Source organism: Notothenia rossii (assembly GCF_949606895.1).
Source record: "Notothenia rossii genome assembly, chromosome: 8".
NCBI classification, from domain to species: Eukaryota; Metazoa; Chordata; class Actinopteri; order Perciformes; family Nototheniidae; genus Notothenia; species Notothenia rossii.
In genome coordinates this window covers 70,642,241-70,753,428 of record NC_136906.1, presented here as the reverse complement: position 1 = coordinate 70,753,428, position 111,188 = coordinate 70,642,241, and the positions used below count along the sequence as shown (strand labels likewise).

The 111,188-nt window shown below is 40.5% G+C and overlaps 13 protein-coding genes and 1 long non-coding RNA gene across 17 annotated transcripts; 1 reads left to right on the top strand and 13 right to left on the bottom strand.

Annotated features, from left to right (window-relative positions):
* Positions 1-5,691: 5,691 nt before the first annotated feature.
* On the bottom strand, positions 5,692-10,938 carry LOC307016261 (uncharacterized protein). The gene is made up of 21 exons (XM_079645300.1): positions 10,814-10,938; positions 10,666-10,736; positions 10,487-10,582; positions 10,277-10,401; positions 9,733-9,876; positions 9,567-9,653; positions 9,315-9,479; positions 9,142-9,238; positions 8,840-9,057; positions 8,601-8,757; positions 8,080-8,288; positions 7,880-7,997; positions 7,555-7,754; positions 7,372-7,486; positions 7,120-7,289; positions 6,952-7,049; positions 6,742-6,872; positions 6,461-6,650; positions 6,227-6,368; positions 6,022-6,142; positions 5,692-5,951 (listed from the first exon to the last, which is right to left on the bottom strand). Exons 1-21 carry the CDS (start codon positions 10,831-10,833, stop codon positions 5,881-5,883), a joined length of 2,745 nt encoding a protein of 914 aa, XP_079501426.1. The 5' UTR covers positions 10,834-10,938; the 3' UTR covers positions 5,692-5,880.
* Positions 10,939-18,034: 7,096 nt separating this feature from the next.
* Positions 18,035-19,722, bottom strand: LOC307015104 (zona pellucida sperm-binding protein 2-like). The gene is made up of 7 exons (XM_079643500.1): positions 19,522-19,722; positions 19,354-19,451; positions 19,144-19,274; positions 18,863-19,052; positions 18,570-18,711; positions 18,365-18,485; positions 18,035-18,294 (listed from the first exon to the last, which is right to left on the bottom strand). Exons 1-7 carry the CDS (start codon positions 19,669-19,671, stop codon positions 18,224-18,226), a joined length of 903 nt encoding a protein of 300 aa, XP_079499626.1. The 5' UTR covers positions 19,672-19,722; the 3' UTR covers positions 18,035-18,223.
* A 189-nt stretch (positions 19,723-19,911) lies between these two features.
* On the bottom strand, positions 19,912-21,897 carry LOC307015103 (uncharacterized protein). The gene is made up of 7 exons (XM_079643499.1): positions 21,708-21,897; positions 21,535-21,631; positions 21,233-21,450; positions 20,995-21,151; positions 20,482-20,690; positions 20,282-20,399; positions 19,912-20,156 (listed from the first exon to the last, which is right to left on the bottom strand). Exons 1-7 carry the CDS (start codon positions 21,840-21,842, stop codon positions 19,927-19,929), a joined length of 1,164 nt encoding a protein of 387 aa, XP_079499625.1. The 5' UTR covers positions 21,843-21,897; the 3' UTR covers positions 19,912-19,926.
* A 755-nt stretch (positions 21,898-22,652) lies between these two features.
* LOC307015105 lies at positions 22,653-23,372 on the bottom strand. Its single transcript, XR_013801422.1, has 4 exons — positions 23,209-23,372; positions 23,061-23,131; positions 22,882-22,977; positions 22,653-22,796 (listed from the first exon to the last, which is right to left on the bottom strand). It is a non-coding gene; the product is annotated as an uncharacterized lncRNA (long non-coding RNA).
* Positions 23,373-27,532: 4,160 nt separating this feature from the next.
* On the bottom strand, positions 27,533-32,860 carry LOC307016732 (uncharacterized protein). Its single transcript, XM_079646006.1, has 2 exons — positions 32,653-32,860; positions 27,533-29,761 (listed from the first exon to the last, which is right to left on the bottom strand). The coding sequence occupies exons 1-2, from the start codon at positions 32,837-32,839 to the stop codon at positions 29,634-29,636; spliced, it is 315 nt and encodes a 104-aa protein (XP_079502132.1). The 5' UTR covers positions 32,840-32,860; the 3' UTR covers positions 27,533-29,633.
* A 1,550-nt stretch (positions 32,861-34,410) lies between these two features.
* LOC307016734 (uncharacterized protein) lies at positions 34,411-38,640 on the bottom strand. Its single transcript, XM_079646008.1, has 16 exons — positions 38,501-38,640; positions 38,335-38,421; positions 38,083-38,247; positions 37,910-38,006; positions 37,370-37,825; positions 36,846-37,054; positions 36,646-36,763; positions 36,321-36,520; positions 36,138-36,252; positions 35,886-36,055; positions 35,718-35,815; positions 35,508-35,638; positions 35,227-35,416; positions 34,934-35,075; positions 34,729-34,849; positions 34,411-34,658 (listed from the first exon to the last, which is right to left on the bottom strand). Exons 1-16 carry the CDS (start codon positions 38,606-38,608, stop codon positions 34,588-34,590), a joined length of 2,478 nt encoding a protein of 825 aa, XP_079502134.1. The 5' UTR covers positions 38,609-38,640; the 3' UTR covers positions 34,411-34,587.
* Positions 38,641-38,948: 308 nt separating this feature from the next.
* On the bottom strand, positions 38,949-39,884 carry LOC307016260 (uncharacterized protein; the record flags this gene model as incomplete). The annotated part of the gene is made up of 5 exons (XM_079645299.1): positions 39,582-39,884; positions 39,434-39,504; positions 39,255-39,350; positions 39,045-39,169; positions 38,949-38,957 (listed from the first exon to the last, which is right to left on the bottom strand). The coding sequence occupies exons 1-5, from the start codon at positions 39,599-39,601 to the stop codon at positions 38,949-38,951; spliced, it is 321 nt and encodes a 106-aa protein (XP_079501425.1). The 5' UTR covers positions 39,602-39,884.
* Positions 39,885-40,012: 128 nt separating this feature from the next.
* On the bottom strand, positions 40,013-42,334 carry ttc32 (tetratricopeptide repeat domain 32). The gene is made up of 3 exons (XM_079646004.1): positions 42,155-42,334; positions 41,805-41,971; positions 40,013-40,602 (listed from the first exon to the last, which is right to left on the bottom strand). The coding sequence occupies exons 1-3, from the start codon at positions 42,268-42,270 to the stop codon at positions 40,475-40,477; spliced, it is 411 nt and encodes a 136-aa protein (XP_079502130.1). The 5' UTR covers positions 42,271-42,334; the 3' UTR covers positions 40,013-40,474.
* A 4,020-nt stretch (positions 42,335-46,354) lies between these two features.
* On the bottom strand, positions 46,355-52,716 carry matn3a (matrilin 3a). Of its 4 annotated transcripts, XM_079641882.1 has the most exons (7): positions 52,464-52,707; positions 50,892-51,392; positions 49,209-49,784; positions 47,742-47,867; positions 47,253-47,350; positions 47,004-47,075; positions 46,355-46,906 (listed from the first exon to the last, which is right to left on the bottom strand). In XM_079641882.1, the coding sequence occupies exons 1-6, from the start codon at positions 52,630-52,632 to the stop codon at positions 47,019-47,021; spliced, it is 1,527 nt and encodes a 508-aa protein (XP_079498008.1). In that variant the 5' UTR covers positions 52,633-52,707; the 3' UTR covers positions 46,355-46,906; positions 47,004-47,018. The 4 variants fall into 4 exon arrangements, 3 of the variants coding, with proteins under 3 accessions (XP_079498008.1, XP_079498009.1, XP_079498010.1); XM_079641883.1 differs by lacking the exon at positions 47,742-47,867 and having other exon boundaries at positions 52,464-52,716; XM_079641884.1 differs by lacking the exon at positions 50,892-51,392 and having other exon boundaries at positions 52,464-52,716.
* Positions 52,717-54,047: 1,331 nt separating this feature from the next.
* laptm4a (lysosomal protein transmembrane 4 alpha) lies at positions 54,048-63,458 on the bottom strand. Its single transcript, XM_079646646.1, has 7 exons — positions 63,236-63,458; positions 60,948-61,068; positions 58,887-58,963; positions 57,594-57,716; positions 56,665-56,760; positions 56,001-56,099; positions 54,048-55,215 (listed from the first exon to the last, which is right to left on the bottom strand). The coding sequence occupies exons 1-7, from the start codon at positions 63,362-63,364 to the stop codon at positions 55,141-55,143; spliced, it is 720 nt and encodes a 239-aa protein (XP_079502772.1). The 5' UTR covers positions 63,365-63,458; the 3' UTR covers positions 54,048-55,140.
* Positions 63,459-64,165: 707 nt separating this feature from the next.
* LOC307015329 (uncharacterized protein) lies at positions 64,166-68,994 on the bottom strand. The gene is made up of 5 exons (XM_079643840.1): positions 68,859-68,994; positions 65,698-65,782; positions 65,493-65,566; positions 65,318-65,408; positions 64,166-65,234 (listed from the first exon to the last, which is right to left on the bottom strand). The coding sequence occupies exons 1-5, from the start codon at positions 68,922-68,924 to the stop codon at positions 65,071-65,073; spliced, it is 480 nt and encodes a 159-aa protein (XP_079499966.1). The 5' UTR covers positions 68,925-68,994; the 3' UTR covers positions 64,166-65,070.
* Positions 68,995-69,916: 922 nt separating this feature from the next.
* pum2 (pumilio RNA-binding family member 2) lies at positions 69,917-85,472 on the bottom strand. Its single transcript, XM_079646648.1, has 23 exons — positions 85,302-85,472; positions 83,819-84,161; positions 81,846-81,914; positions 80,851-80,956; positions 80,458-80,645; positions 80,175-80,344; positions 79,629-79,920; positions 79,435-79,528; positions 79,187-79,294; positions 78,919-79,064; positions 78,021-78,141; positions 77,694-77,834; positions 77,165-77,551; positions 76,847-77,074; positions 76,405-76,672; positions 76,165-76,294; positions 75,924-76,058; positions 75,651-75,788; positions 74,664-74,789; positions 74,351-74,422; positions 73,362-73,483; positions 72,952-73,144; positions 69,917-72,403 (listed from the first exon to the last, which is right to left on the bottom strand). Exons 1-23 carry the CDS (start codon positions 85,457-85,459, stop codon positions 72,272-72,274), a joined length of 3,867 nt encoding a protein of 1,288 aa, XP_079502774.1. The 5' UTR covers positions 85,460-85,472; the 3' UTR covers positions 69,917-72,271.
* A 785-nt stretch (positions 85,473-86,257) lies between these two features.
* On the top strand, positions 86,258-89,193 carry LOC307017134 (rho-related GTP-binding protein RhoB-like). Its single transcript, XM_079646647.1, has one exon. The coding sequence runs from the start codon at positions 86,433-86,435 to the stop codon at positions 87,021-87,023; it is 591 nt and encodes a 196-aa protein (XP_079502773.1). The 5' UTR covers positions 86,258-86,432; the 3' UTR covers positions 87,024-89,193.
* A 994-nt stretch (positions 89,194-90,187) lies between these two features.
* On the bottom strand, positions 90,188-104,622 carry LOC307017132 (apolipoprotein B-100-like). The gene is made up of 26 exons (XM_079646645.1): positions 104,509-104,622; positions 104,115-104,159; positions 103,738-103,850; positions 103,512-103,657; positions 103,204-103,351; positions 102,683-102,835; positions 102,384-102,508; positions 101,832-101,917; positions 101,276-101,726; positions 101,050-101,164; positions 100,799-100,945; positions 100,486-100,697; positions 100,137-100,356; positions 99,737-99,910; positions 99,424-99,627; positions 99,092-99,259; positions 98,722-98,927; positions 98,405-98,575; positions 98,075-98,205; positions 97,749-97,950; positions 97,430-97,602; positions 97,150-97,325; positions 96,939-97,054; positions 96,445-96,818; positions 91,625-96,324; positions 90,188-91,520 (listed from the first exon to the last, which is right to left on the bottom strand). The coding sequence occupies exons 1-26, from the start codon at positions 104,561-104,563 to the stop codon at positions 90,411-90,413; spliced, it is 9,921 nt and encodes a 3,306-aa protein (XP_079502771.1). The 5' UTR covers positions 104,564-104,622; the 3' UTR covers positions 90,188-90,410.
* Between the last annotated feature and the right edge of the window lie 6,566 nt (positions 104,623-111,188).

Below are 111,188 nucleotides of genomic sequence, written 5' to 3'. Positions count from 1 at the left end.
ATTTTTGATACGATTATTGGAAATAATTTGACAAAACTTGACCGATTTTTTCTTCAAGCCAACAGATTTCAGGATTTATAAAAAGGTAAATTCTATGGTTTATGGAGTTGTCAGTATCCCCTGTCCATCTTGTGCTGCTGGTCCAGAAGTGTCTGTTTCAGGCTCACTTTGGCATCTTCAAAATCTGGATTCATCTTCAATACTTGTTGGAAGTCACTCTTGGCGTCATCGAAAAAACCTGTAAGACATTAAAAATGTTAATAGATAAAAATGTCATGATATGTAATGTACTGCCAAACTAGCTCATTAAGAGTCAGCAGCTTTAAGTTATGGGCATCCTGAGAACAAGTGAGTACACAGCTCCATCTGGTGTTAAAAGAAGAACACACCAACTGACTCAAACACACATTAACCCATCTAATGCTGGGACCACACCACAACACAGTTAATGACAGATGTTATAAATCTATATTAAAAGAGAGCTGGTTGACTTCTCAAGAAAGAGTCACTGCCACAAGGTATTCTGCTAAAACAACCAACAGGAAGCTTATGGAAAGGCTATTTAAAGAAAGCTTAGTTTCTATAGTTCACTGAGCCAGTGCTGTGCTTTTTTGATTGATCATTTTACCAATCTATGTATCTACTGTACCACAATGTGACCATGTGACTCAAAATCAATGCAGCATTGTATTAATACACCTCTTTTTTATAGGATTTTAGTCGACCTATTCTATTTAATTTTGTTTCCTTTCTGGCATCATGTGAAGCATTGTCCTACCCAAAGCAAACCAGATATTAATCCTACACTGGACAAATATGATATTGAAGCCAATGAACATTGCAGCCAATAAAGAAACTACATAGTTGTCATGACTGTGCGGGAAACTTCTGAAGCAATTGGAGTCGGGACTCAGAGAGACACGAGGAGAGCTGGAGCTTTGATGGCAAACACTGACGGTTTATTCGGAGCTAACTGTGTCTTTGTGGAAAAGGTTAAATCTATGTTGGACACGAGCCCATATGTAGGTGCTGTCTTCCTTAATCTCAGGAAGGCTTTTGACACTGTTGACCACCAAGTGCTCCTGACAAAGCTGACGTATTTCAATTTTTTGGCAGATTCAATACAGTGGGTTGAGTCTTACTTATCGAACAGAAAACTGTGTGTTTTGGTCAACGGTACCAAATCCCCCTACCTTGTAAACCCTGTTGGGGTTCCACAAGGTTCCATTCTTGGAACATTACTGTTTTCTCTGTACATTAATGACTTGCCTAATGTATGTCCTGATTTGAATGTACAAATGTATGCCGATCAGCGAAGTGCAGTCAGGGGAGGCAGGGGAGGCAGAGCCTCACCTGTCATACTCCAATGTAACGGAAAAACAACTAAAGAAAAACTAAATAGTAATAATAATAATAAAATGTCTCCACTGATCTATGATGTAAGTGTGATTTGTGTATGATTCCAATCGCTTTTTAAAGTCAAAATCAGCCAATTTGCCGAGCTCCGCTACAACTACAGGTAGCGATGAGAAGTGAGGCAGGGACGAGCTCTGCCTCTCGTAAGCCCACAGTAACTTGCTGGAGCACGGGCACTAATTTAGTGCGGGCACTTATTTTGTGCCCGCGCTCAAGCCAGTTACTGTGGGGTGAGGTGAGGCACAGATGAGCTCTGCCTCACCTCAGAATGTGTCACACCACAGAAACTGGCTGGAAAGCGGGCACTAAGCGCACGCCTGTTACCATCTCACTGTAGTTCACCAATGTAATGTTTGTAGATCCCTTTATTACATTTATCCTCGCCATCCATAGTCTCTAAATAACTTATTTAACATATATATGATATTTAGTCTCGCTGGTCTCATCATATAACGGCAATGAAAAAAGCAGCAGGAGAGGCAGCCATAACCTCTGCCACACTGAAGGGGGCGCACGTGAGCCCACAGGTTCTTGTTGCTACTGTTATTCTACGCAGAGACGGATAGACACAAACAACAAACTACACTTTTGAAACTACAGGAAAGATAAGGAGGACTTTTACAAAAACTAATAGAGATTGTTGTCCAGAAGGAGAGCATGGACTTAATCTTCAAGTCAAGGTAAGACCACAATTGTAATGAAAATGGGATCTTACTAAGAAAGAACTATCCAATATTTGGATTTTGGGTATCCTTTTGTTGAACGGTCTGTTTAAAATGAATCGAAGCATCAGACTAAAAAAGCTTTTGAAAATAACCGAATATTTTCATTAAGGTCAAAATATAATATTTGTAAATCTCACTCTGAAAGAGTCAGTGCCTCGCCAGCCATGAAGCTCACCGCACGTCACTGATGCCGATGATGCGGTCATCTTTGTACAGGGGAAAAATACTGAAAAAATTACATCCTTTCTCTCAAATGCATTGGACAAGGTTCAACACTGGCTGAACAACATTTGCTTACAGTTAAATGCAAAAAAAACAGTATGCATGATGTTCAGTAAACGACCAGTCAAAATCGAAGGATCCAATGTGTTTTTAAACGGAGCAGAATTGGAACTAGTCCCCCACTTCAAGTATCTTGGAGTCATACTGGAGTCAAACTTGACTTTTAAGAAAAATATCAAGAAATTATCCAATACCGTTAAATTCAATTTGAAACAAATCAGACTTTTCCTAACTGTCAATGCTGCAAAGTCATACCTCCACTGTATGATTCCATCCCACATTGAATACTGTTTTACAAACTGGTCGTTTGCTTGTGCCACAAACCTGAAACCAATAGAACAGCTGTACAAGAGAGCTATCAAGGTGTTTGACAGAAAGCCAAATTCATACCACCACTGTACCATCCTTGAAATACACAATTTCTTGAGTTTTGACGATTTAAAGTCTTTTAAAAGTCTGTGTTTTTTTTATAAATGTTTACATTCCCTTAGGGGAATTCATCCACAAAAAACACAATGGACACTGCATAGGTCAGAAACCAGAGGAGACTGTGAAGTCCACCATAGACGGACCACTTTTGGACAAAATGTCCTCTCCTTTAAAGGCAGCTCATTCTGGAATAGCCTCCCAACTGAGATACGGGATTGTCCCACTCTCAATAGCTTTAAAGGTCAACTAAAAGAATGGTTAAGAAATAAACAGACGTGCAGTCACCGCTAAATGCACTTTAATACAGGGGTATCTTCTCTTGCACTTTATATGTCGTAGCTGCTATATTGTACTGCCATGTGGTAAATACTTGTGTATGCTGCTCTTGCTCTTTTGAACTTTTTGCATATCATGTATTTTGTTTTAGCTTTGTTTGTAAAATATAATTTTCTTAAATGTTTTATGTGAGGGACTGCGGATGGAAATTAGCTCAAATCTAAATCTGGCACTGTTACGCTTGACACATTTGAATGTTTTAAGTGTTCATTACTGTGCATTGTCCCTGCCAAATAAACGATGAAATGAAACAATAGATAGACTAAACAGCTGAGGACACTGAATCACATTTGTTGTCGCTTATGGATTGGGGTCATCAACACCCAGAGAAGAATGTGCTCCAGGTGTCCCACAGCAATAACTATCTCTGACAGAGAGTTGCCCCGTCATAAACTAGCAAAATCAACAATATGATAGGGCAGCCCCTCCTTATGGGAGATAACGGCTGCTCAAGGTTGGTCAATTAATCCCCAACAATGACAATATTCATATAAAAGGCAATTGAATTCTACAAAGAGGTGTGTATCCTTCTCGTCTAGTTATGTTGTACAATGCTGCATTGATTTGGGGTCAATAGCTCACATTATATGGAAGCCATTTGTTGAAAGATTTGTTTTATATTCATATAAAAAAAATAAGAGGGACTAAAATCCACCAGAAAGGGCAGTAGAAAAGCACATGTTGCCGGCTTGAAGTCTGGGAAGAGAAGGGAAGAAGAGAAAGGAGGGAACACAGTAGGTACACAGGAGGTACAGTCAACATGTGTGTACGTGCGGACCAATACCCCCAACCTGTAGTTCGATGAAGGCGTGGGCCGAAGTTGTTGCCGAGGCGAAGGAAGAGGCCAGACAGGGTCCCGAAGCACGCCACCCATGGGCCGATGAAAATGTGAGCGATGTCCGAAACCGCCTTCGAGGTCGTGAAAAAGCGAGAGGGTCCACACGAGGCCGACCAGACATGATCGAACCTCATCTCAGGCACTAAGGAAAAGCTCAAAGGTTGTCCTGTCCACGATCAAAAAACAAGTGGGCGAAATTGCGAGAGGATCCACACGACTTGGGCGAACCTCCTCTCCGGCACCACCAAAAAGAGTTAACAGATGGACAATGTCAGCCGTTATCCGCTAGCTCTCAGTCATCGTTAGCTGCTAGCCGTTAGTCGTCGTTGTTAGCCGTTAGCTGTCGTTGTTAGCCATTAGCCGTTATTCGATGTTGTCAGCCCCGGAGTCTCTGCTAGGCGGCGTGCCTCTACCAGGGAAGGTGCCGCTGCGTGTTGGGGCCAGCACCTCAGGGGTAAAACGCAGGGCGGCCAGGAAGAACCGGTCAGCTCCTTCGGCTAAAGCGCGGGGCTCAACACTAGCCGTGTTAGCAAGCACTGTCTGGACATGCAGCCGCATGTCTGGAAGAAACAGTCCCGTAAACAAGAAGTCGGGTTCTTTCGTACCTAGCAGGTCGCGTATCGTCTCCATGTGGTCGGAAGGCTTGCTGTCTCCAAGTGCCGGAATGATGTGGGAATGGCGAGCGACGTCCCCGGCCATTCCGCAGAGGACGCACCGAGCCTCAGACCGTGTGCACGAGGCACCCACGGACATCTCCAAAAATCCCCGGCATTTTGATAAAAACGGGGTTTCTAGCCATTTTCGGTCCAGTCTTGGAAACTTCTGCGAGACTTATGTCAGGGTCACCAGTGTAGTGCAGAGAGAAGGGAGTCGGAGGCGGTGCATCGAAGGTGCAAAGCTGGCTTTGAGCAGCAGAAAAGTACATGTTGCCGGCTCGAAGTCCGGGAAGAGAAGGGAAGAAGAGAACACAGTAGGTACAGTCAACATGTGTACGTGCGGACCAATACCCCCAACCTGTAGTTCCATGAGTGAATTCTGATAAACAGTCATCACCACAGGCTTCACATTCCCTATGGAAAATATGACAGTGTTAAAGAAAGTCTCAAACAATACATGTAATGAAATGACAAAGTGAGAGAAACACGATGGATGTTAGATTTAACCGCGGTCACAGAATTTGACGGATAGCAGAATAAGCTGTAACACTAGTAGCCTACAGACTTGCTATACATCGCCAAAGATTGAACAAACAGTACCTGGACTGTAAGCAGGAAGAGATACACTTTGTATACAGTTATTCTGCACATTTGAAGTTCTGGTTTTTAAACTTAGAGTGAGCATTTCCAAGTATTTGAGGGTTGTCTTGCTCCATTGGCTGTGAATGTTAAGGTTTGTTGTGTTTCCTAAAGGCGGAAGTGAGGACAGTCAAACATCACATTTTAGTGCGTCTCCAGTAGGCGGGGCTTATCAATGGGGAAATAATAACTTCAGAATGTATTTCATTTAGCGCCCAACACAACTTATCATTTTGTTTATTATACAAGATGTATTTTCTACATATGTTGATGATTCTCTGAATTTTGTTGGAGTTATGAGGGTACTGGTTGACACAAAACCTGCTTTTACAATTGACCACAGAAGATGCAACACATTGATAAAAGAGACTATGAATAAATGTGGCTTTTATTTTTTGTATTCGTTTATTTTTCAAAATACGCGAGTCGTTATCGTCATTCATCAATATAAAAGGCAGTACATTCATAGATAAAACTGTGTTCCCCTGGTCCTGGAGCCAAACAATGAATACATATACATAAGGTGCAAACGACAAAATGTAAACACTTCAGAAAATATTCAGAGGTTGGACAGAATAATTGCCCCAGAGGAGATCTGCTTTCGGCGTGTTGAGTCAGTGCTTCTTCGCTCTGCAAAACAAGTAAAGATTACCAGATGCACATCCAGATCGACTACATTTGATCAGACTCGATCACTTACCCCTTTTTACACCTGCAGGTCTTGAGTAGCTCTGACCTGGAGGATGCACACACTGGCCTCTGCAGGAACCATCTGCCTGGCTGCTCGTGTCACAAATCACTGCATCACAGTGGACATAGATCTGTGGACAGACAGGATGATTTATTACACAGGGCTACATTCAGCAGTGGCCAAAAGACTCCTGAGTTGGATTTACAAGTCTTACCTGGTCTTTCAGAACCTCGTCATCTTTAGTGAACGTGAACATCTTTACAGAGAAGCGCTTGATGTGGGACGGGACTAAAACTCTGGAGTCACTCACAACGGGATGGAAAACTGTGGCATGGCTGTCATCGCGATTCTCACAGCTAGTGAAGGAATTCGACAGTGTTTACACAACTCACTTCTGACCAAAGGTCTCAGTCGAGAACATGTAGTAGTTAGTTTTGCACAACATTACCTGTCCACAATGATGTCCCAGCTTGGCAGAGATGTCCTATCTTCATAAAGGGTTGCCCAACAGTTCTCAGCAATGAGTTCCAAGTGCGGGTCGGTAGAATGCATCAGCTCCACCTCAAAATACAGAGGCTGCCGCAGATATTTCACCACTGGATAATCCTCTGCTTGGTAGAAGAGCTCGTAGGATGGATCTGCAGGAGAAGAGTCCCGTTAGAGAAAGGAGGCCTGGACATTTACAGTGTTTTGTATGCATGAACAAGATGTTGTAAAATTCCACCATGCCTTGGGCTAGCCTCATCTGCACCATCAGCTGCCCGGCGCCGATCTCTGCAGCGGGCTCAAAGGTTCTTGGTTTAGCGCTGAAGGCAACAGCCTGAGTCTTATTGACCACATAGAAGCAGGAAATAGTTTGCCTATTAGAGGAAAAATAAAATATATAAACGCATACATTGAAGGTGTTCATCTCCAATTATACAGAATCAAATATTTTACCTGTAATCAGGATCAACTGGTGATGTGTTGGCTGCTCCTTTGGCGTTGTTGTAAGACAGGCGGATCTCATTTTCATACATCATGTAGTTGTCAAAGAACTATTTAACAAAAATACATTAACATTTGACAAAATTCCCCTTTGATATTTAAATGTGATTTCACACTCACCGTTCTGGTGGTTCCACAGGTATCCACACTGAAGGAGAAATATGCAAAGCGATCGTCGCTGAACTGTGGTGTGCAGGACTGGTCCTTTAGCGTCAGCTGACTTGGCTCCAGATTACGAGTAGATTCAACCTTCACAGCCACAGCGGTCATTGTGCCATTGGGGTGGCACTCTGGAGGAAGAAGCAGGCAATGTGTAAAGCAACAAAAATCCATAAATTAAAGCAGCAAATATACTTAGATGTCACATCTTACCAGTTGCTTTTAAGGGGAAGTAGCAAGCCAGATAGAGATCAGCAAGCACCCAGTCGTTTGTACGATCCAACAGAAGCAGGTCAATTCTGGATTTGACTGATTCTGCAGTGAGCAGCTGTGGAAAAGAAAGTAAAGTTGGCCAATGCAGAAGATCTATGGTGGGATGTTTTAGTTTTGACATACCTCAAAAACCGCGTCCTTGGCAGTGTATGGCAGAATGAGGCTGAGGTGTGTGCCGTTCTCATAGAAATTGTAGTCTTCAGCCATCTCAGCCGTCAGCTCTCGAGGTCCAACGATAGCCTTGAAATTAGAGCCGTGACTCCCGAACTTCACGCTGATGTGAAACTGGTTCTGGTCACAGGTGCCAGCCATGATGGGTAGCACTAAAGCAGCAAAGCATGCATTATCCATTTGATTGTGTAGCTTTTACTCCAATATGTTTCATTTCATTTTAGAAAACACAATTTGCATAAAGATATTGTCAAAAGCAAATTCAATATGATCTCACCAACATCCTGCAGAGAGGCCTGCAGGTCGACCGGGAGAGCAAACGGAGTTTCTTCAGGCAGGATGATCAACCCAAAGATCAGAGGGAGGAAGTAAGATGTAACCATGCGCTCAGGATTCTGCAACAAATGAAATAAAAGCTCAGCAACACTGAAAATATGCTGGTACAAAGTGATATTTTTAATCTATAATGTCACATACATGTTTTAAGACAACATCGGCATCAAAGGGCACTTGAAGAGAGAAAATCTTGGAGCCATTAGCCAAGCTGTGTTCCTGGACTGTGAAGCCTTTGGCATTGCTCTCCTCAACAGTGAGGACCCCAGAGGAGAAGGTGATGTTCCTCAGCTCAACGTCATGGAGAAAGGTTCCCAAGAGAACGCTGAACACCCGAGTCTCTGGGACAGTGTCTGAGGAACAGAACGTGGCAGGTTTACAAATTCTAAACCAGCCTCAACATTGATGGAGAACAATTGAGTAGTTGGCTTGAGTGCTACTTTAAAAAAATAAAATAAAAAAAAAGGCACTCTTTGTAAGCAAAAGTGGATTATACTGTACTTGGATTTCTTGAATTCCTATACAAACACACTATTTTGAGATAAATGACCACTGAAACAGGCCTCGCGTTTTTGTCAGACTTGTTGATCCAAAGCTAGGTAAAAGTCTAACCTCTTTTTTTGGTCGCCAACATTTTTTCATACTCACTACAAAATGTGACTTACCATCCTGGACTTGGGGAGGTTGAGGCATCAAAGGAGTTATGATGGGGAACAGAACCTTGTATCTGGTATCATCTTGGGTGTCATCTGCCCTCCACAGTACCTCTAGCATGGGCTCCACGAAGTAGGTGATGTGGTACTGGTCATCTGGGGCATGGCTCTGCAATAATTCATGACATTTCAATAAAACATGCAAATGCACTAGTGACTCTTGCATTTCTAATCTAGAGATTTCCCCCAACCTTGTAGTAACCATCAGGCGAGCCCACTGGGATCTCGACGACGATGTGGAAGTCTGTGGTGCTCAGTGTGTACCCCCGTGCGACCATCTGAGATCTATCAAGCCTCTGCCCGTTGATGCCCATGTGCATTTCTGAGACTGTAATTCTGCCGTCCAACAGAGGAGTCACACGGCGAGGTACGTGCCAAGAGATCATATCCTCGGTGAAGAGGACGCCACCTGTTAATGACAAAATGGAGCCGTTGAGGTTAACTGTGCAACTATTAAGCTTACTGTGAAGGCAATATGTTGCTCAGGACTCACCTTTGGGACAAGCAGCTGCCAAGTTCACTACATTCAGACCCTGTGGTGCCATGTAGTAGGCGCTCACCCTGAAAACTTCCATGGGGACTCCAGCCACCTAAAGAGAGGAGAGGTTTAATATAATTGACAAGGAGGGAAAGGAAAGAAACACTGTATAGGAATGTGTTGCTTACATCCTCTGAATAAGTCTCTGCTGTATTGTACGGGCTTCGCATAACCAGACGACTAGAGGTAGTTTTGGCAGCGTAGCCGGCTTGTTCAGCCTCTTGCAGCACCATGGCCACTGGTTCTGGGGTGTAAAACGTCATCTTCCAGATACCTTGTGATGCACCAGAGGCCTACAGGAAAGAACAAATAATAATTAAATCCTCATTGGTGTAGGGAGGAATTAAACTGTAGTATCTGAACAGTTTAATTCAACATACTTCAGGATTGGCGTTGAGCTTGTCGTCTTCACCATCCCGAGTCTGACCCTTAGCTTCAGCATCAAGGTTAGCCATGCGGTGCGAAACCTAAAACAGAAAATGGTGGTTTTAGCATTAGTTTCCATACACACAAGACAGTGGAATCATCAATGTAAAGATGACCTACTTCCATGTAGTTCCTGTCACAAAAGATTTCCCTGGAGGCCCAGCGAGTGTAGCTGCAAGTCTGATACACGTCATGACTGACCACGTCTGATGGATTCTCGCCGTACATCTGGAGTCTCAAGCCAACGTTAAATGTAGCATCATCCTATAAATATACAACAAATTAAGAGAAAATCCCTAATATTCTTTGGTTCCAGCTTTTTTGTCATTGAAAATGTAATATCCTTGCCTTCAGGGACACATTTGAAGTCTAAATGGGTATGTAACAAATGAGTCAAGAAAGTACCTAGCAGATGAATACAGTTTTGAGTGGAGCAGTGTTAACATTTTAGGGATGTACCAAACAAAAAAGGGAAATGTACTTTGTGTCTTTTAAGGGTAAGGGGTTAAAAATTAAATTCAGGGAAACACAAAAATGGGAGTAACCATGTGCTTGTTGAGCCATTAATTCAGTCACTCGGGACAGAATTAGCACATGTGGCCCCAACTAAACTTGGTAGAAAATGACATTGAATGCTGTTAAACCACTTTAGCTCAAAACAAACCTTGTTGTCCACAAAGCAGCCCATCAGGGAGGTGTAGATTCTGGTATTACCCCACGGGTCAGACTCCATGCTGTATCCACACTGAGCAGCCATGCTAGGTGTCAACAAAATGTGCTTGGTGCCATCTGAGGGGAGAGAATAAGCTTTGTCAAGGACCCCTTTCCTCAGTCATGAACCAATCAGCTCATTATTAGCAGTGTAAGTACTTACTGATAGCCTCCACCTCAAGCTGGTTTCCCACTGCTAAAGCCTTGTCCAACGACAGTCTCATTACATTTGCGGCACAGTCAGACCTTAACCCACTGCCTGTTAAAAGAAAAGGTTTGTGAGGAGAATGTAAACCGACTTAATATGCTGTATAAAATGACTTCATGAGAATTGAAGCTTACTTGATTGTGAATTTAGCTTCACATTAGGCCTGGCTTGACCCAAGATGATAGCTGCTGCCATCCATAACAAGCTTGAACACATAAAACACATCATTTAGAGACAATTAAGTATACACATAGAAAGACATTTACAATAAATTTAACTTACATGTGCCCAAGCCTCAGCATGGTGCAGTTTGTAAGCAGCAAAACCCAAAACTACAATACAGTCAGTATCAGAGTTTGGCAAATATCCAGCACACCTTCCAACAAAAACACAAGTCTAAAAGGAAGGGGACTGGATGATTAACTGAGACATCAGCAGCTGCTTTATATTCCACTTAACGACAAAGCACAGGTGAGGCTTGTTAAGGATTCTCCACACACACACACACACACACACACACACACACACACACACACACACACACACACACACACACACACACACACACACACACACACACACACACGCACACACACGCACACACACACACACAGGGTGAGCTGATGTATGCCTAGTTTCTTAAGAACATATTGTAAAAACATATGCATGGAAAGGAAAAACACAAATTCTTCAGTCGTGTAAAAAAAGTATTTATTGTTCAGCAAAAGTAGATTTGTATTTGATATTATACATATATTACATTTTTATATTTCAAGAATCAACAAAAATAATCCGCAGTTAATAACAAATGAAACTTTTCCTTAAAACCACATGTTCATTTGTTGATTTTTGCCTTTGAGCCTCTTTATTATGACTGTAATCTAACATTTGATTATTGTTTGTATATATTCTCAAACCTCCTTGCAAGATGATGCACTAACATTTATTACAGACAGTAAAACCCGAGCTCATCGTTTCACCCGGGTCGATTAGTCTGCTCTGTCCAATTATGCAATGATATATGTTCAGGCCATAACAATATGTTCCAACTGGAAGAGTGTTGAGTCAGTGCAGAAGAAGGAATAATCAATGCACTGCTTTAAAAAAACCATATCAAAATGTTGCACCCATCCCTTTGGGATTTCTACTTGGTTTCATAGGTTCGAACTGAATGTTTTTGCAGCAATAGTTTTATTTTCATTGTTTCTGTTCCTTGTGTAGGTTATTTTTTATGTGGTTTGTGTTTGCTTTAAGGCTCATCTTCATTCTGATATCTTTAATCAAAGGGTCATGTTCAGATCAAATACAATTCCAATTATTGATACGATAGCTGTACATTATTGGAAATAATTTGACAAAGCTTCAGAGATTGTTTCTTCAAGCCAACAGATTTCAGGATTTATAAAAATGTATATTCTATAGTTTATGGAGTTGTCAGTATCCCCTGTCCATCTTGTGCTGCTGGTCCAGAAGTGTCTGTTTCAGGCTCACTTTGGCATCTTCAAAATCTGGATTCATCTTCAATACTTGTTGGAAGTCACCCTTGGCGTCATCGAAAACACCTGTAAGACATTAAACATGTTCATAGATAAAAATGTCATGATATGTAAAGTACTGCCAAACTAGCTCATTAAGAGTCAGCAGTTTTAAGTTCTGGGCATCATGAGAACAAGTGAGTACACAGCTCCATCTGGTGTTAAAAGAAGAACATACCAACTGACACAAACACACATTAACCCATCCAATGCTGGGATCACACCACAACACAGTTAATGACAGATGTTATAAATCTATATTAGAAGAGAGCTGGTTGACTTCTCAAGAAAGATTCATTGCCACAAGGTATTCTGCTAAAACAACCAACAGGAAGCTTGTGGAAAGGCTATTTAAAGAAAGCTTAGTTTCTATAGTTCACTGAGCCAGTGCTGTGCTTTTTTGATTGATCATTTTACCAATCTATGTATCTACTGTACCACAATGTGACCATGTGACTCCAAATCAATGCAGCATTGTATTAATACACCTCTTTTTTATAGGATTTTAGTCGACCTATTCTATTTTATTTTGTTTCCTTTCTGGCATCATGTGAAGCATTGTCCTACCCAAAGCAAACCAGATATTAATCCTACACTGGACAAATATGATATTGAAGCCAATGAACATTGCAGCCAATAAAGAAACTACATAGTTGTCATGACTGTGGGGGAAACTTCTGAAGCAATTGGAGTCGGGACTCAGAGAGACACGAGGAGAGCTGGAGCTTTGATGGCAAACACTGACGGTTTATTTGGAGCTTCGGCCAGAGAATTCACAAGAAATGTCACGGGCCACGATCTGACCACACGGTTGAGATGCCACAATCAATTCTAAGGAAATCTACCCCAGACCCATGTATTTAGCTAGTTCAGAGAGAATAATCAACATTCTTCAATGCAATTTGGTTTTCGTTCTCACCACTCAACTGAGACAGCTAACTGTGTCTTTGTGGAAAAGGTTAAATCTATGTTGGACACGAGCCCATATGTAGGTGCTGTCTTCCTTAATCTCAGGAAGGCTTTTGACACTGTTGACCACCAAGTGCTCCTTACAAAGCTGACGTATTTCAAATTTTTCGGCAGATTCAATACAGTGGGTTGAGTCTTACTTATCGAACAGAAAACAGTGTGTTTTGGTCAACGGTACCAAATCCCCCTACCTTGTCAACCCTGTTGGGGTTCCACAAGGTTCCATTCTTGGACCATTACTGTTTTCTCTGTACATTAATGACTTGCCTAATGTATGTCCTGATTTGAATGTACAAATGTATGCCGATCAGCGAAGTGCAGTCAGGGGAGGCAGGGGAGGCAGAGCCTCACCTGTCATACTCCAATGTAACAGAAAAACAACTAAAGAAAAACTAAATAGTAATAATAATAAAATGTCTCCACTGATCTATGATGTAAGTGTGATTTGTGTATGATTCCAATCGCTTTTTAAAGTCAAAATCAGCCAATTTGCCGAGCTCCGCTACAACTACAGGTAGCGATGAGAAGTGAGGCAGGGACGAGCTCTGCCTCTCGTAAGCCCATAGTAACTTGCTGGAGCACGGGCACTAATTTAGCGCGGGCACTTATTTTGTTCCCGCGCTCAAGCCAGTTACTGTGGGGTGAGGTGAGGCACAGATGAGCTCTGCCTCACCTCAGAATGTGTCACCCCACAGAAACTGTCTGGAAAGCGGGCACTAAGCGCATGCCTGTTACCATCTCACTGTAGGTCACCAATGTAATGTTTGTAGATCCCTTTATTACATTTATCCTCGCCATCCATAGTCTCTAAATAACTTATTTAACGTATATATGATATTTAGTCTCGCTGGTCTCATCATATAACGGCAATGAAAAAAGCAGCAGGAGAGGCAGCCATAACCTCTGCCGCACTGAAGGGGGCGCACGTGAGCCCACAGGTTCTTGTTGCTACTGTTATTCTACGCAGAGACGGATAGACACAAACAACAAACTAGACTTTTGAAACTACAGGAAAGATAAGGAGGACTTTTACAAGAAACTAATAGAGATTGTTGTCCAGAAGGAGAGCATGGACTTAATCTTCAAGTCAAGGTAAGACCACAATTGTAATGAAAATGGGATATTACTAAGAAAGAACAATCCAATATTTGGATTTTGGGTAAACTTTTGTTGAACGGTCTGTTTAAAATGAATCGAAGCATCAGACTAAAAAAGCTTTTGAAAATAACCAAATATTTTCATTAAGGTCAAAATATAACATTTGTAAATCTGAATCTGAAAGAGTCAGTGCCTCACCAGCCATGAAGCTCACCGCACGTCACTGATGCCGATGATGCGGTCATCTTTGTACAGGGGAAGAATACTGAAAAGATTACATCCTTTCTCTCAAATGCATTGGACAAGGTTCAACACTGGCTGAAAAACATTTGCTTACAGTTAAATGCAAAAAAAACAGTGTGCATGATGTTCAGTAAACGACCAGTCAAAATCGAAGGATCCAATGTGTTTTTAAACGGAGCAGAATTGGAACTAGTCCCCCACTTTAAGTATCTTGGAGTCATACTGGACTCAAACTTGACTTTTAAGAAACATATCAAGAAATTATCCAATACCGTTAAATTCAATTTGAAACAAATCAGACTTTTCTTAACTGTCAATGCTGCAAAGTCATACCTCCACTGTATGATTCCATCCCACATTGAATATTACAATACATACAATATTCATATAAAAGGCAATTGAATTCTACAAAGAGGTGTGTATCCATCTCGTCTAGTTATGTTGTACAATGCTGCATTGATTTGGGGTCAATAGCTCACATTATATGGAAGCCATTTGTTGAAAGATTTGTTTTATATTCATATAAAAAAAAGAGGGACTAAAATCCACCAGAAAGGGCAGTAGAAAAGCACATGTTGCCGGCTTGAAGTCTGGGAAGAGAAGGGAAGAAGAGAAAGGAGGGAACACAGTAGGTACACAGGAGGTACAGTCAACATGTGTGTACGTGCGGACCAATACCCCCAACCTGTAGTTCGATGAAGGCGTGGGCGAGGTCCGAAGCTGTTGCCGAGGCGAAGGAAGAGACCAGAAAGGGTCCCGAAGCACGCCACCCATGGGCCGATGAAAATGTGAGCGATTTCCGAAACCGCTTTCGAGGTGGTGAAAAAGCGAGAGGGTCCACACGAGGCCGACCAGACATGATCGAACCTCATCTCAGGCACCAAGGAAAAGCTCAAAAAGGTTGTCCTGTCCACGATCAAAAAACAAGTGGGCGAAATTGCGAGAGGATCCACACGACTTGGGCGAACCTCCTCTCCGGCACCACCAAAAAGAGTTAACAGATGGACAATGTCAGCCGTTATCCGCTAGCCGTTAGCTCTCAGTCATCGTTAGCTTCTAGCCGTTAGTCGTCGTTGTTAGCCGTTAGCTGTCGTTGTTAGCCATTAGCTGTTAGCCGTTATTGTCAGCCGTCGTTGTTAGACGGCCGTTAGCCGCAAGTCGGTAGCCGTTATTCGATGTTGTCAGCCCCGGAGTCTCTGCTAGGCGGCGTGCCTCTACCAGGGAAGGTGCCGCTGCGTGTCGGGGCCAGCACCTCAGGGGTAAAACGCAGGGCGGCCAGGAAGAACCGGTCAGCTCCTTCGGATAAAGCGCGGGGCTCAACACTAGCCGTGTTAGCAAGCACTGTCTGGACATGCTGCCGCATGTCTGGAAGAAACAGTCCCGTGAACAACAAGTCGGGTTCTTTCGTACCTAGCAGGTCGCGTATCGTCTCCATGTGGTCGGAAGGCTTGCTGTCTCCAAGCGCCGGAACGATGTGGGAATGTCGAGCGACGTCCCCGGCCATTCCGCAGAGGACGCACCGAGCCTCAGTCCGTGTGCACGAGGCAGCCACGGACGTTTCCAAAAATCCCCGGCAGTTTGATAAAAACGGCGTTTCTAGCCATTTTCGGTCCAGTCTTGGAAACTTCTGCGAGACTTATGTCAGGGTCACCAGTGTAGTGCAGAGAGAAGGGAGTCGGAGGCGGTGCATCGAAGGTGCAAAGCTGGCTTTGAGCAGCAGAAAAGCACATGTTGCCGGCTTGAAGTCCGGGAAGAGAAGGGAAGAAAACACAGTAGGTACAGTCAACATGTGTACGTGCGGACCAATACCCCCAACCTGTAGTTCCATGAGTGAATTATGATAAACAGTCATCACCACAGGCTTCACATTCCCTATGGAAAATATGACAGTGTTAAAGAAAGTCTCAAACAATACATGTAATGTAATGACAAAGTGAGAGAAACACGATGGATGTTAGCTTTAACCGGGGTCACAGAATTTGACGGATAGCAGAATAAGCTATAACACTATTAGCCTACAGACTGCAGACTTGCTTTACATCGCCAAAAATTGAACAAACAGTACCTGGACTGTAAGCAGGAAGAGACACTTTGTATACAGTTATTCTGCACATTTGAAGTTCTGGTTTTTAAACTTAGAGTGAGCATTTCCAAGTATTTGAGGGTTGTCTTGCTCCATTGGCTTTGAATGTTAATAAAGACCCTGTGAAGTGTGCACCTGTGCATGATCTGTTATGCTAATACGTATAGTAATGACCAAAATTGTCCATTGGAACCCATATCAAAAGATGTTGGAATAGCAACGAATTTGACGAGTTTTGAATTTGCCGGGGAAATCTGCAGTCGACCTTCGCCTTCGTGGGCGTGGCTTGCGATCTACTGCGTGACTTCACGAGATGGATGCCGCCGCACTGTTTACATTCACCACCGTTCATTTTTTCTCTTTTTCAAAGTCGAATTTCTCAACGTTTTTGAGCTAGTATTTTCCTGGAAAGTGTGTCGGAGTCGACTGGAAGTGATTGCCAATCGAGAAAACCTGACAATAGAGGCGACAGTGAAGAAAGAGGGATGAAAAACACAGGGGAAACGATGCATTGCCGCTGGCTGTAGTAATGTCAAGTCTGCCGAAGTGGCGATGTTTCTGTTCCCAAAAGATGAAGGTGAGCCTGGCTGGTGTCATTGTTTCGTAGATTATTTGATCGATCATGATAAATAAAGGCCACTTGTCGATTCGAGAGAGAGAGAAAGAGAGACTGAGAGAGTTACAGGGTTGTCGTTAGCATCTGGTGCTAGCTCGGAGCTAACGGAGATTAGCTGTTTCAACAATAAGGAGAGGGAGAGTGCTCTCCTGTGGGACTGAGAGAGATAACGTCAGCTCAGGGAGGTAAACTGTAGCCTAAGTTATCTCAGTGGGTTTGGTCATCTATGTAAACAAATATTTCCATCTATGTAATATTAGTTGTATAAAATAGGTTAAGAAATCCTTCCAATGTTTTTTGATTATTGAAATATATGTTTCATATGAGTGTTGAGAGCTGTATCCATAAATCTCTTAATGTTGCCCTCAAAGTGCACCAAATTGATCACTTTCCTCATCTATCCTGTCCGAAAAGCTGTCCAAATCAATCATTTCTCTCACACTAGTATCACTTTCCAAAGTCTCCGCCATGTTTACAATCGCAACTGGGTACATCTTGTGACGTCACAGCCACTATCGTCTGCAACTTCCGTTAGGCTCAGACGGCAAAATTAATAATTCATTAATTCATTAATTATGAATTATGAAAAATTATTTTAGCCAAGAACAGGCACAATGATATGTAAGGAATGAAACTGCCATTTCATTATGATGCAAAAACATGCACTTCACTGGGTCTTTAAGGTTTGTTGTGTTTCCTAAAGGCGGAAGTGAGGACAGTCAAACATCACATTTTAGTGCGTCTCCAGTAGGCAAGGCTTATCAATGAGGAAATAATAACTTCAGAATGTATTTCATTTAGCGCCCAACACAACTTATCATTTTGTTTATTATACAAGATGTAATTTCTACATATGTTGATGATTCTCTGCATTTTGTTGGAGTTATGAGGGTACTGGTTGACACAAAACCTGCTTTTACAGTTGACCACAGAAGATGCAACACATTGATAAAAGAGACTATGAATAAATGTGGCTTTTATTTTTTGTATTCGTTTATTTTTCAAAATGCGCGAGTCGTTATCGTCATCCATCAATATAAAAGGCAGTAAATTCATAGATAAAATTGTGTTCCCCTGGTCCTGGAGCCAAACAATGAACAAATATACATAAGGTGCAAACGACACAATGTAAACACTTCAGAAAATATTCAGAGGTTAGACAGAATAATTGCCCCAGAGGAGATCTGCTTTCGGCGTGTTGAGTCGGTGCTTCTTCGCTCTGCAAAACAAGTAAAGATTACCAGCAGCACATCCAGATCGACTACATTTGATCAGACTCGATCACTTACCCCTTTTTACACCTGCAGGTCTTGAGTAGCTCTGACCTGGAGGATGCACACACTGGCCTCTGCAGGAACCATCTGCCTGGCTGCTCGTGTCACAAATCACTGCATCACAGTGGACATAGATCTGTGGACAGACAGGATGATTTATTACACAGGGCTACATGCAGCAGTGGCCAAAAGACTCCTGATTTGGATTTACAAGTCTTACCTGGTCTTTCAGAACCTCGTCATCTTTAGTGAACGTGAACATCTTTACAGAGAAGCGCTTGATGTGGGACGGGACTAAAACTCTGGAGTCACTCACAACGGGATGGAAAACTGTGGCATGGCTGTCATCGCGATTCTCACAGCTAGTGAAGGAATTCGAAAGTTAAAATAAAGCTGCCATTAAATGAAATTAGAATGCTTTTTAGTGGATCATTAAGACAGTGTTTACACAACTCACTTCTGGCCAAAGGTCTCAGTTGAGAACATGTAGTAGTTAGTTTTGCACAACATTACCTGTCCACAATGATGTCCCAGCTTGGCAGAGATGTCCTATCTTCATAAAGGGTTGCCCAACAGTTCTCAGCAATGAGTTCCAAGTGCGGGTCGGTAGAATGCATCAGCTCCACCTCAAAATACAGAGGCTGCCGCAGATATTTCACCACTGGATAATCCTCTGCTTGGTAGAAGAGCTCGTAGGATGGATCTGCAGGAGAAGAGTCCCGTTAGAGAAAGGAGGCCTGGATATTTACAGTGTTTTGTATGCATGAACAAGATGTTATAAAATTCCACCATGCCTTGGGCTAGCCTCATCTGCAGCATCAGCTGCCCGGCGCCGATCTCTGCAGCGGGCTCAAAGGTTCTTGGTTTAGCGCTGAAGGCAACAGCCTGAGTCTTATTGACCACATAGAAGCAGGAAATAGTTTGCCTATTAGGGGAAAAATAAAATATATAAACACATACATTGAAGGTGTTCATCTCCAATTATACAGAATCAAATATTTTACCTGTAATCAGGATCAACTGGTGATGTGTTGGCTAATCCTTTGGCGTTGTTGTAAGACAGGCGGATCTCATTTTCATACATCATGTAGTTGTCAAAGAACTATTTAACAAAAACGCATTAACATTTGACAAAAAGCCCTTTTGATATTTAAATGTGATTTCACACTCACCGTTCTGGTGGTTTCACAGGTATCCACACTGAAGGAGAAATATGCAAAGCGATCGTCGCTGAACTGTGGTGTGCAGGACTGGTCCTTTAGCGTCAGCTGACTTGGCTCCAGATTACGAGTAGATTCAACCTTCACAGCCACAGCGGTCATTGTGCCATTGGGGTGGCACTCTGGAGGAAGAAGCAGGCAATGTGTAAAGCAACAAAAATCCATCAATTAAAGCAGCAAATATACTTAGATGTCACATCTTACCAGTTGCTTTTAAGGGGAAGTAGCAAGCCAGATAGAGATCAGCAAGCACCCAGTCGTTTGCACGATCCAACAGAAGCAGGTAAATTCTGGATTTGACTGATTCTGCAGTGAGCAGCTGTGGAAAAGAAAGTAAAGTTGGCCAATGCAGAAGATCTATGGTGGGATGTTGTAGTTTTGACATACCTCGAAAACAGCGTCCTTGGCAGTGTATGGCAGAATGAGGCTGAGGTGTGTGCCGTTCTCATAGAAATTGTAGTCTTCAGCCATCTCAGCCGTCAGCTCTCGAGGTCCAACGATAGCCTTGAAATTAGAGCCGTGACTCCCGAACTTCACGCTGATGTGAAACTGGTTCTGATCACAGGTGCCAGCCATGATGGGTAGCACTAAAGCAGCAAAGCATGCATTATCCATTTGATTGTGTAGCTTTTACTCCAATATGTTTCATTTCATTTTAGAAAACACAATTTGCATAAAGATATTGTCAAAAGCAAATTCAATATGATCTCACCAACATCCTGCAGAGAGGCCTGCAGGTCGACCGGGAGAGCAAACGGAGTTTCTTCAGGCAGGATGATCAACCCAAAGATCAGAGGGAGGAAGTAGGATGTAACCATGCGCTCAGGATTCTGCAACAAATGAAATAAAAGCTCAGCAACACTGAAAATATGCTGGTACAAAGTGATATTTTTAATCTATAATGTCACATACATGTTTTAAGACAACATCGGCATCAAAGGAAACTTGAAGAGAGAAAATCTTGGAGCCATTAGCCAAGCTGTGTTCCTGGACTGTGAAGCCTTTGGCATTGCTCTCCTCAACAGTGAGGACCCCGGTGGAGAAGGTGATGTTCCTCAGCTCAACGTCATGGAGAAAGGTTCCCAAGAGAACGCTGAACACCCGAGTCTCTGGGACAGTGTCTGAGGGACAGAACGTGGCAGGTTTACAAATTCTAAACCAGCCTCAACATTGATAGAGAACAATTTAGTAGTTGGCTTGAGTGCTACTTTAAAAAAAAAAAAAAAGGCACTCTTTGTAAGCAAAAGTGGATTATACTGTACTTGGCTTTCTTGATTTCCTATACAAACACACCATTTTGGCCAAAATGACCACTGAAACAGGCCTCGAGTTTGTGTCAGACTTGTTGATCCAAAGCTAGGTAAAAGTCTAACCTCTTTTTGGTCGCCAACATTTTTTTCATACTCACTAGAAAATTTGACTTACCATCCTGGATTTGGGGAGGTTGAGGCATCCGAGGGGTCATGATGGGGAACAAAACCTTGTATCTGGTATCATCTTGGGTGTCATCTTCCCTCCACAGTACCTCAAGCATGGGCTCCACGAAGTAGGTGATGTGGTACTGGTCATCTGGGGCATGGCTCTGCAATAATTCATGACATTTCAATAAAACATGCAAATGCACTAGTGACTCTTGCATTTCTAATCTAGAGATTTCCCCAACCTTGTAGTAACCATCAGGCGAGCCCACTGGGATCTCGACGACGATGTGGAAGTCTGTGGTGCTCAGTGTGTACCCCCGTGCGACCATCTGAGATCTATCAAGCCTCTGCCCGTTGATGCCCATGTGCATTTCTGAGCCTGTAATTCTGCCGTCCAACAGAGGAGTCACACGGCGAGGTACGTGCCAAGAGATCATATCCTCGGTGAAGAGGACGCCACCTTTTGATGACAAAATGGAGCCGTTGAGGTTAACTGTGCAACTATTAAGCTTACTGTGAAGGCAATATGTTGCTCAGGACTCACCTTTGGGACAAGCAGCTGCCAAGTTCACTACATTCAGACCCTGTGGTGCCATGTAGTAGGCGCTCACCCTGAAAACTTCCATGGGGATTCCAGCCACCTAAAGAGAGGAGAAGTTTAATATAATTGACAAGGAGGGAAAGGAAATAAACACTGTATGAGAGTGTGTTGCTTACATCCTCTGAATAAGTCTCTGCTGTATTGTACGGGCTTCGCATAACCAGACGACTAGAGGTAGTTTTGGCAGCGTAGCCGGCTTGTTCAGCCTCTTGCAGCACCATGGCCACTGGTTCTGGGGTGTAAAACGTCATCTTCCAGATACCTTGTGATGCACCAGAGGACTAGAGGAAAGAACAAATAATAATTAAATCCTCATTGGTGTAGGGAGGAATTAAACTGTAGTATCTGAACAGTTTAATTCAACATACTTCAGGATTGGCGTTGAGCTTGTCGTCTTTACCATCCCGAGTCTGACCCTTAGCTTCAGCATCAAGGTTAGCCATGTGGTGCGAAACCTAAAACAGAAAATTGTGGTTTTAGCATTTGTTTCCATACACACAAGACAGTGGAATCATCAATGTAAAGATGACCTACTTCCATGTAGTTCCTGTCGCAGAGGATCTCCCTGGAGGCCCAGCGAGTGTAGCTGCAAGTCTGATACACGTCATGACTGACCACGTCTGATGGATTCTCGCCATACATCTGGAGTCTCAAGCCAACGTTAAATGTAGCATCATCCTATAAATATAAAACAAATTGAGAGAAACTCCGTAATATTCTTTGGTTCCAGCTTTTTTGTCATTGAAAATGTAATATCCTTGCCTTCAGGGACACATTTGAAGTCTAAATGGATATTTGTGTAACAAATGAGTCAAGAAAGTACCTAGTAGATTAATACAGTTTTGAGTGGAGCAGTGTTAACATTTTAGGGATGTACCAAACAAAAAAGGGAAAAGTACTTTGTGTCTTTTAAGGGTAACTTTAAAAATTGAATTCAGGTAAACACAAAAATGGGAGTAACCATGTGCTTGTTGAGCCATTAATTCAGTCACTCGAGACAGAATTAGCACATGTGGCCCCAACTAAACTTGGTAGAAAATTACATTGAATGCTGTTAAACCACTTTAGCTCAAAACAAACCTTGTTGTCCACAAAGCAGCCCATCAGGGAGGTGTAGATTCTGGTATTACCCCATGGGTCAGACTCCATGCTGTATCCACACTGAGCAGCCATGCTAGGTGTCAACAAAATGTGCTTGGTGCCATCTGAGGGGAGAGAATAAGCTTTGTCAAGGACCCCTTTCCTCAGTGATGAACCAATCAGCTCATTATTAGCAGTGCAAGTACTTACTGATAGCCTCCACCTCAAGCTGGTTTCCCACTGCTAAAGCCTTGTCCAACGACAGTCTCATTACATTTGCGGCACAGTCAGACCTTAACCCACTGCCTGTTAAAATAAAAGGCTTGTGAGGAGAATGTAAACCGACTTAATATGCTGTATAAAATGACTTCATGAGAATTGAAGCTTACTTGATTGTGAATTTAGCTTCACATTAGGCCTGGCTTGACCCAAGATGATAGCTGCAGCCATCCATAACAAGCTTGAACAAATAAAACACATCATTTAGAGACAATTAAGTATACACATAGAAAGAAATTCACAAGAAATGTAACTTACATGCTCCCAAGCCTCAGCATGGTGCAGTTTGTAAGCAGCAAAACCCAAAACTACAAGAATACAGTCAGTATCAGAGCTTGGCAAATGTCCAGCACACCTTCCAACAAAAACACAAGTCTAAAAGGAAGGGGACTGGATGATTAACTGAGACATCAGCAGCTGCTTTATATTCCACTTAACAACAAAGCACAGGTGAGGCTTGTTAAGGATTCTCCACACACACACACACACACACACACACACACACACACACACACACACACACACACACACACACACACACACACACACACACACACACACACACACACACACACACACACACACACACACATACAGGGTGAGCTGATGTATGCCTAGTTTATTAAGAACATATTGTAAAAACATATGTATGGAAAGGAAAAACACACATTCTTCAGTAGTGTAAAAAAGAGTATTTATTGTTCAGCAAAACTAGATTTGTATTTGATATTATACATATGTTACATTTTTATATTTCAAGAAGCAACAAAAATAATCCGCAGTTAATAATAAATTCCACTTTTCCTTAAAGCCACATGTTCATTTGTTGATTTTTGCCTTTGAGCCTCTTTATTATGACTGTAATCTAATACTTGATTATTGTTTGTGCATATTCTCAAACCTCCTTGCAAGATGATGCACTAACATTTATTACAGACAGTAAAACCAGAGCTTATCGTTTCACTCGGGTCGATTAGTCTGCTCTGTCCAATTATGCAATGATATGCAACCCAGTCTCATGGCATTTCGTGTTCACCAACACGATTTTTAATCTATTGATTCGTGTTCACCAACACGATTTTCTCCTTTTTTTCGTGTTGCACAGCACGATTTTAAAAGCAATGTATTTCTACTGGTAATGTGTTTCGTGCCTGCAGCACGTCTTTTTGTCCGGTCTGGTCGTGGAAGACCGGAAGCTGTGTGGTTCATAAAAACAAGTTCTTACTCAATATCAAGCCACAATTATTCCTTTTATTTTAAATCGTATAATTTCTGACTTTTGTTGCCGTCTGTGAGGAAAATAAATGGGGCTCAAAGCCTCAGAATACTGAAATCTGTATTTTTAAATCTTTTTTTCCTTCTAATTTGTTATTCTTTTCAAAATAATACACTGTTATTTACTCACCAATAACACACAATTATCCTTGCTTTTATTTATTGGTTTAATTCCATAATCTCTGGCTTTTTTGGTGTCCGTCAGGAACTGAATTTCAAAATAAAAATAACCGGCAACAGACGTAGGCCTCTAGGAGTTTAGGATGGCCGAAGACACTACACTACCCAAAATCCCCAGCTATCGTTTAGGACTACAGTCCCCGTGATTAATCTTCAAGCGCTGGGATTGGATGTTGGAGTGGCAGTGCGCCAAGGTTACGCCGAACGTCAAACAGCTGTTTGAAATGGAACAAAACCACGCCAGACTATCCAAAACTGGAATCGAACGCACCCCCCAGAACTACACATGCTGGCTATTGTGTTTCGCAAAATGTTCCATGGGACGTCTCTACTGAACGTTTTCGTTTTTCCCAAAATGAGAAGTTGCAAGTATTAAACACATTGGTGTTATCAAATGTAAAACATATAATTAATAAATGGGTGAAAATCGCTTGTGTCCATAATAAGCAGCATTAATATATACCCACGTGACAGCTCATTGTTACTTTCTAATTCTACTCCACAATTCAGAGGTTAACCTGATTGCCAAGTGCCAACAATCAGGAGAGATATTTGATAGTTGGTGCTTGAGAAGACTAAACATTTATCTGCAATTGACATGAATGGAAACGAGTAATAACGTATATTCATTACTCGTTATTCTCTACTAATAGTTAATTAAAGACTGTATAATGGCTATTTTGCACATCCCTTTTCAAGATTTCAAGATTTTCAAAGGTTATTGACATATCATATACAAAACTACGGTGTATGCAATGAATGAAAATCTTGGGTCACAGGTTCCTCAACAGCACATTACAAGACATCTATCAACATGGGTTTGTACCTCCACCATTAAACTGTCATATTCTGCACATTTCTTATACTATCTACATACATAAGAGTATAATTCATATGTATAATATCAGTTAAAATAAGTGCTCCAACATAGTTAACATTGCAGGAAAGCAATATATTAGACGTTAAGTACTTTGTCAGGCTTAATATTTATCTGTAGATACCCCCAAAGTTTTTTTCTTATTTAAAAGAGGACCTTAATCTAAAGTATTATTTAATGTTTGAATAAAGGTTAATTCGTTTTTCTGTTTTGCACATCCTCCTATTAATATCTTTGTACATCCTGCTCTAAACTGTTTTATTGTAGAGATCACTTACAGTATCTTCTTGATTTTTTATATTCTATATTTCTATCACAGACCTTCTACTTTCCCCCTATGAAAGAATGTACTCTTAATATTTTTTTAATCAAATATAACATAAAAACAATAATTCAATAACGTGCTTTAACCACTAGGCGGTGCACACAAGGTACACACAGCTATAATAACTTTGTATTATTAGTGTAGGACACTTATGTATGTACAACATCTGAAGATGTGTAGTTTTATTCATGTTTTCACATAATTTTATAGCATATTGCTATACTATTTCAGACTCAGTATTTACATTCTTATATTCAAAGAAAATCAAAGTCCTTTTATATCAGCTGTGTATGGTGTAAATATAACCTATCTACGAATTACATCAAATATAAAAGTCAGCCGAATTAAGGTTGATACTGCAAGGAGACGTATTGTGTGAAGAGAAATTGAAGATGTTGTTTAATTGTTGATATATTTATGATCCAAGTTAAGTATTCAGTTTCGGCGGGATTTCTTCCAGTTTTTCCAAAGGTCTTCTCATCAGGGCTCTATAAATAAAGAACTACGGCAGATCTGTAATATGTAATGCAGCCGGACCGTGTATTACAATGCCGTTATGTGATGACTTTCAAAGAGAAAAGCAAAAACACTCGGAATTAAGTATTATTTTATTCTTTTAAAATGTTTTCCGGATTTCATATCATATAAACACCAAATCCCAGCATGCATTGCGGCTAAAACATCCAAATCAGCGAGCTTAAACCATAGCTGAGGATCTTGGGTAATCGCTCGAAATGCCTACGTCTGTTTCCGGTTATTTTTATTTTGAAATTCAGTTCCTGAAGGACGCCAACAAAGCCCGAGATTATGGAATTAAACCAATAAATAAAAGCAAGGATAATTGTGTGTTATTGGTGAGTAAATAACAGTGTGTTATTTTGAAAAGAATAACAAATTAGAAGGAAAAAAAGATTTAAAAAATACAGATTTCAGTGTTCTGAGGCTCTGAGCCCCATTTATTTTCCTCACAAAAGTCCAAAATTATACGATTTAAAATAAAAGCAATAATTGTGGCTTGATATTGGTTAAGAACATGTTTTTATGAACCACACAGCTTCCGGTCTTCCACGACCCGACCGGAGAAAAAGACGTGCTGCAGGCACGAAACACATTACCAGTAGAAATACATTGCTTTTAAAATCGTGCTGTGCAACACGAAAAAAAGGGGGAAATCGTGTTGGTGAACACGAATCAATAGATTCAAAATCGTGTTGGTGAACACGAAATGCCATGAGACTGGGTTGTGATATATGTTCAGGCCATAACAATATGTTCCAACTGGAAGAGTGTTGAGTCAGTGCAGAAGAAGGAACAATCAATCAATCAATCAATCAATGTTTATTTATATAGCCCAATATCACAAATGTTACATTTGTCTCAGTGGACTTCACAGTTTGTACAGAATATCAGTATGACAATACGACACCCTCTGTCCTTAGACCCTCACATCGTACAAGGAAAAACTTCCAGAGAAAACCCACAGTTTAAAGGGAAAAATGGGAGAAACCTCAGGGAGAGCAACAGAGGAGGGATCCCTCTCCCAGGACGGACAGACGTGCAATAGATGCCGTGTATAAATTGAAAAGATAATACATTTGCAACATAGGTAGTCCAAATGTTTGGAAATTCATGTGTGTATAATAGGAAGATGAATCCACGAGTATATCCATCCAGGACTTATGATCCAGGACCACAGCCACGACTCAAGATCCAGGACTCGCAATCCATGACACAGGACCGCAGGATCATCCATGACTCCGGATCCCGGCGTATATAGACACCAAAAGGAAAGAAATTTGGGGAAGCTGGGTTAATCGGAACATGAGAGTACACAGGTATAGACAGAGAGAAGGAAGAAGTAAGATGTCCCCCGACAAAAACTAAGCCTATATCAGCAAAACTAGGGGCTGAATCTAATCAGCCCTAACTATAAGCTTTATCAAAAAGGAAGGTCTTAAGCGCACTCTTAAAAACGGATAGGGTGTCTGCCGTCCGAACACAAACTGGAAGCTGATTCCACAAAAGTGGAGCTTGATAAGAAAAGGCTCTGGCCCCCATTGTACTTTTAGAGACTCTAGGAACAACCAACAACCCTGCATTCTTGGAACGCAATGCCCTAGTGGGACAATAGGGTATAATGAGTTCTTTAAGGTAAGATGGCGCCTGCCCATTAAGGGCTTTGTAGGCGAGAAGAAGAATTTTAAATTCTATCCTGTGTTCTATAGGGAGCCAGTGTAAGGCAGCCAGAACAGGAGTAATGTGGTCCCTTTTCCTAACTCTGGTTAGTACACGAGCTGCAGCATTTTGAATCAGCTGAAGCGACTTGACTGACTTCTTGGTACACCCTGATAATAAGGAGTTACAATAATCCAGCCTTGAAGTAACAAATGCATGGACTAGTTTCTCTGCATCGTTTTGAGGCAAGATATGCCTGATTTTTGCAATGTTACGTAGATGGAAGTAGGCGGTCCTTGAAATAGATTTTATGTGGGTGTTAAAGGATAAATCCTGATCAAATATAACACCAAGATTCCTTACAGTCTCACTGGAGGCCAAATTAATGCCATCCATAGTTAGTATATCTTTAGATAATTTGTTTCGTAGATTCTTCGGGCCAAGTACAATAACTTCAGTTTTGGTCGTGTTTAACATAAAAAAATGTAAGGTCATCCACGTTTTTAAGTCCTTGAGGCAGTCTTGAATTTTATTTAGATGATTAATTTCATCAGGCTTGATTGATAAATATAGTTGAGTATCATCCGCATAACAATGAAAGTTTACAGAATGATTCCTTATAATATTGCCTAACGGAAGCATATATAGGGTGAACAAAATAGGTCCAAGCACTGAGCCCTGTGGCACTCCATGGCTAACTTTGGTTTGCATGGAAGATTCATCGTTGACACGTACAAACTGAGAGCGTTCAGATAGATAGGACCTAAACCAGCCTAAAGCAGTTCCCTGTATGCCAACTAAGTGCTCTAGTCTTTGCAATAGGATATCATGGTCGATAGTATCAAATGCAGCACTAAGATCGAGCAAGACAAGAATAGAGACAAGTCCCTTGTCAGAGGCTATTAGAATGTCATTTGTGACTTTAACCAGAGCTGTCTCTATGCTATGTTGTGTTCTAAAGCCAGACTGAAAATCTTCAAATAAATCATAGTTTTTTAAGTAATCACACAGCTGTTTTGCGACTGCTTTCTCAAGAATTTTTGAGAGGAACGGAAGATTAGAAATAGGTCTATAGTTGGCTAAAACCTCTGGATCGAGGTTGTGCTTTTTAAGAAGCAGTTTTATCACTGCTACTTTGAATGATTGTGGAACATAGCCTGATAATAAAGACATATTCATAATATTTAATAAAGAAGTGCTAATTAATGGAAAAACTTATTTTAACAGCTTAGTTGGAATCGGGTCTAAGATACACGTTGATGGTTTAGAGGAGAGAATCATTGAATTTAATTGTTCAAGGTTTATGGCTGAAAAGCATTCTAGTTTACTATCTAGTGTAATATTAGAACTTACGTTGCCGGGAGCTGTTGATAACACTATACTGGTCAAAGGCAAAAAGTCATTGATTTTGTTTCTAAGAGTAACAATTTTATCGTTAAAAAAGCACATAAAATCATTACTACTGAGTGCTATGGGAATAGAAGGCTCAGTCGAGCTGTGGCTCAATGCTCTGCTTAACAAAAACCATATCAAAATGTTGCACCCATCCCTGTGGGATTTCTACTTGGTTTCATAGGTTCTAACTGAATGTTTTTGCAGCAATAGTTTTATTTTCATTGTTTCTGTTCCTTGTGTAGGTTATTTTTTATGTGGTTTGTGTTTACTTTAAGGTTCATCTTCATTCTGATATCTTTAACAAAGGGTTCATGTTTAGATCAAATACGATTCTAATTTTCGATACGATAGCTGTACATTATTGGAAATAATTTGAAAAAACTTGACCGATTTGTTTCTTCAAGCCAACAGATTTCAGGATTTATAAAAAGGTAAATTCTATACTTTATGGAGTTGTCAGTATCCCCTGTCTATCTTGTGCTGCTGGTCCAGAAGTGTCTGTTTCAGGCTCACTTTGGCATCTTCAAAATCTGGATTCATCTTCAATACTTGTTGGAAGTCACTCTTGGCGTCATCGAAAACACCTGAAAGACATTAAACATGTTCATAGATAAAAATGTCATGATATGTAATGTACTGCCAAACTAGCTCATTAAGAGTCAGCAGTTTTAAGTTCTGGGCATCATGAGAACAAGTGAGTACACAGCTCCATCTGGTGTTAAAAGAAAAACATACCAACTGACACAAACACACATTAACCCATCTAATGCTGGGATCACACCACAACACAGTTAATGACAGATGTTATAAATCTATATTAAAAGAGAGCTGGTTGACTTCTCAAGAAAGAGTCACTGCCACAAGGTATTCTGCTAAAACAACCAACAGGAAGCTTGTGGAAAGGCTATTTAAAGAAAGCTTAGTTTCTATAGTTCACTGAGCCAGTGCTGTGCTTTTTTGATTGATAATTTTACCAATCTAAGTATCTACTGTACCACAATGTGACCACGTGACTCCAAATCAATGCAGCATTGTATTGATACATCTCTTTTTTATAGGATTTTAGTCGACCTATTCTATTTAATTTTGTTTCCTTTCTGGCATCATGTGAAGCATTGTCCCCCCCAAAGCAAACCAGATATTAATCCTACACTGGACAAATATGATATTGAAGCCAATGAACATTGCAACCAATAAAGAAACTGCATAGTTGTCATGACTGTGGGGGAAACTTCTGAAGCAATTGGAGTCGGGACTCAGAGAGACACGAGGAGAGCTTGAGCTTTGATGGCAAACACTGACGGTTTATTTGGAGCTTCGGCCAGAGAATTCCCAAGACATGTCACGGGCCACGATCTGACCACACGGTTGAGATGCCACAATCAATTCTGAAGAAATCTACCCCAGACCCATGTATTTAGCTAGTTCAGAGAGAATAATCAACATTCTTCAATGCAGTTTGGTTTTCGTGCTCACCACTGAACTGAGACAGCTAACTGTGTCTTTGTGGAAAAGGTTAAATCTATGTTGGACACGAGCCCATATGTAGGTGCTGTCTTCCTTAATCTCAGGAAGGCTTTTGACACTGTTGACCACCAAGTGCTCCTTACAAAGCTGACGTATTTCAATTTTTCGGCAGATTCAATACAGTGGGTTGAGTCTTACTTATCGAACAGAAAACAGTGTGTTTTGGTCAACGGTACCAAATCCCCCTACCTTGTCAACCCTGTTGGGGTTCCACAAGGTTCCATTCTTGGACCATTACTGTTTTCTCTGTACATTAATGACTTGCCTAATGTATGTCCTGATTTGAATGTACAAATGTATGCCGATGATGCGGTCATCTTTGTACAGGGGAAAAATACTGAAAAAATTACATCCTTTCTCTCAAATGCATTGGACAAGGTTCAACACTGGCTGAACAACATTTGCTTACAGTTAAATGCAAAGAAAACAGTATGCATGATGTTCAGTAAACGACCAGTCAAAATTGAAGGATCCAATGTATTTTTAAATGGAGCAGAATTAGAACTAGTCCCCCACTTCAAGTATCTTGGAGTCATACTGGACTCAAACTTGACTTTTAAGAAACATATCAAGAAATTATCCAATACCGTTAAATTCAATTTGAAACAAATCAGAGTTTTCTTAACTGTCAATGCTGCAAAGTCATACCAACACTGTATGATTCCATCCCACATTGAATAGTGTTTTACAAACTGGTCGTTTGTTTGTGCCACAAACCTGAAACCAATAGAACAGCTGTACAAGAGAGCTATCAAGGTGTTTGACAGAAAGACAAATTCATACCACCACTGTACCATCCTTGAAATACACAATTTTTTGAGTTTTGACGATTTAAAATCTTTTAAAAGTATGAGTTTGTTTTATAAAGGTTTACATTCCCTTAGGGGAATTCATCCACAAAAAACACAATGGACGCTGCATAGGTCAGAAACCATAGGAGACTGTGAAGTCCACCGTAGACGGACCACTTTTGGACAAAATGTCCTCTCCTTTAAAAGGCAGCTTATTCTGGAATAGCCTCCCAACTGAGATACGGGATTGTCCCACTCTCAATAGCTTTAAAGGTCAACTAAAAGAATGGTTGAGAAATAAACAGATGTGCAGTCACCGCTAAATGCACTTTAATAAAAGGGGTATCTTCTCTTGCACTTTATGTAGCACTTTATATGTCGTAGCTGCTATATTGTACTGCCATGTGGTAAATACTTGTGTATGCTGCTCTTGCTCTTTTGAACTTTTTGCATATCATGTATTTTGTTTTAGCTTTGTTTGTAAAATATAATTTTCTTAAATGTTTTATGTGAGGGACTGCGGATGGAAATTAGCTCAAATCTAAATCTGGCACTGTTACGATTGACACATTTGAATGTTTTAAGTGTTCATTACTGTGCATTGTCCCTGCCAAATAAACGATGAAATGAAACAATAGACTAAACAGCTGAGGACACTGAATCACATTTGTTGTCGCTTATGGCTTGGGGTCATCAACACCCAGAGAAGGATGTGCTCCAGGTGTCCCACAGCAATAACTATCTCTGACAGAGAGTTGCCCCATCATAAACTGGCAAAATCAACAATATGATAGGGCAGCCCCTCCTTATGGGAGATAACGGCTGCTCAAGGTTGGTCAATTATTCCCCAACAATGACAATATTCATATAAAAGGCAATTGAATTCTACAAAGAGGTGTGTATCCTTCTCGTCTAGTTATGTTGTACAATGCTGCATTGATTTGGGGTCAATAGCTCACATTATATGGAAGCCATTTGTTGAAAGATTTGTTTTATATTCATATAAAAAAATTAAGAGGGACTAAAATCCACCAGAAAGGGCAGTAGAAAAGCACATGTTGCCGGCTTGAAGTCTGGGAAGAGAAGGGAAGAAGAGAAAGGAGGGAACACAGTAGGTACAGTCAACATGTGTGTACGTGCGGACCAATACCCCCAACCTGTAGTTCCATGAAGGCGTGGGCGAGGTCCGAAGCTGTTGCCGAGGCGAAGGAAGAGGCCAGACAGGGTCCCGAAGCACGCCACCCATGGGCCGATGAAAATGTGAGCGATGTCCGAAACCGCCTTCGAGGTGGTGAAAAAGCGAGAGGGTCCACACGAGGCCGACCAGACATGATCGAACTTCATCTCAGGCACCAAGGAAAAGCTCAAAAAGGTTGTCCTGTCCACGATCAAAAAACAAGTGGGCGAAATTGCGAGAGGATCCACACAAGGTCAACCAGACTTGTGCGAACCTCCTCTCCGGCACCACCAAAAAGAGTTAACAGTCAGATGTTAACAGATGGACAATGTCAGCCGTTAGCTGCTAGCCGTCGTAGTTAGCTGTCGTTGTGAGCCGTTATTGTCAGCCGTTGTTGTTAGACGGCCGTTAGCCGCAAGTCGGTAACCGTTATTCAATGTTGTCAGCCCCGGAGTCTCTGCTAGGCGGCGTGCCTCTACCAGGGAAGGTGCCGCTGCGTGTCGGGGCCAGCACCTCAGGGGTTAAACGCAGGGCGGCCAGGAAGAACCGGTCAGCTCCTTCGGCTAAAGCGCGGGGCTCAACACTAGCCGTGTTAGCAAGCACTGTCTGGACATGCAGCCGCATGTCTGGAAGAAACAGTCCCGTGAACAAGAAGTCGGGTTCTTTCGTACCTAGCAGGTCGCGTATCGTCTCCATGTGGTCGGAAGGCTTACTGTCTCCCAGTGCCTGAACGATGTGGGAATGGCGAGCGACGTCCCCGGCCATTCCGCAGAGGACGCACCGAGCCTCAGTCCGTGTGCACGAGGCAGCCACGGACGTCTCCAAAAATCCCCGGCAGTTTGAGAAAAACAGCGTTTCTAGCCATTTTCGGTCCAGTCTTGGAAACTTCTGCGAGACTTATGTCAGGGTCACCAGTGTAGTGCAGAGAGAAGGTCGGAGGCGGTGCATCGAAGGTGCAAAGTTGGCTTTGAGCAGCAGAAAAGCACATGTTGCCGGCTTGAAGTCCGGGAAGAGAAGGGAGGAAGAGAACACAGTAGGTACAGTCAACATGTGTACGTGCGGACCAATACCCCCAACCTGTATTTCCATGAGTGAATTATGATAAACAATCACAGGCTTCACATTCCCTATGAAAATATGACAGTGTTAAAGAAAGTCTCAAACAATACATGTAATGAAATCACAAAGTGAGAGAAACACGATGGATGTTAGCTTTAACCGGGGACACAGAATTTGACGGATAGCAGAATAAGCTGTAACACTAGTAGCCGACAGACTGCAGACTTGCTATACATCGCCAACAATTGAACAAACAGTACCTGGACTGTAAGCAGGAAGAGATACACTTTGTATACAGTTATTCTGCACATTTGAAGTTCTGGTTTTTAAACTTAGAGTGAGCATTTCCAAGTATTTGAGGGTTGTCTTGCTCCATTGGCTGTGAATGTTAAGGTTTGTTGTGTTTCCTAAAGGCGGAAGTGAGGACACTCAAACATCACATTTTAGTGCGTCTCCAGTAGGCGGGGCTTATCAATGGGGAAATAATAACTTTCGAATGTATTTCATTTAGCGCCTAACACAACTTATCATTTTGTTTATTATACAAGATTTATTTTTTATATATGTTGATGATTCTCTTCATTTTGTTGGAGTTATGAGGGTACTGGTTGACACAACCTGCTTTTACAGTTGACCACAGAAGATGCAACACATTGATAAAAGAGACTATGAATAAATCTGGCTTTTATTTTTTGTATTCGTTTATTTTTCAAAATACGCGAGTCGTTATCGTTATCCATCAATATAAAAGGCAGTAGATTTATAGATAAAACTGTGTTCCCCTGGTCCTGGAGCCAAACAATTAATAAATATACATAAGGTGCAAACGACACAATGTAAACACTTCAGAAAATATTCAGAGGTTAGACAGAATAATTGCCCCAGAGGAGATCTGCCTTCGGCGTGTTGAGTCGGTGCTTCTTCGCTCTGCAAAACAAGTAAAGATTACCAGCAGCACATCCAGATCGACTACATTTGATCAGACTCGATCACTTACCCCTTTTTACACCTGCAGGTCTTGAGTAGCTCTGACCTGGAGGATGCACACACTGGCCTCTGCAGGAACCATCTGCCTGGCTGCTTGTGTCACAAATCACTGTATCACAGTGGACATAGATCTGTGGACAGACAGGATGATTTATTACACAGGGCTACATGCAGCAGTGGCCAAAAGACTCCTGATTTGGATTTACAAGTCTTACCTGGTCTTTCAGAACCTCATCATCTTTAGTGAAAGTGAACATCTTTACAGAGAAGCGCTTGATGTGGGACGGGACTAAAACTCTGGAGTCACTCACAACGGGATGGAAAACTGTTGCATAGCTGTCATCGCGATTCTCACAGCTAGTGAAGGAATTCGAAAGTTAAAATAAAGCTGCCATTAAATGAAATTAGAATGCTTTTTAGTGAATCATTAAGACAGTGTTTACACAACTCACTTCTGACCAAAGGTCTCAGTCGAGAACATGTAGTAGTTAGTTTTGCACAACATTACCTGTCCACAATGATGTCCCAGCTTGGCAGAGATGTCCTATCTTCATAAAGGGTTGCCCAACAGTTCTCAGCAATGAGTTCCAAGTGCGGGTCGGTAGAATGCATCAGCTCCACCTCAAAATACAGAGGCTGCCGCAGATATTTCACCACTGGATAATCCTCTGCTTGGTAGAAGAGCTCGTAGGATGGATCTGCAGGAGAAGAGTCCCGTTAGAGAAAGGAGGCCTGGACATTTACAGTGTTTTGTATGCATGAACAAGATGTTGTAAAATTCCACCATGCCTTGGGCTAGCCTCATCTGCACCATCAGCTGCCCGGCGCCGATCTCTGCAGCGGGCTCAAAGGTTCTTGGTTTAGCGCTGAAGGCAACAGCCTGAGTCTTATTGACCACATAGAAGCAGGAAATGGTTTGCCTATTAGGGGAAAAATAAAATATATAAACGCATACATTGAAGGTGTTCATCTCCAATTATACAGAATCAAATATTTTACCTGTAATCAGGATCAACTGGTGATGTGTTGGCTGCTCCTTTGGCGTTGTTGTAAGACAGGCGGATCTCATTTTCATACATCATGTAGTTGTCAAAGAACTATTTAACAAAAACGCATTAACATTTGACAAAAAGCCCTTTTGATATTTAAATGTGATTTCACACTCACCGTTCTGGTGGTTCCACAGGTATCCACACTGAAGGAGAAATATGCAAAGCGATCGTCGCTGAACTGTGGTGTGCAGGACTGGTCCTTTAGCGTCAGCTGACTTGGCTCCAGATTACGAGTCGATTCAACCTTCACAGCCACAGCGGTCATTGTGCCATTGGGGTGGCACTCTGGAGGAAGAAGCAGGCAATGTGTAAAGCAACAAAAATCCATCAATTAAAGCAGCAAATATACTTAGATGTCACATCTTACCAGTTGCTTTTAAGGGGAAGTAGCAAGCCAGATAGAGATCAGCAAGCACCCAGTCGTTTGCACGATCCAACAGAAGCAGGTCAATTCTGGATTTGACTGATTCTGCAGTGAGCAGCTGTGGAAAAGAAAGTAAAGTTGGCCAATGCAGAAGATCTATGGTGGGATGTTGTAGTTTTGACATACCTCGAAAACAGCGTCCTTGGCAGTGTATGGCAGAATGAGGCTGAGGTGTGTGCCGTTGTCATAGAAATTGTAGTCTTCAGCCATCTCAGCCGTCAGCTCTCGAGGTCCAACGATAGCCTTGAAATTAGAGCCCTGACTCCCGAACTTCACGCTGATGTGAAACTGGTTCTGGTCACAGGTGCCAGCCATGATGGGTAGCACTAAAGCAGCAAAGCATGCATTATCCATCTGATTGTGTAGCTTTTACTCCAATATGTTTCATTTCATTTTAGAAAACACAATTTGCATAAAGATACTGTCAAAAGCAAATTCAATACGATCTCACCAACATCCTGCAGAGAGGCCTGTAGGTCGACCGGGAGAGCAAACGGAGTTTCTTCAGGCAGGATGATCAACCCAAAGATCAGAGGGAGGAAGTAGGATGTAACCATGCGCTCAGGATTCTGCAACAAATGAAATAAAAGCTCAGCAACACTGAAAATATGCTGGTACAAAGTGATATTTTTAATCTATAATGTCACATACATGTTTTAAGACCACATCGGCATCAAAGGGCACTTGAAGAGAGAAAATCTTGGAGCCATTAGCCAAGCTGTGTTCCTGGACTGTGAAGCCTTTGGCATTGCTCTCCTCAACAGTGAGGACCCCGGTGGAGAAGGTGATGTTCTTCAGCTCAACGTCATGGAGAAAGGTTCCCAAGAGAACGCTGAACACCCGAGTCTCTGGGACAGTGTCTGAGGAACAGAACGTGGCAGGTTTACAAATTCTAAACCAGCCTCAACATTGATAGAGAACAATTGAGTAGTTGGCCTGAGTGCTACTTTTAAAAATTTTTTTTTTTTTTAAAAAAGGCACTCTTTGTAAGCAAAAGTGGATTATACTGTACTTGGCTTTCTTGAATTCCTATACAAACACACCATTTTGAGATAAATGACCACTGAAACAGGCCTCGCGTTTTTGTCAGACTTGTTGATCCAAAGCTAGGTAAAAGTCTAACCTCTTTTTGGTCGCCAACATTTTTTTCATACTCACTACAAAATGTGACTTACCATCCTGGACTTGGGGAGGTTGAGGCATCAAAGGAGTCATGATGGGGAACAAAACCTTGTATCTGGTATCATCTTGGGTGTCATCTGCCCTCCACAGTACCTCTAGCATGGGCTCCACGAAGTAGGTGATGTGGTACTGGTCATCTGGGGCATGGCTCTGCAATAATTCATGACATTTCAATAAAACATGCAAATGCACTAATGACTCTTGCATTTCTAATCTAGAGATTTCCCCAACCTTGTAGTAACCATCAGGCGAGCCCACTGGGATCTCGACGACGATGTGGAAGTCTGTGGTGCTCAGTGTGTACCCCCGTGCGACCATCTGAGATCTATCAAGCCTCTGCCCGTCGATGCCCATGTGCATTTCTGAGACTGTAATTCTGCCGTCCAACAGAGGAGTCACACGGCGAGGTACGTGCCAAGAGATCATATCCTCGGTGAAGAGGACGCCACCTGTTAATGACAAAATGGAGCTGTTGAGGTTAACTGTGCAACTATTAAGCTTACTGTGAAGGCAATATGTTGCTCAGGACTCACCTTTGGGACAAGCAGCTGCCAAGTTCACTACATTCAGACCCTGTGGTGCCATGTAGTAGGCGCTCACCCTGAAAACTTCCATGGGGACTCCAGCCACCTAAAGAGAGGAGAGGTTTAATAAAATTGACAAGGAGGGAAATGAAAGAAACACTGTATAGGAGTGTGTTGCTTACATCCTCTGAATAAGTCTCTGCTGTATTGTACGGGCTTCGCATAACCAGACGACTAGAGGTAGTTTTGGCAGCGTAGCCGGCTTGTTCAGCCTCTTGCAGCACCATGGCCACTGGTTCTGGGGTGTAAAACGTCATCTTCCAGATACCTTGTGATGCACCAGAGGCCTACAGGAAAGAACAAATAATAATTAAATCCTCATTGGTGTAGGGAGGAACTAAACTGTAGTATCTGAACAGTTTAATTCAACATACTTCAGGATTGGCGTTGAGCTTGTCATCTTTACCATCCCGAGTCTGACCCTTAGCTTCAGCATCAAGGTTAGCCATGTGGTGCGAAACCTAAAACAGAAAATGGTGGTTATAGCATTCGTTTCCATACACACAAGATGGTGGAATCATCAATGTAAAGATGACCTACTTCCATGTAGTTCCTGTCGCAGAGGATCTCCCTGGAGGCCCAGCGAGTGTAGCTGCAAGTCTGATACACGTCATGACTGACCACGTCTGATGGATTCTCGCCATACATCTGGAGTCTCAAGCCAACGTTAAATGTAGCATCATCCTATAAATATATAACAAATTAAGAGAAAATCCCTAATATTCTTTGGTTCCAGCTCTTTTGTCATTGAAAATGTAATATCCTTGCCTTCAGGGACACATTTGAAGTCTAAATGGGTATGTAACAAATGAGTCAAGAAAGTACCTAGCAGATGAATACAGTTTTAAGTGGAGCAGTGTTAACATTTTAGGGATGTACCAAACAAAAAAGGGAAATGTACTTGTGTCTTTTAAGGGTAAGGGGTTAAAAATTAAGATTCAGGGAAACACAAAAATGGGAGTAACCATGTGCTTGTTGAGCCATTAATTCAGTCACTCTGGACAGAATTAGCACATGTGGCCCCAACTAAATTTGGTAGAAAATGACATTGAATGCTGTTAAACCACTTTAGCTCAAAACAAACCTTGTTGTCCACAAAGCAGCCCATCAGGGAGGTGTAGATTCTGGTATTACCCCATGGGTCAGACTCCATGCTGTATCCACACTGAGCAGCCATGCTAGGTGTCAACAAAATGTGCTTGGTGCCATCTGAGGGGAGAGAATAAGCTTTGTCAGGGACCCCTTTCCTCAGTGATGAACCAATCAGCTCATTATTAGCAGTGCAAGTACTTACTGATAGCCTCCACCTCAAGCTGGTTTCCCACTGCTAAAGCCTTGTCCAACGACAGTCTCATTACATTTGCGGCACAGTCAGACCTTAACCCACTGCCTGTTAAAAGAAAAGGTTTGTGAGGAGAATTTAAACCGACTTAATATGCTGTATAAAATGACTTAATGAGAATTGAAGCTTACTTGATTGTGAATTTAGCTTCACATTAGGCCTGGCTTGACCCAAGATGATAGCTGCTGCCATCCATAACAAGCTTGAACACATAAAACACATCATTTAGAGACAATTAAGTATACACATAGAAAGAAATCTACAAGAAATGTAACTTACATGCTCCCAAGCCTCAGCATGGTGCAGTTTGTAAGCAGCAAAACCCAAAACTACAAGAATACAGTCAGTATCAGAGCTTGGCAAATGTCCAGCACACCTTCCAACAAAAACACAAGTCTAAAAGGAAGGGGACTGGATGATTAACTGAGACATCAGCAGCTGCTTTATATTCCACTTAACGACAAAGCACAGGTGAGGCTTGTTAAGGATTCTACACACACACACACACACACACACACACACACACACACACACACACACACACACACACACACACACACACACACACACACACACACACACACACACACACACACACACACACACACACACACACACACACACACACAGGGTGAGCTGATGTATGCCTAGTTTATTAAGAACATATTGTAAAAACATATGTATGGAAAGGAAAAACACACATTCTTCAGTAGTGTAAAAAAAAGTATTTATTGTTCAGCAAAAGTAGATTTGTATTTGATATTATACATATATTACATTTTTATATTTCAAGAAGCAACAAAAATAATCCGCAGTTAATAATAAATTCCACTTTTCCTTAAAACCACATGTTCATTTGTTGATTTTTGCCTTTGGGCCTCTTTATTATGACTGTAATCTAACATTTGATTATTGTTTGTGCATATTCTCAAACCTCCTTGCAAGATGATGCACTAACATTTATTACAGACAGTAAACCCAGAGCTTATCGTTTCACCCGGGTCGATTAGTCTGCTCTGTCCAATTATGCAATGATATATGTTCAGGCCATAACAATATGTTCCAACTGGAAGAGTGTTGAGTCAGTGCAGAAGAAGGAATAATTGTTTGTTTCTTCAAGCCAACAGATTTCAGGATTTATAAAAAGGTAAATTCTATAGTTTATGGAGTTGTCAGTATCCCCTGTCCATCTTGTGCTGCTGGTCCAGAAGTGTCTGTTTCAGGCTCACTTTGGCATCTTCAAAATCTGGATTCATCTTCAATACTTGTTGGAAGTCACTCTTGGCGTCATCGAAAAAACCTGAAAGACATTAAACATGTTCATAGATAAAAATGTCATGATATGTAATGTACTGCCAAACTAGCTCATTAAGAGTCAGCAGTTTTAAGTTCTGGGCATCATGAGAACAAGTGAGTACACAGCTCCATCTGGTGTTAAAAGAAGAACACACCAACTGACTCAAACACACATTAACCCATCTAATGTTGGGATCACACCACAACACAACACAGTTAATGACAGATGTTATAGATCTATATTAAAATAGAGCTGGTAGACTTCTCAAGAAAGAGTCACTGCCACAAGGTATTCTGCTAAAACAACCAACAGGAAGCTTGTGGAAAGGTTATTTAAAGAAAGCTTAGTTTCTATAGTTCACTGAGCCAGTGCTGTGCTTTTTTGATTGATCATTTTACCAATCTATGTATCTACTGTACCACAATGTGACCATGTTACTCCAAATCAATGCAGCATTGGATTAATACACCTCTTTTTTTATATAGGATTTTAGTCAACCTATTTTATTTAGTTTCCTTTCAGGCATCATGTGAAGCATTGTCCCCTCAAAGCAAACCAGATATTAATCCTACACTGGATAAATATGATATTGAAGCCAATTAACATTGCAGGCAATAAAGAAACTGCATAGTTGTCATGACAATATTCATATAAAATAGAAAAGGCCATTTAAATGTACAAAGAGGTGTGTTTCCTTCTCGTCTAGTTATGTTGTACAATGCTGCATTTATTTGGGGTCAATAGTTCACATTATATGGAAGCTATTTAAAAAAAAAAAACGTTTTATTTATTGTTAGTTTTATATTCATCTAAAAAATTAAATGGACTAAAATCCACAAGAAAAGAGGTTGGGACAGTTAGTGAAGCAGACTAGAAAACACAAGTGAATATCAATCCAATATCCAACCTAAATATACAATTATTTTGACATTTATTTTGAAGCAAAGCGGAAGTGAATTTTTTTTACTCTGTCAGGCTTGAAAATAACAGATAGCTCTCTCTCTCTCTCCTGTGAACTTTTGACTAAAAGTGGTCTCTACAAGTGAATATCAATCCAATATCCAACCTAAATATACAATTATTTTGACATTTATTTTGAAGCAAAGCGGAAGTGAATTTTTTTTACTCTATCAGGCTTGAAAATAACAGATAGCTCTCTCTCTCTCCTGTGAACTTTTGACTAAAAGTGGTCTCTGTACCCTTACCTAGTCTATAGTGGATGAGTCCTCTGTTGTAGAAAGGTGTCTCATAGCTGCTGTCACTCTGTATCGCTAAAGAGAAGTCCTCCACCGCTTCACCAAAATCCACCCGGAGGTACTTTATCTGTCCGCGGTTGTTGTAAGCAGTGGCCAAATGGCTGGCTTTACAATCCCTGTGGAAATATGACAGCGTTAAAGAAAGTCTCCGAAAATGACACCGAAGTGAAAGAAACATCAACGTTAGCTAACAGTTAGCTTTAGTCGGGGACACAGAATTGGACGGATAACAGAATAAGCTGTAACACTAAAACGACTACAGACTTGCTATACATCGCCAAAAAAGGAACATACAGTACCTGGACTGTAAACAGGACGAGATAAACTTTGTGTACAGTAGTTCTGCACATTTGAAGTTCTGGTTTTTAAACTCAGAGTGAGCATGTTCAAGTATTTGATGGTTGTCTTGCTCCATTAGCTCTGAATTCTGTTAAGGCTCGTTGTGTTTCCTAAAGACAGAAGTGACGACAAGCAAGAAAACATCCAATCACGTTCTATTGCGTCTCAAGTAGGCGGGGCTTATCAATGGGGCAATAATAACTTCAGAATGTATTTCATTTAGCGCCTCAAACAACATATCATTTTGAGTTTTGTTTATTATATAAGATATAATTTCCACTTAACATATGTTGATGCTTCTCTGCATTTTTTTGGAGTTATTATGAGGGTACTGGTTGACACACAACCTGCCTTTATTAATATATCACTAAAAATTGACCACAGAGGATGCATCACTTCATAAAAGTGACTATATAAATAAACGTGGATTTAATTTAATTTATTTGTTTATTTTATTTTTAAAGATACGTGAGTCGTTATTGTCATCCATCAGTATAAAAGGCAGTACAGTACATGAATTGACAAAACTGTGTTTCCCTGTTCCTGGTGCCAAACAAAACAATGAAAACACATTGATTAACCCAGCTTCCTCAAATGTCTTTCTTTTTGGTGTCTATATACGCCGGGATCCGGAGTCATGGATGATCCTGTGGTCCTGTGTCATGGATCGTGAGCCCTGGATCTTGAGTCGTGGCTGTGGGCCTGGATCATAAGTCCTGGATGGATATCCTCGTGGATTCATCTTCCTATTATACACACATGCATTTCCAAACATTTGGACTACCTATGTTGCAAATGTATTATCTTTTCAATTTACACACGGCATCTATTGCACGTCTGTCCGTCCTGGGAGAGGGATCCCTCCTCTGTTGCTCTCCCTGAGGTTTCTCCCATGTTCCCCTTTAAACTGTGGGTTTTCTCTGGAAGTCTTTCCTTGTACGATGTGAGGGTCTAAGGACAGAGGGTGTCGTATTGTCATACTGATATTCTGTACAAACTGTGAAGTCCACTGACACAAAGGTAACATTTGTGATATTGGGCTATATAAATAAACATTGATTGATTGATTGATTGATTGACACACATACATAAGGTGCAAACAACAGGATAGAAAAACGGATAGAAAATAAGATACAAATTAAATACAAAATACAGGTAGAGTAAAGTAAAAACATGAAGTCAGTTATGCACCGAGGATATCTTTCTAATGTTTTTTTGTAACAGCAGGTGGCAGACTTGACTCAGATCCTTTAAAAACCAGGCCTTAAAGACATCAAAGTCTGTAGGTGCATTCAAAACAAGTTTAAATACTGTGAGCATGACATTTTAACCAAAGATCCAGTCAGTGGCTAACTATCTGGAAAAATATGTTCCTATTTTTACAGCAATGGATGTGTTTTTCAAAAAGAAAAGGCTTGTGACCCTCACACAATGAAACATCTGTCACACCGCTCTCAGCTCAGTATGACACTCGCTGCAGTAAATATACAATTTAGCATAGCCATAAGCAAACTGGTGAGAAATTCTCAGACCATCTGACAGGTGAAAAGTCAACTTCAGGAAGCAAAGGTTGCTCAGTAGCCGCGCACTTCCCTTTCGCGGTCCATTTATCTTCAAGACGAGTTGAAGCAAATCAAACAGTTTGACCCTGAGGAAGAGAGTGCATACCGCTGGCTGAGGCAAATAACAAAAACATAAAACCTGTGGGAATGTGGGATAACTGTACATATATAACATACATCTTTGAGTTTCTGCATCCTAAAATCGGGAAGCCCAAGAAGTCTGAAAATATATAAAAACAAGGGAGACATCTCCCAAATAATTCAATGCAACTCAATTTGTATAGCACCATTTTTTACAAAAGCAGTACAGAGTGTATTACATAAAACATAAACAAATAAAATAGAATTTAAAAAATTGCAAATAAAGAAAAATCCATATATCAAGTCATACAAATATAAATCATGTACATAGATGGATACACGAAGCACACAAATACCATATGTTCATTTGAGAAATAATCCGTTAAAATTAGATAGTTGTACCTTGAGCACCACTGTGCTCATCATTAGAGGTCAGACTCTTTAAATTTGAGGTCAACTTAAACTCCATGGAGCTATGGAAAATCCCATACGTTTATGTTGGCAAGGACAGCCTGTCCACATGAAGCCCAGACTGGTATGTTCAGAGCTTTTTCTGGACCCTAAATGTTGCTGTTTGCTGAGAGACTTAACACAAAGTATCAAAATCCCCTTTAGTCTGCCAGAACATAGACACAAATCCATCACCCAGCTACATCCTCTTCACTGACAGACACACGGCACCATCACACTGAACTTTTATCACTACAGTTCACTTTTTTAAATCGTAATAATTTAGGTAATTATTTTGAAGTTGGGTAAAACCAAATTGCATTTTTAATGCAGACATGCTTGTAATGTAAGGAAGTTATTGCTGCTACATTTTCATATTGCATAATATAAAAAAAGAAAAAAAAGTTGATGAAGATTCACAAAATAAGGTTACGAAAATACATCTGGTTCCACCGGTTTTTTCCCGAGTCGTTAATCAGCAAGTGGATTTGGTAATAGCAGTAATAAATTCACAAGGTACGGAATGAACTCATCATAATCAAAACAAAAAATTTATTTCAAACCAAATGTTTGAATTATTTTAAGAATGATTTTGACTCTTGAAATATTTTCATATATTTGCAGATTTGCCAACTGCAAACAAACTAGTACGTACAGTGAAAGGTTTATTCCCCTTATTTTGTATATTACCTTCTTTAACTTCAGTACATTTATAAGCTTAGTGCAGCTTTGTGAGTGTTATATTGTTCATTATAGGATATGGGGGGGTTAGGGGGGTTGAATGACTCTTAAAAGACACTCATCAATGAAAAAGTAACACTATTAGACTGTTTTAAAGAAATATTAAAGTTTATCCTCAAGTAAAAACGTGAGCAGGAACGCTTTGCACCCACCTTTATGTGTCTTTTCCACTTCTCAGAGGCCTGTGAGTGCCATTCATCTTCCTCCACAGACACACCGGTGGGCTCACCTCCCTGACCGCCTGCCCGTGTGGAAACCATGCACACTGGAATAGCGAACAAACATAAAACAGCTGTCCGGTTAAAGGAAAGAGGGAGAGGATCCAAACCAGACTCCAGGTAAACTTTGGCGTGTTGACTCTCTCCCTCTCACAGACAGAGCAGACACAGACGCTCTGTTTCAGGCAAATACGCCAACTCATTCCGGAGGTTTCACGACTACCTCTCTCTGTTGTTTTTTGGCAACACTGAAAGTGTAAAAAAAACACGATGGTGATAACAGGGTTAAAAAACAGATGACAGATAGGAACGCTGTTAAATTAACGCTGTTAATTCACGTCCAAATCCACTTAGGTTAGAAGAATGTGTAGCTCTGTAGAGTTTATTAGACATTTATTTAGTATGTTTGGTGACTGTAGGTGTGTTTGTGGGTAAGAAAGAGTTCAGGGTTAGGAAGTGATCTCTTCCTGACCTCAAATATCTGAGCGCTTTGATCGTTTTTGTGAAACCAGAGTCAATTGTAACACATTGTTAACAAAAATGTTAGAACGTCCATCGTGTTTACCCTTTTCTATTGACACAGAAATACATACATGGTATTAAAATGTCCAGTTATATTATATAAACTGATACAATGTCTCTCTTGTTTATGCAGAAATATATTTCAGAGCAATATGTCTATTCTGCTGTATCATTTATTGGATATAGAGTTTATCCTGATCAATATTTTATAAAAAAACACTGTGGGATTTATTATGATAAGGATTTTAATTTTACCTCACAATAAATAAAACCATTTATTGCTGAGTCTTACCAAGCAATGGTATCAGTGAGATGTTTTATAAGCCTTTTAACATGATAGTGAACTTTTTTCAAACAGAAATAAATACAAATGTTGAGTTTATGATCAGAAATGTTTCAAGCAAAAGCTGTTCAATGTATTTTCCCATTAGCCTTTTATTAAGTAGTTTGTATTGTTCTGGCGTTTATATTCAAATGTCTGAATAATATGTATTATAGAACAATATTAATAATATTGTCAGTATTGCCCTACGGTTAAGAACTCAAAAAGACAAAAGTGTAGAACAACTTTCTCATTTGTGGCTTTTTTATTATCCAATTGGTCTGCCTGGTTACATTTATAAATATTAGCAAACATTATTTTTCATTTCATATCTTTCACAGACTACTAACAATTGTTATCCATGACAAGTGATTAAGTTAAGCTGTAACAGAGAGTCTATAACAAACAAATATATGCAAAAATGTAGTCAAATGTCATATTTTTTTCCATTGAAATCTGTCACTAAATTCATCCAATAAATCAATTATATAAACACTACTATATACAATATGCAACTTTGTACAAACAGGACACATACAATACAGTACAGGATAACTTATACTTATACATGTTCACATATATATATAGGAAATAGAATAATAACTGTAGTTAAATGCACATTAAACTGCAATTAAATGCTCATTAAACCGCATATATTTTTAGCTCAACAGTCCACTACAGTCAGTAGCTTGAGGGGTATTGGTTTATGAATCACAGCTTCACTCCATCTGTGTCTGACGTCCGTACAGTAGTTATGGGAGGCTGGATGACAGGAAGCTCATGTCCGTGTCCAGGAAGTAAACCGGCGAGCTGTTTCTGCAGAAAGTAAATAAACGAAAGGTCAAACTGTGTGGTGGGTGGGAGGCTTTTTCTTTAAATCCTCCCCCCAGAGAACAAAGCAGTCACCACCTACCACAGTGCGCAGCTCTTAACTACGGCCCACCACGTTCTCCAGACGCTCGATCCTCCCAGACACATCGGCCAGTGAGATCAGTCAAGGAAACTCAAGTACAGGCACAATTAAATGATGAAACATACACAAGACACACTTTTAAATGCTGTTACAATAACAGTGCTAGCAGGTATCAGCCTCAGAGGAATGGGCCGCTGAGAGAGTGTTTATAATAAAACTTCTTCCATCTGAAACAACAGAAAGGATATGCTTGGCTGTGAGCTGCTGCAGGGCGGCCTGGGTCTGCTTGGCGAACATCAGTCGGGCTTCACATTTGCAGGGATCCTCAACCACCACCGCCCTCACCTCTTCTCCAGGAGAAAGCAAATTTCACATCAGTGTAACAGATCTTTCAGATAATGAAAGAAGCACATACGATAACACACACTCTACTTTTCCAACTGGGCCTCTGAAGAAAGCTTAACAAATAATATGTTCCCAAATATTCTACAATATTAATTTAGCATTTTCAATTTGCTAAAGCAATATTCAATCAATTCTATAAAATTACCCGATTATTGTCCAACATGTGCTACAGCAAACAGTGAATTTAGAGAATTGTGCACCAGTAGGTTGGGATGTTGTGAAGCCCTGCTTGGAAGCCAAACATATTATTCACAAATGTAGTGTTAGCAGCATTAATGAATATCAAAGCAACACATCATGTTTGCTGCAGGAATCCATACAGTATGTTCTTACGTTTCATGGAACATGTTTTGTTGTCCGTATTCAAGATATAACCGATCCGGCACTGGCAGTAATACGAGGCATTGCTGTTGACACATATGTGTTCGCAGTCATTTCCAATGGAACAGGGGTCCAGACCTGCAATAAGCCAGGGTTAAGGGATGGATACTGGATACACTTTAATATAAATAGGAGATCCTGATTGGTAAGATAGCTGCAAATAATTCATGTAAAAGTTATCAGCTTCTTTCTAATGTCGACAAAAATGAGTAATATAAAAAATTGTTTTACTGCGACAGCTGTTTCTAATATAATTTCTGACATCTATTTAGCTTTTACAAGTGTATATTATATTTGCAAGCTTTTCCGTTGCATTTGTACTCAACCAAATGTAACTTGATTCCTTCATAGACCTTCACCACATCTCAGCCAAGGTCATTTGCAAACTGCTTAGGCTCACTGTGTGTTGGACAACACAGGTAAAATCACAGAACCCTGAAGTGAAGCAGTAATTATAAGTTACATGGATACATTACTTCACAAGTGCTAGGGGCACAAGACAAACAACAGGACAAGAAAATATGGACCAGTAAATACAAGTTTATAGCAGAACCTCATTTGTCCAAAGAAATTAATCAAAATCGAGATATTTTAATAAATTATTCTGGTCACTGTTACCAAATCATATAACGAATATGATATGTTCACATGTCCATATTAAGGTATATTGCATTTATTAGTTTGGATGCCTTATTTTTGAGATTGGTTTAAAAAAGTGAGGTTCGGCTATGCATATAAATCATTTAATATGTAGATATTCAAAGCATACACCATTCAGATGCTCTGAACAACTTTACGGAAGCCCAGAGAGTAACTTGTTTACATTTATGGAGGAAAAAAATGTAATATTCATTTTGGCCTCTAGAGGCTGAAGTGCACTGCTACTACTAAACGCATAAATGGTTTCTTCCAATTTTTTAATTTCTCCATGCACTCTCAACATAACATACACTTATTGTGTGTTAGCAAGTCATGAACCAATTGCTGTCATGTCCTTCTTTTGGCTATAAATTAGATTCTGTGTCATAAACACGGGAGACGACTCAATTTAGATCAGTCTTTAACGGCTTGCTAAAAATGTTGTGTCACTTGTCTTTTAGGGCTTCAGTAAACACGACTTACAATTACCATATACATTTATATTTTGCTGAAAGAGAAGCTGAAAGTTTAGGGCCGCACAGCCCCAAGACTTTACGTTGGTTAGACCGTTCGACTAAAAGCAGGTTCTAGTGGCGACATCTGCAGTCCATGTGGGGGTTGAGGGCATCTGGCTTTATCCTCATGATTTCAGAGTTTATAATTCACCAATAACACAGTAAATGACCAACAACCCCCCTGTAGACTGTAGGTGCCCTTTACTGAGGAACTAGAACCGGGGTTAATGGTGGCGTAAAGGTCCTGCAGGTCCCTTTGTCATACCGCACAGGGTCTCTCTGAACTTGGAGGTGAGCTTCTCGATGACGCCGTAGGTCTCCACATAGAAGACGTGCTCCTCCAGGGGGGTGCTGGCCATCTGCTGCAGGGAGCGCATGTCGGCCCTGTCCACCCCGACAGCGTAGATCTCGATGCCTGAGGCCCTGGCTGCGGCCGAGACCTCCTCCACCTGGTCCTGGGGCCTCCCGTCTGTCACAATGATGGCCACCTTTGTGATTTTCCTGGAGCGCGGTCTGGCTCCGGACTCCTCGGTGAAGGCTTCGTTCATCGCGGTCTTGATGGCGAGGCCTGTCATGGTGCCGGCCGCCAAGGGCTCGATGCGGGTGATGGCTTTCTTCATGTCGGGTTTGTTGAAGTAGTTTTTGAGGACGAACTCGATCTTGACCGTGCTGGCGTAGTTGACCACGGCCACTCTGGTGGCTTCTGCGCCAACGTCCAAGGTGTCGACCATATCAGCCAGGAAAATCTTCACCTTCTCAAACTCACCGGGACGCACGCTGCGAGAGCTGTCAATGATAAAGACCAGGTCCAAGGGACGGCTCATGCACTGAGAGTCTGTCTCTGGTGATCAACCAAAGCATGGCAGAATTAGGTCATAGTCATTATTCAGAGAAACATTCAAGTGTTTTAGTTAAACTGTCAGTGACAACAAAACACAGGACACTTTGGGATACACAACACATGTTGCCATGAAGACAGAAGGAAACTGTTGTGCATCCATGTAGTGGTAAAAAAATAAAATGATACAGTATGCCATTAAACATACTGACTTCATTTCAATATTTCAGTCCATCATATCCTTTTATCTCATTTTCCTGAATGAAAAGGATGCTTGATGTCAACACAAAAAAAAGTGACGTCACACCTAAAGATGGAGACATTGTTAGAAGCCCTGCCTGTCCGTTAACATAAACATACCAAACTACACACTACTACTACATACTACTACGCTTTTATTTAAAAAAGACATCAGTGTTAGCTCTTGTCTTATTTTAAACATCAAATGCTTAAAGGTGACCTATCATGCAAAATGCACTTTTGTACGTCTTGTATACATGAATATGTGTCCCCGGTGTTCCAGGGAACTCACCAAGTGTCAGAAAACACAACCCTCTCTATTTTTCTCCATACCCAAATCTCTTAAAAAGGGGCTGCAACGGATCTGATACAGACTGATCCAGATTTGAACACTTATATGACGTCACAGAAGTGGCGCTACGGCTATTGGGCCAACTCCACCAATCAGGAGGAGACAGCCACGGACATTGCCGTTGGAAAGCGCTGGAGACGCTGTAGTACATATGCCAGGCCTGTAGATGGTGCTGTTCTCACAGAATCAGCCCATGCAAAGACAGTGTTAAATTGAGCGAAATGAGGAATGGCTAAAATGCATGATCTGTTTGGTATTTTGAAAAATAAAAAGTATAAATATGCCTTATATAGGTATGGTCCTACACTATATTATTCAAATATAGCATGATAGGTCCACTTTAATATGAATCAAACAGATGTGAAAGTGGTGTGAATCTTCTCTAGTAAGAAGGAAAATATCTCACAAAGAATCTATAAGTTGTGTGTGTTTCTATTCTGTCTCAAATCAAACAGATCTGACCTGTAAAAGCATTGAGGATTTGGGTTGGAAAGCCAACCTGACTGGTAATGTTCTACCTGTCTCAGGACTGACGGTGGTGATGAAGCCGCTTTGGGTACTGACCGGTAGCGTCACAGGAGCGGGGGTCTCCACCGGCGGCACAGTGGTCACCACCACCGGCAGCATGGTGGTCACTGTCGTTGCTGGCAGAGTTGGCTGTATTGTCGGCTCTGGCTCTGGTGGAGGTTGAGTTGACGGAAGGGGAACCACAGGCGCTGGTTGCACTGTTGGGTCTGTCTTTATGAGGCAGGGACCTTTCAATGTGTGAGGGAACTGGCCTTTGAGCCTGTGATGAGGGTGGTAAACTAATGGTGGAGATAGACCTTTGTAAATGTGATGCATATGTGGAGCCACTGGGCCGGTGAATCTGTGGTGGTATGGGGGCATGGGGTGTGAGGGTCTGTGGTAGGTCATTGGAGGAGACATAGGAAAAGGTCTATACACTACCGGTGGAGGGATCCTTGGTGGCTGGTAGTGGTAGTGATACCCTCCTCTATACGTGTAAGCACTTCTGTGGCCTACAGGCACACCAGAAAGGAAAAGTGATAGAGAACATTAGTAGGTGGAAAGTACAGGAGAGTTGTGTAAGTTGACATTTGACAACAATAGACAGACACATTATTAGTTGAAGCACGAGTGTAAGTTCAGCCACGTGGGTTTGTTTTCTAACAAGCTTGGATTATGCAGTATAATAATGCTTGTGAAACACCCAGTAAACACATTTCACAATTCATGCACGTTGTGTTTAAGAAAAGTGTAAAGTCCAATCATCCGCTACTGGTTACATTACATTTTCACCCTAAATAGACCAGGTATGGCCTTTCATGTTTAATGTAATATGCAAAAAATACATTACAGTACAAAACAGTTTAAGTTATTTCTATTTTAACTCATACTGACATGAGATTTAAAAAGTCTGGCGTGGATATAGGAACAATTACTATATTTAAGTACAGTCTTAAGGTACTTTAATTAAACAAATACAGTTTATGTTACATATGAGCGAGAAATGCAGTACTTTCTACTATATCGTTTTGAAAGTAAAACAATTAATAATATTCATACTATTTCATATTTATATTTGTTAAGAGCTGTATTGCTTCTGGCCAAAGTATTTTGGGGCAAAAACCAAACTTGACACAAAATTCAAGGTATTTGCCTCATTAAACACACTAAAGGGGGCAAAAGACATTCGGTAATTGTGTCTTTTAATACCACCAAACTTCAAATGTAGGAGGAAAAAAAATCCCCAATGCCTCGACTTATAAAGTTATTTAAATAAAACCAGCAGAGAATTTTTGAAGGAAAATGTCACTTTAGTAGATACTTAATTTTGTAAGAGGTCAGAGGCCAAAACGATTGTTCATTTATAGCAGTAAATTGTCTATGTTTTTAAGAATAATAGCAGTAACCACAACGTCACATAAACGAGTGGAGTTAAATCTGTAGTGTAGTAAAGTGCCTCTTATTAAAGTAAATAATAAATGTGCTTTCCACTACTTATGCTTTCATATTGCTATATTTGTATACTTAAGTTTTGTAAACTTCTTCCCTCACACTTAGAAAGTACCAACTCGTTCAGAACTTACTTTCTGGGTTCAGGGTCCTGATCGGGGGTCGGCCATTGAGTCGTGTTTGTGCGTAGCTCTGTGCGGAGATCAGCCGCGGGTCCCCGGCATTGAGAGGGTGTGTGGCCCGGGCATCAGGCAGCAGCAGCGCGGCGCAGCACAGCAGACTCCAGAGCAAAGTCTTCATCATGTCTGCAGAGTCCTCCGGTGGTCTGTCCGGTGTCTGTCTCGGTCTGAAAGGGTCCTCACTGACCGCCTCCCCATATGAGGGGCTCTCAGCACAACGCGTCAAACCGATCGTCCAATCCAAAGGTGGGACACGACCTCCACCGGTGAGACGGTATGGAGGACGGTATAGAAAAAAGTATTATCTGCAGCATTTCGGGGAGCCGTATAGACGCAGAGGTGTCAAGTACATTTACTCAAGTACTGTACAATTCTGAGGTACTACTTTGTACTTCTATCCCACTACAACTCTAAATATTGTACTTTTACTCCACTACATTTACCTAGTAGCCTAGTTACTTTGCAGATATGGATTAATGATAACAAATGTGATCAAATAAGACTTTAGTTACACATGGAGTAAATTCACAAGCTACCCAGCAGTAAATAACATAATATAGATTTGGTCCACTTTAACAAGTTTGGTAAATACATCAATACATAAATGATTTTAATGAAAACATATGATTCTGAAATGGGCCAATCAGCATAGCAAGTAGCCTATAGGACTTTGCTACTTTGAGTATTTTTAGATGCCAATACTTTTGTACGTTTACTTGAATTACCTTTTGAATACAGGACTTTTACTTGTAACAGAGTATGCCTACACTGTTTGTTTGTTTTGTTTTTATTAGGATCCCCATTAGCACTAGCATGAGCATTGGCTATTCTTCCTGGGGTCCTCACCCACACAAAACATACATAATACAAACCAGAACGGAACAACTCATCATTTCATGAAAAGTGCATGGTAAGGAAGTGAAAGCAAAAACAAAACAGAAAAAAATAGTCATCACATTTTAGCCATCATCAAGTCAAAACCTAAACAAAATTTTACCAACAATATAATTTACATGATAATACTAATTACTAATTACTAATTGACCCACAAGTACAGTTCAAATTTAATTTGTAGTTCTCAGATATTGTTTTAGCAAATGTTTGAAATGTATGTTTGAGTTGTCTTGAATGATATGGACCGGTAACGAATTCCAGCTGACCATTGCTCTGTATAGTACTGTTTTCTGTCTGATATTTGATCTTGATTTGGGTAAAATGAACCTTTTTTCTATTGCGTGTCTGGTTTGATAGTTATGTGTAGAGTACTGTGCTATGAACTTTTGTGACAATATATGTGGTAAGTGTGTCACTGTAATATTCTTTTCAAAATTTAACAGAGAATAAATGGACCTCTGTCTAACACTCATCCATTTCAGTGTCTCCAGCATTTCAGTCACTCTGGTTCTGTAGGAGCACTGCAGACACTGAAGAACTATAAGTGTTTTTCAACATCACAGAATCACAGCCGTTCAATTTTAAATCTGCTTTTGAATTTACTACAGAATCTTAGACATAAACAAAAGAGTCACGGAGACATAATTTTTCTGAAATGTTTATTGAAGTCAAATGAATTTCCACTAGGATAAAATCATCTTACCAATAAAGAAATGGGGAGGCTTTTGATAAGCATGCAAATACTAATGTTCACAAGACTAGCTGCTGCTCCAGATGTCGGGCGAGGAGGAAGCAGAGAAAATGATCATCATCATCATCATCATCATCATCATCAGTGCCCTCCGTTCTCTCTCTGTCTCCGTCTGTCTCTCCGTCTCAGCTGGGAAAGTAATCCCTATCTTTGCTCACACATCGGGGCAGCAGAGTGATGAAAATGTCAGGGGTGGCAGTGAACCGAACCACAGCAAAGCTAAATAAATACCAGACGAAAAAGTGCTACAGACTCCATTCAATGACTGAGATGGAATAGTCTAGGTGTAAATAATTAGGGGGGGAAATAACACAATTCAACAATAAGAGCTATAATAAATGGATTGTCATCATATTTTTTTTACACTTCATATATCAATCAATAGATAGGATGGGGCTGGATTGATGATAGCATTTCAAGCAATTTATTTTTCACATGTATCCCTTTTGCTAAGACATAAAAAAGGCCAGAGGGGTGGGAGCGAGTGCTGGTAGCTTCCTTTGCTTTTCAAACATCACATTCATTCATTCATCTCACAGATTTCAGTCTTTCCCACCTTTCCCCTCTCACACCTCCGGGATGCTCTATAGACGCTCTGTAGGAACACAGAGGGAAGAGCTGAACAAAACGTTGTCAGTGGCCTTACACGTACACAATAGGTCAGGGAAGGGGGGGGGGGTTAGGTGAAATGGTGTTCAGAAAGGGTTAGTGAGGCAAGGTAGGAATGCATATGGTTGTGCGTGTGTGCGCGTGTGTGCGCGTGTGTGTGTGTGTGTGTGTGTGTGTGTGTGTGTGTGTGTGTGTGTGTGTGTGTGTGTGTGTGTGTGTGTGTGTGTGTGTGTGTGTGTGTGTGTGTGTGTGTGTGTGTGTGTGTGTGTGTGTGTGTGTGTGTGTGTGTGTGTGTGTGTGTGTGTGTGTGTGTGTGTGTGTGTGTGTGTGTGTGTGTGTGTGTGTGTGTGTGTGTGGTTTGGCAACAGGGGCTGGTGCTTAAGCAGGCATGTAAGGGGGAGGTGGCTCCTTCTCTGGCATCTTCATCGCCATCTCGTAAGTAGGCAGGATGTACTGGAGAAGAAAACAAATCAGTATAACATCAGTAATCTATATTAATCCACATGCACACATATTAGGGCTCCAACTAAGGAATATACACATTTGAAAAATTCATTCATCTGGACATCAAGAGTCTTAATGGTCAAAAATCATATTTTAAGCGTGCTAAAAGTTAACTTATTTTAGCATCTCTAAAGTGAATGCAGGTTTTCTTCTATGATACTGAAGTTAACATGTGGTGATATTGGGCTGTTTGTTCGACAAAAGTAGGGATTAAAATATGACAATTTGGGATTTTGGACCTTTTAAATATGCTTTTTACCGCTTTATACACCAAACAATTATTTGAAATCATTGTCAAGGGAACTGACAGACAAATTGATAACATATTTTTTAATTGTGGATTTCAATTCCATATGAGATAACCTCACCACCAGTTAAGTGTGTCATCTCATCAATATGACTAAACGTTTTAATTTAATAACTATTAGAGACATTTGAGAGGCTTTGAAAGAGGAGATTTTTTTTACTTTGATAAAAAGGTGTTAACCAAAAAAATGGTAGCTGGCAATAAATGTTATTTCTTTTGAGAGGTTGTTCTTTTATGAACGCTTAAATGTGATTACTGCCTGCTTTTGGCTTCTTCTACCATCACTGTGTGGACAGCATGCCACCTGTTGGCCCAACGTCAGCATTACATATTGCTTTACCAAAAAGTGTCGAGTGTGTGACAGAGATACCGCTCGTAAAATTCACAGCAGTCAATCAGAGAGCAGTCAGGCAGCCTGCATGCATACCTGGGGAGGGGTCTCGAAGGCCGGGTAGACTGCAATCTCTGGCATGTTCCTGTTGTTGATGTACTTGTAGCAGTTCCACACACAGTTGATCAGGTAGGACTGGAAAGCAAACATTTATTTTGAATGTTATTATTAAACTTGCTAAAACCCACAACAAATCTTTTAAATGTAAAAACAGCACAAAAATTCATCATACTTTTTTAATATGACTTTTAATTTGGGTAAACTTTCAATTCTCACCAGTATCATCGTCCATGTTTTACTGTATTTTTTCTAATTTGCTTTTATTTGACATTTTTAAATTGTTTTATTTTAACATAGTTTAATTTCTTGTCAGCTTTAATTCACGGGAGTTTCATTAGGATCGCTGTAGATGTTTCATCTTGTTCTGTATTTATTTTAATTTTGTTTTTATGTTTACTGTAAAGCACTTGAATGAAAGGTGCTATACAAATAAAGTGTATTATTATTATTATTATTATTATTATTATTATATCATCATCATCCCTTCACTGAATCCACAGACATTTAACTAATATCAACTTCCTCATCTAAAAAAAAAAAATCAAACTTACTATGTTTTAAGTTTGATTGGATCGAAATGAAATGAACCAAAACACAGAATAAACCGGATGTATCTGTGAATAAATAACAAGGATTTCACCTTGAGGATGATGAGGAAGGCAAAGAAGACGAGCACGAAGAGCAGCAGGCAGCTGGAGTCCAGAGAGAGCAGGTTATCTTTGTACGGGAAGTCCGGCTGAGGAGGACAAGAACAGACGGCAGATAATCAATGAGACCTTTTTTAACTCAACACGCATCTCCATCGACGCTGCCACGCAACCCACAGAAAGAAACTCAACCCTTAGAGCGCTTGAGGGTTGTTTAAACAGTCAAATGTCATAGGTGAATCATTTTCAGTATTTATCAACATTTGTATAACCTGATTGTTTTAGAGCGTTTCTATTTGAATTTTGATTCTGGTTACATAGTGCACAATCAAAGAAAGGCTGTGCAAACACACATGTTTATCCATTGGTGGTTTTCCTGATTACTTTTTGAGGAATTCTGTCAAAAAGTCAGAAGCTTATTTGCTTTCAGTCATGTTTTCTCCTCATTTTCCATGAACGTGGAATAACATTTAACACTTATCAAAAAGTATTTACAATACTAAAGTATGAAGATACTGAATCAACTCTCTTCTAAGAGCAACTTGTAATGGTTTATAAATATAACATTGACATTCAAACACAAATATCTTTAACCTTCTACATCAACCTTAAATTGTGTAACTTTTTAATTTATTCTATTTTGTATTATATTATAACTTTTTTTTTTAACTTTAATACTTTTTCATGCATGTAACATTCAGCTGTCTTTAGCTCTTTTTCTGCTGTAACACAATGTACATTTCCCCTCTGTGGGACTAATAAAAGGATTCTGAGGTATTTTTAGGTAGAAATGACATAAAAAGGAGAGCAATGAGGCTTAGTATTAGATGCCGTTTTCTATCGTCACGGTTAATAACGGTGATGTCATGAATTATAACGCCACGGGATCACACTGTGGAAAGAGGAATGTGTTGCCACTGACCAGCTGGTCCAGGTAGTCCTTGATCCGGGGAAGGTAGGTGAGAGAGCTGATGGCCACCAGGCAGCTCAGAGCAAAGTCAAACAGCTGGTAGCAGAAAAACGGGATGAGCCAGCCGTCACGATGCTGAGGAGAACGATTACAGGGGAGGCAAAGAATTATAATGAACAAACTTATCAGTTAGGCAGAAGCTGTTTGAGGTCATTGAGCACAAGGAACATGTTGCATTATTCAACCTTATCCCCCAACACATGTCTTTGATTAACATTTAGACATATATCTTTATCAAGGAGGTATTGCCCTCTAGAAGATAAAGATGCATTCACAGTCTGCATCTAAACAGCTTTCAGTGTTTGTTCCATTCCCACCCTGGGTTTCTCAGCTTCAAATGTTTAATTAAGATCTTTCCTGGATTGAAAAAACGCTTTTCACTCTGCGCTCAGGGCTGCATCATCACATGTGGTTTGGGGTAAATGAAAAGAGCCTGCCTACAGAGACAGAGAGTGCTGACGCTGTAGCATTAGCAAGCCTCACTGTAACGAATACAAAGAGAAGATTGAAGATCTGCAGCGTTCCTTTAACTGGGTCACTTTACAACAATCTCTACGGGCATTCTGGGTGTTTTTTTAATGCAAGGACGATACTTCTACTGTACTCTCCAATCTTAGTTATTGTAGCAAAGTACTAAATATATGTTGTACATTATGAACATGAAACATTTAGGATATTGAATTGGGACGCTACAAACAGCTGCGGCTCTGCACCGCCACACTGCATTGGAAAAGGGGTTTCTACTACTGTTGTCTAGGAGATGTTCTTGCACAGCTAAAGCATAACTCTTGCAGACCGTCAGCATGAACAGATCCTGCAGATGCGAGTCCCCCTTTAACTGTGCAGACATCCTAACCAGCAGCTTAATGCAGGGCCACGACTAAAGGCTATCAAACCTGTCAGTGTTGATGCCATCGGGCAGGCCTGTGAGGTAAAGATGACAGGCAGTGAGAACAAAGAACGGAGCGCTCAGCTCCCACTGCAGCAGCACTCGTTTGAACATCCAGCTGAAATGAACTGAAGTTTAAAGAAAAAGGGAAGGGTGCTTTGGTATGTCGTATGACGTCTTGCTTAGCTCTTAAATCGGGTGCTATTATTAAACAGCGTGAATGCAAATGTTTTTTTTTTCAATGCATGCAGTCTGGGATTATATATTAGCATAAGAAACCATGACGGCGCTTTAAAGTAAGTACACGCTGTCAAAAGAGAATTAGAAACGGCAGAGTATCCACTGTGCAGACTTACAGTGATGGCTCCATACACCATCATGGCACTGATGGTGAGCATCAGCAGAGAGATGGCAAATCCCACACAGGCATTCTCTGTGGGGGAACAAGTGAGAGTAAAGAAATGAACAAAAAGCATGGAAGGGTTATTACAATTTGAGTTTATTCGCACATAAATCATTAGTTATCAGTGAGCGAGGATGGATGTGTATTGGTCGGCTCTCCTTGAAGCAGCAGTGATTTACATTCTGCAAGGGAACGGTTCCCACGGCTGGGCTCTTTGCAGCTAACTCAGTTTTAAAAGGCAGGCTCTGGGGAGCATTAAGCCTCTCCCTCAGAGCTATGGAGCGTGGGTAAATACACAATGAAACTCAGACTGGGATAATTAAAAGGCCTGTCTTTCATATCCTCTTTTATCTCCATCACTCAGTTGATCGCTTCCTCAAGCAATGGTGCCTGTTGCACAACTGACGATGAGACGATGCTGGTGAGAAAGCTACTGCAGCACTGCGGCCTGGAGGCTTCTCTTTGTTATTTAGCAGCTCCAGCAGAACAATCTAAACATGGAGGACTGTCTGCAGCTCAAGTTGAGGTTTTAGAAAACAAAAACCACATAGTCTCAAGTTCTGGTTAATGAATACAAAAAAAAGGCTTGTACTTTGGAGATGGTAGAAATGCCACTTTTACAGTTTGTGGGGGGGGGGGGGGGGGGGGGGGGGGGGGGTTGTTTTGAATGTTGACTTAAGCCGTCCCTTATAGATACTGTATTTTTACGTTAGTGAGCCGGATCATTTGGCTCGGCTCTCTTAAAGCGCCGGCTCTTTCGGCTCCCAAACGGCTCTTCATGTTACCACAGTTTACCACGGAGCCTCAGTTTCGCCGCTGCGAGGCTCTGGTGCTCGCAGCTCACGCGCGTGCTCCACTAGAACCCCCCCCCCGCTCATCGTGTCCAAATCGCGCACGTTCCGTGTTGTCCTGTAGCAGGCATCTTCGATGTCGGGGAAACAATCTTCAATACTCCGAAAATAATCCCACCAGACTCCTTTGCCCCTCCAACAGAGGGATGTCCTTGGCCTTTTTCCTTTTTGTCATTTCAAGCGATGGACGCCCTCGGCTCGCCTTCGGGGCGTCCTGAGCTGAATAAGGGCGTCAAATGACGGCAAGACGTCCCCTGGCGGAAACGCTGCCTTTGACTCGTCTCATTTTTTTTTTTTACAATCTCTACATTTCTTGTGAAAGCCATGTTTTGTCAATGAATAGCAGAACATTGTGCAGTTTTACAAAGCAGTTTTCTTAAGCCAAATGTTACGTCTTTAAATGGTCCGTTTTGTCTGATTAAACAGTCTAAGATCCAAAGTGATTTCATTAACTTACACATACGATCAAGAGGGGGACCAAAGAGATTTGGAGAAACTGCAACACAATCATTTGGCATTTTGTTACAGACTAACTATCGACAAATCATCAGCTTAATCCAAACTTAAAGCTCGAGACCTTTTCCTCATGTTATCTCTTAATATCTTGGAAAACTTTCAAACATTTTGTGGAATATAGAGCGTGCAGCTCGATGAAGCTGCACTAACATGCTAACATTACACTCCTGTCTGCCTGCTGTGGGAAGGTCGACCCACAACGATTGTTTCCTCTTCTCTCCCGCTGAGTCAATGTTTCAGCAAAAAGAAGAGGAGTCACCAAGCCAAATCAACAGAACAAACGCCAGATGGAAAAAGCACTCCGATAGTCCTGCCAGCCCTGCCCTGGCACACATAAATACAAACACCTCAGCTAAAACACGAAACCTCAAGGAAATACAAAAGAACGATACAAGTGACGCCAGTCCAATAACAACATGAACACAGTTGTTTTCATTTGCACTCCGTGGGGAGGTTTGCTCCCTGAGGAAGATGAATCACATGTTCCACCTCACATAATAGCAGCTCATCTGTTGAGCACATATCTTGAATGAATATATTCAAAAAGGTGTAAAAGCCTCTCAATAAACTCAAAACTATTTCTATGACTTTGTATAATGCTGTTCGAGAGCCCTTATAGTATTTCTTATGTAGATTTATTCGCTTACCAGACATCCTGTCGGACGCAAAGTAATGGTCGATGACCTCATACTGCAAGTCGATAGTGGGCACGTTCTCCGGGTGGGTCACAGCTACCGTCAGCAGGATGCCCATCAACAGATTGACTACCTGAAGAGAGGAAGGAGGGAAAAGAGAGAGGGGTTTTAAAAGAACAATTATTCATGTCTTGGGACATTACCATCAAATTGTTTAGCTTTTAAATTATTAACAACATTTTCTAACAACAGTTTTGGATAAAATAACTCCTTTAACCTGTTAAGATCGAAAATGACATTCCCAGAACAAATGACCATATCTTCCCTTCTAAAGGGGTTCAGTTAATAATCTTTTTTCTCAAAGCAAGGTTACACCTGTGCGTTGGATGTAGAAGCGTCAGAATCAATATAGATGTTTTTATTTTAAAGTCAATTCAGATTGAACACAGTAAAAAAAATTCAATTATTGTGTCTGTCCAAAAGAAAAAAATTACTTATAGTGAAAACCCCCCTTGAATGATGGGATGGTAGACTAAAAGCTTTAGGAATCCAAACTATAGAATATAATGAGTACCCTGTATCAAGATTGATGCAAAACAAGTGACATTTGACCTTTTTAGAGAGATTTAGCAAAAAAAAACACTTCTGGGGCCATTTGACCTATCTCTGGCCCCCCTTGCTCGATTTTGCTGATTGACACCTCTTTCTAACAGTCAGACCTGAAACAACTGGATATCTGGAAGGAAGAACATCCAAGTTAATATAATCTTTTATAATAGATGGAATTTCAAATGAATGTGAAATATAAAATAAAATGGTCCTAGTCTATAATTTAAAAACTAGCTTTTTAGAGCTGGAACTAACCTGGAACCAGAGCATCTGTGACAAAACAAAGCATTATTGTTCGACACTGACCTCAACATTTTATCTAAAACTTCTCCAAATTGAACTGCAGAAAAGTGTCGCGTGCAGGCTGCTCATGTCTAGTTGTTCATGTGTTCTGACAATATCAAGGAGGATAGAGAAGGGAACTTATTGTGCATTTAAAATATGTATCTCTCCTCCTCCTGATATCTGGCTGTAGCTGTACTATCATTAAATGCAAAAAAGCCAAATTAACCACATTATCAGCTTCTCCCAAATATACCAAATCTTAACGTTAACTAACTGTATTGCTGTGTCTGGTTGTTGTATCCGATTTTTTGTGTGTGTTGCATCTAGCTTGAGACCTAGTGCTACATAAGATAAGATGGACCTATATTGATCCCCTCTGGGAAATTCAGTTTTTGTCAGCAATAGAATAAAGGAAACACAGATAGTAAAAATATACACAGGGATATTAACAATAGGAATTAGAAAATAAAAAAAACATGTAATAACAGTATGAATAGAATTAACTAAACAATAAAAAAAAGGACTCAAACTCTGATCAGGTGAATTTACATGTATACAGATATGTGAACAAGAGTAACCATATATGCATCAGTGTGAAAGAAGGGATTTCGTGAAAATAGAGGAAAATGCTCATGGGTTTTTGTATGAGTCAAGTAGTGTCCAGCTGGCAAAAAGCTTGAAATGCAACCGAAAACATCTGTTCTGTGACGTGGCGGAGGGGATTATTGCAGAAGTTAATGAGAAATGTGCAGAGGGCAGTAATAGCTGACCTTAGCAAACAATTGTAACTACTTCAGCCTGTCTATGAACTAATAGAAACTAGATAATATCATGTTAATATTTTTAAACAACAGAAATAATGTCAAAACCCGTATCCCTTACAGCATGCTACTGTGGATTCCCTCATTGCCAAGCTTGTTATGATTTGACAGCCATTACGCTATCAAGTTAGCGGAATGTTGCCTAGCTTGCGCTTACGTGCAACATAAGTCTAAATGTGACACATTTCATACCCTCTGAACCCAATCGGGTGTGGGTAACTAGCAGGAGTATGCCACTGACTGTCTTTATATCAATTAAATAACGGCGTTTTCAAGGTTGGGTGAGTTTTATCGACATAAACACTGAGCTAGTCAAAGCTGTAATTCTAGCAGGCTGCTAACGCTAGCTCTCTGTACAGTTATAAGCGAGGCGTGTAACGGCTGTTTAAAATGGTCAAAAAGTAGCACCTAGCTTACATTAAAGTTAACGAAAACAGTCGTAATACTAACATTGATATGTTTATCGAAAGTCTGGTTGACATTCATAATGTAACTTGTTACTTTTATCGAACTTATCACAGAACTTATTGACAAGCATTGCTAGCTAGCATTAGCTCGCTAATCCCCATCAACCATTTTACGCACCATATACCAAGTTCCCAGGATGATGGTCCCCGTCCGGACGTGGCAACATCCGCAACACCGGGTGGTGTACAGTCTGTCTCGAGTTGGCTTAAAGTGATGCATATCCTCCACAAGCGTAGGAAGAAACATCGGGAGCTGGTCTTGGAGGATAAAATTATTCACAGCATCAACAGTCAGTAGACGAACTCGGAGGAGGAACGCCCACCCAGCAAACTGACGAGATGCGAGACACCGCGATAACAACACACGGGGAATAGAGGGTAACTTGGACTGACAGGAATCTCAACCAATGAGCGTGAAGACATTTACAGAACAGTGCTGCAAAATATTTCTGCTCTTTTAAATCACTTTTAACAACTCACTCTTTTAGAATTGCTTTTATGTGACTTTATTTTTATTTATTTATTCTTTATCTATGCATTTTAGTGCAATTATTTTCAACCTGTTTTTATGTTAAGATGCTGTTATTTAGTTCACTTGCTCTTTGTGTATCTTTATGTGAAAGCACTTTGTGACTATGTTTTGAAAGGTTCTATATATACATAAAGTGTATCATTATTATTATTAATAGGCCTTTTTAGGTTGTTGAAAATGATATTTTATCCTTGTCGTTTTCTTTTACAATTAAATATCTGTATTGCAAAAGTCTCCAGACAATATTCTCTATGTGGTGTCATTATTGTCAGTATTAAGTGTGAGAGTTATTCAATTTTTCCTTTAATTAACAACAGTTCAAATGGCAGTTCCTCATCTAGTAATCAGTTGCCCTTTTAAGTGTTATGGTGTGACCTTTAGGAGGGTGTACATTATTTTGCAACTTCATCTTTTACCATTTGAAAATCAATCACATTTTCCTGATTAGTACATACATATATTAAATAAACGTTATACGTACACTCTAGTTATATGCTAGTAAAACAAACAAAGACATTCAGGATTGATATTTTTTATCAACAATTATCAAATACAAAAATAGTAAATATCTAGGGTCTAGATGACATTACGAGATAGTTACATAGCAGCTCATCATTATTACCAAATTGTATTATTATTTACATTTATTATGCACCCTGCAATGAGTTCACCCTAGATTGCTCATGTCACATGGATTATTTAATGCACTGTAAATGGGGATAATGCTGAGGTTTCCCTATTTAACACAGTTAATCAAGTATTTCTGGTTATCAGGGATTTATAATAATGAGGTCATTAGTCCTGCATGCAGCTTAAAAGGCCCTGTTACACCTGGGTGTAACAGAGGGGAGAGGCTCACAGCATACATTCTGAAGTGTTACAGTATTAAAAGCAGTGGTGTTACTTACAACAATAACAATGGCTAAGTTTCATAAAGCCAGTCCCATAAAGTGTATTTTTTAAATGTAAAAGCTACAAAAAAAGTGTGCATGGAAGCAAAGATAGCAGCCACTTAAAACAATTACATAGCTAAGTGTATTTTACATGGTTGATAATTAATCACATACTACATCTATGATCTTCTTTACAAACAAAAAAATCCAAATAAGATCATACACCTGCTGACAATCCATAATTTATAAAGAAATAAAGCAAGTTAAAATTAGTTGCAAAACTTTACCTTAGGCCCTGTGTTGAACGAAGCAATCCCCAATCCTTTTTAAGATAGTAAACAAAAACAATTCTTCATAAATATAAATACATTATCAATGAACAACTGCAGATACATTTGTATTAGATGGGATAGTCAGCGATTCACCCCCAACATTAAGAGAAGACAACACGTTTACAGTCGCTCCCAAGGTATACATTTGCCTGGCAACCTCCCTTTAAAACATAAACATTGGCGTTAAAATGTTAAGTTAAACAATCCCTTCTTCCCTGTTGGGTCTGTGATAATCTCCACGTGAAGTCGTCTGCTGGGCCAGGACGTATCCTTCATTATCTGTCTTCTGCCATGTATAGATTAATATTGCAGCCATTGCAGCTGCAAGAACCACTCCTATCAATCCTCCTGCAATAACAGCTGAAAGCAAATGACTGAGTTAGAAACAATCACACAGTGTAAAACTCTGTCAAATATGCTTAATGTACCGTAAGGCAAAGTACCAGCAAAGATTTCTTTGTTATCCAAAAAGATCTTGCTGCTTGCCACAAAAACATATTCTGATCCCATGTTGTCGTTCAGGTCTGAAGTACCCTATAATAAAAAAAGAGCAGGATTAAAAACGTATTTTCTGCTCTGCCATCTTCGAGGTTAAGAAGAAGTGAGACTCTACCCTACATCAAAGTTAGTCTGGGTTCCACCTCCTGCTGCTAACATGTGGATATCTTTGCTGTTGGTGTTTTTAATTTCACCTGATGAGACAGAGAGTATGACATGTAGCCTATTGTGTTTGGTTTTTGAAAAAGAATGACAAGAACAGAAGATACTGCGTTAAGTGGAGTATAACATTTCTATAGTCTTTGTTTGTGGTTTTCAGCATTACCTTGTTCTGACCAATCTCCTGAACCAGAGCCAGAATCGTCCAAGTCATATCCTGATCCCTCCAAGTCTTCTGGAGGGTCAGGAAACTGATTTCATGGAGAAAAAGGGATGAAGATATTTAAAGACGCAGTTCAACACAATACTGTTTCCTGTTGCTGCTATTATCAGACATATGAAAACAGACATTGGGCTGAGTAAGCCTATGAAGGTACTTTCCTTAAGAGGACAATAAAGAATGAATCATATCTCGGATACAAAGTCCCACTGATGCAATGTCAAAACACACTGTGGCTGACAAACCCATAATGATGCAGTTATCACCAATAAAGTGTAATGATTACATATTATAGCTTGAATAACATGGTAAAATAACTCCACCCCTTAAAGCCCCTGTCACACTGTCCCGAAATGTACACCCGATGGACACACGAATATGGAATTGTGAATTTCGCACGAAGATGGCCCGAACCACACACGAAGGCAACATTTACATTACATTTAAGATATACAACTGCAACGAAAGTAACACAAACAATTATGTTAAAGTATTGATACTGTGCTGATATTTTCAGACTTTGTTCTTTACTTTCTCCGTCTTTATATGTAGAAGATATTAAGTTTTCTCCGTCATGTTGTTTCCATAGCAACAACAAATTCCTCGCCTTCAAAATAATATATTATATCCTTTTTAGTTTCACAGAACACAAATTGGGTTATTTACATAATATGTTTACATGATTTTGTTGTGAAATAAAACAACCAGATGGACACACGATAAAGGAAATGTTCAAATTCGGCTCTGATCGTAGCAACATCGGGCCATTCGTGAGGGCATCTTAAGCCATCTTTGGCATGCCAAAGATTTTGCCACCGCTCCCGAAGTTGCTGCCGGAGCCTGATAAATTCCACCGGCGGTCATACGATGGCTTAAGATGCCCTCACGAATGCCTTACGAAGGGCAAAATGGACACACGAAGTCAACACGAAAATGAACCTTCACAAGGTCCTTTGGCAATGCTTTGTGATGCCAAAGATGTTGCCACCGCTCCCGAAGTTGCTGCCGGAGCCTGAGAAACTCCACCGGCGGTCATACGATGGCTTAAGATGCCCTCACGAATAGCCCGATGTTGTTACGATCAGAGTCGAACTTGAACATTTCCTTAATCGTGTGTCCATCGGGTGTCAATTTCGGGACAGTGTTACAGCTGCTTTAGCAAAGCCGTAAAGGTAAAAGAACACATGATCTGTTGTTTGGACTCAACACAGTGTATGTAGCAGCTCAGCACAACAATAAAAAGCTCCTAAAAAGATTTCTCTTTAAATAAATGACAAGCTAGACTCATTGATAGAAACGTAATGGTCTTTATCAATTGTAAACAATGTACATTACATAAAGCTGCTGTTCTTAATGAAATACAAACTATAATGTTTTACAGCCTTGAAACAGGGGTAGAAAAGCATTACTCTTGATTGGATTGAGTAAAGAACAATCTGAACAGTCATACTGTAAATATCCCCACCCAGAAATAAAATGTGGCTTGGTTACCTCCCTGGATCCGTGGACTTTTTGATGTGTCATACTGTCCGTGCTTCCAGCTGTAATCGTGGACACTTATAATGTTTACAGCTGGAAACAATTGTCAAGCAGCACTATTGCTTAAAAGGGATGAAGTGAACCTAATTTGAACCTTATCCATGGTTTGTTTCTCCTGATGTTTGCAAGACATGAGTGAAAGATGAACTTAACCCAAGATGCGAATGCTTTCTGTCTGTGTGTTAGCCCTGAGATGGACTAGCCACATTGTACATAAGACGTCTTACTGCACTTTGACTTGGAAACCACATTGAAGCCTGTTTACTGCATATGACGTCTATCACCAAGTGTGAAAGAATTTCCGTGCCAAGAATTAAAGGCCAACAGACATCAGAGCAGCGAAACTGAGACAAAAAAAGAACAATGTGGGTCAACCACACCAACAAAGACACACATCCTTTCACTTACTTTGGACTTCTTCAAAGAAAATAACGAAAAACATGTAAAAGCAATGAGATGACAGTGATATAAAAGTGCTATTAAATATAATATTTTAATAATTTTGTTTTGAATTCATCTTAATTAATGACAACATGGATACGGAAAAGTGTCAATTTATGTTGACTTGTAAGGTTAAGGTTTATTTATATGGCACAGACACAAAGGCAATTCAACTTGCTTTACATAGTCATTAACACGTAATGATTAAAAACTAAATAAATTGACCAAATACACAATTCATAAAAGAGATACAAAATGTTTTTAATTGTGATGTTGCCTTAAAACACTATTTAGGAAGTAAAACATTTGTATCAGATTTGTATGAACTTGAAAAAAAACCATTATGTTTTGAACCACTTTAGTCTGAAGACTTTTCATGTTATTGAAGAGACTTTTAGTTTGAGGTTAGTCCAAGGTACACTCCTTTTTGTCACAGAAAGCATGTAGCCTACTATAAAGATATTCATCCGTGGACGTATGAAATATCTGTAAAATAAAAATAAATGCGGTTCTTCTTGTTTATATAATTGCTACTGAAAGCCACATGACGCGTTGAAACCACAAAATGGGAAGTGTGATGTCCTCTGTTGAAACGCACCTGGTTTTTATTTTTATATATAGATATGAAAAGAGTACATTATGATTATTAATCCTTTAATGTGTTCACCACATCTGGTAAAGGTGGAGCTAATTTAATTACTTTATATATTGCTGCTGGATATCTGTACCTAAAAGTATATGTTTATAACTAGTTTTGTTAAATAAATGCAGTGGAGTGAAAAGTATAATATTGGCTTACAAAATAAAGTAGAGTAGAAGTATAAAGTAGCATGACATTTAAATACTTAAGTAAAGTAAGTAGCCCAAAATCGTACTTGAGTGAATGTACTTCAATACCTTACACCACTGCAAATCAACAAATTCGATTAAATGTATGTTGGTCACTGTAACTAACATTTAAAAAGATTTCCAATTAATATCAAGGCTTAACAAACAACAAGGTCGTAAAACAACAAACACACCTTCGTGAAGTAATATAAGCACCGGGTAACTTCAGGAAGTGAGAAAGGTGAGCACGAGATTGACGTAACGTCTACAATGCCAAAGTGTGTTTTAAATTGACTTACCGACATATTGATTGGATGTATTAATCCCAAAATCAAAAACCAGGAAGCTTTCAAATAAATCCTCATGTTTGGGTTGAGTTGGTGTTCAGTTTATTTTGTACTCTTCCTCGAGCCTCTACCTGGCCGCCCAAGCCACGCCCACCAATAAACAGGTTCGACTGTGACCTTTAGATGCTACCCTGATAAACATCCACTCGTGTTTTTAATTCAAAACACAATATTTGAACCAGTTACAATTATTGAATGGGTCCATGTAACTTCAGAAAATGTCCTTAGTTGCAAGAAATAATAATTATGTACATACAAATATATTTGGCTTCCTTAATCATTTGTAAATGTTTTTTCAGAATAAAATACCTATGAAGCAAAATCTCTGCGATCAATTTTAGTGCAAGGATAAAAGTACTTGTGGTACAAATTGCTACTATCAAAAGTCATATTTGATCAATTAGCCTATTATTGATGCACTAGCAGTATTGTATTATTGTAGCAGGTCAAGGTGGGCTTATATACCTTGGGAAGTTTCATGTAAAACAATGCAAAGTATTTATGAAATGGTCAATTTTGTCAGAATTTCGTCTGAATGTCAATAATGCAAAGTTGTATTACACAAGATTTGGATGCAGCTGTATTTGTACTACAATCAATTGAAATCCCTTGACTACAATCAGCTCATTTAAATGTTATTAATTATACAACTTCTACAACCAATTAAAATGTAGAGTAGCGATATGGTGTAAACAGTATGCATTACCACTGGTCAATATTCCTAACAATCAAGTGCTGAGGCTAGTTTTTTTTCAACCATTAGTGCAGACAATTTGTTTAAGTGTCATTAGTAGGGATAGGAATTTGCATCAAGTTAGGCAGTATTTAGTTATATTGTGATTGGCCTACCATTTAGTAGAGTAAATATTAAAACCAGTTCAAGATGCATTGACCCTTTCTCCATCTGGACACAGATTATTATCAGGAGTAACACATCCTTCCAAACATTTGTAAACAAGATAAAAAGGCTTAAAGAAACATGAGAACAAAAAAAGACAACAATGCAGATCAAATGTTAGAAGAACAGTTTAATCATTACATAGTCACAATTCTGCTTCCAAAAATGAGTTTGTTTTCTTCATCTAACATCTGGAAATGTACATAAGGCCACCTGAAAATGTACATGACTTTGACAGTGTGACAAAACTCATATGTTCATATTTATATAATTGACAATATTTTACATTGCTTTTGCTTACAAGGTAGAAGCTGTTCCAAAATACAGCACTCTTCTGTACAAAAATAATTCTTGTCATATCCTGTGAAGTTTCCATGGTAGCAGAGAGGACTAAATGCAGCCTCAGTTTTAGTACAGAGTGTTTTTTTTCTTCTTCTTTTTAAACTGTCACACTTTAGAAAGACTAACAGTGGATGTTTCAGCTCCAGTACAAATAGAGGCTGGCCTTTCCCATAACAGATTAAAAACAAAAACCATGCCAGATTGTGAAGCCATAAAGTTCTTTTTTCCTTTAAAATAACACTTGATCAAATAAAACTGTATACATTATATTCAAGGGGAAAGGAGTGATGAATATACACACATCAAAATGCACATCTTTGCCTTCATCTCCCCCAAAAAGTGTAAAAGACATCCCATTTACAGCATAAACGTTTACAAATGTACAACTGTACAGACGAAATAAAAGCATAACTACAAATTTAGAGCAAGGCCTGTCAACACCACGACTAGACGTTTTTTTTTCAATTAACTAATAACATTACATTTATTAACTGCACATATACTACATGTATTCTACAATTATTCATTTGAAGCAAAGAAGCCGTCACTACGAGCATTACAGGTAAATCGCATAGCTCTCGATGGCCCCACCAGCCTCCACCAACGCACTTGCATACCCAACCAAATGAAAAAAGGTTTTAAAAAACAAAAACAGAACCATTAAAAAAAAGGTTCCTTCGGCATCCTTTCCTCAACTCCTCCCACTACTTCTAGATCATTTCACCTCAGATGTACAAAGCTGGGATAAGCTTCACTTCACAACATTTTTTTTTTTACTCTACTCTGACTTTAGGCGGTGGGGATCCCATCGTCGCTTCAAGCCCCCTACCCAAAAGCAACAATTTACTCATACATAAAGATGCTATACATCGCTAAACTACTTCTACGCAAGAGATGATTATTCAGTACATAAAGATACCGTTTCTAGGGCAGTGTTCATCTCAAAGTACAAGACAGATAAGATGTTACACAAAACATGATAAAGAAAAAAATCATTCCAAGGATTAAAACCTGTCACAGCATGCCAACACATACCCCACCCCACTAATCCCACAAAAAGCCCCCCCTCCCCCCCACTACGGTCATTTCCTGTTAAGATTATACCAGGTTACACGCCCCGCTGTACAACCAAACCTCATGCTCTGCTTCTATAAGTTAAATGGTAGCTTTCTTGTTTTGCATAAACCCCGAGTGATCACTTGGATGAGGCTCAGTGGATGCAGCAGCTCAGGTTGGTCAGTCTGTAATATTTAGTACCGAAACAGATAGTTACATCAGGCAGACTACAAGCTGCTGGGGTAAACAAAACGCCCGCCCCCAATTGGGAAAGGAGGCAGGAAAAAGCCACCACTGGGGAAACACCGCCCTACACTGAAGCACCAATCCCTAAAGCGGAGTTCGCACTGCGGTCTTAAGAGACGTCGGGTTCACTGTGGCACAGGACTCATCGTATTCACCCGTGGGTTGTATCCTTCCACACTATGTAGTGCTATCTGAAAACGAATCCATCAGCTGCTTTGGCATGGGAAAACACTTTTACTGTGCACGGGAGAATATACAAATATAATCATCAATTGCCTAGATCTCATTAGAACAGCTGACATAATAAGTCTGGTTACAAAAACAAGTGGAATTGTTTCTTTTAAAAGGATCACTCAGTTTAGCCTTATAAAATCACTTGCTGGTGTTAAATTGTAGGAATTGGAAATTTCAGCAAATGTGTATAAGTTTTTTTTCTACAGAGAATTTACAAGGTAAAAAACTAAATGTACAAGATAATATGAAAACCAGTCAAATACATCAATTACATCATTAACAATGGGCTTGTGCTTTACCCAGGAACGGAAAAAAAGAAAAAAAGAATCAGCCTGCCGACTGAGCGCCCCCGGGGGCCGCGGGACGGGCCGGCACCAGGGGGCAGAGCGGCAGGGGTCAGTTGTCACAGCGTTCTTAGGTGAAGTTGACTTGTCTGTGTTTTTATTTTTTTGGTAATTCCCCCAAAAATGGGATAACAGAGGGTGTCAAAGGCTAACCCCTATGGCTAAGGAGCATTTCTCACAGAACAGGGGGGTTTGGGGCTCGTAGTCCTCCGCTTCTCTCCGGGGGGCCCAGGGTGTCGACGCGACTACATGAGGCCGTTAGTGGGGCCACCGATGGGACCCAGCTCAGAGCCGCTCTTCATGTAGTATTTCTCCAGCTTGGCCAAAATGTGCTTTCCGTAGGTGTACTTACGTAAAGTGGCAATGTGAGGCCGGATCTGAGAAGGGAGAGAAGGCGCAGAGGTCAGCAGAGCAGAAACCATTAGTCCATTCATTATTGAGTTCATCTAAAAACATATTTAATAAATCAATGTAGGTCAGTTCTGAGGCCATAAAAGCCAGATTTTGTATTTGTAGCTTCTTATGTTTTATAACTTTATGATAAGGAAAACAAATTCATATTTAAATACAATATTTTAGATCTTGTTGGTCAGAACACTATAATTTACAGGCATTTCTTACAATCAAAAAAATAAATAACCCTAGCTCATAGTCAGTGTGGTTTAATGTAAAACATTTTAAAGAGTCAAAACACATGCAATATGGATTAAATACAGGAAGATAACAAATAAAATATATTTTATGTTCTATAGTCCCTTTTTGGACGAAACCTTGTTTTCACAAGTTGCTCAGACCCTCGCATTGTTTTGAAGTTAGGGGAAATTAGTAAGTTGTAGTTATTGCTCTATTGCATAAGAGGTAAAGTACTTTTTAAAAATCATTGGTACACTTTATTTATGGAGAAACAGATTTGTAGTTTACCAACCTTGTGCATGATGATTTTGCGCTGAGCAGGTTCTGCCATGTCAATCATTCTTTGGACGACATAGTTGGCGTACTGGTCCTTCATCATGGTGTACAGGGCGCTGTGGGGCCCGTCCTTCTGGCAGCACACTTCATCTATCAGCAGAGCTCTCTCCGCACGCGAAGAGTGGATCACACACTTCTCCACAACGTTACTGAAGGAGAAAAGAAAGAGAAACGCTTCCGTTTCATCATCTGTGCTGAAAGAGTTACACAGCCGTTATCCGACATGGTGGACGCTTTCATTGTTGGAAAGGCTGAATCATTATTACTGCTTTTTGAATTATCATACGACTCACAATAACAGTTGAATGTGTTTCACTGCGAGGTACACCTCCTCAAAGTGTCTACATTAAAAACAAGACAACTTACCTTGCAAATTTGTGTTGGCTGAGGACAAGAACCTTTCCGCGAACTTCTGCGACGATCTTGCTCTTGTCTTCTGGTCTGCCGTGCTCCAAAACATGCTGAATGACGTAGTTACCGTACTGATCCTGTAGGAGGCAGTGGAGGTGTGAGCTCAGGGTGAAAAAACCATTTCAATATTAAATTAAAAAAAAATAAAAAAAATCATAGAAAGGACCCATGCAACACCCTTTATTGCGATTGATGCTCATGCAACACTATTTAACATTGATTGAAATTGTTTGCGAGATAATCATGCATCTCTACAGTGATCGATAGACCGATGAGTGACACCCCCATTTGGATCTTACTAAAAAAAAAGTTATGGTCATCACTGCGGAAGGTCAGACAAAGCAGATGCTGTTGGTTTGATGAACAAACATGACCAACAGCATCGTTGCCCCTTCAGGAATGGGTGATGGACAGTTATGGTGTTATTTTAGTGCGATGAAAACTCACCTGCCCAAGCAACAAATAACACCACTCTGATTTGATTGTGTTAAATTAGTAGTTTTTTTTGGGTAGGTAACGAGACCTCCACTTTTCATTTGATAGCCTTCAAATCCATTTCCTGTCAATCTGTTTTAAGAAGAACCTGCAATATATTAATTCAAGCCAATTTCTTAAAGTAAGATTAATCCTTTACATGTTTCAAATTCTTCTATCGAACAATAGCAGTGAAATCAAGGCGATAAAAAAAACCCAGATTGATCAGGAAATGCTTTGGGCAGAAGAGAGGGATCATCAGACAGCAGGTGTGTCTTTTGAATCCTCTGTGGCATAAAGCAAGAAGGAGAGAAAGGCGAGAAAGAGGCGGCTCAGTGGGTTAGAAGAAGGCCTGTAGTTGGAAAACTATCTAAAATGTTAAATAAGATTCTTTACACAACAAAAGATAAAAAAGGGAAAGAGGAAGGGAGCATAGGGACATCCGCGAGAGAGAGGCAAGTTGCTCTGACCTTGAACAGTGCATCGCGGGACACTGTATAATATGTTTTGGGTGTCATCTCCAATGATACGCCTTGATATTTCTAGATGGAATAGGTGAGGGGGCAGGATGGATGTTTAAATAATCACATACATCAGATGTAATGACAGCTAACAGTATACATACATTCATCCTTACATTTTACAACACAGGTACAATGACAAGCTGACAATATGAAATGCTCAAACATGAAGGAAGACATGCAAATACACATCAATAATAATCTGTCACATCTAACAAGACATACATCTAGGTTCACTTAGAAATGAGACAGATGTGCTCACCTGGCCCAGCTGTTCAGAGTGCTGATGCAGCTCTTCCAGGATGGGCAGAGTCTGCTCCTGGGTGCAGTGCTCCAAGATCCTCTGGATGACTCTGCAGCCATAAGGGTGTGTGGAGAGCACAAACACCTGCCAAAGGAAATACAAATAAGGGCATCAGTATAGAGGTACATTTCATAAACACAAAGCACGACTGAAGTATAAAAGCGTTTGACTGGACTAAAAAGCTTACAGCTGTATTAATATCCAGGGTTCATACACTTTTTCACCAATGACTTCTCAATGACAGTTACCTCATCTTCCATTACCAAAAAAATTACTCTCAGCGGTACCACTGAAAATGGTTTATTTTAACATGGAACAGGAAAATAAGGTCTGCATATGAAACATGTTGTGCCTATCTAAAACAAACCAAATAGTAGGCTTACTAGCTTCTACACGCTAAAGCAATTAAAATCTCACCAGCAAAACACCTCGTCAGTTAAATGCCATTTTACGTTTCATTAATACGATAAAGTATTTATTATCATTATAGTATTACTATTTCGGCGATTAGACAAAATATAAATTATATTTGTTACATTTCCATGACTTTTCCAAAACTTCAGGGCCTGGAATTAGCATTTTGAATTTCCATGACTTTTCCAGGTTTTTAATGACCGTAAGAACCCTGAATATCAGATATTTACTTCACAATATTGTGGTATCCATAGAAATTGGAAAAAGTGTAAAAAGGTGGCGATGAACTTTATTACTAACCAAAAAAGAAAAAAGGCACTAGCTTAGAAAAACCATCGTACCATGAGTGTTTAATTTTAAGTGAACACTGATGGTAAAAAAGTAATGCCTTTACTCTGTATACAGAAATTGATTGTTTTATGGCTTGACAATTAATGTCATAGGATCATGTTAAACTGACCTCTGATCTGCTCGTTTCTTTTTCATATTACCTTCTTGCATAAAACAATGCCATCTATATATTGAACGCACCTGTCCTTGGAAGGCATCAATAATGAACTGTAGGGCCTGAGGCTGGACGCACTCGATACACTTCTGCACCACATGGTTGCCATTCTGGTCCTTGACACACTTCAACACGTGGCCATCCAGCTCGCGGACAATGTCGCTCTGAAGAGAAGAAGTTAGGGGAAGGAGGGGAAGGAGGGAAAAATGTTAACAAATGTCCCCATGTTGGCGTATGATAACAAAATAAATAGTTAGCAAGAACTTTGTTTAAAAAAAAAAAAGTATCATCTCACTTACAATTACCTGCTGGTCAGAGGAAATGGACTCCAGGGCTTTCTGAATAACTCTGCAGCCGTACATCTGCAAAGCCAGGGGAAGGACGTGTCCACGGATACGTGTTGCCAAAGCCAGCTTCTGGTCTGCACTCCCAAACTGCACCACACAAAACAAAGTATTTAGCACACACACACACACTCAAGAAAGTCTCTCTGGTCTTGTATCTGTTCAGATATAGATCGACTTTAAAAACAGTCCTTACCTCAAAGAACTTTTGTATGACATAGTTCCCAAACACATCAGTCATCAGCTGGTATGCTGCTTGCAGAATCTCTCCGAAAACCATCTGCCTCTCAGCTGGAGTGGCTCTCTCTAGCTTCTGTTGGATAAATCTAGACAGATGAGAGAAAAAAGATGTTTGTCAGATTTTGGTACAGACACAATGCAAGGTAAAAGAGTTCAAATGCCCTTTTCAGCCAAAGAGCTGAAATATCTTATCCACCTGGATCCATGCTGGTCCTGAGAGAACTCCACCATGTGTCCCGGCAAGTCACGGAGTTGAAGGTTGGGGAAGCGGTTATTCCTGAAGTCTTCCAGTAGGCGACTGCGTCCGGACGGCATGACATCAGAGCGACTGTAGCGGGGCCGAGACGGAGGGAACAGCTGGCTGCTGGAATTGAAGAGACTGGACGTCCCGCCGGCACTCCGGTACTTGGCCTCAGCTCCAGGCGCTGCAGAGATGTAGCGGCCGCTGCCATTCGTCAGGCCACCTAGGGTAACAGGATGAGCGGATACTGTAGTGGTGACAGCAGTTGACCATGATTGTTATTCATTTTAGAACAGTGTACACATTGGTCAAAAGAAACATTTAAAAGAATGAATATTGAGATAAAGTCAAATTAAATAATGTAAAACATTAGATAATGATTGAATATAAGGCATACCTAGGTGAAGGCTGGAAGAGGATCCATGAGAGGAGGGCAGAGAGGGTGGAGGAGTGAGTGGAGAGTGACCTGGGGTGAGGCCAATGGGGCTGGGCGAAGAGGAGTAACCCAGGCTGTTGTAAAAGGGCTGGCCGATGGGAGTTAAGTTGCTGTTGCCGCGTTTGTAAAGGTCAGCACTTGCCAGCAGGGAGTCCCGGCGAGATACACTGCTACTAGTAGAGCTTGATACTGCAAAGAAACAGAAACAGAAACAGAGTGAGAAAGCAGACTCCTAAAAGTAAAGTGTATCCTTGTCTAGCTTGTGGCAAAGTTACTGACCAGAGGAGCCGAAGCCTCCGAGAGCAGAGCCCAGGCCGACGCCGAGCGAGCCGCCGGTGTTGCTGAAACCCAGGGAGGAGTTCTGTTGCTGCGCAGCTGAGGTGTGTGAGAAGAGGGAGCTGCTCTGAGAAGTGTTGGGGACCGATCCAGAGCCGTAGAAGGAGCTGGAGGGCAGCCCGCCGCTGGGTGGGGGGGCCTGCTGTTGCTGCTGCTGCTGCTGCTGCTGCTGCTGCTGCTGCTGTTGTTGTTGCTGCTGCTGTTGTTGCTGCTGCTGCTGTTGTTGCTGCTGCTGCTGCTGCTGCTGCTGCTGAGGCATGGAGCGGTACAGCCCGTTGCCTGGAGGACCAGACATGTTGTTACCGGAGTTAGAAGCTGACACCGCAGCTGCTGGTGGACGGAGAGAGGAGAGTGTGAGGGGCACAAGGAGAGCTGAGGGCAGAATGACCCCGGGTGGTACTCATTGAGTAAGAGCAGGGAGGGAGGAGTAGATAGACATATTGAAAAGGATGACAGGTGGACTAGTACTCACCAGCTTGTGCTGCTGCTGCAGGGTTGAGGAGGAGAGGAGTCTGGACTAAACGAACGGGACCACCTAGGCCAGCTCGACCTGGGCCCATCACAAGGGCCCCATTCTGGTCATAATAGGCTGCAGGGGCCAACACCTGGTATCCTGAGATAACGAACATGAATAGGGTGTTACTACAAATGAAACAACTTTAATAAGTCACTAAAGAACACAATACCAAAAACATATAGAAATACAAAACATACTTAAAAGAAAATTCAACTGGCTACATCCAGCAGTGAAGTTAAATGTATATGGCTGTATTGTATGTGTAAGTAGTGGTGTACTTACCAGACATACCTGCGTACGCCAACGCAGGGTTTGCGGCAGCTGCTGCGGCGAGAGACTCCTGCTGACTCTGCTGTCCCTGCCCCGGGGTGAGGGGCCGCTGGTTGTTTCCCTGCCGCATCACCTGGGAGGAGGCGGGGGGGACATTGTCACAACTACAGCTTCTCCAAAGGCACTCGCAGAGTTTAACCATATTTAGCTTTTTATGGTAAAGTTGAACTAATCTGCATCATCAGGACTGTGTGGCTTTGGTTCTAGCAGTTCTGATTGACAAATGCCTAGCAACATAAACAAACAACCCCCAAACTGGCATCAAATTGTGATTCAAATCTTCCTCAATTCTGATTGGTGCACAGAGGAATGCGACCATTTTTTTCAAATAGCGGCAAAACCACTTTTAACACAAGGACAGGAAGATAAATACAGACAGTTATTACTCATTTGAACTGTATATTGACATGAACTGCACTTGAATTTATAATCTAAGATCATATATGATTTTAAGTCTTAAACTGAACAGCATATGATCAATATGTAATTTAAAGAAACCCACACCCAGAAATCTGTCTAATGAAGAGGGCAGCCATCTTGAAGTTAGTTAAACAGTGGCAGTGTTTTTGTTTGTTCCAACTATAATATACTTTCATATGTGCAGCTCGGTTGTCATGACATTTATAGTACATCTGTACATGGCCATGTTCTTGAATGTGAAGTTAACTAATCCGTGCTTGACGTATGGGGGGCATTTCAAAGTCATGACATAAACCAGACTTGCATAAATCTGCGCCAACTAGCTTTGAGTGGTGTTTAGGAGATAGCTTAATCTGGGTGCAACTCGTCATTCAGGTGCTTTTTAGGGCCACCTTTGCAAAACAACCCTCTGATCAAATGCACTTCTTACCTGTTGTTGGCCTGGCCCTTGTCCCTGATTGGATGCTTGCTGATTAGCTGAGTGATTGGCATTTGAGGCAGCCTGCTGCTGGAAAAGGTTGGCCGGGTACACGCCCCAGGGAACACCATAGTACTGTGGAGGGACCACTGTGGGCCCTGAAGGAAATGTTGATGTTACATACAGATCAACTGAACTCAATCAGAACAGAAGTGCATGTCAAAGACAAAAGCCTCAACAAGAGCTCAAAAAAGGCTGAAAATTGTTTTTCTATGATCACCTGCAAGCGAGGCTGCTGCTGCCAGACCAGCGGCTGTGTAGGGGTCGGTTCCAGGGGGGCCAGCATTAATGATGTAAGGGTTTGGCACAAACGCTGGAGCAAGGCCAGCTGCGTATTATGAGGAACAGTAATGATTTTAGATTTCCATATCAAATGAATATGCAGCATTGAAAACAGATCTCTAGAGACAGAAAAGTAGTTGAACGATATTACACAGCACACTGTGGAAGATGCACAGTCCCACTTACCCAGATGCTGCTGCTGGGCTGCAGCCAGGGCATATTGCTGCTGCTGAGCTGCACTGAGCTGCTGCACCGTGAGGGTATTTGATCTCTGGAACAACTGGACCAAATAAAATAAGAAAACAAGAAAAAGGATCAAAATCTGTTGAATGATCTTCCAATCATCTCTCTTTAAGGATGCCTCGTGAGATTCAACCAACCTGCTGCTGAGAGTTGTAGTCAAACATTCCTACTGGAGTTCCTGAGGAGTCCACCTGAATCTGGTTCCCGGCGTAGTCGAACTGGAGGGACTCCACTCCGGCCTGCTGCTCCATGCCTCCCATGTTCTGGGGTTCCTGGTTCTGGAAGTCCTCAGGTCCTTTGTTCTGTGCGGGGTTGTGATGTTGGAGGACATGTTGGTGGTGCTGTGCCATCATCTCCATACCCGGCTGACTGGGACCCATTCTCTCCACAGCCTCAGTGGGGGAAGCTTGGCGGCTTCCAGGGGTCAGACTGAAACCAAAGAAGCACAAATAGCAAATTAGAAGGAAACTTTTCCTTAGGAAGAAGGTCTATCATAGTTGTTAAGACGATTAGCTTTTATATTTAAATTAACTCGCCTATTTTGACAATTTTATTATGTTTAGGCTTGAAATGGAAGGACAATCTAAAACTAGAGCTTCAGATGAGGATTCAAAAACGAATTCACATTCAAATCTCAATCACATTGGATCGCCATTTGATTTATGATTGAAGAACAAACATACTTGAAATCTTTGCAGTCTCTGTCCATGCCGTTTAGTAGACCTCTTCCGTTTGCTTTAGCGGGATCATTCTCATCTCCCACCTTCTCTGGGCTCTTGTCCTCTTCAAAGGGGGATACTTTCTCTTGTACATCAATCTTCTCTCTCCCATCTTGATCAACATCTGCTCCACCCTATATTCATAAAAAAAAGAAAAGAAATAAAGGTTAAGACTATTTGCCTTCCAAGGCAATAACTTTGAATGAGTAAGAGATGGCCCCATTTTGAAACAAAAAGCTAAACTTACATAGCCTCCATTCCTGTAGCGACCGTCCATCTTGTCCCCAGGAGAAGAGCTCAGGACGTACTCCACCATGCTCACCCCCAAGCCTCCGCCTTCCGAGCGAGGTGAAAGCACAGAATTGGCATCACCATTCCCATGGAAACTCTGGCCTGGTCGCCGCTGCACCATGATTGGCTGAGACACTGAATGATCTGAATGAAAAGCTGTGATCAGACATCGTAATACTCGTGTACATAAACCAAGCTGGGTAAACAACACAGTCACAGTCATGCAACAGTGAAAGTCAATAGGTGATCAGAGGTGCTATTTTCAGCCGTGAAATTTGTCTTAAAATGAATCCTTGATCTTGAAATGATAGCTACTTGAGAATACAATAAAGACATAGGAGCCACTCACGTGATGTTCCCCATGCATTGTCCCTCCACTCCTCTCCAAGAAGCATCCCTTTCCTTCCATCCTTGGCCAGCTCATCAGAATCCCAGAGCTTTTTTGCTGGCAGATGCTACAAATAAATTGTAGAAATTTGAGATGAGTAAGTAAGATGTCTTATGCCATGTAATATGTAAACCATAGTTTATTTCAAATCTGATGTTTAGGGATAAACATTTTCCCATTACTAATACTCAATGAAAAATCTCCCTTCAAACTTATATACAGTTATTGTGGCTGCAGAGATCATGAAGAAAAACATCCTGCAATACACTGAAGGGCCCTGTCCAACCCAATCTGATTTGTGTAAAGGCAGCAACATACAAATGTCTTATTGTTAACTTCCAAGCCAATAAAAAGAGAGTGGTGCAAACAGATTCCTACTTTGATTTAAAGCTGTACTGCAGGGTTGTCAAAACCGTGTAACAGGGGCGCTGCGCCCTCATAACAAAATGTCAATTTCCCCCGTAAAATGTTAAAGTGATGCCAGAAAAAAATATCTCGGTTTGTTTAAAAAACTATGTAATTACTCAAAAAAAAAAACTGTGTCAAAAAGACTGCCAGGCGGCCTTGACAGTTTTGTTTTTACGGAACTCCGAATAAATAGGGGATGGATGTCCAGTCTGTCGGTGGACGAGTGGCAGACAGAAGACCTACACTTAAACTGTGATTTTGGAATAAGACTGTTTCTTTTACTGTCCTTTTTTTCTGTAGAGGAAGTAACAAAACCATAACTCGGGATTCATTTGTTGTTTGAGGAGCAATATATGACTCCGCAGCTTTAAGACATGAAGAATCTATTATTTTCCATTTCGCTGTAATGCATTATTTTCACCCGAAAGTGGGCGGGCCCGTAATTTTGGCCGGAACTGACGTTAGCCCCCTCATACTATATTTTTCTATAAAAAAAACCCCAGTACTGTAATTGAAAATAGACAGAGGTTAGGAGGAAAACCTCTTACCTCTCCCATGCCCCTCGACTCCAAAGCAAGAGCCTGGAAGTCGTAGTTCATTTCATCTGCAGCACGGACCTGAGACAAAAGAAGAAAACATGGACTGTAACCAAAAAGCTTTAAGCACTAAATAAGAGGAGACCAAAAAGATATGTTCTGATCACTAAGTAGCAATTGGTATTTGTTCAATTTTACCCTGAAGAAAAATTAGGTTCTGTGAAAAAACTAAACAACCAGAATATTTCAAGAGGCCGCTCAGCCAACAAAAGCATGTTCAATACTGAGGATTTCAACAAGGTGCTTTATAAAGAATAGGCCACAATACATCCACATTTCCTTTGAAATGTGTAATTCTAAATGTGTAAGCCTAATTAGCTTTCCATAAGTTATCCTAATCACCAGAGTACAGATCCAGGAGGATTTTCATAAACTGAATGAGCCATTGTTCATTTTTCTGCACTGAGGCTGATGATGCTGGAACTCATTTGGATGTTTAAATGTCAAGATAACAATCATAGCACTAGAACACTAAAAGGACTTAACAAAACAGAAGAGCTGGGCCCAATTTATTTTCCCTCCGGACCATCCTGATTCTGTTACACATGATTAACAGGGTCATATTTTAAGGCAAAAAACTGATGTAATGCAACATTAACCCAGACAAACACAGCTGTAAAAAAACAAAAAAACACACACAGAAAACAGGTTACACCGAAACATTGTTCAACAGGCCCTTATTAATGCATACAATGGACCTGACATGGGTTTATCTCTCGGCCCCATGACATGCGTCTCAATAATTAGAAGGTTGGCCCGAAATAAGTGTTAGAATAGATTAAAATTGTAAAGAGAGATCTTTTACTTTTAAATCACAAAAACATATCAAACCTTAACCTTCTTACTAGCTTATTGGTTGGGTTTTGGTTGGATAGAGCTAGTGAAATAATTCCAGTCTAGTCCATCCTAATAAACATACTTTAAATAAAAAAACAAAACATTAACTTATTTTTAATTTTCAGCATTGTCTTTTTATAGCCTAAACTTATGTTGGTTAAGTGAGGTGGATGTGACGCTACATGTACCAGTAAGAAGATCAAAGTCAAGAGCAGGAAGTGAAGTTTGTGCAACAAAGAAAGAAATCTCAAAACTGTTTAGATGCCAAAACACTGCACAGCTGTTCAATTCTGGTAGACAGGGTATTAGAAGTTAGACTGGTTATCATAGTGACAGTCACTCTGCAGCTGTGCTAACAGTGGACGAAGCTCTGGTCTGACTAGATTTGCCTTCTGCAAATGAGAAGGTTGCATTTTTTTAACAACCAATGCTGTTGCTGCCCTAACACAGCTGGGTCTTGTGGTGGCCCAGTGACAGACTGGTGATCTGTCCAGGGTTGACGGCACCTCTCAACCAAAGTGTGCAGGGAGAAACTAATACTCAGTCCTTTTTGTTAAGACGCCTCGATTCTTTTTATTTGGCTGGTAGTGGTAGTATTCAGTGTTCTAAAGAGAAGACCTACTGGACCGACAGTCCTTTCCTCTTGATGTATTATTGCCTGAATATGTCTGGGTCGTACCTAATATAAATTCAAAGTAATGAATGAATAAGGCACCAACTCAAGTGTAGTAAATATTTCTATTTTATTTTTTGTCAAATACAATTGAGTGTTTTAGTCAATAGAACCTCCCAGTTGTCAACAATGTTCTTTAACCAACAACCCCTTCTTTTTTTTTTGGCATGTAGAAGTCCTTTATATTTAACTAAAGTAGAACAACTCCTTGGCATATCGGAGACAAATTCTGCACCCTAAAGCATTACCCTCTACCAACAAAACCTGTGATTTTAGATCAAGAGATCCAATTTCAATAAAACAATATTGATGGTTATTGATGAATGTGTGGCATGTGGTGTAAAACATAACGGATAAACAGAGCATGTGACCTGAATTAAATCAGATAATGTAACACTAAGTGCAAATGCTTTACCTGATCAACATGATTAGCATCACCAGTTGGCCAGCGATGCTTGCTGGGTGTGCAACCTCCAAGCTGCTCCCCGGGCTGCCTCTGAAAGAAGTATCCAACGGTGGCGTCATCCTGAGACCGTCCACTCAGTGGAGGCTGCGGGGTACCCGGGGTAGGGTGAACAACCCTTTCCATTCCCTGTAAATGTGGGACTACAGCAGCCTGTCCAGCTACTCCAACGTGAACTCTGACACCTACGGACTCAGGAGCGCCATTTGCATGCAGCATCCCACCTCTTGTCTCCTGCCAGGCCACGTCATTCATACCTAGGATGCTGCATGGAACGCTCATTCCACGGTAAAGCCTACAAAAAACAAAGAAGATAGACAAACAAATGTTATGTTGACATGGGTATTCAGACTCGTTTCATCCCCCTTTTGTGGTTTTCTGCTTAGTAATAACATCATTACTTTTAATAGACTTTAAGTCTGACACAAGTAAGTCAGTAATATGGTTTAAGTACCTTCTTTTTATTTATATAAAGTCAATGTAGCGCCAATTTCAAGTTGACAGTTTACCATATACAGTGAGGCTTTAAGGAAATAAAATGCTGCAAGTAAAACATGTGGGCGTTATTGCTGAATTTATTGTGAGGAAAAGTACACCTTTATAAAAGATTAAAAGGGAAAGTTTTCACCCAAAAGATTACTACACGTATAACAGGAAGGCTACCACTTATTTTCTTCGCCGGAAAATGACAAATTCCCGAGATGCTAACTTCGTGCTACGACTATAACAATAGTTTATGTTGCACAAGATTTCAAAATGTAGTTGACGGATAAAACTGGGCATTTACATAAAATGGGAAGTCTAATTTCGATGGTTTAATCATTCACGAATGGGTAAGGCAAGAACAAAAACAGATAACTGACGAGCATGTTGATGCATGAATGCTAGCTAGCGTTGTCTTTAGGCTAGTGTTAGCTGGTGATCATGGCAAACGAAACGCTACCGTTAATGTTACTAGTGATGCAAAAACACTCGATGTTATCGCATAACATTGCGTATTGTTTTCCCACTACAAGAACCATCGGTAATGTTTTACTAGCTGCACTGATATATCCAACATTACTAGTCGATGTGACAAACCGATGTGCAAGCCTTCAATCAAGCTAACGATGTTAACCTAGCCTGCTAGCCCGTTGCTAACAAGCAAGCTAGCCTAGCCGCTTTGACTTATTATTTACGTTACTTATATTTCCAAATGTTTAATAGCTAGCAATTCCTTGATGTGTTGCATAGCATTGTATGTTTGTTACAGTGCACGTCTTCGTCGGTACTAGCTGATATCACTTTTGTTTATTGTTCTCAAGTGATACTTCACTGGAGCATTAGCAGCCAGCTAAAAAGCTAACGCTAGCGGGGCCTAGTGTTTATTATTGGTTTGGCGATCAAAGTTACATTTGTGAATTCTCGATTGTCTTACAATAGCGTGTGGGCTCACCTGTTCGATGGAAAACCCGTAAATGTTCCTTGGATTGTAATAAAGCGTTGGTTGAATGCAGACACGCCAAATAAACCCAAATAGCTCGGAGCTAGCACACGCTTATTGCCAAGTTGTGAGCTAAAACATGAAGCAAACACTGAGTGGCTAAACAACATGGCCCCCCTTCAAGTTCCAAACAGAGGGGCCTTAACCGCTAAACAAAAGGGGAAATACTCACAGCACGGCAGTCGCGTTTAAAATAGTCGCTTTGCACAGCTTTTGCCCTGAACACATAAAGAGGAGATACTCACGCGTTGTCTTGTCGAGAGAGGGTCTCTGCTTGTAGCACGCCGTCAACCCAATTATATATTGTTTTGTTTCCTTGGAGAGAGCGGTGATTTAGCAAGGCTTGATAGTCAAAGCTAAGAGTTTGCCTACGCTAGTGCCCCCTCCCTGTAAATAGCGTGAACTACGTAGACATGCGTATAACAATGTCGAATTGAATTTGCCTTCCCCACGTACCTTTGTTACACCATGGCAAGATCTATTTTATATGATAAGCAACCTGACATCCATCATTTTGTTCAAATAAGCATTTCCCATAAAACTTCTTATTTAAATATATATTTTAGTTGAATTCGAGCTTATTGAATACTAGACTTGTATGGACAAAGGATTATCTTAAACCAAATATATAATGTTTAAATTCGGATATGGGGAATGTTTAATGACGAGCAGCCCATAAAACACGTCGTCTTAGAGAGGAATAATAAAATAAAAAAAGCCGTGTTCATTATGCAGTTTGATGATTCGGATGATTTAAACTGATCCTGGGTCGGGCTTGTCCTCGTGGTCCATGACCCTCCTCTCCATAAGGGAACTCGGTGAGATCCAATCACCTCTTCCTCTACAAACTGTGAGCTCACCTCCCTATTTCCGATTGGATTGCTATATTTAGGAAACCACCCTATGCTTTATAAAGAGATCGCACTGTTCCTGGTCGATTTTCTGGAATTAGGAGGCAGGAGTGCCTTATGGGATACGTCTCATTTAGACTTTAAAGGCAGAAGGAGTGACTACAACGGGCACAAACGGGCACATCTGTGTGTTTGATGCCACGTTTAAGCGAGCAGTAGGAAAAAGGAAGGAATGGCAGACATACGGAAGAAACTTGTCGTGGTGGGGGACGGCGCATGTGGGAAAACATGTCTTCTTATTGTATTTAGCAAAGACGAGTTTCCCGAAGTGTATGTTCCGACTGTGTTTGAGACATATGTGGCGGACATAGAGGTGGAAAACAAACAAGTCCAGCTAGCTTTGTGGGACACAGCTGGACAGGAGGACTACGACCGGCTGCGCCCCCTCTCCTATCCGGACACTGATGTCATTCTGATGTGCTTCTCCGTGGACAGCCCGGACTCGTTGGAAAACATCCCTGAAAAGTGGGTCCCTGAAGTCAAACACTTTTGTCCGAATGTACCCATTATATTAGTGGCCAACAAGAAAGATCTGCGCAACGACGAGAACGTAAAGAACGAGCTGTCCCGGTTGAAGCTGGAGCCCGTGAAGGCAGAGGATGGCCGGGCCATGGCCATGCGCATTGGCGCATATGACTATTTAGAGTGCGCTGCCAAAACCAAGGAGGGGATCTGGGAGGTATTCGAAACCGCAACACGGGCTGCCTTGCAGAAACGCAAAATACCATCAGGAAGTTGTCTCAAATGCTGTGTTTTGATGTGAATCGACGCATACAACTGTGACGCGCAGACAATATGCTCCCTCCGCTGGGATCTGTGTCTTAACATGTACGGGCAGAGACAATGGTTTGGATACTCCCATGTAATCACACGACCTTGGTCGAACCAAACCCAATGACTGCAAACAGGTTGTTTTCAACACCCTCGATGATGGGTTGATATCGGGGCGTGTGTCTGTGAAATGCACTGGTTACAGCATGTTATTTGTTGTCACATGATCCTTTTCTGGCAGGTTAAGAGGTAAAAAGGTCAAGCTTAATATCAGTGGATGCCTTATTTATCCCCTTTTCTAAAGGCCTGCTTTCGAGCCAAGGTTAAATGTGCTTACTTTTTGTGTTTCAAAGTGTTTGCATAGGCCACTGCCTTACTGCCACAGTAATACTTTGTAATAAGCAAAGCAGTAAAAAAAAAATTGCACTCGATATTAATGTCCACTTTGTATTGTAAACAATGACTATTTAGTTTGTGAAATTGCACAGCATCTGGACACCACAGTGATTCACAGACAGTTTTATGAGAAGTTCAAGTCAGATCAAGGATGCCTGAGGTCTTCTGTATAGTTTATTGTGATGTTTTACGCCATTTTGAATAAAGACATAGCTTACGTTTACAGTTAAAGAAATCAGTTGTCTCAGGTTTGTTAAAAGTATGTTGTCGACTCCAGTATTAAATGCCTAGTTTAGTAGTTCCTACAACAGGTAAAATAAACATTGAAGTTCAAAGAGACTAAACATTGGCCAGCATTAAAAAAAAAAAGGCCAACCACATTGTCCAGTGTAGTTAATTCCAAGTATCTTGTAAAATGTACAAACAGTTAATAGAAATATATAATTTTTACGTTTGCTAAGCATGTTACTACCTTCCCTTATAGCTCACCTGAACCCAACCTTTTTAAGCACTAAGTATCTCACCATGTTTCTGAATTCGATATCCAGGTCTAGCTGTTTTACAGGCTGGAATATCTCAGCTGTGTTGTAGTAGACCTTTTCTATTTAGCTACAGCTTCCTTTACAGTTATGGTGTTGATATGTCCAAGAGAAGATCAAGCATGTGTGATGGTTTAGCATGTGAGTGCTATGCTCAGTTCAACTTGTTTTCTTGGAAAATGTCAAGAAAGAAGAATGTGCTATGTCAGAGCTCTATGAGCCAGTAGAACAGGGTTATGTTGGGTAATGGAAGGGTGTGGTAATTAAAAAGAAAAAAATGGAATTGTTTCATATGTTATTAAATCACAATATTATGATAATTACACAAAAGGGTATCCCTTTGAGAAAAACAGTACTGTTTTATTTATGAAGATGTTTAAATGTGTTTACAGGCGTTAAGCTGAGTTATTAATAAGAGGAACAATTCAAACTTTCCATATCAATGTCTTCCATTATGACTGTGAATGTACCTCAAATTTGTTATGTCAAAAATATTGTTGGAGCTTTGAAGTTGGCATCAGTATTTAACGAATTTGAGCCAAAATTCCATCTTGTGTAATAAATTAAACTCATGTTTAATCTGTGTCTAAACAAAAGTGCTGTCCTCTTACAGGATGGTGGGAGTGCTGGTTTAAATGACAACTATGAACATCAATTACAGAGGGTGTTGCAACACTGTGAATCCAGGATATAAATCCTTGGTGGATTTACTATACAAGTTGTTCTTTTAGTGACAGAGAAACAACATTTTTCTTAAAACATGTCATTTTCAGTGGTTAATTAAACAACAATTGCTAAGATAAATCTAATAAGTTTATAAAGACTATCTTTTATAAATCAAACCAGATACAATGGTGTAAAAGTCACATTCCTCCCTGCCTTCTGTTGCTGGGCTTTTTGCTGACTTACAGGACAGGAATGCATTGTGCTCGACTGGTTAATTTTCCCACTCCGGCCCCCCTCATGTGCCTCTGATTTCCAATGTTGTAAGGTTATTATTCAGTGATCAGACAGGGCAGAGCATCATGTTTTATGGAAAATAGAAAAGTGCTGAAATGTGCCATACACATTTGTTTTTAAGAGTTTATCATGACAACTTTATTGTAATGATATAATGTTTAGGTTTGAATGGGACAATGCACATTTATTTTGAGGAAAAACAATACAGTATAAGGGAACAAGCGGTAATGTTTTGGGAAAGTCAATAAAAAAATCAATGTGTCATCACCACCTTTTACTCTCACTTTTTTGCCTAATTTTCTCAAACTAAAGACACACACTTAGTGTTGGGGTTAAGCTGGCATATGTTTCAACCAAGTCAGAAGTCAAATAATAAATGTATCTACAATTATGTGACCTTAATGTTTGGGATTTTTGTTACTTTAAACAATAACTTTAATATAGGTATTAAGATTATTGATGAAAAGCAACAAAAGTATATTTACTAATGTAAATATTGGAGGTAGTTGTACTGTACGAGTATTTCCGTATAATTTATTGCATATTTAATATGGTTATTTAATATTTAAAATAATTCTCTTTAACTATATTGAGTTGACTATATACTTTTGATATTTTACATACATTTAGCTGATATAACTTCTGCATTTTAACATAAGTGAGATTTTAAAAAGAATGTACAATGTATTTTTCCAAATGTTGTATTGCTACTTTTGATTAAGTAAATACACTGAACACTATTGATTATAACAAATAGCCATCACAAAGAAAAACACAATTCATGCATTACAAAGGGTGAATCCATTTTAAGACTTAGCTTTTACATATAATAGTATGTTTACAACAACTGTCAACCTGACTCACTTGTTCTCATCGTTTTGGGATAAGAGAACATGTGTTTCACAGATGCTATTTGTGTCTCTGCTAAATTTAGACCCAAGGATACAAATGACTAATGGGCATAAGACAGGGCATAGTGAGCTTTTTCAAATGTTACTTTATTGCGACCTGTTCAGTATGCTGTGTTGGTTTTGTACCCTTTATATAGTCTTTTTGAGGGAAGCAGCTTGAAATCAAACTGTTTTTAATGTGTGGAAAATACCAATTCATACATTAGCTGGAATAATACAGCTGAAGAAATGTTATTGTGGTGTAAACATTTTAGCATTTTAAGTTATTCTTACTTTTATAAGTCTGTAAAGAAGTTTTGTTTTAGTCTTATGTTCAATTATATAAAATAAATACAAAGAGATGTAAAATATGCAGTACAAATTGTCTTTATTGAAGGCCACATATTGTTTTTAAATAGTACAAGACACAAAGAAAGCACAGCAGGACCAGAACAACTGGGAGTCTACTGTGAAATAACAAACAAAATTAATAATTGGAAAAACTGAACAGAGATAAACATTATGGTTACACAACAGATACAGTCAATACAAACACTGAGATATATCCTGGTTAGCCATGGTCAGTTGGTTGAATTATGCGGAAAATGATAAAGGAATGTTCACTTCCAACTGTCTATCACCTACTCTCACATATGGTTCAATACTTTGGCTTTTCTCCTTAAGTGTCTTAATGACATTGTTGTGGAAAGTGTTCACACGTTTTGCCAATAAGTCAATCCAGGACTGGATGTCGGCTTGAAGCTGTTCAAAAGACATGTCAGCCAAAATAATCTGGAGTTTAGCTTTCACAGCTTGAAGATATTCTACAACAATTTTGCGGGCCTCTTCAACCTGCCTGGTAACATCAGCCAGGACCTGAGAGTTGATGGCATCATCGTATACTTCAGACATAAAGTTTGAGAGCTTTTCTACATTTTGAGATTTAAGGGTTTGCAGAAACTTCTCACTTTGTTCAGTGGTAAACTGCACAAATCCAGATAATTTATTTATGACATCTTCCAGCTGAATTTCCCCCAGTTTCCTAACAGTGAGAATAACTTGGTCCTGAATTTTCTTCAAAGCTACAAACAAGTCATCAAGAACTTCTCTTCCAATGACAACGTGGTTAGAGCCAGGAAGAGTGAATTCAATGGCTTGGACATAATCAAGGACCGCTTTAAACATGGAGGCAAAATACTCTGGAACCCTTTGAACAGCCTCCTCAGATACATCAGCAATAAAAGTACTTAATTCCTGGTAAGCCTCGAGCCCAGACAGCCTCTGTTCATACCCAGGGAGCTGGAACTTGGTCTCTCTCAGGAATTTAACAACAGCATCAAGGACGATTGCAACTTTCTTTTGGTACTCTTGGAGGATCAAAATGGTCTTATCTGTGACAGTTGTCATAACAATAGAAGGGTTTACTGCTGCAAGGTTGTCAATTGCCCTCTTGAACATCTCTTTACCCTGATCTTTAGCCTGCTCAAAAGAACCCTCAAGGCTTCTCGCTTGTCTGTAGATGGTGTTATATGTGTTGACAGCAGGATCAGATACCATTTCCATTACTGCGGGCACCTGTTTCTTCAGTCCCAGCACCATCTCATATGGCATCTCCATGTTCCAGGTTGTCTGAAGGTTCAGCTTCTCAGAGTTCATCACAGACATCTTCAGACCAAAGATATCAATGTCGTTTGTTGGCTCGGACTGTGGGGTAAAAGGAAAAAAGGTTAAATATATTACTAAAAATAAATATACTGTTTTTAATGAAATCACAATCAAAGGTTATTAATAAGGAAAAGTTATCTTACCGGGTAGCGACCGTAGACTCTTGCTTTAATTTGAGCTGGGCGCTTAGTCTGCATCTGAAGTGCAACAAGTCCTGCAGATGGAGTGGACATAGAGACAACAAGGCCTTCCTCTGGATTTCCAGTAATCGCCTGATACACTTCCATGGTCAGGACAGGTAGATTGATCTTTGCTGAATTGGTGATGGAAGTATCCACATTTTCATAGCTTAAGGTGATAGTGCTCTCATGGTTTCCCTCAAACATTAAATGTTTCACAGACAGGACAGAGGTCATTTTAATTCCACCAACTTTGTTCAGGTTGGCGTTGCCCTCAATCTTTCCATTCAGAATCTCAAACTCAGAGGTTGAGGAAGCGTCAAATTTAATGAGAATGCTTTCCTGGTTAAGGATGCTGGCATCAGTTTTGAGAGTAACCATTGCTGTTTTCATGGAGCACTCGTAGGTCAGATCCCCCAGTACTGGAATTCTAATGTTCTGAATTTTGGGCAGAGTGATTTTTGGAAGAGTCAGCTTGCTGAGGGCAGATGGAACATGCAGAGCAGGCATTGTGATGAGACTGGCGTCGGGGAGGGGAATGGTGAATGAGGACACCTCGACATTAATCACAGGAACTTTGTATGCAGGAATTGTAATGATTTTGGGCAAATCAACGCTATACTTTTCATACTCTGCCTTGGCTTCTTCATAAGTTGATACCAGGACAACAGCAGCCTTATCTTTGTGGATGAGCGCTTTCTTGTGCAGAGTCTTGACATTCTTATTAATGAAATTGATGAGTGGCTCCACATTGATGTCAATTGTAATCACCTCAGGGTTCTTCATGTACTTCAGCTTGGAGTTCATGTCAAATGTCTGCTGAGTAGTGATCAGGAGGTTGCTCAGGCCAGTGTCTTCCCACAGAGAGTAGTCTTCCACTTTTGGTGTCGTCAAACCAATAAATGGCACAGTCATTTCTGGAATGGTGATGGGCTCCTTTAGCATATCCAGATTTGCTTCTCCATTGATCTGGGACAATATTTTGATTTCACTGTCATCATTATCCATGGTGAATTGATGGGAGTATTTGTACTGATTGAATCTAGCCAGACCGTTCCATTTAGCCTGCTGCGTTTCAGAGTTCAGGGTCAAAGACATGTCATTCTGGAGATCCATCTTTCCAGACAGCTTCAATGGAAGGGTAACCTTGACATTTCCCTTGTTCTTGGTGTCAAACATAAGCTCACTAGGTGTGATCAAAGCAAGTGCAGAGTTTGAGAGAGTTCCTTCAACCTTTCCTGCCAGCTCAACACTGTGAGAGGCAGTTAAATCAATTTTCATGTCTCCAGCATTAGCCTGGAACTTGACCTCTGCAACGCTTCCCTTCATGAAAGGTGTTTCTGTCTCAAACTTGGAATTAATAATAATGTGGCGGAAGATGCAGATTTCAGCATCCACATTTTGATTCAGTTTGAACAAGATGCTATCTGTTGCTCCAGTGAAAGTCATTTTGGCAGTGTGGAGATCCATGACCACCTCCATGTCACTCTTGTGGTTTATCTCATCTACGGTGTCCAAAATTGGCACTGACCATTTTTCATTGGCCACATTGGTAACGGTCAGACGGGCAGTTCCAGCTTCAATCTGGAGGACATTCTTTTGATTTACCATGATTTGGGAATTTCTGAAAAGGGGCACTTTGAGGTCATGTTTGTAGACAGTCTCCACAGTGGCAGAAACTCCATTTTCCATTGCAAAGAATGCATTGTTGACCAGCTCGGCAACAAAGACCTTAGTATTCACTTTTCCAGTAGTGTCAGCAGAAGCTTGAGCTGACAGGCCATAGAGAGTCATTGATCCCTTGTGGTCAAGTGAGAAACATGACTGATCAATTTTAATGTTCTCCGAGAAAGACAGGCGACTCATCTTCGGCACAGCCAAATGAGCACTGGCATCGATGGTGTAGTCGAGGATTTGCAAAGTAGATGTAGCCTGTGAGTTAAGGTTGATTTTGAACTCTGGTGTGTCTGATGTAATTGTGGTGTTCTCAAAGTCAGCAGTGGTCTTAAGTTTGAGTTGTGGTATGTTTACTTTCAACTCTCCGGAGAGTTTACCAAAACAGGGAATCTTGCTCATATCTGCCACTTTCTCTTTCAACTCCACAGTGAATGTGTCATAATCAAAAGATCTGATTTTCTGAACCATCCTCATGAAATAGTCTGTCATGTCATCAATCAGCTGTTTGAAGTTAAAGGTATACAGTTCATTCACAAGGTCCTGAACAGGTGCCATAACTTTTTCGAGCAAGGGCTTGATGTCAATTGACTTGATAGCAGCAAATGCAGACTGGATCTTTTCCCTTACCTGATACTGCTTCATAATTTTAACAACCTCATCCATAATGGCCCCAATGATCTTCTCCACCTCAAAGCTAGAAAGGATCTCCTCTACTTTGGCATACATTATATGGAAGTTGTTAGCAAAGTTATGCTTCTTGATCCAAGCCATGATGGCGTCTTTCACTGATTTGATCACATTCATGACTTTGTCAGTTGGGAATTTGCCTGTGAGGTTGGACATGTAGTTTTCAATTGAGTTGATAAACTTTGTCAGGTCTTGGATAAAAAGGCTGAAGTCAAAGTTGTCAATGACATCCTTCAGTTCTGACACTTTGTTCTGCATTGTGGCACTGATCTCATACTTGGTGTTGAAGTCTTTCAGCATCTCAATGCTGTGGTCCATCATCCTCATCATTGTGGTCTTTACATTTTCAATAACTGCAGGCATATGCTCAATGAATGGGATCTGGATGAAGTGACTGTCACTGTTCTTGTCGTATTTCACAAATCCAGAGATGGCGTACTCTTGATTCGCCTCACTGAAGAGGGGGGTTGAAACAGCTCCTGACATCGCAATACCCAATCTCTCTGCGTTGTTAAAGGCATTCATTTCTTGATCAAAACTGTGCTCATCCACGGAGGATACCATCTTCAGGCTGACACTTTGCTCTTGGAAACTCAGCATGCTGTTGAACTTGTTGTCCATGTTGGTGTTGATAATGGGTCTGTCCTCCAGTTTATGGCTGGTTGAGGCTCTGTACTCAAATGATTGTGTGAACAACAGGGGTTCAGCCTTCAGGAGGAATTTGCTGTATACTTCACCGCTCTGCTCACCATAAAGATATGCTGCACCATTCGAGTTGAAAATGGCATCAATATTCAGAGTGAAGGGTTCAGCAACAGTTTTGACTTTACTGTCCAAACGGAGAGCTGGTGAGTTGAAGTTAGCCACACTGTCGAATTTCATGGTCAGACCAGCAACCTCCATATCAGTGGTATGTGTCATCTGAGCATGCATGAGTTTACCATTTGTAGTGCACTTTGCAGAGAGGACCATATCGACAAACTTGACTTCGTAAGTGTGCTTCAGCTCTTCCTCTGAAACCGCTCCCTTCATTGTTCCAGTCAGCTCCAGGTTGTAGGGCTCTGCCTTGAAATGGGCATCATTTACCAAGTTCATCTCCATGATCTTCAGGTCGTTTTTCACATTAACTGCAACAGTAAAACGCTCCATGTTAACTGTGATGTCATGCATGTATGAGTTTCTGTTGTCAAGGAAGTTGTCAGTCTTTGAGGTGAGGGTGAAAGATCCCAGTGAGAGAGACAGTGAGTGGATATTTTCGGTCCTCATCTCATTGCGAGATCCAACAATTTGATTGGACATGATCAAGCCATCTTCATTCAGTCTGAGGTTCACTCTGTTCAGGGTGTTGATGTCAAAGAGATCACCCTTGAGGATGGAGTTGAGATACACTTCTTTGCTTGCAAGCTTTCCTTCAACACTGAGCTCTGCCTTGTTATCTTTAACGGCTCCCTTGGTGGTGATAGACACGGTAGCACCAGATGTGTCAACTCCACCATGGAAAACATTCTCGAAGGTCATTGGGCTATACTGAGCAGTCGTTGTACAGCTGGTGGTCAGTCCATTCTGGTTCAGGGCCAAGGTTGCCTTGTGAGAGGCAAGGCTTGAGAAGATGTTCAGGGATGCATCAGCATTGATCTCCAAGCCGGAGGGGTTCAGGGACCCAGTCAGCAAAGAGTAGGCACGGTTCTCGCTGTCATCAGCTTGATTCTCAATCCTGAGGCTGGCCTGTCCATCAGAGGCAGAGAACTCCATCTGGCTACGAACCATGCGCTCATCAGCCTTGGTCACAGAGTCAGACTGGATGGTAAGCTTGACCTCTTTGTAGCTAAGGCTCACTTTGGTGGTGTGCTTGATTGGTTCAGTGTTCATGTTGGTGTTGGACTCAATCAGAAGTTCCTCGTTTGCATAAGATGCCTTGATCTTGTTGGCGACCTTCAGGATTTCAGAGTTCACCCTCAGTGTACTCTCCAGTTTAGCTTCTTTCTTCGCTGGCTCAACAGAGAAAGTGTGTTGATAAGTGGTGCTGGCAGCCATGGGTCCAACAGTCAGGCTTCCGTCTGTGTTGATATCTCCAGAGAGTATGTTGGAATCTATGGTGACCTGGGTGGTAATAGTCAGAGATGTGTCCAGACCCACAGGAGAGGTGGCATAGATGTTATAACTTCCTGTTGACAATACACTCTCTGTGACGGTAATGGTTTCAAGCACATTAAAACCTGTTTCCAGGAGCATGGTCTTCATGGAACCATCAATGTTGAGTTTCATATTGCCTTCTGTTGTGTCAGTGATTGTTGCAGCTCCTTTAAAAAAAGACAAAACAGTAAAACATTAATTAGCATCAAATAAGTTGTTGTGTCTATAGAATTGAACTGAAAATTTAAAAAAACTACAAATCAAAGCATGAATAAATATTAAATTACCCTCAGTTGAGAAGGAGAGAAGTTTGATTGGACTTTCAGCCATGACGCTGAACTTGGCCATGTAGCTAGGAGTCTCTTCACTGCTGTTACCAGCAGATGCAGTTGCTTCCCAGTCATAATAGTTGCTGTTGAGTTTGGCAAATGCTTCCATTTTCCCCATCAGAGGCAGGCTGAGATCATATTCAAGAGGGATGGTAAAAGTGGGGATTTGGATCTCCCGTGAGGCAAAGTCGATTTCCAGCTGAGGCACGGAGATGTGTGGAGAATTGACCATTGAAGGAATCCTTAGCTCCTCAGATGATTTGCCTCCTAGAGGCAGGGGGACAGTGATGGCCAAACGCTCCTGGTTGAACTTGTATATGATGTTGCTATCCCTGGTGAAATTATTAGAGAGGAACATTTATTATTATGTAACTTTAAACAGACATTAAACTTTTAAGGACATTTGCAAAAATGTATATACATTCATACTATTAAATGTGGTGTTTACTTACAGGTTCATGAATAGATTTTCAGGCATGGAGGGCATTTCCACACTTGCAATCTTGTTCCTCAGAGTCTCAACATAGGGAACATCAGCTGAGATCTTGTTAATCCAGATATCACTGGCCTGATAAAAAAGCAGCACAGTTTTCATGCTTTAGTCTACAACAAGAACTAGAACAAGGTCTGCTCAAATTGTTGTAATTATTATACTTGTTTCACCTCGACTGCCTTGTTGATGACATGACGCACTTTCATGTCGGTCTTGACAACCTGCTGGTCCATGACATCCTCTGCAAGCTGCCCGAGCCAGGCCTGGACGGCTTCAGTGTAAGGCACCAGGATCTTAGTATCTGCATTCATGTTGGACGTGAGCTGAACCTCCGCCTGGTCTTCACCTGAGATACAAACCATTTCACATTTTATGTTTCCATTTGAGACATTGTTTTGTCAACATCTATCTTTAAAGACATTTTAAAATATTTTTTTCAAACAGACATACCATATTTGAATATGACTGCCTGAATGGAGGAGGTCTCTGGGAGCTTGACATCACTCTTGATCTCAAGGGTGAGAACATCAGCATTTCTCATGGTAGCAGTGATAGCAGCGTCAGTCTTCATTGAGGGGACCAACAACTGAATTTGCATCATGCCATCAGTCATGGCCTGAAGCCTGTGATTATTTAAAAAAAAAACAATTCAGTTAATACCACTATATAAAAACATGCATTTGCTGTTGTTGACATGTAACAGTACTCAGCTCTGAGTTATATTAAAATGTAGATGTGTTAAGCAAATATTTTAGCTTGTTTTACTCACTTGGCACTGCCAATCAGAGAGAGCTGGGGCACGTTCTTGCTGGAGATCTCGAGGACAATGGATTGGCCTTTAGCAATGCTGTCAGTCATGCTAATCTTAACGCCGGCCTCAACATCAAAGTCAGGTACCTGGATCTGGGTGGTGAAGGCATTCTTGTTCCTGTTGTACTTCATAGTGGCTGTGGCCTCGGATGGCTGAGAACCTATAGCAAGCAAAAGTATAACTTGATTACTAATGTAAACCTATAAAATGAATAAGGACGTTAGAATGCCACATAAAATAACTTTTATAATTATGAAGGTTTTTTCTCAAAAAGATGATCATACCCTCAGCTCTCAGAGCCAATGTCAGAGAATCGATTTTCTGGAGACCCTCCTCTCCTTCCCTGAGGAGTTTGTAGGCGATGGTGGCTGTGTACTCAGAGACCTCGTCAGAGGGCTTGATGTCCAAAGCAAACCTAGGGTGATGAAAACAAAGTTTAAGTCTCTCTCTCAACTTCTATGAAGTTGTACTGTGGGTCTAGAAGTAATTGTGTATTAGACTTCTGACTGATTGCTTCTACTAAACAGTATATATGTTCTTACTGACAAACGAGTAAATTACAGAGGAGATATTAAAATGATATGAAATTGACATATTTTTAATGAACAACTTACTTGGTCTCTCCATTCAGGGGGAAGTAAGGAACAGCAGTCTTATCACCAGTTGTGGCGCGGATTGTTTCGGTGCAGTATTTGACTCCAGAGAAGAGAGGTCTGCAGCTTGATTCACCCTCTGTGTGGGGGATCACTGCAGACTGGCCAGCGCCCACAATCATCACTTTATTGCTATTTCAAAGAAAAAACAACAAACATCAGTTTCCATTTTCCAATATTGCTGTTTAAAATGCAGAAAGAAATACTGCCATTTACTTCTAAAACTCTTTAATTTATGAAATATAACATGTATTTATGTACTTTATGGTTTTTGTTACCTGATGCTCAAAACTCTTGTGGTGCCCTGTGGGGCGGGGATGGAAAGCTTGACCTGGCCTTGCTCCATGGTAATCTTGGCATTGAGTGTGCTTTCATGGTAAATGTTGGTGTGCATCTCAACAGCGGACACAACGAATTCAGGGACATGGACTCCCATCTTAGTCACAAACTCAACTCCAATAGAGGGCTTGAACAACAGCTCCTGCTGTTAAATAAACAACATGTTTGATTTAATACATTACAGTTATTAAATAATGTAAAATGAAACTGCTAATATAATAGAACAACAATTGTTATTGAGATATATATATATATAAAATACAACATAATTGAGGAAGAACATCAATAAAGGGTAGGTTTAAAATGTACCATGTTTGGAGCCATGCGAATGCCTCCCTTTGCTCCAGGAGTGAAGGTGCCAGACAGAGCAAATGTCAGAGGCATGCCGGATGCTGTTGGCATGATGAATTTGTTGTCCATGAAGATGTAATGGGCAAAGAGCTCATTGTCAGTGTTGGACATCAGTTTAGCCATAACCTGATTAAAAAAAATAAAAATGGTTAACATGAAATCTATCTTGATGTGGAAAAATAAAAATACTATATTAAGTTGACAACAACAACAAGAACAAGAACAACAACAACAACAACAACAACAACAACAACAACAACAACAACAACAACAACAGTATAGAACAGTACCTGGGAAGGAATGATCTTCAGGAAAATCTCTGCATACATTTGTGCATTATCAGCAATAAACTTCAGTTCGCTGCCCTTGATGAAGCCAAGCTCAGCTCCCATAATCTTCAGGTAGGCCATGGCCTCTGGGGACTCTTGACTCTGCAGATCCTTTACCAGCTTGTTGAAGTTGCGAACAATTTCTCTTACAAGATTTTCGGGAACCTGTGTAACAACGTTTGTATTAGATGTGGTGATATCAGTAAAAATGACAACTTCACTGATAGAGTTAAACATACATTAAAGTTAAACATAAATTAAACACAATATATACCTTGCGCCCCTCTGTGTCCATGGGAGATACCCATTTATCCATTTCCTGTTTTATCTTTGGTGGCATCTTCTCCAAAGTCCAGTACATAACCTTTCCCAATGTGTCAGGGAAGAACCCGTTCTTTCCAAACAAAGCATCAATGGTTGGCTCAAGGCCCTTTCCTTCCATGCCAATCTATTAAAAAAAAGTAAGATTAGTTCAGAAACAGTGTGGGTTTAGTGTGTTTAAGTCTGCCTCAAGGACGAATGATATTTAAGGGGCAGATTGGTATACTGTTAAAAAGTCCAACAGACCAAATAGTAATAAAACACCTATTCTATAGTTTTCTGCCAGTAAGGGTAAAACAACTATTTGAAACAGCAACACATTGATGATTATTATGACCTACAGTGTTACATACCTCCCAAAGATCCATGTCAAAACCAAAAACTTGCAGGGTAGTTTCCAGCAGCACCTCTCTTGGCAACTGGCTACTGGGATCGAAGACCATGTTGCCCTGAATGGCGGCCTGCATATTCTCATTGGCCATGCCCAGCTTGTAGTTGCGAGACTTTGTGCTGTAGTCACTGTGTGTGGCGACTTCAGTGTCCTCCAGGGCATCCACGATCCTCTTTCCAAGCCTGGAGAAATAATGAAACAGAATATTAAATATCAGCTGAATTTAGGAAGTTTGGTTGTTACATGACCAAATTATTTCCATTAAATAAAGCATTTATTGTGCTGTTAGTTGAAAGGTGATCCATTCTTACTTCATGGTCTCTGGATCAGTGGAGGAAATGATATTGTAAATGTGGGAGGTAACAAAGGACTTGATCTGCATGTTCTGCTCCTGATTCAGCAGCTTCTTCACTATCTCGATGTCACTATCCTGGGGATTTCTCATCAGGATCAGGTAAGCTGCCAGGCGCTTCTGCACAGCACCCTTGGGGTACTGGCTGACCCTCTGGAGGTTAGAGCGAATCTGGATGGAAAAACAACAGTGTTAGTCATTGCGGAATCTCAATAACACCATCAAATTGGGACTCAAGCAAGTGTTCATCTGTGGAGGGGGGCGTTAGTTACCTCATCAGTAGGAGACATAAGTCTGAAAGCCTGGATGGCAGCCAGCTGTACAGACAGTGTGGTTGCAGGCTGTCTCATGCACTTCAGCAGGGTGTTCTTAATTGCAGGGTCGGCTGCCTCCATTGCATCTCCCATATTACCAACAACCTGGATGGAATAGTATCGATAGTAAGAAAAAACGTGGAACTGGATGGTGCCTTTTTAAGTTTTTAAGTTTTTAAGGGGCCTGTGTGTACAAGATGGGTACATACCCTCAAGGTCAGGAAGGTCAGATCTTTATCCCCAGCACAGTCTGCGCCCAGCAGGGAGGACATGAACTCAGAGACAGCAGAGATCTCGGGGGTGACACCTTCAATCCTGTACAGTCTAGAGACAAAGTTTGACATTAATTTTCAACAGAAACCACCACTCACTGCTAGAGTATTGAAGAGGACTTTCTTTAGATTAAAAAAAAGAAACAAATAAAGGTTTACTTACTTCCTCACTGCATTGCTCAGAGCATACATGATGGGTTTGCTCTGCTTGTACTGAGCCATTGCCAGCATGTCCTTCACCATGAGAGAGGAGGGGTTGTGCAGCAGTCCCAGGGCGTAGACACTGGCATCGACCTCAAGAGCATTATCAATGAAGGTCCTGAGAACCTTCAGCATGGCGCTGGTGCACTCTGGGGTGCCGCACTGAGCCAAAGCTTGCCATGCCAGAGGTTCGGACATGTCCATCATCTCAACAGTAGCAGATCCGAGTACGTCGACCTTCAGGCCACGCAGCTCAGACACCAGCTTGTGGAAGAGGCTGGCGCGTTCCTCACCCTCAGTGGTCTGTGACAGGGTGTTCAGCTGCTGCATGGTGGCAATGACAGCATCCTTGGTCTGCACAGGGGACTTATCGTCAGCAACATCCATGGCCAGCTCCACAAACTTGTTCTCATCTGTAAAGAGTCATCACAGAAGAAAAGGTGAGAAAATGCATGCAACAAATGTAATGCATTTAAAGCACTGAGCATTTTTTAATTTATTTTTCTTGTAACACTCACCGCGTTCAAAGATTCTGTCATTGATCTTGGAGGTCTCTCTCAGAGTCACAGTCTGCTTCACCACAGTAGAAATTCCATATTCATTTCTGTTTGCGGAAGATGAGACAAATTCAACAAATTAGTCATAAATAGGAAATTATTACACTTCATTTTACACACCAATATTACTCAGACTAAGTTTAGAAAAGAGCCCACCCCCCTTAGTTCACTTACTCAGTTTAACTTATTCCTGGATGCCAATGGGATCATGACTACATTCTTTGATCCCATAAAAACTAGATATTGCTTTTTGACATTCGACAAAATGTTTACTTTACTTTACAATACATTTTCACTTCTATTCACTGAGCCTTTGTGTACCAATTTGGAGCCTCTGTTTAAAGCATATATTAAATTAGGAAATTCCCTAAACTATGTACAAAAGGAAATCACTTTTTTGTTACAGTAGCATGGCGCTCAATCCCCTTTAGAAAAAAGTCACTTTGATACCATAAGTTTTTGTGAATCAGATACTCCTCAATTGTTTCCTGCATTATTTTTTCTTAAACTTACTGGTAGGAAAGGGGCAGGAAGATGTGTTTCTCTGTGCAGGTACCGCTGGTCATGTGCTTCTTCTGGTTGTCAAAGTGGTAGTTGCAAGTCTGGGTGCTGCTAATCATCTTGGATAGAGGGAAGTTCTGATGGTGAAGAGACAAACACATTTTTGTTAGATTCTCAAGAGCAGACTGTTGGAAAGTAATGAAAATAATATGAAAATAGCATCTCAAAGCTTCACGTCAATAGTAAGTAGTGTTTATTTTACTAGCTTTGTAAGTGGATTTATACCATGAAAATGTAACTTAATCACTTACCATGCCTGTGATGAGGGCCAGAGGACTGGTGACCTGCCTGTGGGCAATGAAAAAGTCACATTGGGACAGATCCCTGCTGACAGTCACATCGGTGGCGATATCCTCTGTGGTGATGACGCTGAAGTCGGTGGGGCATATTCCATGAATGGTGGCCTGAAAATTACAAGAAGCATCATCAATACTGAGGAAACAATTCAAAAACACCAAGTTGCTTGTTGGTCCTTGAATCTGATTATCAATTGATCTGAAAGATTGCCCCCATTATGAGAGCAGGTGAGGCAAGATGAACTTATCTAGGACTTTGCCCTGCAGTTGAAGAGTGTCATCGAGAGAACATGATTACATGAGGTTTTATCACCTGTGACAGGCACCGCTTATCTTCTCTATTATGCAATTTCTTTATCTTAGCATGAGCTTACAACATGATCAGGATCAAGCTCTACCCTGTCCTGAATTGATTGGAAACTGCTGTAAATACTAACAAAACAAAAAGAAGGCAGTAAAACAGTAAGATGAGCTACCATTTGTTTGTTCTTCTCCTCTTCCATTACTGGCACGATGAGAGCAGAGACGATTCCTCTCTTGATGTTCAGGATGTTGACAGGCTCGTCATCCTCGGGGTAGAGTTGAACACGGAGGTGTCCTTCAACTGTAATCTTCAAAGCGTTCCTGTTGACGTGGACACATAATTATTGACAACCTGCCCTTCAGCCCATCCCTTTACTTTGGTTTTCCTATCATTAGCCACTTTTCTGATCATACAGCCCCAGATTAAGAGCTAAATAGCACAGATGAGTTTTACATTTTAGCTGGAAACATAACAACTTACTTGGCCATGGCAGATGTGAAAGCCTGATTTTCATCGGCAGGACGATACACTGCGTTTCCTTCTGTGTCCACGCCAGAGATCTCGCTCAGAGAGCACTCTGTTGTGCGCAGGATGAAGCTACAGGTCTGGGGCACTTCAACTTCAACCTGTGCAGCAGATTAAACATTTCATTAGGACTATTGTTTCTACTTTAGAGTCACAGCTAGCAGTAATGGTCACGACATACTTTGCAGGAGACTTTGGGGCCGCTCTTGTTGTCATTAGCTCCGTTCACGCCGTTAGAGGTCTCAGCTTCATAGTCGTACACAAAACGCCGGAAGTTCTTGAATCGTTTTGCCACTGAAATGTTTTAAACATCAGTTAGATCTCTGTCATGTTAAAGTTTAATACACTGAACATCTCTTTGACATTCTATAGGAAATACACAGACTTGATATGCCTTTAAATAGTTGAAAACTAAGAATACATGACAAATGGTTATTAACATGTTCGGTTATCGATAGGATTCAAAGAGGCAAATCACTTTTTTTTGTGCATTTACTAAGTTAAATCACATCTTATAATAATCAATAAAACAATTTCAATATTGAAAAAGAAACTCACATGGGCAAACAGGGGATTGTTCATCAACACTTCCCACATCTTGCTCTGTAAAGGAAGCACACATTGTTTATATGACATTTAAAAAACTGCTACGAAGGTTCAACTCAAGACATTCGAAAAGTTAAGAATATTTTAAATCATTATAAAGCTCTAATTATTTATATTCGTGCTCTTAACGTTGAATTTAGCTTGTCGTCAAATTTGAAAAGGATTTGAATAAAATTAAAGCAAAGTACAAAACAGGCTATGAAATATTGTCAACAGCAACATCCTAAAGGGAATTACCCTGTTAAAAGCCACTACATGTTTCTCTCAAATAAACTAACATTAATAATTTAAAACTGCATCCTTAAATTCTATTTTCTTTATTTTTATATAAAAACACAATACTTACGGGCTAGTGTGGATGTGCCCAGCAGCAGCAAAAGGCAGAGCTTGATACTCCCCATGTTTGGCTAGTATAAAACTCCTGTAGAGTCTTCCTCTTTCTGTGAAGACTAATTCTTATGCCGTGGTCCCTTGGCTTTTTATACTCCTCCAACCTCACTGATGTGACTACCAGGACTTGCGAATGTGTTGCCCTGGTTCCAAAGTTTGAGTAGTCTGTGTGGCAGGCCAAAGGTTAAAACATTTCACAAACTAGTAATGTGAACATATATTAATGTTCTTCACATATCTTGATTTTCAAAAAGACAACTTTAATTGCTTGTCTGAAGTGCTCAAAGGGCAGTTCACAAACAAACTTATTTCAGCAAAGCAAGGGGATTACTTATTTAATATTTGTATTTCAGTTGTGTGTGCTATCCTGTTTTTATTTTGTAATGTTCCAAAACCATTATCTTTAAGTCAATTCATTGTTAAAAAATAAGTGAATACTCTGTAGTTCTTTACTGATATTTTGAACAAAGGTTACACTATAACGTTCACAAATACATGAAGGCAAGTGAGCCTTTGTCCCTTGACTACTGAACAACATGATTCATATTCACACAGAATCGAAACCTTAGTCACCTGCTGCTTTTTACAGCACTTTTTTATCACAGTTTTATCACTACATTAGCGAATGTCTTAAAGCTGAAGCTTTTTTTTTTATACCCTATATGATCTTATTCTATGCCATTTCATGCCATACTGAATTATATTTTAAATATTACAGCTGTATCAGATAACATTAAAATGTCTGCATTACATTTCAGTGTCTCAAATGTTTTATTCATACCTAATCATTTCTATATCTAGTTTACTTCTGCAGCATTTTCAGTGACTAACTTTGCAGGAAATAGTAATGTTGTATTATTATAGTGTGGTATAAGTACTTCTGCTAAAGGAAAGGATCTGAATACAACCAAAATACATAAGATGTCTATCTATGAGACAGTTAAAGCCTAAGGTCAGGCTAAATGCTGTGTCCAATTGTACAATGTTCTTCATAACTTTTATTTAATTATAATTTGCCTGAAACTACATTAACTTATTTCTCGGCCTCAGGCTTTGTCATATCTGTTCAAAGGTATGCCTGGGACACTCAGGCACACATTCTTCTGATAAACTTACATAAAGACTGATGTTTTTTCCTTTTTGGTGAACCTTTAAACTAAGAGTGATATGTGACAGCTATTGGATCAGGATTACAACAGAGGTGAACTAGAGATAAGTTAATCAGGCAGAAGAAGAAAGCCTGACAGTAACATTTCACAAGAGTCACAGCAGCACTGAGGAGAGTGATTACAGTACGTACAAAATATCTTATTGTCCTCGAGCAAATGGCCATAAATGGGGCGAAGCCTGCGAGCTAGTAGTTCAGGCAGTCAACTCGAGCACTTATGCTGCATTCATACATAACGCCCCTTGCCACTCTACAGCCAACCAAACAGTCTCCTTAATATGCCGCTCTATTTAACCTGCCAGATATCTCTCTATGCATTGCTTGCTGCTGCTTTGCTGCAGCTACTTCTACGTCGCTGCTGCTTGCCTGGTCATAGTTCATTCTTTGAAGATGACATTCTGCTGGTCTTCAAGAACTGTGGTTACTCAATTGTGTTGTGAAAGAAGTAGATCAGATCAATATTGTTCAATGTGTAACATGTGGTGTTTTTGTATGTCCACAGACCAAACTAATGGTGCTTTAACATCAAAACCCCAAATCAGTGAATACGATCAGTTAAGACAAGCAGAAAACATGGAGGTACATTAAAAACATCAAAAAAAGTAAATGAAAAGTGGGATTTATGAAAAGGATTTGATTACCCCATAAGGACCCACCGTGACACGGGTGCCACATGAACTTTAAATGTTCTGGAAAGTTCCTTATACCGCTTTAGGCAAGGCAAGGCAAGGCAAGTTTATTTATATAGCACCTTTCAAAGCTTTAGCCTTTATTTTATCTCATGAAGTCCCTTACACACTGAACAGTCTGGTGGGTCATGGTCCAGGTCATGTGATTGTTTGTTCCCATAGCAACATGTCCAAGATGTCCATTTGCCAGACTAACACATGTGACCTAACTAGCTGCATTTAAAAAGCGTTTTTTGTTGTTGCTAAAGGTCAAATTCAAGCCATTTTAGAATTAAAATGCTTACGTAACATGTCCTTTATTACATTTAACCTGTTGTGGAAACATCTATTGATCAAATTGATATGAAACAAATGAGACAAACATCGCTGTAACACTGGTGTCACATCTGGACTTTAACCCTAAACTTTCACAGTAAACCCAAAGTGACATATATTTCTTATCACAATTAAAAATTTGATTATGGTCTGCTCAGATAATTTAGCTGATTCAATTATATTTAGTTAATATATTCTTTATTCTTCAATTCAAAGAATGTTCAAACTAATTAAAACCATAAAATCATCCTCATTAATGAAGTTATATATAATAGTTATTTTATTATTAAAGCCCAATGTGGCATATATGTCACATTTCAGATAGTTGACACTAGGGGGGTTACTTGTCAGAAATGTGTTCTAGGTGATCTATTTAGTCTAAATTATGTTCCCCTTAATTTTCCCAAAAATAGAAATGGGTCCGGGTTCTTATGCTATTAAGAGCTAATTACATTAATGAGCACTTATATGAACGAGTTTAGGGAGTTCATTTCTACAAGTCAAAGTCATTTACCAAATGCATGCAAAGTAGCCTAAATCAATAGGGCCTGATTGTGTCTTGCATGTCATCTGGACCTAGGTTAGAGTCAGACCACTCATTGCTTCAAAACGGCTCAGCAAAATCTATTCACCTCTTCAACTGGGGTGACACAGTCAGTTGATGTAGGTTTCATAACCACTGGACTTGGTACGAATTAGAGATAAGATTATTGACTGAAATACAGAGAAATGACAAAATGATACAGAGAAAATTCCTACAAGGAAGCCAGATGGAGAGGAAAATGTTCACAAGCATCAACAATAAATACATCATAAATATTTACTGTATGATACCTTAGATTTGCACCTTACAATACATATCCATCTATATATAGCTGCAGAGTACTGTATTGTTGTTTTACGGTGATGATTTGTTTTAACTTTCCATCAACAACAAAGCCTACCTGTCATGGGAGTTTTACTTTTCACTTTTTGTTCAGAATCATAATATAATTGTTGATATAAATGAGGTTGATTCAATATAAAAAAATAATGTATAATGCAATAATATGTAACACTATACAACTGTACATTAGGCTCCAGTATACCCTACATGTTGGTATTAATATTTCAGGTATTAATTTAAAAAGTGCAAAATGCACTTTTTGATGTCCTTTATACATAAATATGTAAGCAAATAAAACCCTTTCTCTTTTCCTCCGTACAAAAATCTTTTAAAAACGGGGGTACAACGAACGGATACAGATTTGCTGCCGATATGACGTCAAATCGGCGGACGACCCACAGAAACTTGCTATCTGAAACAATAGGCTTGTTTGAGACAAGCGAGACCTGCGCAGACCTGCGCAATTGCGATCAACGTCTTGCTAGTGCGTTGCATGATGGTTAGTCATTTTGTCCGACTTGCTCTGGAGGCTCGCCTACATGAGACGTTGAAATGCCGCGGGACAAAGACGTTTTGTGTCAGTTTTACGTCGCCACTTCCATTCACATTTTTCATCATTGTTCCACAATGTTTATCATCATGAAATTAATATCTATATATTTTATACTATACTTGCACTGCTTACCGTTTTCACACTTTATATATCTTAGCATATTCATACACACTGTTCATACTGCTCACAGGCTGCTGTGTATATCTAGTGTATACATACCCCTCACTGTTTATTCATCATTCAATTCATTCTATATTTTATTCTGTAGATTGTGTACATTACTTTTCACTTTACTGCTTGTTGCACTCCTGGTTAGAAGCTAAACTGCATTTCGTTGACTCAGTACCTGTAATCTGTGCAATAACAATAGAGTTGAATCTAATCTTGAGCAGGAACACATGTATTTACTTAGTAGCCTACATATTTGACATTAACGATTAAACACGTGTGCATTCTTTATAAATGCAAACCGAGTCAAGCCGACTCCGGAGGTAGTGGTATGCACCTTAAAGTTGTTTGCAATCCGCCAAAAAACAGAGAGAAGAAGAAGAAGAAGAAGAAGCCGACTCCGAGCTGTCCAACTTCAGGAAGTTCAGGCGAGCTTTTTGAGACCTTCCCCGGCCCGGCTGCGATCGGCTATTCTCGTCTACTTTCGAGACGATCCCGCAGCTCGTCTCAAACAAGCCTACTGCCTGACGTGTTTTGGACGTAATCTCGTCTTTGTTACATTAGCAAGCCTCGCTAACACTCAGAGCTAACCTGTAGCCTACTGTAAAGCACATGTGTTTAAAAAGCAGGAAATAAAAAAATGAACTCACCTTGTGTTAATCCCGCAAGAGAAAAAGCATTTGAGCTCCATACTGTTTCAGAAATAATCCTTGATGTGGTTTAGAACAGGATGGCGTTTTATCACAGCAGAATTTAACTTTATCTCTGGTAGAATTCTGATCAGGCATTAGCTCCGCCTCCTCTTTTTTTTCAAGCTAAGGACCCAAAATCCGCGTTTCTCTAACAGGGCTGAAAAAGAGGGGTATGAGCATGGATGTATAATAAGAACTGGATACAGCGTGGAGGCCTCGTTAATTCCTATGAGAGTTGCTCATTGGCGCATGAAGACAAAATGGCCCAACTTTTGAGAGAGCGAAACGTCACGAAAGTATTCATATAATCATATAATCCGTATTTATTGTGCATCTATGGGCAAAGATAAAACTCATACTGAACACGTCACATGAATGTGCTGGGCGGCGCGGCCCCATGGGTTAGATGCGCGTTCATAATGCCGAGGAAAATAATTCTCAGAATAACGTTATTAGCACATTTTACAACTTGAGGAGTGAGGACCGAATGTTTTTAATAAGGGTTATACAAATATTCATACTTGGTAGTTTATTTAGTTTAAAAAAAAGTATCCAATGATTTACAGACGTCTCTTTCCTACGGAGCCCCCTAGGGGACATGGAGAAGTAAAACAAATTATTTAAAAAAATAAAATAAATTGTTTTGCGAGATATTGCAAAACCTTTGCGAGATCTCGGAAAACCCCGTTGCAGTTTGTAGACGGTCCCTAAGCACTCCTCTCCCTCCTCAAGCTGCAGATTGTGACCAATTCTTGATGTTTAGCTCGGATGACGGCGCGTATCGAACTGTTCTGATAAAAACCACTCTGTAGCTCGTTGTCTATCTTGCTATGATTGTAAAGTCATGTTGTTTGTATTTTTACAACGTTATGTTCATGAGTTATTGATCCGCGAAATTCGAATCTGTCAATAACTCAGCTCAGAGGGACGTGCATGTCCCCTCGCTCTGAGTGTACTCTTGAGGTGTCTTCACTTATGTGAAACCCTTTATATATACAGTCTATGTGTGAAACCCGTGCCTATTGCCAAGCACTGATGTTATATCTTTATATAATTTTTTTTTTTTTTATAATATTTTATATATTTGGCCAAGCTCAAAGTAAAATCGATGAACCGCTCCATTGTTGTGGTTTCTGTGTTGCCGTAGCAGCTGAACTGACCAGGAAGTACATTGAGCTAAATGAAAAGTATTGCGAGCAAAGGTTTTGCGAGATCTCGCAAATACATTTTTTTCTTCTTCTCCATGTCCCCGAGGGGGCTCCGTACTTTCCCAAGTCAATGGGAACAGGTCTTTCCGGTGTAGGTACCATATCTGCACGGCCTGTCACTACCCGATCTGCAGCTCTGCCCGATCTGCAGTGCGCATGTGCGAGATGGTCCGCCATATTGGAGAACCCCGGACGGCAACCCAAGAAGGACACTTGACACAGTGGCCGTTTCTCAATCGCGAGGATACTGGCTTGGTAGTCGCATACTTCCAAGTCACTTCCTTCAGAAACGAAGCAAATATACTTCCAAGCCACGGCTTCTGAAAACAAAGAAGAATGGAACAAGCTAACAAGTGTGCCAATCTCTCTAACGGTTTCAACATAAACTGTACCGAAAATAAATACCTCACGATGTCTATCTAATTATGAACTTGCTTTACTTTCACGGAACACATTTTTGGTGATAACAAATGCAACAAAGTAACATATTTACCAAGACATGTTCTACGCCACTACATACTTACATTTAAATGTGTGCTGCGCTGCGTCGGTTCAGCCATTCTCCGCAAGGGTTTTTGAAATTGGTCCGTGCGCAAAGCATTGTGGGGATTTGCAGGACGCGAAGTCTACCCATGTGCAGCCTCGAAATTACCCCCAAACCAATGACGTGGCCTCGGTGGAATTCCAAGTATGCTGGAGATTGGAACAGTCCTTCGGCGGCACTCGATGACGTAGTACCCTTGAAATATTGGCTTGGAAGCCAGTTTCCTCGCGATTGAGAAACGGCCATCGGCTTTTGGCAAAGCTGAAAAATAAAACTCGAGAGAGATGAGTTATTGTTATTACAACTGACTTCACTATTATTTAACAACTCTTTTTATTGGGTTCTTTTATTTGGGGTTAAGTACATTGTCAGAATAAGTGAGAAATAATTGTAACTTCTGTTACAGCCATATG

Excerpts from the sequence above, each read along its gene's own strand:
- LOC307015329 (XM_079643840.1), bottom strand. The coding sequence starts at position 68,924 with ATGAGGATTTATTTGAAAGCTTCCTGGTTTTTGATTTTGGGATTAATA. Across the intron at positions 65,409-65,492 it reads GAACCCAGACTAACTTTGAT|GGTACTTCAGACCTGAACGA; the intron begins GTAGGGTAGAGT and ends TTTTTATTATAG. Across the intron at positions 65,235-65,317 it reads TAACAAAGAAATCTTTGCTG|CTGTTATTGCAGGAGGATTG; the intron begins GTACTTTGCCTT and ends ATTTGCTTTCAG.
- LOC307016261 (XM_079645300.1), bottom strand. The coding sequence starts at position 10,833 with ATGCTGAGGCTTGGGCACAT. Across the intron at positions 9,877-10,276 it reads GCTGCTTTGTGGACAACAAG|GATGATGCTACATTTAACGT; the intron begins GTTTGTTTTGAG and ends GTATATTTATAG. Across the intron at positions 8,758-8,839 it reads CGCCTGATGGTTACTACAAG|AGCCATGCCCCAGATGACCA; the intron begins GTTGGGGGAAAT and ends GAATTATTGCAG.
- LOC307017132 (XM_079646645.1), bottom strand. The coding sequence starts at position 104,563 with ATGGGGAGTATCAAGCTCTGCCTTTTGCTGCTGCTGGGCACATCCACA. Across the intron at positions 97,055-97,149 it reads TCATCAACAAGGCAGTCGAG|GCCAGTGATATCTGGATTAA; the intron begins GTGAAACAAGTA and ends CTTTTTTATCAG. Across the intron at positions 91,521-91,624 it reads GAGTCTACGGTCGCTACCCG|TCCGAGCCAACAAACGACAT; the intron begins GTAAGATAACTT and ends TTTACCCCACAG.
- ttc32 (XM_079646004.1), bottom strand. The coding sequence starts at position 42,270 with ATGGAGCAAGACAACCATCAAATACTTGAACATGCTCACTCTGAGTTT. Across the intron at positions 41,972-42,154 it reads TCGTCCTGTTTACAGTCCAG|GGATTGTAAAGCCAGCCATT; the intron begins GTACTGTATGTT and ends ATATTTCCACAG. Across the intron at positions 40,603-41,804 it reads ACTCATCCACTATAGACTAG|GTTTTTTCGATGACGCCAAG; the intron begins GTAAGGGTACAG and ends AATGTCTTTCAG.
- LOC307016734 (XM_079646008.1), bottom strand. The coding sequence starts at position 38,608 with ATGTATGGCGAGAATCCATCAGACGTGGTCAGTCATGACGTGTATCAG. Across the intron at positions 37,826-37,909 it reads GGCAGCTGCTTGTCCCAAAG|GTGGCGTCCTCTTCACCGAG; the intron begins GTGAGTCCTGAG and ends TGTCATTAACAG. Across the intron at positions 36,764-36,845 it reads CCGATGTGGTCTTAAAACAT|AATCCTGAGCGCATGGTTAC; the intron begins GTATGTGACATT and ends CATTTGTTGCAG.
- laptm4a (XM_079646646.1), bottom strand. The coding sequence starts at position 63,364 with ATGTTTCTTCCTACGCTTGTGGAGGATATGCATCACTTTAAGCCAACT. Across the intron at positions 61,069-63,235 it reads TCCTGGGAACTTGGTATATG|GTAGTCAATCTGTTGATGGG; the intron begins GTGCGTAAAATG and ends TCCTCTCTTCAG. Across the intron at positions 56,100-56,664 it reads CCTTCCTCATCATCCTCAAG|TCCTACCTGATCAACTGTGT; the intron begins GTGAAATCCTTG and ends TTTGCTTTCCAG.
- LOC307015103 (XM_079643499.1), bottom strand. The coding sequence starts at position 21,842 with ATGACGTTTTACACCCCAGAACCAGTGGCCATGGTGCTGCAAGAGGCT. Across the intron at positions 21,632-21,707 it reads CAGAGACTTATTCAGAGGAT|GTGGCTGGAATCCCCATGGA; the intron begins GTAAGCAACACA and ends TCCTCTCTTTAG. Across the intron at positions 21,152-21,232 it reads CGCCTGATGGTTACTACAAG|AGCCATGCCCCAGATGACCA; the intron begins GTTGGGGAAATC and ends GAATTATTGCAG.
- matn3a (XM_079641882.1), bottom strand. The coding sequence starts at position 52,632 with ATGATGAAGACTTTGCTCTGGAGTCTGCTGTGCTGCGCCGCGCTGCTG. Across the intron at positions 51,393-52,463 it reads CAGGACCCTGAACCCAGAAA|GCCACAGAAGTGCTTACACG; the intron begins GTAAGTTCTGAA and ends GTGTGCCTGTAG. Across the intron at positions 47,868-49,208 it reads GTTCAGAGAGACCCTGTGCG|GTCTGGACCCCTGTTCCATT; the intron begins GTATGACAAAGG and ends GGCTTATTGCAG.
- LOC307016732 (XM_079646006.1), bottom strand. The coding sequence starts at position 32,839 with ATGAAGTTCGATCATGTCTGGTCGGCCTCGTGTGGACCCTCTCGCTTT. Across the intron at positions 29,762-32,652 it reads ACGCCTTCATGGAACTACAG|GTGTTTTCGATGACGCCAAG; the intron begins GTTGGGGGTATT and ends AATGTCTTTCAG.
- pum2 (XM_079646648.1), bottom strand. The coding sequence starts at position 85,459 with ATGTTGTTTAGCCACTCAGTGTTTGCTTCATGTTTTAGCTCACAACTT. Across the intron at positions 77,835-78,020 it reads GGCGTACGCAGGTATGTCTG|GATACCAGGTGTTGGCCCCT; the intron begins GTAAGTACACCA and ends TCGTTATCTCAG. Across the intron at positions 76,059-76,164 it reads TCATACAAAAGTTCTTTGAG|TTTGGGAGTGCAGACCAGAA; the intron begins GTAAGGACTGTT and ends TGTGTGGTGCAG.
- LOC307017134 (XM_079646647.1), top strand. The coding sequence starts at position 86,433 with ATGGCAGACATACGGAAGAAACTTGTCGTGGTGGGGGACGGCGCATGT.
- LOC307015104 (XM_079643500.1), bottom strand. The coding sequence starts at position 19,671 with ATGACCGCTGTGGCTGTGAAGGTTGAATCTACTCGTAATCTGGAGCCA. Across the intron at positions 18,486-18,569 it reads ACGAGGTTCTGAAAGACCAG|ATCTATGTCCACTGTGATGC; the intron begins GTAAGACTTGTA and ends GTCTGTCCACAG. Across the intron at positions 18,295-18,364 it reads ACCTGCAGGTGTAAAAAGGG|AGCGAAGAAGCACCGACTCA; the intron begins GTAAGTGATCGA and ends CTTGTTTTGCAG.